At 37.0% G+C, this 117790-nt stretch overlaps 10 protein-coding genes and 2 long non-coding RNA genes across 14 annotated transcripts; 5 read left to right on the top strand and 7 right to left on the bottom strand.

Annotated features, from left to right (window-relative positions):
• The first annotated feature begins 6307 nt into the window (after window positions 1-6307).
• On the top strand, window positions 6308-9914 carry gpr37l1b (G protein-coupled receptor 37 like 1b). Its single transcript, XM_082189069.1, has 2 exons — window positions 6308-7100; window positions 7905-9914. Exons 1-2 carry the CDS (start codon window positions 6483-6485, stop codon window positions 8745-8747), a joined length of 1461 nt encoding a protein of 486 aa, XP_082045195.1. The 5' UTR covers window positions 6308-6482; the 3' UTR covers window positions 8748-9914.
• A 9976-nt stretch (window positions 9915-19890) lies between these two features.
• cry3a (cryptochrome circadian regulator 3a) lies at window positions 19891-39624 on the bottom strand. 2 transcript variants are annotated; one of them, XM_082187613.1, is made up of 15 exons: window positions 39426-39623; window positions 37246-37416; window positions 33794-33902; window positions 33491-33633; window positions 32924-33108; window positions 32553-32641; window positions 27868-28008; window positions 27300-27611; window positions 26251-26402; window positions 24398-24600; window positions 24120-24212; window positions 22280-22402; window positions 22063-22149; window positions 21342-21500; window positions 19891-21238 (listed from the first exon to the last, which is right to left on the bottom strand). In XM_082187613.1, exons 2-15 carry the CDS (start codon window positions 37401-37403, stop codon window positions 21180-21182), a joined length of 2013 nt encoding a protein of 670 aa, XP_082043739.1. In that variant the 5' UTR covers window positions 37404-37416; window positions 39426-39623; the 3' UTR covers window positions 19891-21179. The 2 variants fall into 2 exon arrangements, with proteins under 2 accessions (XP_082043739.1, XP_082043740.1); XM_082187614.1 differs by lacking the exons at window positions 19891-21238; window positions 21342-21500; window positions 22063-22149; window positions 22280-22402 and adding an exon at window positions 22421-23036 and having other exon boundaries at window positions 24084-24212; window positions 39426-39624.
• Window positions 39625-41088: 1464 nt separating this feature from the next.
• On the bottom strand, window positions 41089-63696 carry col2a1a (collagen, type II, alpha 1a). Of its 2 annotated transcripts, none has more exons than XM_082187694.1 (53): window positions 60986-61340; window positions 59590-59606; window positions 59452-59484; window positions 59318-59350; window positions 59044-59097; window positions 58739-58840; window positions 58571-58648; window positions 57728-57772; window positions 57515-57568; window positions 57254-57307; window positions 57103-57156; window positions 56953-57006; window positions 56815-56868; window positions 55566-55610; window positions 55403-55456; window positions 55247-55291; window positions 54858-54911; window positions 54640-54738; window positions 54464-54508; window positions 54202-54300; window positions 53986-54039; window positions 53740-53847; window positions 53599-53652; window positions 53408-53506; window positions 53185-53238; window positions 52460-52558; window positions 52292-52345; window positions 52148-52201; window positions 51972-52025; window positions 51809-51862; window positions 51659-51703; window positions 51438-51536; window positions 50748-50855; window positions 50582-50635; window positions 50435-50488; window positions 50282-50335; window positions 50057-50110; window positions 49340-49447; window positions 49033-49086; window positions 48842-48895; window positions 48551-48712; window positions 48318-48425; window positions 47757-47864; window positions 47555-47608; window positions 47067-47174; window positions 46602-46655; window positions 46159-46266; window positions 46005-46058; window positions 45790-45897; window positions 45418-45706; window positions 44126-44313; window positions 43464-43706; window positions 41089-42836 (listed from the first exon to the last, which is right to left on the bottom strand). In XM_082187694.1, exons 1-53 carry the CDS (start codon window positions 61269-61271, stop codon window positions 42690-42692), a joined length of 4458 nt encoding a protein of 1485 aa, XP_082043820.1. In that variant the 5' UTR covers window positions 61272-61340; the 3' UTR covers window positions 41089-42689. The 2 variants fall into 2 exon arrangements, with proteins under 2 accessions (XP_082043820.1, XP_082043821.1); XM_082187695.1 differs by lacking the exon at window positions 60986-61340 and adding an exon at window positions 63343-63696 and having other exon boundaries at window positions 41092-42836.
• On the top strand, window positions 44151-45570 carry LOC309512220. The gene is made up of 3 exons (XR_014210927.1): window positions 44151-44290; window positions 44699-44781; window positions 45433-45570. It is a non-coding gene; the product is annotated as an uncharacterized lncRNA (long non-coding RNA).
• A 7490-nt stretch (window positions 63697-71186) lies between the features above and the next one.
• gls2a (glutaminase 2a (liver, mitochondrial)) lies at window positions 71187-82924 on the top strand. Its single transcript, XM_082187325.1, has 18 exons — window positions 71187-71554; window positions 71702-71789; window positions 73753-73874; window positions 74393-74522; window positions 74627-74706; window positions 75661-75824; window positions 76249-76307; window positions 78983-79015; window positions 79110-79168; window positions 79290-79356; window positions 79441-79491; window positions 79600-79776; window positions 80020-80151; window positions 80230-80322; window positions 80410-80471; window positions 80556-80632; window positions 81262-81325; window positions 81410-82924. Exons 1-18 carry the CDS (start codon window positions 71361-71363, stop codon window positions 81657-81659), a joined length of 1902 nt encoding a protein of 633 aa, XP_082043451.1. The 5' UTR covers window positions 71187-71360; the 3' UTR covers window positions 81660-82924.
• On the bottom strand, window positions 78212-78974 carry LOC309511948. Its single transcript, XR_014210831.1, has 2 exons — window positions 78663-78974; window positions 78212-78495 (listed from the first exon to the last, which is right to left on the bottom strand). It is a non-coding gene; the product is annotated as an uncharacterized lncRNA (long non-coding RNA).
• spryd4 (SPRY domain containing 4) lies at window positions 82921-84817 on the bottom strand. Its single transcript, XM_082187326.1, has 2 exons — window positions 84642-84817; window positions 82921-83735 (listed from the first exon to the last, which is right to left on the bottom strand). Exons 1-2 carry the CDS (start codon window positions 84769-84771, stop codon window positions 83194-83196), a joined length of 672 nt encoding a protein of 223 aa, XP_082043452.1. The 5' UTR covers window positions 84772-84817; the 3' UTR covers window positions 82921-83193.
• Window positions 84818-85110: 293 nt separating this feature from the next.
• porcn (porcupine O-acyltransferase) lies at window positions 85111-92494 on the bottom strand. Its single transcript, XM_082188953.1, has 15 exons — window positions 92190-92494; window positions 91699-91844; window positions 91059-91251; window positions 89559-89602; window positions 89256-89437; window positions 88978-89108; window positions 88810-88827; window positions 88586-88600; window positions 88365-88490; window positions 87454-87554; window positions 87164-87240; window positions 87002-87065; window positions 86675-86760; window positions 86409-86519; window positions 85111-86316 (listed from the first exon to the last, which is right to left on the bottom strand). Exons 2-15 carry the CDS (start codon window positions 91832-91834, stop codon window positions 86215-86217), a joined length of 1386 nt encoding a protein of 461 aa, XP_082045079.1. The 5' UTR covers window positions 91835-91844; window positions 92190-92494; the 3' UTR covers window positions 85111-86214.
• Window positions 92495-93932: 1438 nt separating this feature from the next.
• Window positions 93933-98506, top strand: cpt2 (carnitine palmitoyltransferase 2). The gene is made up of 5 exons (XM_082189067.1): window positions 93933-94397; window positions 95500-95580; window positions 95689-95795; window positions 95952-97256; window positions 97718-98506. Exons 1-5 carry the CDS (start codon window positions 94210-94212, stop codon window positions 98044-98046), a joined length of 2010 nt encoding a protein of 669 aa, XP_082045193.1. The 5' UTR covers window positions 93933-94209; the 3' UTR covers window positions 98047-98506.
• Window positions 98507-99025: 519 nt separating this feature from the next.
• magoh (mago homolog, exon junction complex subunit) lies at window positions 99026-100545 on the bottom strand. Its single transcript, XM_082189068.1, has 5 exons — window positions 100341-100545; window positions 99923-99981; window positions 99714-99824; window positions 99530-99612; window positions 99026-99258 (listed from the first exon to the last, which is right to left on the bottom strand). The coding sequence occupies exons 1-5, from the start codon at window positions 100429-100431 to the stop codon at window positions 99159-99161; spliced, it is 444 nt and encodes a 147-aa protein (XP_082045194.1). The 5' UTR covers window positions 100432-100545; the 3' UTR covers window positions 99026-99158.
• Window positions 100546-103067: 2522 nt separating this feature from the next.
• uck2a (uridine-cytidine kinase 2a) lies at window positions 103068-113650 on the bottom strand. The gene is made up of 7 exons (XM_082188180.1): window positions 113494-113650; window positions 108979-109138; window positions 108284-108380; window positions 107505-107647; window positions 107269-107366; window positions 106592-106640; window positions 103068-106139 (listed from the first exon to the last, which is right to left on the bottom strand). Exons 1-7 carry the CDS (start codon window positions 113596-113598, stop codon window positions 106003-106005), a joined length of 789 nt encoding a protein of 262 aa, XP_082044306.1. The 5' UTR covers window positions 113599-113650; the 3' UTR covers window positions 103068-106002.
• Window positions 113651-115476: 1826 nt separating this feature from the next.
• tmco1 (transmembrane and coiled-coil domains 1) lies at window positions 115477-117581 on the top strand. Its single transcript, XM_082188992.1, has 7 exons — window positions 115477-115659; window positions 115807-115884; window positions 115968-116027; window positions 116229-116275; window positions 116416-116483; window positions 116614-116758; window positions 116932-117581. The coding sequence occupies exons 1-7, from the start codon at window positions 115590-115592 to the stop codon at window positions 117028-117030; spliced, it is 567 nt and encodes a 188-aa protein (XP_082045118.1). The 5' UTR covers window positions 115477-115589; the 3' UTR covers window positions 117031-117581.
• Window positions 117582-117790: the final 209 nt, after the last annotated feature.

Below are 117790 nucleotides of genomic sequence, written 5' to 3'. Positions count from 1 at the left end.
AGATTTACACAAACTGAGAAAGTCAAAAAGCGTTTCTTTGTGCCCCGCTCTCCCCTATGTCTATGCAAACAGACAGCCACAGAGCGCCAAAAACAATTGGCAAAAGTTTCTATGTCAACACTATCAACGGTAAAATGAATCTGCTGCAGTCAAGTGGTACAAGAGCTCTGTAAGTTGTTTACGTTCATTATTATTGTAATGTTATGTGGTTTGAGATATGAGGTAATTTAACAATGTCTCTCGTGACGCTTTGCAGAATCTGCTGTGTATGTGTCATGTGTTTTGAAGGAGGTGTGGCTTTAGAGAGTGCTCTGAAGGGAGGGCGGGATGCTTTCAAAGCTAACTTGAAACTTGCTAGCCTCTCCACAATTGTCTACCCTACCTTTAAGGTCATTTTTGAACGTGAACACTACAAGTGTGACAATTTTTTTCAGGACCATTTAACCTTTTTGAATCATTTCCACAATTGTTTTATTATTATTATTTTTTATAAATTTTTGCATTCACATTGAAAGTGCCAAAACCTTTACCCAATTTTAAACCATTCTGATGAAGTAAAGAATGTGAACAAACAAAACGTAAATATTTTGTAGTGTGTAACATAGCTCTAAGTGAATGAAAACATCTTACAAAGTTTTAAATCTGAAAGTGCACCGTATATAAAGTTATTGTCTTTCAAAAGTAAGAGTCGACTCTGAGTCAGTGAAATGAATTGTTTTTCAAATGAGTCATAAGTTTCGTTGTGACGTCAAGACGAAACATTAGCATATTGCCCGCCCACTTATTGCATGCGCAGACACCAGGGAAAACTTGAACCTCAAACCGGTAGCTGATTCCTTTGGATACTGGATAGCAAGCATCATGTCGAGAAGACACTGTGCTCTACAATGTGATGGTAAAGACCGTTTTTCCCACTGCCCAAGGACGAGCATGTGAAGAATCAGTGGTTAAAATTAATCTTTACCATGATATAACAGCAGTATGATCTTAAACTTTTGCTCTGTTCCCTTTATTTCACTGACGGCTTCTCAAATCTCGGAGTTCAATGCAGGATTCGCAAACCCCTTGCTCTTGAAAGATGGTGTTCAAAATACTTAGTTTTGAGTTTTATATTTTGTAGGTCTCCTGTTAACTGGCTAACTCACGTTATCACTGTCTTCCTTAAATACTTCTGCTAATCCATTTGTGGGCCACTATTACCTAAAACTGTGTCTATTAATGCAGATTGTCTGTCATTCTCACTACTTTGAGGAAAGATTCATCATGGAGCAAGATTTGTTTTAACAACGTTTATGTTACACCAGTCATTCACGCTAGAGCTCGCTAATGTATTGCATACATGCACTGTTATTGATACAGTTTCCACCTGTTCACCACAATATATTACAAAAATACTCTGTAAATAAATTAGTACAAGTAAAATAATCGGTTTGTTGATGGACATGCACTTGTTAATGCTGATGGTGAGGAATTACAGTTGCAACATCTCATAATGTACCTCAAACTGAGTAGTGTATCACTGAGAAACGTCCTGCTCGAGTTGTCCTTGCGATGGAGGTTCGGGTTGAATAACTAGCCTAGTTCTTCCAGTGTTTCATCATCGGACTCGCGCTCGCATTGATATGGTAAAATCAACGTCATTGTTGGTCACTGTGTTTAGTTTACGGTGTAGGAAGCCTCAGGACAGCTGACGTTGTAATGGCAATGGGCGTTTTTGTTTTCGACTCAGTCACAACAGACTGAGCTGTCTGGCCAATCAGAGCAGAGTAGCTTGCAGGAAGGAGGGATTTAGAGAGATTGATTCATTTGACGAGTCATTTGAGTATCATTGAAAATGTGGTGATGTGCAAATGTATATTATGAGGAAATTAAACTTTTTTTTTTTACCTTTTATCCATTTAAACCTGTTGTAGGAGACTCCAAAACAAAATTAGGAAACTTTAAAATAGCATAATAGGGGCACTTTAAATAAGTCCATACATACCCTCTTCATCTTTGTGCGTGCCGTAACTCTTTCTGACGTACCCACCGCTAGCCTAGCTTAGCACAAGGACTGGAGGTAAACGGCTCCAGCTAGCATACTGCTCCCAATAAGTGACAAAATAACGTAAATGAATACTGTGAACTATATACAGTATACAGTTAGAAGATGGCTGTGTCTCATGTGACCTTGTTATTTGTACACGCTGTGACTATACAAATCACAACATGTAAATAGGAAAATGTTGGTGTTATTTTGTCACTTATTGGGAGCAATATGCTAGCTGGAGCCGTTCACCTCCAGTCTTTGTGCTAAGCTAGGCTAGCGGTGGGTGCGTCAGACAGAGTTACGGCAGGCACAGAGATGAAAAGGGTATGTATGGACTTATCTAACTCTGGGGGATACGGTGAATAAGCTTAAGTCCCAAAAAGTCGGCGTGTTCCTTTAACAGATATTATGTTGATTGAGATTAAACACAAAGTTATATTTATGTGTTATGCATCTAGATAGATAGATAGATAGATAGATAGATAGATAGATAGATAGATAGATAGATAGATAGATAGATAGATAGATAGATAGATAGATAGATAGATAGATAGATAGATAGATATTTGAAAAATTCTGCTAATGTTATGTTATAACAAAGATAACAAATGAGAACTCAATGGAGGCACAGGCCTCTATAAAAACAGACCCACCCAACCTCTCGTTTTAAAAACTAGAACTAAATTTCCTGTTTCAGTTCATAAGACAAAACATGGTATTTAGCTACACAATACAAGGGGCACCTGGTTTAAATATGGATGCACAACCTAATTTTGTTATCATTTTGAAAGGTCAGTTCAACTTCTGCAGTAATTGTTTAGTCATATCAGTTTGATTTCTTTGTGCATAATAACAATAAAAGCTTCATGAATATAATAGTATCAATATTTAATGCTTTTAGCTGTATATTCTTGGACTTAAATGTAGTATTGGCAGTTACTGTATAAACAGGCAACAAGAGAGTTTCACACATTGATGTGTTGTGGTTTATGCTGAGAGGTTTTATAGATTCACAACTGAGAAAGGTGCAATCAATGTTTCCATTCATTTATGCTTGAAAACAAGATCACAGTATGTCAAGTTGGTATATAAAATCATTATTCACTAAATGGAGCTTTGGAAACGCCGGCATCAGTAAGAAAAGGTACACACAAATCTGCATCATGCAAAATCACATCTTTGTACTGCACGTGTACTTGCTCTAAATGTTGAGCTGAGTTTCTACGTATTCAAAATGGATGTCCAGGCAAATTTGTATTCAAATCAAGCTTCAGGAAAGATGGGATGCAATTGTGGCTGGATTTGCATTGCGGTGGCTGGCACTGAAAGTCAATTAGAAGTTTATCATGACTTCCCCACTCTCTCTCTCTCTCTCTCTCTCTCTCTCTCGCTCTCTCTCGCTCTCTCTCTCTCTCTCCTCATCTCTCCTCAACACCATATTTTTGATTAAAATGTGAAAACTCTAGTAACTACTGGCATATTTTGGGAATGTCGGCACACAATGGTTATTACACAAATGAAAAATGTTTCTGGAGCCAAAGAATCCGAGCAGCATCATCTCAAATTAGGATTCATATTTGCAAAGCTTTTAACTTTACAGTTATTTAAAATGCAAAAAGAGTAAACAAACATGAGACTGACTCTTTTCTAATTAGCACTTCAGTCAGTGAATACATCATGTGTTACCGCAACAAATTCTCTTACACCATAGAAGATTTTCTTTTTCTAGCCTTATGGCCTCATTTGGAAATATTCTTATATTCAGCAGGCTCCATTGACTTGTTAAATCTCGCTTTTAGGTCAAATCTCCCTATATGGGCAAGTTCATAGGTCAAATCTCCCTAAATGGGCAAGTTCATAGATTTTGGTTGACAGCATATTAATGACTCTCAACAGACAGTCAGGTGAGTCTGAGGAAACTTGCTCAAGCTGAACTGCATAATTCAAATATTCACCAATAAAAAAAAAATAACAACTGAGAGTAGCAAAGACAAAAAGGTGTGATCACTTAGGAAATGTTTGTGTATTTTAAGCATTATATGCTCACTTTAGGCACATGATCTAAGGATCCTCAAGCTCTAGTTTGTTCCTCATATCCTTATTGACACAGGGAGATGTCTACAACGCCTCAGCCCACTTATCAAACAAGAGGAAAGCTTCGTTACCAAAAAAAAAAAAAAAAAAAGCTCTCTGTCAATTTGTAAACATCAATTTGTTGTTAAGTTCTAAAATGTTGTCAGGTTGTTCATTTCTTATTGGATCAGCATTTCCCCTCCAGATATCAATCACTACACATTTCCTGTAAATGTAGTAGAGTAAAAGGCCAGAATTTTTTTCTAGAACTCCCTCCTCACAGTAACCACTAATGATTCAGACCTCATTAGTGTTATATGACATTTCCTGTTGGTTTCTTAGCACTTAGATTTTATGTTAATGGTTTTGCAGTTTCTACATCAAAACCATATAATGTTTTGTGATGTAATTGCATGTCATTATGCTAATATTATTGTCTAAATAAATAATTATTTTGACAATGTTAATATATGCACCTAAAGCTTTTCTGTAAAGCTCCTATTTAATATATATATTATATATATTATTATTGCTGTGCACACCTAACTCTTTTTGACAGATGTGCAAGCTTGCTAACATTTTGGGAATGTTTTGTTAAAAGTCTTAGATGCTCTTTGCTTTTTTTTATATGCACGTGTATGAGTGTAGAGCTGAGAGATAATATCTTCCATATAGCTAATCTATTCCCCACCCTTACCCACAAAATGAGTAAATGTGCCACTCCTTCCTGTTTCAGTAATATCGCTGCCTATGAAGCATCAAGTTTAGCAGTCATGCTGCGACTCCAATGTGCAAATGAACTGTGTGATGACATATTACATTTACAATTATTTACAGTCACAGTTACATTAGCAGTAGCCTATTCATGTGAACTATTGGCTGAGCAGCCATTGAGAACAAATACCACAGAGAATAATATGAGTAAAATCATTTCTGTTGTAATTGTATATCTAAAGGCTAAATGAGCAAATAATCTTGAGCTGACTAGCTGTTTTTTTGCATGTGAATATCATTGGTAACCTAATGGATTTCGGTATTAGGCATATTTAAAAATTAATGAATGATGTCATGCAAATAAATTATGCACAACCCAAAAGGGAAGAGGTGGAAGAAATTCACACTCAAGTTGTTGGCGTTGCATTATAGCAACATATGCAAACTGTTTTACTCCAACAGAAGGATTTTGAAAATGTGTATATGGAACATTTGGCACACAGTGCATTTGACTGTGTTCATTTAACATGGACAACACATTTTAATGCTTGTGGCCTCACTGGCCTGAGAAGTGTTAGTGCGTAAACTATGGTCATTTTGTAAACTGCGCCCTCCCTAGAACAAAACAGGAACTGCATCACAAAATGCATTTTTCAGCCTAAATGAAACATCCATATGAGACAGAGTTTATATCGCAAAGGGATGGTTCACCCAAAAATGAAAATTCTGTCATTAATTAGGCCTACTCACCCTTAGATTTTCGTTTAACTTCAGAGCTCAAAAGAAAAACTTTTTGATGAAATCTGAGTGCTTTGTGTTCTTCCATTGCCTGACAGCTACACAACTGAGACCTTGACGCTTCAAAAAGTTAATAAAATTCAATATGTTCATCATACAAATCGATCGTGTCTCTCAGAAATTTGGACTAAACCGCTCAATTCATATGAATTAGTTTTACTATCTCTTTATGAACTTTTCTGAGCATCAAAGTGGTAGTTGTGTAGCTGTCTATGGAGGGACCAAAAACTCAGATTTTATCAAAAAGATGAATGAACTAAAGTCTTACGGGTTTGGAACGACATGAGGTTGAGTAATTCATGACAGAATTTTCATTTTTGACTGAACTATCTCTTTAACAGATAACATGTTGATTGAGATTAAACACAAAGTTATATTTATGTTTTATGCATCTATAGATGATAGATAGATAGATAGATAGATAGATAGATAGATAGATAGATAGATAGATAGATAGATAGATAGATAGATAGATAGATAGATAGATAGATAGATTTGTAGTCTCTTGAATTCACCACATGCTTGACCATTGTGCAGTAAATAATAATTATACTGAAATTTTAGTGCTTTAAAATATAATTTTGATGCCAGCAGAGGGCAATCACACCCATCAGTCAGTGAGGGACAACAGCAAAAGGGGGTGTGACTCCATAGACCCCTATTGAGAGGGAGCAGCCATCCATAGCTTTGCTAAGAGAGTTGCTCTGTGCCAACAGGATTGCAGAAAACAGAGCCTTTTGGCACAAGGGATCCCAAACTGCAGCAGTGCCTTCACCAGGGTCTACACTTCTGCCTCTGCAGTCTGTTTTAGGTGCTGATTGTAAAGTAATTTCATCTTATTTGTATATTACTGGACTTTGAATTGAAGATGGGGATGAGAGATTATAAGCTGATTTATTTTATGACTCTGGCTCTGCTTCTGAGTGCTTGGGCTTCAGAAGAAAAAAGAGGAAGGCCAGGGCAGAAAGAGGAAAACAAGACATCTTTAGGAGAGGATAGTTTTGATCAAGATGATTCACAAGAAAGCACGCAACAAGAAGAAGTCTTTACTGTGGAAGATGACGATAAAGGATCCATGGACACACAAACTACAAGTCATTTGCCATTTCCCAATTCTTCACTTGCTGAAATAGGAAACAGCACTGACATGACTGCTGAACATGTCCCTAGTAGCAATCCAACAAAAAGGAGCATCACAAAAATCCACAATCCTTTGTTTCCAGTCACTGACAGCTCTTACAGCGCCTATGGGATTCTCTTTCTGGCTTTTGTGGTGTTTGCCTTCGGCATCGTGGGTAATCTGGCGGTAATGTGCATTGTTTGGCAAAATTACTTCATGAGGAGCGCGTGGAACTACTTTCTTGCAAGTCTGGCTTTTTGGGATTTTCTGGTGTTGTGCTTCTGTTTGCCTGTGGTGGTCTTTAACGAACTCACCAATAAGAGACTGCTGGGGGATTTCTCCTGCAGAGTTGTGCCTTACATAGAGGTGAGGCCCAAGTCTCAAGTTTACTTATAATTGTGATCATTTTCACATGGTCTAATTTACCTGAAGAATTTAAAAGTGTCCAAAGTTTAGCCAGTGCCAGAGACATTATTAGCTCTGGATTACTAACACTACAAACCATGTAACCTAACCCTTTATCTTTAACTTCAATGTTTTCATATAACATGCAGAATGAAGAATTATAAACACCCAAGTAGAAGTATTAATAATCAAAATATATGTACCGCTGTTTGGATTTAAATAGGCAAATGCTTAAGAGTCAATGATTGAATCATTATTGCAGTGATTATTATGTTTGTAGCATGTTATATGTTGGGCCAACAGGTCTTCTAACCCTAATTGATGGAGCGTGTAGCTTTTCATTTCTTAAACCACCATGTAGAAAGATGTATCACGGCCATATTCCTGGATGACAATGTCAAGATTCAGGCTCAAACTGTGTAAGAATGGTTGGGAGGGAGCATGAAGAATAATTTTCACACATTAATTGGCATCTCTGGGATGTGCTGGAGTAGACTTTACAGAGTGCTTGACTCTTGCATTGTCAATACAAGATCTTGACCAAAAATCCATGCAGCTCTTAATGAAAATACCATCACAACATTTATTTGCAACATTAAGTGCATCCGTTTTTGGTCAAGATCCCAAATAATTATCGCCTTATTGGTATTGAAGAAAATGTTTATCTGGGTGCGTCCCTATTCATTTCGAATGTATCTCATGAATAAAATAATGGAAAACACAAACATCTATTATAACAATAATGCTTTTTTGCACACCCTCCAGGTAACATCTCTTGGTGTGACAACCTTCAGTCTGTGTGCTTTGGGCATTGACCGTTTCTACGCTGCCACAAGCTCCCTGCCAAAGGCCCGGCGAGTTGAGCGCTGTCAGAAGGTCCTGGCCAAGCTGGCCGTGGTGTGGATTGGCTCCATGGTGCTTGCAGCTCCTGAGCTGCTCCTGTGGCAGCTGCATCAGGTGACTTCACCTACTCTGGGTGACCAAGTGGACACCTGCATCATGAGTCCATATCCAGATCTCCCTGAATCCATCTATTCTCTCATTATCAACTACCACGACGCACGCATGTGGTGGTACTTTGGCTGTTATTTCTGTCTACCCGTTGTCTTCACCCTGCTCTGTCAACTAGCCACCTGTCACGTGTCCGGCGGGAGCGGAAGTTCTCCCAAGCGGCCAGAGGAGCGATCCCTGTCCAAAAAACAAAAGCTTCATCACGCTCACCAGGTCGAACGGCAGCTCAACTGCACAGTCATGGCGCTAGCGGTGGTCTATGGTGTCTGTACGCTGCCGGAGAACGTTTGCAATCTGACTCTGGCGTACGCTCCCATCCAGGTGTCTGAGGAGGTGTCTTCTCTTCTGGCCCTCATAAACCAGTTTTTCCTGTTCTTTAAGTCGTCCGTGACACCAGTGCTGCTGCTTTGCCTGTGTAAATCTCTGGGACAGGCCTTCATGGACTGTTGCTGCTGCTGCTGTGAAGAATGTCAGCCAAGCAACTCTTCATCCACCCAAAATGTCGCTGAAGGCAAGCTCAAGACCACCAATGATGTCTCCTCCATTTTTTTCGACAAAGCCAAGGACAGTTCAACCATTTTGTCTATTGGAAGTTGAGTAGGGGGATCCTATCCCTAAGTGATGACATCATGGAACCACACTTGCAACCTACCTTCTTCCCATCGTCCACAAGTGGCCATCTTTACATTTGCAGTTCTTACTGTTATCTTGGAGCAAGTTAGCTTTGTTCTGATCTGAGGCCAGTTTGCAATTCTACATGGTTTAGTAACAAACTTAGTGGGTACAACAACATTTTCAGACAACATTTCAGATCTAAGTTCTAAGCTTGGCATCTGAAGACTAATTCATTCTTAATTATGAAAAATCAGATTTTTTCCCCCCATAATATCTCAGGATGGCTCAATGTACCTATAAAGTCTTAAATGGATAATTCACCCAATCATTTACTCACCCTCCAAACCCTCCAAACCGTCTTCTGTAGAACAAAAAATAAGATCTTTTGTAAATGTCAAAAAAAAATTGTCCATACAAAATCATAGTCAGTGGTGTTCAGTGTTGTTTTGGACCCCAATGACTTTCATTGTATGGACAAAAACAGTGAAAAAATGGAAACATACTGTACAGGTTTGGAAAAACAAAATGATGACAGAATGAACTATCCCTTTAATATATCACCAGGGTCTCCACTTAAGTCATTGTCATTTTGACTTCAAATGCCCCACACTCCTACTCCTACTTTTATGTACAGACAAATATCAATTTTACACATAGCTCCAAGTGTATAAATATGTAGCTAAACACTGAGATCAGAAATGCAGTAAATACTACCATATCACAAATAACACATAATCTTGTTCATATGATAGGAACATTTCCGAAACAAAAATGTAAGGAGTTTTTGTCTGTTACTCAGGCAAATGTTATTTATCACTTATTTTAATTAATGCCACTTTTTCATAACCACTGAACCATTCTTCTACATTGTTGATTGTCAACTTCTGTACTGTATATAAGCACTCAGCTGTATTAGAATGTAAATAGATCATTTTTGAAAGCAAAAACCCTGAGCAAATTAGCTTTTCAAGCCCTGTTATGTAGAATGGTAGTACGAAAAGACAGAAATTGAATGGTGAATCTCGTCAAGGGACTATTGAAACTTTTGCACATAGTTGCTTTCATAAGCAAATTCTTTAAAAGTTCATAAACAGTTTATCAAACTCTATTCAATAAATGCCTTTAAATAATTGATGTTGTCTCATTCATCTTTGAAATTGCAAGAAATAGTGTCAAGAGTTGTACTAATCTCTCAAATGTCCATCAAGGCCTGAGGGAGAAGATTTGTCTTCGCAGACTTGGTTTGTTCATTCCCATAAGGTTCCTATTGTTCTGAAAAGGAGATGGAAGCTTCTACTGTGAATATCAATGCCCAGACTACGGCTGAGTTGCCAAGATACCGTCTAAAAAATTCACGTGTTTTTCCAGAATGGCCAAATGTGAACAAAAAACCCACTTGGATTTGTCACCTATTCTTGTGAATGTAGGAATCAAAGAATTTGTCAATAGTACAACGTTTGAATGCTTGTCATGTTCGTCGGTGTGCTGACCAGTGCACGTGGAAGCAAGTATAGACACTCAAAGGAGTCATTTGTCATATAAAAGAAGTGTTTTTGCAGACAGGATCTCGAAAAAGTCATCATCAAACTGATCATCTAACATTGTCGACAGTGAAAGATAAACCGAATCAAAGATACAAATGTCTGGGTTAGACCGACATGTGTGCTCCTGCTGGGGTTGTTGGGCGGGGGGGTTGTGGTTTTGGCTAACACTCAGAGCCTGTCAGAGATTCAGAAGACAAGTGAGAGAGGTAGAGAATGGCCTCATTAGAGAATTGAGCAGGGCTTTAAGAGAGGAGCTCCACTGGCCATAATGACTGAAGGAGAACAGACGAGGCTCTGTTCCCATGAAGTTTGTGCCACAAATCAACAACTCTCCTCACAACACTCCACGCCAACGCGACAGGAAGCATTATACCACAGTAAATCATCGAAATTAAACAAAACACATCCATTAGGAGAGGTAGTTCTGACGTTCATATTTGGATTTGGGAAGTAAAATTGCTATTTACTTAATGTTAATTTGATGGCTATTTACGGTCTGTCAAACAGTCAGTAATATGTCATGAGTTCTTATTGAGGCAACTTCCATGTCAGTTTGGGTTTAACATGTAGAGAATGTAGAAATGACTTTTGATATAATTTCTATTAATATTTATGTATTTTTTAAAGTTTTTTTTTTTTTTTGCTGCTATTTTGAACCAATAATCAGAAACAAAAGGCAGTTGAAGGATAACGTGTATAATTCAAATATTTATCTGACTCCAATATAATTAATCTGACTCCATTAAAGTTGTTGTTATTCTTTAACCTCTTATTCTTTAAAGGTCTTTCTTAGAACTGATAGGAAAACGTAGGATTTAACCTGAATGTTTAGATAACGAAAGTTATAATCACTTTAGCTTTCAACATAATCAGTGATAAAAGGAAAGATTCTCAAAGTCTTTAAAGCAGGCAAAATTATTTATTAAGTTACATGTTTAAATATACAGACAGAAGAATGGAACAATATACTGTATAGAAACTTAGTTGTAAGTGCAGAAGAGGCCGTAAAAGCCTTTCTTGTAGTATGAGGTTACGCACCGGTGCGCGGGAGTGGCGGGGTTAAAGCCTTTCTCCTAGATCAACAGTTACCTTTCCTTCTTATACCTTGCGCAAAGCATTGTTAAGCATGAGTGGAATATCAACACCAAACCCAACCGACAGGAAACCAAAAGATGAGGCAAATGGGTGGAGATCCAGAGGGGGAGAAGAACATTAACATATTCTCCTCAATGTATGTTTAAGCAATAGTGCCTAGATTGTACATTAGGATTCTTTAATATCTCTATTAAGTTCACCACCATTCATTTCTGTTTATAAGCTGTCAGATGAGACCAAACATGGCATAGTTACATATTAGAACACACTAATAAATAAATAGTATGTAGTTGAAAGCATACAGTGGGTACGGAAAGTATTCAGACCCCCTTACATTTTTCACTCTTTATTATATTGCAGCCATTTGCTAAAATCATTTAAGTTCATTTTTTTTCCTCATTATTGTACACACAGCACCCCATATTGACAGAAAAACACAGAATTGTTGACATTTTTGCACATTTATTAAAAAAGAAAAACTGAAATATCACGTCCTAAGTATGAAATATCACGTCCTAAGTATTCAGACCCTTTGCTGTGACACTCATATATTTAACTCAGGTGCTGTCCATTTCTTCTGATCATCCTTGAGATGGTTCTACACCTTCATTTGTGTCCAGCTGTGTTTGATTATACTGATTGGACTTGATTAGGAAAGCCACACACCTGTCTATATAAGACCTTACAGCTCACAGTGCATGTCAGAGCAAATGAGAATCATGAGGTCAAAGGAACTGCCTGAAGAGCTCAGAGACAGAATTGTGGCAGGGCACAGATCTGGCCAAGGTTACAAAAAAATGTCTGCTGCACTTAAGGTTCCTAAGAGCACAGTGGCCTCCATAATCCTTAAATGGAAGACGTTTGGGGCGACCAGAACCCTTCCTAGAGCTGGCCGTCCGGCCAAACTGAGCTATCGGGGAGAAGAGCCTTGGTGAGAGAGGTAAAGAAGAACCCAAAGATCACTGTGGCTGAGCTCCAGAGACGCAGTCGGGAGATGGGAGAAAGTTGTAGTAAGTCAACCATCACTGCAGCCATCCACCAGTCGGGGCTTTATGGCAGAGTGGCCCGACGGAAGCCTCTCCTCAGTGCAAGACACATGAAAGCACACCTGAAGGACTCCAAGTTGGTGATAAATAAGATTCTCTGGTCTGATGAGACCAAAATATAACTTTTTGGCCTTAATTCTAAGTGGTATGTGTGGAGAAAACCAGGCACTGCTCATCACCTGTCCAATACAGTCTCAACAGTGAAGCATGGTGATGGCAGCATCATGCTGTGGGGGTGTTTTTCAGCTGCAGGGACAGGACGACTGGTTGCAATCGAGGGAAAGATGAATGCGGCCAAGTACAGGGATATCCTGGACGAAAACCTTCTCCAGAGTGCTCTGGACCTCAGACTGGGCACCTAAGCACACAGCTAAAATAACAAAGGAGTGGCTTCACAACAACTCCGTGACTGTTCTTGATGGCCCAGCCAGAGCCCTGACTTAAACCCAATTGAGCATCTCTGGAGAGACCTGAAAATGGCTGTCCACCAACGTTTACCATCCAACCTGACAGAACTGGAGAGGATCTGCAAGGAGGAATGGCAGAGGATACCCAAATCCAGGTGTGAAAAACTTGTTGCATCTTTCCCAAAAAGACTCATGGCTGTATTAGATCAAAAGGGTGCTTCTACTAAATACTGAGCAAAGGGTCTGAATACTTAGGACCATGTGATATTTCAGTTTTTCTTTTTTAATAAATGTGCAAAAATGTCAACAATTCTGTGTTTTTCTGTCAATATGGGGTGCTGTGTGTACAATAATGAGGAAAAAAAAAAAGAACTTAAATGATTTTAGCAAATGGCTGCAGTATAACAAAGAGTGAAAAATGTAAGGGGGTCTGAATACTTTCCGTACCCACTGTATGTCCTGTGAAGCAAATAGTACAAACGTGTCATTGAGGTGTAAATAACTCATGTCTCTCCCGACAGAACCATCCTGTGCCTGGAGTGTCCCAACAGTTCTCAATCAGCATATTGATGAAATCCCTGCACTAGATCGGCATTAGCATACTGGGATGATGAAGGCCATTGTGCCATGTTTAATTCACATGTATACCTTTAAAAGGCTTCATGAAGTACTAGGGCAGTAAAGAGTTCTGCCCATATTTGCTCAGCCCTACACCAGTAAAAGAGAAGAGTCTAAAAGGATTAACTTATAGGCATATTGATATACAGTATAATTACCCATAGCCTGCATACTATAACTGAAGATATGTCATAATAGCAACATTGTGAATTCAAATGGTTTTTTACTTAATTAGCCTACAGAATTTAATGAATAGTGAAAATGTCTGATATGCTTTTAAGAAAAGCATAGCCATTAATTAAATGTTTTAAGATGGGATTTTGTGCCATCTATGGTCAAGAGAAAAATTAAGATGGAGGGATTGGGTCATACCCCACTCATCTTTCAGTCGACAAACATATATTTGTTGTCATGCTCCAAAACTCTTTAGAGTGAGAAAATGAAGTTGGCTCAGGATTAGTTGTGGTTTATTGGCCAACACAAAACGACAGAATATTTTTAAACGCCAAACAAAGGGCAACAGAAAACAATTCTAATTCAGAAGATACATTTCCAAATGCAATGCATGGTGTAAAATGTTTTGTCACTGCATAAGTAAATAAAACAAAGAAACCATGGAGTTGTTAAATAGCTACACTGTAAAAAAAAATTACCGCCTGAAATTTACCGTAAAAAAAATATGGTAGCAGCGTTTTAGGTTTAACAGATTACAGATTTAACAGTAAAATACTGTTTCATTAACTGATAATGTTAATTTACCAATTTATTGAAGCAGTAATATCTCTTTTGTACCTTTATAATTACTGACACCACCAAACACAGTGGTGATGAGTCACATGATGAATTAAAACTCATCACTAGTAGCTTTTCCACAAGTTGAGAAGGTCAATACTATTACATAGGTGCACAGTGTCATTCACACAAACACTAAACACCATCATGATAACACACGACATTAAAAAATTTAACAAACATCAATTTACCAACATTAGAAAATCAATATATCTCTATCATAAAATCTAAATACATAACTGATTGGAAAGACTAAGAAGAAACAGTTATTTCAACAAAAATACATCACATGAAGCATCATGCAGGGAATTACGGGAATGTTGTTTTTCACTGTAAATTATACAATGACGTTCTTTTTCACTTTAAAAAAACTGTCAATTTAACAGTATTTTACATTAAAATTACATTACGCTTCGATCTATTACAGTTATTCACCATATAGTACGGAAACTTTCTGTTAACCAATTCACTGTTTATCAATGTAGCACTTTTACAGTCTTTTAGCGTTAAAATCACAATATTTTTTTTACAGTGAATAATAGTAACACCACATAATTTTGCTTCGGTTCTGTTTAAAAGTACATATAATTGAGTTTGTAAGACATTACTTATGTTTTTTTCTATATTTATGTTTTCCAAACATTTCTTTAAATGAATGTACTGTAATATATTCTAAAATAATGTTTATTATTACTTTATGGGTTAGGTTTCTCCCATTCCCAGGGGCAAACACCATACACATTTTCATCAGAAAAGGTACAAATTTATGTTGCAGATCAATGTCAAACCGAACTAATGGTTCTTTCTCTATGGTTTCATGAAGAACCTTCAGCATCCATGGAAACTTTCTATTGCACAAAAGGTTATTTATAGTGAAAAAAGTTTCTTTAGATTATTCAAATATTCTTCACACTAAGAAAAAATATATATTTTAAGAACTGTTCACTGAAAGGTTCAGTTCTGAAAATGGTTCTTCTATGGCATCACTACGAAAACCCTCTATTGGAACCTTCATTTTTAAGAATATGTGCTCCCTTGAGAGTCAGTTCACTTTACATTTTGCACTGAAATGTGCATTAACAGATGAAAGTCTCAGAACTCGAACCCCAGCTACTGACACTTCTTTAGTTCTGAAGGATGCACTCATCAAATATTTGTGTGTCTTTCAGAGCTATTTTGGCATGGCCAAGATGACAGGCTGGTGGGGTGAATCCAGGGCTTCCCGTTTCAAGTCACCCTCAGCAGACGTGAGAAAGTGGTGAGTGTCCTGTGTGCGGGGACTCTCTTATTCTCAGACTAAACTCAATGAGGAAGGACTAATATGACCTGAATGTCCTGCACTTCTGAACAGAACGCTGTCTCTCCGCGCCTTGTTAAGGGACAATGTTTGTTTTGTTTCACAGAGTTCTGAGAGGGGGTGGAAGGGGACGGGGAGTCCGTGAGAGATTCAACACAGTTGCTGTGGCAACTAGTTTTGGCCCCTTGAGTACACTAACATACAAATCAGGGTCTGGACTGAGGTCCTGGACACACAAAAAACAACGCAAACGGAGCCATGGACCACCGCGAATAGAAGACAGGAAATGCTAGTGAGTTTCATTCTGATTCACTAAATCATGATGCCAGTTTAAAGTTTTCCATTGCACTTTCTTGTCATACTTGTGTATTCAATGCACATGGCAATCTAAAAACAAGAGTAGGTACTGCAGTGGCTCCCGGGGAGGCCACATTTCCCTGCTTCTCGAGGGCTCGGGACATCTCAACCCTTTTTTCCCCTTCCTGTTGTGTGCCAAGGTTCCAATAGAGAACAGAATTGCACTGTGTGAATAAACCACACAGTCCGTCCAACAATTACTTTTGGTTGTGAGAAACAGATCACAAAAAAGAAGTAATATTCAGTTCAAAATCATATAATATTCATTGCTCAGTTTTCTTTCAATTTAATCAAGTCTTCTTACTTTTAAGTCAAATGACAAAAGCTTTGCAAACTGCAATATAGTCAGAACAGCAATAGTGACGCAATACAGAGGAAGAAGCAATGAAAACTTTTTTCCTCACTTTGTGTTAGAAAAACTAAACTATCATATTCTCAAAATATGAGGACGTGTCTTAAATATACATACAAGACACGTCCTAATATTGCATATATATATATATATATATATATATATATAGTGCCGTTTGGGATCGGTAAGATTTTTTATGTTTTTTAAAAGAAATCTCTTATGCTCACAAAGTCTGCATTTATTTGATAAAATAATAATAATAATAATAATAATAATATTGTGACATTATTATAATTTAATATATATATTAAATTGTAATAATATGTCACAATATTATTTTATTTTTTTATATGCAATTGGACAGAGGAAACGTCGGTCCTGAAGAGCCACTGTCCTGCAGAGTTTAAATAAGTATCAACAGCGCCCCCCAGTGGTCACAACTGCTCATTGCAAGAGTAGCTCACTTTCTCCGCGAAATGGTACGGAAAAAACAACTATTTATTTGTTTACATCGAGTCACCTTGATTAAAACTTTGTCCCGCACTGTAAACTGGGAAAAGTTATAAAGTTTAGAAATTAGTCATAAGTTCGCAATTTTCGCTGCAGAGTTTTCTTATTACCTCATCATCAACACTTTGTTGAAACCAGCAGGCCAAACCAATAAGCCTCCCTTTTCAGCTTGCTGCATTCCTTGTGTAATGTAACCAGAAATACGCTAGAAAGACGGACATAATACATAGAGGCAAGAATATGTAGGCCCTACTTTAAACCAGCCTTTATTAATTATTATTGCAGAGATGGGGTTTGGGGCTGGGTCCGTGGGACTGTTTCTGGGGATTCACTTTTTATTGTACATAGGCCTACCTTTTGTCTTCTGCATTCTCCTTACCCTTGTCTTCTGTTCTTCCCTCAAACTCATCCCCCAGAAACAGTCCCATGAACCCAGCCCCAAACCCCATCTCTGCAATAATAATGAATAAAGGCTGGTTTACCTGACTGCCTCTATAATGCTCGTGGGTAGCCTAAATGGGTTCCATTCAGAGCTTAACATTAAGTATTTTACTGTTATGTCAACAAGATTCAACAAGACATTTTCACCAATGTTTAGCTCTGTTGTGGTATTTATGCAAATTAGTATACGTAGGCCTAATTAGATTATGCACCGTTTGCCCATGTTAACAAACAATTTAAAAAACTTGTAATGCAGTTTTTGTTTGTCTTGATGTAAGTAATCAACTCAGTAATTTTCATGCTGATATGTAAAGGTTAACATTTTTACCCTATTCACGTAAATAGAATGGGTATGCTATATTTGGGTCTTTTTCTAAACTTTCCCCTGATGGGATTCTTCGGGGCTTTTTTTCCCTTACTCAGGACATATTGAGGATACAAAATCAGTTGAGTTTGCTTCTGTTGCAATTTATCCTAGGTTGACCCCCATTTTGGCTTAAAATGACAGGACTATAAGTTTCATTCACAATACACATTCATTATTAATATTATGCCTACTGAAAACGGCTTCGTAATGTTTCTTGTCCCCAGCTACAACATTAGGCTACACGAATCGCGTAAATGATGGCTAACTCTATAGATTTGAGCTCTTGTTTATGAAAGTTGAGGCTTTTAATCGCATATCTTTGTCTTATGAATGGAATGGAAATTAATAAAATGTAGTCGCCCATTATCAATTCAAAATGGCGAAATTAGACAAAAGTTTGTTGGTTTGCCAGATTATTTTTGAGGGGTCGTTTAATATTTCTATTCTAAAAAAGCTGTCTTTTTTCGACGAGCGGTTAGTTAAAGTGCGTTCGCGTCATTTTCTATTGCAGTCTCGCGCATGACATGGCCTTCTAACGGCGCTCAAATTCTATTGAGCTGTTCTGACTGTGTCGTGGGAAACAACCACGGCAAGGGAAAAGTCAACCACAAATGTATTGACATTACACATGATTTAGAAATGACGTTCCAAGAACACTTATTGAAATGATGGTTGATGTAACTCATGGTACGAAGTGCGGTTACGTACAGGCAGGGACGCCACATGATCGAAGTTTATCTGGTAAAACAAAACAAAAATACACTGGTAAAACAAATGAATAAATCTGATTGAAACTGGATTTGTTTTGCTATTCAAAGACTTGAGGACAAGATTTAGACTTGACGTCACATTTATTTCACAGAAAGAAAAAAAGTCGACTAATTCAAATGAAGAGAAAACAGAAATGATTCACTTTTGCTGTGACAAAAAAACAAACCATAACAACACAGATATTGCAGTCAAATAGGTTTCTACAATTGCCATATCAAAACATTCACAATAGAACGGTCAGCAACAGCAATACATATACAGTATGTTACAGTGTCAAAGCAGATCCAGCTACACAAACAAATTCAGGCCCAACAGCTATTAGTCCAGTTCAGTTAGAGGTTGCCAGATCACCATGATAAACTAAACTCGAGGGCCCATACATGGTCTAGTTATGCACAATAGTTGTCATTAGGACATCTGTTGGTGACACTGTAAACATTGTGGTGGATTTATCACAAGTTGTCTTACCATCCTTAATATTGGGACTAAGATTTGCTAGTACTGAATTATTTTTTTAAGCAAGCAATCTGGTGGAAAAACAACAGCTTAATCTGATAAATTATATTTGGTCTGTAGTGGTCATTTGGTATAAAGCATTTGAGGCCTAATACAGAGGCTTAACATATTCATAATCCCAAATGGTTACCTTCCCAGAAGAAAGGCCAACGTGATTAGATTATAAATCAGATGTTAATTACTCTAATTTTTTAAGTTACAGAAGAGGAGAGCTTTATAAATTATTATATATTTTTTTAAACAGCAACAAAACTAATATCACAATGAAAAACAAAACCAAAAAGTGATTAATAGTCAATGTTTTGCTTATTCTTTGGAATGACAGACAATGTAAAAATGTCATGTTATAATCAATACTGTCAGATGACGCTTCTAAATTGTTTTGCTTTACCTGAATAGGCACAAACAGATACATTTAAAATATTTTGGATTTATAAAATAAAATCATTGCATGTAAAACATACTAAGAGATTTTACAGGTACAGAGTGTCTTCATTTCTTTTTAAATACATGACCTTCCTAAAGATAAATAAATGTTTGCTTCACACAAGCAGTGATCAGTGAACTTGGGATGATTTTCTTTTCCAGAGTCATTTCCTGGCTTTGGCAGAGTTTAAATTGGCTTTTTTGTTTATCAGTGTTTAAGGCCTGACCGTGAAGGTCAGCTGTCTGTGTGTGTCTGCCAAGCATGACAGAAGCACGAAGAAGATACTGCAGCTAATCTAAAGATGCATTTAATGGACAATTGTAGGCTACATTTAAATTCTACATTTAAAAAGCTCATTTAAAAAACATTCAAGAACTGTGGTCCACCAAAGTTTTGTCCCTGATAGAATGTACAAATAGGTTAAAACATGAGGGTTTAAAATCAGCAATTCATGGAGATGGCTTTAAAATCTCGAAATCTTTAAACCCTATATTAAAACATCAGCTCTGCTGGTATTTTTATAATATATATATATTATATATATATATATATATATATATATATATATATATATATATATATATATATATATATATATATATATGGATTTTCTGAGTAAATTGAAACAATAATACATTAAACTGGCAAAGAATGAAACACCAATAAAAAAAATACCAGTATAAATATTTTTGTTTACAAAAGGTGGCACATACACCACTCGATTGAGAATCAGTGAAACTGTACAATGAGAAAATGTCAGAGAAATAGGTACAAAAGTGTTTATTGATGATTGTATATTTTTCTAACCGATGGCTGGTGCTGGAGCCAACCAAACTGCAAAAATTCTTTAAAAATCCTAGTTGCGATGAGTGTACAATGAAGCGGAGATTTATTCTGCTTGATCAAATCTGATACATTTATCCCACTTGGTAAGGTTCACTTGACAGTAAACAAAACCCTTCCCTGTGCAATGATGAAACAAATCACAGAGATGACCAAAAGAGTAAAGGGTTTAGGTATTAGGGAAACAATGGGGGGGGAAAGAAGAAATAAAAATAAATGTCAAATAGCTTTTTCCCAAAGCTTTAGGCCAGTTTCACACCGCACGCGTAAACAGAGCGTAAGCAGTGCATATTTTTTCCGGCGGCCATGTTAAGAGATTAGAGCATTCACATCGCACGCAGAAGCGGCGCGGCAGGACGTCGCAGGAGCAGAAGAGGCAGTGCCGCGATCGTTTCAGCGCCGAGTCTATTTTTCCTGCACCACTCATGCAGAATTAAAGCCAAAGTGCATTGTTCTTGATCAAAATTGACCTGATTAACATGAAAAATAATACATTTTATCATAAAATCATGCAAGTGATGCGTTTTGTGTTTCACAATCACTATATGACATTCAGCGCTGTGAAAAAATAAATAAAATACTCGAAAACACTGCCAGGAGATTTTGCCCAAACTTCAAAGGCCTGTTTAATTGAATAAAACTAGATATCTTAATATTAAAGATGACTTTTATCATGTAAACTACCTATATACAGCATGTTACATGCATATGTGTGTGGGACAGAGGGGAACACGGTCGCATCGCGCAGAGTATGCTGTGCCTATCATAAATCAAAGCACATGGCAGACAAGGGTCGGAGGAAAACACAATTAAAGGTGACAATGGACGATACTCATCTGTATTTGCAGTACACAAGCCGCGGTTCAGCGCGACAAACGCAGCTAGTGTGAAAGCACATCAGGCGCGTGCTGCTCCCGCTCTGCATACGCACAGCTTCTGCGCTGCCTCCGCACTGCTTGCGCGTCCAGTGTGAAACAGGAGATGTTTAAGTGAAAACAGATCTAAACTCAAATGGAGAAAGTCAGTCCCATTCAGACCGCTTTGTTTGAATCTGTTCTGCTCAGTACAATGGTATGTCCATTTAAATCTTCTGGAAAGAGAACAGAAAAATATCTCTCAAATGCATTGTGTGATTTATTTTATCTATATTTATACAGTACATCAAAGATTTAACTGAGTTAATTTTTCCATACTTGACTGGTTCCCGCTGGTGGCATGAACCGAAGTGACTTCTGCAATTTTTCGTTGTAACTTGTGAGAGATGGAGAGGGTGTCATCTTCACCTTCAAGATCTCGTTCCGACTCCCTCTCCCTCTTCCCTGTCACGCTTCCTCCTGTGTGCAGCAGGTGTCCTGCAGAGAGCGCATGTCACACCTCTAAATCAATTTGCACTGCCAACAGTCGCTCGCATTAAATTCAAGGCACTGATGTTTGACCACTGGCTCTGCACCCCTATACCTAACCTCATTACTCTACATGCCCTCCAGAAGCTTGCATTCACAAAATAACTTTCACAGACCATTACCTGGACTGCTGGTGGAACAACCTGCCTAACCCCCCACTTCTAAAGAAGTGTCTTTTTCATCAGCACATGACCCATTAATACTACCATTTACTATTCTATTCTATTCATTAATTCATTCATTTTTATATTTATATGCTATGTGTCTAACTGGAAGTTGTCACAGCACTTGCATATTGTTGCCTTATTGTTGATTTGATTTGCATCTATTGTTCTCATTTACAAGTTGTTTTGGATAAAAGGCAGTTCTGCTAAATGTCCTGCTAAACGCCACACAGAATATTGAAAATGCATAAAGACAAGCATACATTAAAACCTTTCCTTAACAAAGCTTAACTTCCTTAAAAAATTTTTTTTTAACTGTATTTGTTTTTAACATACATGCCCATTACCTGAATATTGGGGGCCTGCCATGTCATGCGAGACATTACATTGGTTAGGTCGACTGTTGTGCCCCGTGTCGGGCATATGGTGGTATCCTTGGAAACAAGCAAGAGAAAAGGACAGCATGAAAAAAATTTATCTTATAATGTTTTGCAGCTAATTTAGCAAATAATCTTTTGCAGCTATAAATCTAGTAGTGTATTATATTAGTGTACAAGGTGGCACCTAATTGCTGCTGTTTTTGTTGCTGAATTCCACTTGATCCCTTGTGTTCTTCACTGTCAAAGTTCAGCAGAATTCTTCCACTCCTGTTACCACTGGCAACAGAACTGCCCGATACAGCTGGTGCTACTGAGATGTCAGAAAATCAATTTACACCACATAAGTATGGAGCTCAGCACATGACATAGAGTAAAAAAACAAAACAAAGATAACGTGGGAACAGATTCTTAATTTATGGCCATGATATATTTTGGTTTTTTTTCTGCATACCATGTGAGGGGAACACGTTTAATTAAATTCCTTCGTTTTAGGTCAATTCGTTAGTACATAAGTATATAATAGTAATTAGTTAAATCGTGGCCACAATTTTAACAAAACTAAAACGAGGGAATAAATTAGTACACCATGGCCAAAAATTAACAAGTTGTGGAAACAAATTAATTTGTGGCCACAGTATCTTGTTTTTTATTCTTTGTGTAATGTGCAGGGCTCCATACATCAGTAGTTTGTTTTCTTCAAATAAATACAATGTAATTTGAATAATATATCATACTATATATATATATATTAAAAAATATATATATTTTATATTATATATTATAATCAATTATTTAAGACAAAAACCTTGGTATAATAAAAAATGCTTTTAAGTTAGCCATAAAGTTATGTTATCCTTTGTTATCTGTGAGTATTTCTCAGATATTTAAGAAAAAATAACTACTCATAGGCTGCAAGAAGTAGAAGTTGTCACTACTTTGTAGGGCTGTAATCTCCTAGTCGATTAGTCGATTAATTGGTCGATACGTTCTGGCTCGACCAAAATTCTGATTGGTCGATTTTTTGCCGCGTTCATTTCATCAGGTGGAAAGCACTAATTGCTAATGGGTGTGTTTTCAGAGCACCCCAATTTCACAGGTAACAGTCTGTCTTCAGAACACCCCCTTGCTTTCACTTCTTTTGGATTAGCCCAACCCACTGGAGAAGAGAGACAGATTGGAGAAAGTAGGCTACTAGAAGGTTTGCTGAATATTATTTATTTAATTGTGAGAGCATTTAATTCATAGTCAGTCCTCTTCTACCATGTCAACAAAGACATCGGCAGTGTGGCAGCATTTTTTTAAATAGAAAACGGGAAAAATTCGAATTCATTTTCGTTTGTAAAGTTTGTATTCGTTTTGAGCCTATGCTTTATTTTTCAGTTATGCACTTTATTTCGTTTCTGCTTTTGATCTGGTTTGTTTAATAAATATTCTTTTTTTATTAAAGTGGACGTGCCTTTTGTGTTTAAGAGTAAAAGCTTTAAGTTAATAGTCTATTCGTGTCTCAGCCGCGAAGCTGAGCTCCTATGTTCATGCGAGCTGCACAGAGCGGCTGAAATGATAGTGTCTGTCAGTTATTAATAATACATATGACAAAAACAATTGTCTAAATTATGTTGTAAATTCCTCAAAAGTTCTTGTGATGATAGTTGACAACAGTAGTATTTTCGGAAATCATATGCTCTGATATTGCGCAGGTGCACGTGATGCAGCGCTGTCAGAGCCGACAGACTCGTGTGACTCATTTAAAAGCAAAATAATTAGGTCAAAAACGATTTAATATGCTGCAAATAGCCTACTTGTTTTTTATGTTTATTTATAATTCATTTAGGCGGACAACAAGGCTATACTGCACACAGTGCGCAGCTAATTCATTTAACGGTTTTTTTTTTCCCTAACGTCATTTTTTTGTCGATTTTTAGTCGAAAATCTCTGGATTTCAGTCGACCAAGATTTTCTTTGGTTGATTACAGCCCTACTACTTTGTAATCTCAAATTAAGTGGGGAAAAACAATGACTTTCACCTGGTGTATTGGTCCCGGACTGCTGTTCCCCTGGGTAGTACGCCATCCCATTCCCATTTCCGTTGTGTGTGGATGGTACGGAGGCCAGAAGTCCTGGAAAAACATATAAAGTAGAATTATCCTCCACTGCTATAATGCATCAATAAATTTGCTACCACTTCTAACACTTTTACTCTATTTCCAGCCATTTCTGAAGTCATAATTGCACGGGGCTTCTTTTCAGGGATAAACGTGATTACATGTAAGCTAGCTATTTGTTACAAGAAAGAAATTCTTGCCAAGTCCTCTGTAGCGTGAAAGTTGTTGGTAGATCTGCTTCATCCTCTCGATGTTGAGGCGGCTCGCTTCAGCATGGTTTACCATTGGTTTGGGGTAGTGGATGCCGATGATGCACTTGGCAGCGGCCTGCACTGAGTCTGGGGCATTCCATGGATCGTAGATATATTTGGCAGGGAAACCTCGGAGAATGGGTAAATATCGTCTGAAAGAACAAAGAGATTAAACCAGTCTCATCATAAACACGAGAAAGGTTACGTGAGATGGTTTCTGGGTTCCCATGTTTGAACAAGTGGAAACAACAAGAACACGGTTTCTCCGATTACGACAAGAGCCAAGAATGCAGCGTGTTAGTGATTAATTTACAAGAATCTCAAAATGGTAAGTCACATTTAACTGAGTATGTGAATTTATGGATATGTGCCAATTCATACTACTAAAGAAACAGTCAACACCATAACAACAATAAAAAGGGAAAAGAACTTAAAAATTCAGTAAGGCTCTACTAAAATCAGGTCTTGCATCACTCCTCCAGGTCCCAGGACAGAAAAGGCCACCTACCTAAGGTGCTCCACCTTACCAGAGCGTGGGGACAGAGGGCTGCAGGAGGCACTGCTTGCAGACAGACGGACGCAGTTTAAACAGGGCAACAGGGTCCCGCCTATTACGGAGATTCCTACTACAACACGCATTAGAAAGAGGCAGTGACCAGACCCTCCCAATACCTCCAGATCCAATGACACAGCACCCTCCCAGAACCCCATCCCACCCGCTTAAAAAAAAAATCGAAACTCAGGGCTGAGTGAGAGGTTCAGGTTCACTCCCTGCCCCTCGCACTGCCACTGATTGTTTTTGAGACGACAGCGATCCCGAGCCAAAGCAGAGAAACCTGCTAGCTGCCAAAGAAGAAACGCAGTATACTGTCCTCTGCCCTTTTGCCAGGAACAGTCACATCCTTGAACTCAAAAAGAGTCTGATAAGGAGGAGTACTCCAGAGCTAGATTGAAGTCGTTTGGTCTGGCTTTGGGCTTCACCTCCCATCATGCTCTCAGGGAAATGCATTGCGGCTCTCTATGCATTGAAAACAGACCAGGCTTTGAATATTTCCCTACAAAGCAGTTAAAATACCTTTTGATGAAACAAGATGCTACCGAGCAAAAGAACAGGCTACTACATTTCCCACTGATAAAGCATCAAGCTTCAACCACATTCACAGCTAACAGGTTTCCAAATGCTTTGGATGAGAATGGCTTTCGTCTTAAAAGCAATCAACCACAATTCACAAAGGGGAAAGGGAAAGCTGAACTTTTCACCCAATCCGCAAAGCGACTAGACACAAGAAACACAAAAACATACAAGCTTTTGGCTAAAATGCATATGAGCTACAGTAAATGTGGTAACAGAAATGTTTACAAGCAAACATCTGTTCCTTGATGTGGCCTATAAAAAGGATAATGTGTTGGGAAAGTCCAAAATCCTGGAATACCAAATTCTGGAACTAGAAGGCCTCAGGTAGAAAAGTTCAAACAAAAAGAGACTACATGGGACAGGCTTGCTTTCCTGACTAATTCATATAGGAAGGTACTTATCCAATTCTAGACCTCAAATGATACTTTTGTGCATCTCAGTCAGATAAACTATAAAGACAAATGCTGCCCTATTAGTACAATAAAAGTTGTATATATGCATATACATTCCTCTAATGGAGTTACTTGAGTTAAATGTTTCCTCAGTTTATTAATCTGTCCTTCCATGTGGTTCATTTTTATGCATTCTAGATTTTAAACAAGGGCCCTTTGGTGAAAGCAGGTAATTCATCCTGGGATTAGTGTACGTGTTTGGGAATGTTACCAACCTAATGAAATCGCCGTTAGGGTCGGTGCGTCTGCCGAAACCCACTGGACAGTAGCAATGAAAGAACTGTTGAAAGAAAGAGCTACAGGAGAGCCACATCCAGCTGCCTGCGTTCACGCTCCAGTCAGCATCCAAAAGAAGCTCCTCAAACACCTGTCAATCATAACTACCATTACTCTGCAACCAATCAGAGATGGTTGATATTGAGCCGTCAGACCCATTAAAATGAGACCTATTACCTTACCGTTAAAAAGTTTGATGTTAGTCAGTAAAAAAAAAAATGTCATGGCTTTTCATTTCAACCTTTCTGACATGACACGTGCCATTTTTAAATTCCCAAATCCCCCTTCAATAATTAGATCTCATCCTGATCAAACATCCTTCTCATGTATTCAAAGTATTGTTCTGAGAACAAAAAAACAGACCATACTGCATCACCGCCATGAGCACAAGCGGGACTGTGTTATTCAACTGACCCACGGAGAGCAACCCACTGAAAGAGCAGAACGGATCAACTTGTATTGAAAAAGGTATGGTTGAAACTAGTCTGTCTCTCACTGCAATAGGTTGCACATGTAAATGGACCTGTTCAGTTAATAAAACATGCAATTTTTTACGTTTCACTGTTTTTAAAAAAAATATATACAGTACTGTGCAAAAGTCTTAGGCATGTTAATACAAGCATCCTGGAGACGTTCCCACAGTTCTTCTGGATTTAGTCTGTCTCAGTTTTTTCTGTTTCTTCATGTAATCACAGACGGACTCGATGATGGTGAGATCAGATCATACCGGCTGTTGTCAGACTCCTTGTGCATACACAAATCTCACTGGATTATTACAATTAATGGCAAAAAGAATGTTTGGAAATGTGAACTGATATTTCCTACTGACACACTACAGCAAAATATATAAATAACTGACTTAAAACCATTTTTAATGGTGGTGGGGGGGGATATATTAACATTCCTAAGACTTTTGTATATATATGTATATATATATATATATATAAAATCTAATAATATTCAAATCTCCCATGTGTAAGAGATGCACCTTCATGCCCTCTTCCCAACTGATCCACAGGTCTCCACGAGTGAGAAAACAAGCCACAGCATGACGAGCCAGGTGGTGGATCCAGCCTTCCTGCCGCAACTGAGTCATGATGGCATCGATCCAGGGAAAACCTGTCTTAGCTTCAGCCCACTTGGCCAAAGCCTCTGGGTTCTTGTCCCAGGGGATACGCACACAGATCGGGTTGCCTTCCATCTTATCAAATCGTGGGTTGGTGGTGGCAGCAGTGTAGAAAAATTCCCTCCACAGCAGCTGACCGTAGAGGGAGAGTGGAGGAGTACTGGTTTTCTTTACCTGAAAGGAGAATTTCACACAGATATTTATCTTCATTTATACTTATGCAAACAGTATATTACCACATGGTTATCTAACATATAAAGCATTTTAAGCTGAATTTTCAGAAAAAAATTAAAACGACATTACTATATAAGATGTATAGCATTACCGCCCACCCCTAATCAATACACCTGTATTAAAAAGTTAAATAATGTGAGCACACTAGGTTTACACAGATACATCACAGATAGTTAGTGTAGAATTGTGTCTGTACCTTCCTGTAGAGGTCTGTGAGTTTAAAATAGAAGAGGCGGCAGGATAGGCAGCCGAAACGGAGGTAGGGACTCAGGCCAGTCGGACTGGCCAACAAAGAGTTGGAATTCATTCTGGGTCTTTCAAAATTTGCAACCCAAGCCTGGAAAAACATGAGTAAGGAGGGAAAATGTAAAGTCTTAGAAAGACATGAGGGTGAGCAAATGACAATATACATTTTTGGGTGAACTATCCTTTTAACGTGGTGCTTCTTTAAATATATCTGAAGTTAAAAGCAAAAAAAAATAAAAATCATAATTCACTTTCAGCATGTTTTCCCATAGTTCTGTTAAAGCTTAACACTGGCCTAATGTATCTGAAAAGGTCCATCAGTAACTGCAAATCCGGGCCTATAAAGTGAAAATTCATTGTTGTAAAACCACTTTCTGTTGTATTTGTTTTAGCTGTTAACGGAACACGCCGACTTTTTGGGACTTAAGCTTATTCACCGTATCCCAAGTTAGATAAGTCCATACATACCTTTTTCATCTCTGTGCGTGCCGTAACTTGGCGTTATTTTGTCACTTATTGGGAGCAGTATGCTAGCTGGAGCCGTTCAACTCCAGTCTTTGTGCTAAGCTAGGCTAGCGGTGGGTGCGTCAGAAAGAGTTACGGCAGGCACAGAGATGAAAAGGGTATGTACAGATGGTGGACAACCAGAATGAGACTTTTACCGCCGCCGTTCCCGCGGCGGCAAAATTGGGATGTGTATTTGCTGCCTTTTACCGCTGAGTGGCGCTGTAATCACAGACTTTGAAAAGTGTCAGTTTATTCTCTTTATGACGTAATCTGCCGCGGCAGTAATCTGAGCTGAGGTCACAGATAAATTCAAGATAAATATTGTGGTTAAACGAATTCAAATTCATTAAATTTAAACAAAGTAGACACACGTTAACATTGTGTGCCCAGTTTTTCTATAATTTAGAAAGGCTATGTCAATAGGTTACTTGTCATTTACTTCGTGTTATTTTAATGTGTTTGTAGATTTATTAACTGAAACATAACAGTGAAATAAATTAAAATAATTTACCGTAAAATTAAAACATTTTCAGGACTTGCAGTTACTAACTGATGTTAGTCGGTTTAAGCATTCTTTGTTATATTCAGAATTAAATAGGCTTACATGTTGTTATGATTATCAATTGAATTCTTTAATAAATAATCAACCACAATGACAATTACTGCCACAGAAAAAATAAACCAGTCGAATTTCAAAGTTGTTCGCGAAATGACTAGGCTATACCGGGTGGCGCAAGTGACAGGGCAAAACAGCAGCAACTGCGGCATTTTAAATTGTAAGTTTCCTATCTGTTTATTTAAATAAAAAATAAATAAAAAAAGATCTCTGCAAGATCTTGTAAAAAAAAAAAAAACTTTTTTCATTATTTGAACAAAAATGAGACTGATTGAATATGTAAAAATATAAACAAACAAAGCAGAGAATAAAACAGACTTTTAGGGAAAAAAATATAGGCCTATTATGCTACAACAGAATTGGTTAACATTAACGAAAGCAAAATATGTAAAAATACATTTCAAACTAAATAAAACAAAACAAATTCGTGGCCGAGTGGTAGGCTATAACTTACGTTTCAATAATTCAGATGACACGCGTTCAAATCCCGAACAAACATGGGCTACTTTTTTATTATTAATGCAGAGAGATTTGATAGTTCTAAAATATTGCTACACCATATTGTTTTTTTCTCCTACAGCCTATATTAAATATTTTATATTTATAAAATAAAATTACCATTCATTTCCATTTTACATTATAGGGACAATTTTTATCCAACAGAATGGCTGAATTTACATCTGCATAATAATAATAATAATAATAATAATAAATAAACACAAAAAACAGCACAAGGTCTTGTAAAAACACTTTTTTTTTTTTTGACACATAATTTCGTTAGCTACAAAAATAGTAGCTACAATATAATTTGTTAATTTTGACACAAGCAAAATGTAAATATGTAAAAAAAAAAAATGTAAACATAAAAAAAAAATTTTTTTTTTTTTTTTTGAATTCTAACTTTAAAATGGAGATGACTACAATATCTAATATTGTAGACGTCGGTGACCAATAGTATTCCTCGGGGAGCGTAGAAATTCGTTCACCCTGTCCTTGATCCGCTTGATGTTAGCTAAAATTATGATAACGTCAACACGAAGAAAACTTTATTACATTATTAGGAATATATTGGTGTAATAAATGCATTCTCTGGAAATTTATATTTCTAGTTGTGACAGCAGAAAAAATGAAATCTAGGCTATATATAATATGATGACCTCCGATGCAAAAGCCTCTAAAAGCCAAAAATGAGATGATAATATTGAGTGAATGCTCTCCGCACAGTCGCCTATACGCTCATCATACTTTCAACTTCAGCACCAGCCCATTCAGAAATGCCAAGCCCAATAAAAATGTTAATATTAAACAAAAAACGTTAGACGGACTCAGAGGCTTTTTGCCTCTGAAGTCGGAGGACGAGGGCGCTTATTTTGCATCTGAATGATATGTGACATTCTAAAACATTTAACGCGTGACGCACACAAACACAACTGAGAAATATTTTTATCTTATCATAAACATTGACTAGTTTATATATATAAACATAAACTAGCCAATGTTTATTATAAGATAAAATGAAAAATGTTTCTCAGCTGTGTTTGTGTGCGTCATTAGTGAAATGTTTTAGAATGTCACACAAGTTACAACATTCAAATGCAAAGTATGCGCCCTCCCCCACTTTAAGCCAACTCAAGCCAGCTCCTGATGAGGCAGGCTAAACAGTATGGGGGGGGGGGGGGGGCTCGTAAGTGTTTTTGCGCAGCGCGTCTGTGTTACACGTCACCACGTAGGCTCACTATTGGCCGACGCTGGTCATGTGTGTGACGCGCAGCGCAAAAACACTACGCGAACCAACTAGTGGCCCAGAGAGAAGGAAATGAATAGTGGAATAAAGTCGTTATTTTTGTTTGTTTTTGCACACAAAAAGTATTCTCGTCGCTTGATATACTTAAGATTGAGCCACTGTAGTCACTTGGACTATATTAACGATCTCTTTAATAACTTTTCTGGGCCAGCAAGTTTGGGCCACCTAGCAGCCTACGGAGAAGTTATCAGCTCTCAGATTTCATAAAAAATATCTTAATTTGTGTTCCGAAGATGAACGAAGGTCTTACGCGGTTGGAACAACATGAGGGTGAGTAATTACTGACATAATTTTCATTTTTGGGTGAACTAACCCTTTAACGAAACTCAGCGTATATGCCTCACACAGACATGATAAATACATCAAATACACAAAGCTTGAAATGTCTTCAAACGAAATAATTCAAAACGAAAAGAAAAAGGCTACTCTCTGATTATGTCTTTATGTGCATTTCTCTCTAGGTGCGTTCACTACAAATATGGCGATCGTCAACTTCATCTTTGCAGTCGACACTGTCAGAAAACACTAGTTTATTGATAAAAATCAATGCACGCATCACCGGATTTACAAATACACATCTTACTTGTTGCACGCACACATATGTCGAAAAAACGAAATATTATGTTAAAATAAACATCTTTTAGAATATTTGATTAAATGCTGCTTGTTGCGCTTGTTCAATTTAATAAAATTAAAACTTTAATTGTGATAATTAAAATAATTGAAAATTAAATATTTAGTGGCCAAGTTTTGCTAATTTATTATATAGGCTATTATATGCCTATTGCCTATATTAAGACAAGGCATATATTAAGTTATTTTAGCTGTTATGAGAAAAATAAATCTAACGAAATCTAAAATCTAAATCTAATAAATCTAAAAAAAAATTCTAACGCCAATTCAACATGCCAGAATAAAACCTTATTTTTGAACAATGCGTAACGCCACTCGGCCTGGTGTGCCAAAACACTACATTTTAAACTTCAATGTTTAATTCAAAACAATCTCAAAACGCGTTGTGACATTTTTTTAAAGCAGTAGCCTAGCCTATATACATTAAGGGCATTGAAACCAGGATCTTAACTAAAACGCGTTCCGCGTAATCTCAAAAATTATGCCACACAACTCCATGTATTTTTTATTTTTTTAAGGACTGCTTTTGAAATCACTATAAATTACTATGCAATTGTATCGCTCACGAGAGCTCTTCATTTATCTAATTCCTCAATAGAATAGTAAAAATATTCAGCGTCATTGCTCCTAATATCGTCTCTATTTTTAACTTTTGATTCTATTTTTTCAGTTCTAAAATTGATTCTATCTTTGGTTCTATTCTGTTGTAGCCTAATAGGCCTATTTATATATATGAAAAAATATGCCTATTAGGCTTAGGGTTTTATATTTAACCCACTTACATGTTAAAATACGGCAATTGCTGCTGTTTTGCACAATGTCCCTTTGCGCCACCTGGCGGTCATTTCGGGAACGACTTTGAAATGCGGCTGGTTTATTTTCGCCGCGGCGGCTGGCGTGGCGGTAATAGGCATTTTGGTTGTCCAACATCTGTATGGACTTATCTAACTCTGGGGGATACGGTGAATAAGCTAAAGTCCCAAAGAGTCGGTAGGTTCCTTTAAACACCACCTGGCATATAGCCCCAGGTAATAAGAGTTTGAGTCCCCTGCTGTACACCTATATGTGATCACACCTTTCGCTCCAGATGTCTTTCAATCCTTGTTAATGCCTCCGTTTCACCTCCTGGCCAAACAGCAGAAGGTAGTCCCTCAATGTCAAATCCTGAATCAAGATAATGTAGGTTAAAGAACCAATACTAATCTTGCATAACCTGATGGGTTCTCGTGTTGCAGTTTATGAAACTCGTGAATATGTGTTAGATCACAGTAAATGGACACAGTGATTGTATCATTTAGGTCAAGTGTATTTCATTTAAAAATTGTTTCTAATATACTGGGAATCTTTATTTTAAAATTCATTTTAATCACCATTCCAAATTGACTTGACTAAACGAAAATTCACCTGAAACCTGACAGATAAAGCTCTTTATATCAATTAGCTCACCTAGTTCTTCCAAGGAGGGCACACCATATTTGTCCCCATGGTCGTCAGAGACAGGTGTGACGCAGCAGCCCATAATGGTGTTGGAGAGGGTTTCCACGGGCATCTCCGGTGGGTCTATTCGGCTGATCAGAGTCTGGAAACGTTTGTACGTGAGGGGAGGCTGACCACCATTTAGTTCAATGATCCTGAAATAATGGAGATGGTAAATTAATAATAAAAAAAAATGAAAAAGAATATAGCAAAACTAATGGTCCAACAGAAGTGATGTTAGATTTTAAATGGGTAAAGATCATTAAAGCTGAAGTGTGTTGTTTCTTTACATTAGCATCAGCAAAAATTTGCTTAGAGAATAAATAAATAAACAAACAAGTAAATATCAAACATGCTTTCTGAACGCCATTTGGTTGAACAAAAGTTACTGTCGGGCTAGTGGGATGCCACAGTGTTTACACTTTTTGGGCAAAATCAACCTATAAATGGCTTACTTATAATTGCACATTAAGCAGGTATAGGAGAAAGTATGTAAATATCAAAAATCATTTCAGATTTAAGGAAAATAACTCTTACTTATCAAGGTTGTAAAGGGTGTGTGAGGTCTTGACAGTGACTTCAACTCCAGCTTCCATCGCAAGCTTTTTAATAGCTGCATCCCTCTCCTTCCCAAATGGCTCGGAGTCATACTCAAAGGTCAACCTGGATATTTTCCATTCCTGCAAAAACAATTACAAACACTGGATAGTTATTCAAAAAAGTCAGGGCAGTGGATTGAACTAAATTGTAATGTGTGGCTTTCATAAAGAAATACTGCAAGTTCTTTTGTGACACTATATTAAAGGACTGACAGCAGTATTTTCAACTGAAGAATTTCACCTTGAAAAGGCGTGGAAAAACATTGGCTGGTTGTCCTCGGATGACAAAAAGGCGGGAATTGAGTTTTCTAAGATTGGAATCAAGATCATCCAGGCACTGCAGGAGAAATCTGTCAGGAAAAATTACAAATGTAACATGGAGTGTTTTAAAATATCATTTTAAACATTAAAATTAAAATTAAACATTACACTATTGCCATCCACAATTTTATTAGACAGTTTTTTTATGCTTTACTAATGTAAATTCCTGTATATGTATTTTTGTATATTCTTTCCACCATAAAAGCAGATCCGCCTCCAATGGAATGATTCTAATACGAGTCAAATATATACCAAAAAGTATATTTTTTATATAATGTATGACACTTTAAGATTGGCTATTTTGACTCAAATTCCAAAATATAGTGAACACTGTAGTGAACAAATGGTACTGACATGTCCTGATTTGCCTTGACCAGGGACTTGGCGTGAAAAGTTTGAGAACTATTGATCTACAGCAAAGCCCTTGGGATTTACCTGTTCTGCAAGCTGTCCCTCAAACATTCAGATACTCTACGTTTCCATTCACAAATCTGTTCATTCATGACCTGTTTAAACCATTAGGAGCTTAACTGCTATTTCCTCTCTACACATCTGCCTACCAGCTAAAGGGACATAAGTACTAGAGTCTTTAAAGAGAGACAATGAATAAATAAGCAAACAGATAACACACTGCGCACTAGGATAAAGAGGTCAGATTTGGTTAACAAAATACATAAAAACTTAATCATTTCAAAAGTATCTCTGTTATTTAGTAGAATTTTTTTTTCCAAATAAAATAAAATAAATAAGATCCTCGTAATTTTTCTATATTTTATTCAGTGAAATTTTTATTTCAACTAAATAATGCACTTGTACTTTTGACATTATATTTTTATTTATTTATTTATTCAAGCCCACAGAACACAAAAACTAATAGCTATTGGGAGTATGAGGATGGAAAACCTATTTTCCAGAACTCTGCCTTGTCATACAACATTACTTATGTAACTGCCCTGGCCTAGATTTGCAGCACGCACGGTCTCCAACACTGGAGGGCATAAAATTAGCCCAGTTTCCTCTTTTCAACCATAACAACTCTCCCAATGCCTAGTCTGAGAAAAGAGCACATCCTTATATTGCCGTTTCCTCAGATCGTAGAAGGTTCTGACAGTAGAAGGTTCTGGCCACGACATCTAATGAAAAACAATCAGTCTATCTTCTAGGAAACCAAGATAAGTTATGGGCTACATTCATATTATCAGTTGTTACACAAGATGGACAGCTAACTGGGTAAACATGCCTCATTCGTTAGGGTAGAGAAAGTGCTATAGTTTAGCAAAAGCAAACATTTTAGGTGTTTCACACATTCTGCAAGAGACTAACATTCTTGTTCCAAGGTTATGGGTTCAATACTAGAGAAAGCATGAACTGATTTAATGTACACTTTGAATGGACCTGAATGTAATGCAAGTTGCTCTGAATTAAGGGAGGGGGGTTGGTAAGATTTTTTTATGGTTTCGAAAGAAGTCTCACACTCAAAGGCTGTATTATTTGATCAAAAATACAGTAAAAACACTAATATTGTTTATACCAATAAATTTAGTTTATCCCGATTATTAATATTGAAAATCCCTAAAAGGACTGTTTATTTCAATTGTCTGTTTGTTCTATTGATGTGGTATTACTATTGTTTCTTATTTTATTACTGACTGTCTTTTGTAATATTTGAGATTTATATTATTATTATTTTATAATTTTTGGAAGGGCATGTCAAAATTAACCACTGGCCCAATCAGGCCAGTAGAAAAAATCCTTAACGTTTAGCCCCAAGGTATCATTAACTCAGTAAAACACATTGACAGATAAAACTGATGTAACTGATTGAGTTACTGCATAACATCAAGCACATTTATGACTTGATGCCCTAACATGAAACAACACGTCCCTCGAGGATGTAATGACTAGTGTACACAATAGCAGTGAAGACAAAGAATCCTAACTGCAAATAACTTACACAACTATTTTTAAAGGCAATTTAGAGCAGACCACACAACGTGACCCGCCATCTCTCCTAGATTAAAGTACCTAAACTTGGAGCTCAACAGGTGATTTAAGTAAGACTGCAGAGGCCATCTGAACACTGCAGAGGACAATGACAAATCCAGTCACAGGTGCTTCATCTTTTAATCTGCTGAATTAGCTCTCATTAACATTCAGTCAGTATCCATTCAGTAGGTGAGCAGAGCTGAATGACAGGGTCTGAGTATGAGGACAGATTGTCTTCTGAGAGCAAAGCATCTGCTGGTTTGCGACTTGGCCTACTTTCTTCGTGAATTACTGTTATAGTACTGGATCGATCTGCATACATGGCCATGTGGTCAGATTACTTCATGTGTGGGTATTTACTGGTTTAAAATAGAAACACATAGGCATATCTGACTGTTCACATCCGACTGCAAACAAAATTCTGAAATCCTTTTCGTGAAAGCAGCAGGTGCCTGACTCAAAAGGAGTGTTTCCTAATTTTAACCAAATGTGTAAATCACTGGTTTTGCTTCAGAACCACAAATTTCCGTTAGACATGAAGTTGTCAAGTGGTACAAACATAAAACAACTGTTCTTAAAATAAATAAAATAAATAAATAAATAAAAACATTACCAAGATGTGGACAGACCCAGCAAAATGCAATATGATGTCTACAACATATATCCAATTTTTGGGTCATCACCCAACAGTTAAAAACATTGAGGAAATCTGAGGTCATAAGAGAATATACAATTTCTATTTCTGTAAGAATCCAGTTGCATCAACTGATATAATGGCTGCACCTTTATGATCACAGCATGTGCCAGTAAAATTATGCAAATTGTAGTGATTTTACAACAAGGAAATAAAATATTTTGTTTAACCTTTTTTTAACATGATGTAACGTTGTGACATTGCCCAGTCGTATTTTACAGTTGGAATAAACAACAAAAGTATACACAATAGACTGCTTATGTGATCATCAAATTGTCTCAACTCATATTTCAGGTTCATGCAACAAAAGGGTTTGTTTTCATTGGAACAGAATGTACAGAAACCTAAAGATTTTTTCAACACCATGACCTCAATATCTGTTTCTGACCCTCATTCAAATGCAAACAACATAAAGTGACATAAGATGAGAGATCATGACAATTATGATATGGTTGTGAATGTATCGGAAGAAAAACCTTTCACTTTAGCAACTAGCTTCCTTGCAGTGGTTATAGTATATGTCAAGGCTACTCTGCTTTTCAATATGTATCAGTTAATTATCAGTAATGATCACTTATCAATAATTTAAGGTACAGATTCTTAGTGTCTTGCACTCTTTTTTGGATACTGATAATTTAGATATTTGCTTGATTATAAGATGAAAAGATGCTTTCTTATAGAAATTCACTAACCTCCACCTGTTGACCCCAAGGTTGGACGACCCAGCGAACCAGGGATCCAGGAAGTAGACACATCGAACAGTGTCTGCCCCACGCACTGCCTCCTGAAGTGCAGGGTTGTCATGGAGACGGAGTCCCTTCCGGAACCAGTGGATGGAATTTGGGGCCATGTTCACTGAGTCGCTGTTCCAAAAAAAGAAGAAGAAAAAAATGAAATCACACCCTCAGTGTGAAAAGTGAAAATACAAGACATTTCTGTCATTTAAACTTATAAAAATAATATAATTAAAACATAAATACTTGAAGAAATTTGGGACACTACAATCCCAATTTTATCCTTTTTCAACATCTTATTGTTGGCGCATCTTACTATTGATATCATAATTAAAAACAGCATTTCCTGAGATCCAGAGACAGGAAAAATGTTGTCAGACTAAAATCTCCAAAACATCACACTGTAACAGAAATGCAATTAAATGATCTACTGATGAAATTGTCTGTAAGACTTTCTTTCTTATTTGAGAGACATTAGGATTATCAAAATAACCTACTCTGATACCGTAAAAATGGATTGACATTTTTTTATTTTGCTCAGAGACCTTTAGGTATAGATTTGAGCCTTTTTTTCCCCTTCTTGTCCTGTTTCCGTTCATGACAGAGGAATCCTCCAAATCTGGACTTAAAATCTGTCCATCTGAGCAGTCATTCTGTGACATTCAATTCTTGGCTTTTCTTCAGTCTGACTCAAGATGCACCAGTCTGCACTGGACTGAATATTAGTCATCTATGTCAATGCCATACTGCCTTTCATTAATGATGTGACATTTATAGAAGCCTGTCATGGACATCTTTGAGCCCTGCTTGAAAACTGTCATACACTATAATAGCTAATACAGGATATGGTTTACATTTGTATAATACAGGACCACTTAATTTCCATGCAATGGAATATTATATATAATATAATATATATATATATATATATATATATATATATATATATATATATATATATATATATTCTCATGTATGTATGTATGTATGTATATATATATATTCTCTTATATGTCAACAAAATACAAGCCTTTGTGTCTGATACCCTGTGTGCTTCTATTCCAGAAAATTCACAAATAGCCTACACACACACACGCAAACTAATACAAACAAGCAATGTAACTATAGTTTTTTGTACTCCAAATCCATACATTTAACATGTTGTGCTCATGATGATTAAAAACACAATTAAAATCTGACTTCATAATTCCTTGTTTTTTTCCTTTATTTTCAATTTTGAACCTGGCTTCAGCCAAAATTCAGATTTCTGTTTTGGATGTGTAGCAAATTAGTGCATATTTAAATGGATAATGCATAATTTACATATTTAAACAAAACTTTTCAGAAAAATTGCAATATAAAACAATTGTCTTTAATGTACTGGAATTAATCAACCGGCTTACTATGGTGATATTTATCTTTCTAATCTCTATTACCCTATTCACCAGTGGTGTCTGTCTTGCCTTAATATCTATTTAAAGACATTTTACCTGGCAGTCTAGTGAAAATATGACCAACCCATTTAAGATTGTCTACCAGTAGTTTAAACTGTCAGTCAGCTTTAAATTTACAACATGAGTAGGACACCTCATTAGGCAAAAGAAAATCTGGATATACTATCAAAAGCACCCACAACCAAACCCCACACCTTAACATTAAACGAATGCTGTGGGAACGAAAGGTAAGTTAGGTCAGATTTTCATAACTTCTCAAATTACCATTGATGAGAAAAAGGTACAAATAGTAGTAAACAAAATAAATATATTAGGGAACAAAAATAGGATAAAGTCATTTTGTTTTTACATAATAAAAAAAACATTTTACAGTGGCACACGACAATGGTCCACGGACATAACTTACTATTCCTGGAGTAGAAATTAGGTCAATTCTAAGTAGGTAAAACTGCGCTGACATTGTAACGTTAGTTAAAAGAGTTAACGTACACATCTCGGGTTCCCCACAATGTTCCCTAAAACTAAAACGAGATATACGGAGAAAATGTAAGAAAAACATTTGGAAAAACTTCAATAGGAAATCAGACATCGGAAATTAGGTCACCAGCCCACGTTATGCAACTCGTTTTTTACAAGGCAATAAGTAAAGCCCAAATAAATAAATACGCGGTTCGAACGCTTTACCTTTGACCGTTATGTCAGTCCCGAAGACAGAGACATCTCTTCTCACGATATAGCGAGAGTCTCACGGCTAAAACAATTATGCTTTTTCACCGATCCAGTCTGGCTCACAGACTGTCAAGCTGCCCTCATAAGACGCTCGTGCACTGCGCCTGCTCCGTTTGGCTCTCTGTTGGTTCTTGCCTGGATCAATGCATGCAACGCTCTCAATGTGGATTTCCTAGTGAGAGCAATGGCGCTTCTGATTGATCAAAACGAAGTCACGGGGTGCGTGGACTCTCACGTTTGGAAAGCATGAGCAACTGGTGGGGACAAATGAACTGTTTACTGAATAGATAGATAAGCAATTTGAAATATCGAAAATAAAAATACGTTAAAAGAAAAGACAAAAATTAGATCTTAAAGACTGCCAGCCGATCTGATAGAAATCCCAAATGTTTGTATATCCTCCTTTCTTGTTTTGTCAGTTTGTTGCCTGGTTTCACCTTTCACAGACAAGGTTTAGTCCTAACGTTAAGCCGAAAATGCATGTTTGAGCGGTTTTAACTAAAAGCAATCTTAAAATATGTCAGTGCCTTTGTTTTGTCTCAAGATGCACACAGAAATGTTTTTATTTTCCAAGGCACTTTTGTAAAAGCTACTTAAATGTCATAATTTAACTATGGCCTACTCCTGGCTTAATCTAAGCCTTGTCTTTGAAAACTGGGCTTGTGTTTCAAAAATTGCAGACCTGGCAACCCTGTGCTACTCAGATTCCCTTGAGTGCACTGAGTTCCAGTAATTTTCACAAAAGGTTAACATTTTAAATGTGCCTATATTACACATCTCATTAAATGCTAAAGCTCTTCAGTTGGGTTGACAATATTTTGGATGGATTGTCCCAACCACCCGCACAAAAAAAACTCCTTGATTCTGCACAAATCACATAGGCTAAACAACATAATTTTGCTTCAGAACAGCAAAATTCATCAAAAGGTGACGGCCTTGGGGCACTATTAATTTTGTACCTAAAAATAATCATCGAACTGAATTATCAAATGCAAAAACATTTTAAAAATATTGTCTTTTGGAAGTTAATCAATCCTGGCTCAAAAACCTGAGGGGGCACGTGTCAAAAAGTTGTGAATTTAACTTATGGCCAAAATTGGAATGTCACACAAAACATGTAAGGGATAATGTAAATCCAGCCAGTTGTTATCTCAGAATAACCACAGACAGGGTGATCAGGACCCCGACGGGAAGCAGAGTTTCTGTGTAACTTTTGCCATATTTTCACACTTAAAATATTGCTTTGGTAATCCTCTTTTACCTTTGTCCTCTTTTGTACAAAGAAATAAGCCTTCTGACATATCTCTCTTACGTGGCTGCCTTGTTGTCAGCAAGTCTGTGAATGATTCAATGGGCTTTTAATTGTCGAGAAATTACTCGTATTTAAATGTTTGTTTCAACATACTCACCTGTTGATCAAAAATTGCCTGACTTGCACCAGAAAAGTTATATTTTCAGGAGGGTGTACTCATTTTTGCAACACAACATTTTATCAATTTGATTAAAAAAATCTTCCTGATTAATATTGACATGCTTCTCTGGTATTTGATCAACCAGACTTGCTAGAACATTATATCTTCAAGGAATGCTAATATGTCTTCTACGTAAAGGTATAGTATTTGCTGAATTTGTGGACTTTTGGACAGGGTGTACTCATTTATGCTGAGTACTTGTACAAGCCTTTGTGTCTGAAACCCTGTGTGCTTCTAATCCAGAAAATTCACAAATATACAGTACACACACACGCAAACTAATACAAACAAGCAATGCAACTATAGTTTTGTACTCCCAATACATCATTTAACATGTTGTGCTCATGATGATTAAAAACACAATTAAAATCTGACTTCATAATTCCTTGTTTTTTCCTTTATTTTCAATTTACATTAATTAAAATCGTAACAAAACCAGAACCAAACAGAGAGAACAAACAAACAAAAAAAGACCAAGATCATAATAATATTAATTATAACAAAAATATACACACCCTCATTCACACACACATCCTGCTCAGTGCTACGGCGATCCTTTGGGAGCAAAATTCCGGCATTGCCAAAAGAGTCCCTCTGTCTTTTGATCATCCCGCGTAGTTCCGCATCCTCTGAGCAGGCTGTGTGTGTTGAATGAGGCCAGTTAGGGAGTGGGATGGTCTGGGAATTCTGGGAAATACTGACTGATAGATCAATACTAATAGCACCTTCTGAAGATGGACTGAGCCGTGCCGGGGTGTCTTCCTGACGTTTCTCGAACCCCATGCTGCTTTCGTTCACATCCAGATTTTAACTTTGTTTTTTCCTGTGTGAGGTAGCTTTTCTTGAAAAAATGAAGATCATGCAAATAAACAAAAAATAGAAATGTTTTCCAATTTTTATTTAGATATTTTTTTCTTTTTTAGCTATTATGTTAAGGGACCAAAACTTCCTTGTTTGGGCGATCATGAGAAAAAAATATTGATTTACAAAAACAAAAACAAAACAAAAAGAAAGAAAGAAATGGAACTGCACTTTCCCCAAAAAATTGTAGTTGTGTATAGGCACATGCTCACACACACAAACACATAATTGTGAAAATATATAGATCTGGCTGCTTCAGTAAAGACTGAATCAAGATTTTTTTTTTTTTGTTATTATACACAGTAAATATAAACTTATTCCCTCCTCAGGTTTAACATATCACAAAATCTTGCATAATGTGATGTTTTCTTCTGAGTCACAGTCAAGAGGCAGAAGGAAGGGTGAAGTGGGACTGGGTATGGCCGTTTTCTTTAGTGGGAGGGACTACTGTGGTATCCAGCCATGACGCTGTACAGCATCACCCACCCACCCACCCACCATCTGCAGGATGTGATGACATCAAGCCATGTTTCTGTCTTTCATTGAATCTCTTATTCTTCTTGTTGCGCTCACTTGTTCTGTCCCCCTCTTGGCTCCCGTCAGGAAGAGGCGCTGCACTGAGGACTTGTGGGAAACATGGCTGGATTTCAGAGGGAGAGACTATTTGGGGCAATCCCATTTAGCGATGGTTTTCCTGCACACTAAACATGGACAGCACGACTTTTTGTGTTTTAGAGAAAAAAAACTTTCGTCAATTTTCAGATTTCTTTTCTTTTCTTCCATATTTCGTTATTTGGAGAGTGTATTGCATCCTCACAGTTATTGCTCGTCATTGATATTTTTCCATGTCTTATCTCAATCCACATATGTTTTTGTTTTGTTTTTTTTACAAGAAGCAGACTGCACCAATGTCCACTCCAAACTCCTGATCTGCTCCTCCGATGTCCATTGGAGCAATGTCCACGATGGGCAGCCTGGATGTCTTCTGAGTTTTGTACTCAATCACAGTCTTGGCCCACTGACCAGTGTGCTTCTGTAAGACAGCAGAAAAGCCATGTAAGTAGTGTAAATATTTTATTATTTTATTTGGGGTCAACACACATTTTTTTATTGTTTTTTAAAGAAGCCTGCTCACAATGCCTGCATTTGTTTGTAAAAAAAAAAGAAGTAATATTGTGAAATATTATTACAATTTAAAATAAGTGTTTTCTATTTTAATATATTTTAAAATGTAATTTATTCCTGTGATGGCAAAGCTGAATATTCAGCATCATTACTCCAGTCTTCAGTGTCACATAATCCTTCAGAAATCACTCTAATATGCTGATTTTGTGCTCAAGTAACATTTATTATTATTATTATAATCAATTTTGAAAGCAGCTGTGCGGCTTAATATATTTGTTGAAACCATGATACGTTTTTTTAGGATTCTTTGATGAATCGAAAATTCAAAAGAACAGCATTTATTTGAAATAATGTTTTCTAACATTATAAATATCTTTACTGTAATTTCTAATCAATCTGGTGCTTCCTTGATGAATAAAAGTATTATTTTATTTAGAAAAAAGATTACTGACCCTAAATCTTTGAACAGTAGTGTGTATAATTTCATTTATTTAATTAAAATGTAATTAAAAGTATATTATATGGAGTGATTCACCTTGCAGCCATCCTCAACCACGCCATATGTAAAGCGGCTGTTGCCCTCTGCTCTGATCTCCACATCATTGGAGCCCTGCAGCAGAACGGCCTTCTTCAGGTTTCCTGTGGCTTGGTCCATGTAAGCCACACTGTTCTTGCAGTGGTAGGTGATGGTCTGAGTGGCCTCAGTAGACAGCAGTCTCAGGAAGTTCAACTGGATGCTGGTAGTACTAGGAGTCTGGCTGCTATCAGCATAGCTGAACTGTTAGAAAAGGGGAAAAAAAAGTATTTTACTTAAAAAACTGGTAATTCATTTCACTGAAATGTTAAATGTAACACTAGAAAAATAGATGGAAAACTGGAAAGGAGGGAGTATTTCAGCATAACTCCTTGTCCCTGCTGATTTATGATTTGCTGATTTTCAGTACCATGGACCAACAGAAATTCAGAACTGTGAACAGCTCCCCAAACCAGCTGTGATCTCAACCACATGATTGGAATTTGCAAGGACTCAGGCTGGCTTTGGAACAACTGTTCATAATCAAATACAAATGTGCCTTTTTGTGGTACTGTAAACCTTTAAACAGACTTTTCATGATTTCTTTTTATGTTTTGTTTTGTTTGTGGTCACATAACTAAAATTTAAAGTGAACATCTCCAAAATTAAAGGATTATACTCACGTGGAATCCACCATTCATGCTCTCTCCAAACCACACGTGTTTCAGTCCCTTGCCCTTACTGCTCCACCAGTTCTTGCGTGGGATTTTGGGAGTGCTGGGCTTCACACAGGTCTCTCCGGTCTCCATATTACAGAAGACTTTGATGGCATCAGCACTGCTACCAAGGTTAGGATCAACCCAGTAGTCACCTGTGGATTGGGACCAAACATTCAAGTCAAGTCACCTGTATTTATATAGTGCTTTATACAATATAAATAGTTTCAAAACATCTTCATAGTAATAAACATACAAACTTCATCAAATATGAAACAAGCAAAAATTCTGCTAAAAAGACAATAGAGTCATTATTCAGTTCATGTCTGTTCAGTGTTGGTTGAGTTCAGTTCAATAACTGTGTAAAGTTCATCAATTATTTGTGAAACAAGTTCAATTCAGCTATAAGCAGTTGTACAGAAGACAATTGTGCCGTTATTCAGCTCATTTCGGTTCAGGTTTTGTTCTCATCCGATAATGTCAATGTAGTCAAATCGATAATATTACTGAATATTAAGTGTCTTTTAAACCCCAACCAAGAGCGACAGTGCCAAGGAACATGAACTCCATCAGGTGACATAAAACCAGGATCAGTCACAGGGCCAGTTCTCAAATGAACGAATGTGAGTAATAGTGAGTATCATTCAATCAAGTGTGTTTGACTGTTTGAGCCAGGGTGTCCAAACTAGGTCCTGGAGGGCCACTGTCCTGCAGAGTTTAGCGCCAACTTGCCTCAACACACCTGCTTGGAAGTTTCTAGTATGCCTTGTAAGACCTTGATTTGCTGGCACAGGTGTGTTTAATTGGAGTTGGAGCTAAACTCAGAAGGAAAGTGGCCCTCCAAGAGCTGGACTGTAGTGATGGGAAGTTCGGATCATTTTACTGACTCAAATAAATATTTGTCCATTTTGATGAGCGAGATCAAACGAGAGAGTCATTTCTTTCATTTAAGTGGCTTTAAATGTTATTCTTTTAACAGCCAAATTCCCTGAACACATCTACGCAATCTTGATCATATTCTGAATTAAGAAATCATTATAATACAGCCAAAGAAAATTTACAGGGAACATAAATATTTACTTTACCTTCTTTCGTTCATTTGTCATGTGACAGACGCAATGAACGGATGGTTCATGAATGACCCATCACTACTGGATTGGACACCCCTGGTTTTGAGCATTTGGAAGCTCTGTCGTGATGCATATGAACATTCTCCTAATGTAAAATTTTCTCTGAATCGTTTCTCCTTCATTTCTTACCGCTCTTCCATTCAGGGTGGCAGAGTTTCAGGTCTCGGCAGGAGCGTGCAGGTTTCTTGCGGGAGCCATCTGGGCTGCGGATGTCCTCGATCTGGCTGTTGATTGACTTCAATGTGGCATCCACCTCCACATCATGTTGTCTAAGGGAGCTGGAGGCCTCGTCGGCACGCATGTAACGCAGAGGATCGGGTCCTTTCTCAGTCTGAGCCAACCCAGCGAAGGCAGACATGTCAATGCCAGGGCCAGGGGGACCAGGAGGACCAGGAGGTCCAGCGTTACCAGGTGGACCCTAAAGAGAGCAGAAAGGAAGAAAAATGTATCAGACATATTCCATTCGATATGAATGTCTGTGAATATTTCATCTGCACTCACAATTGGGCCAGATTCTCCAGAGCGTCCACGAGGTCCAGGTGGTCCAATGGGTCCAGGCTGACCGTTAGAACCGTCCTTACCAGCTGGTCCAACAGGTCCGGAAGGTCCCTATTGCAAATAAGATGGGTTAAAGACACCATTAGTAATCCATCTGAGCATTGAAGTTTCTAATTTGTGGTTTTCAGCAAGTTTAAGACAACAGAACTGACACTCACCTTAGCGCCACTTGGTCCAGAAGGTCCGGCAGCACCCTGGTCTCCAGGAGAACCCTTTTTTGAGGAGACACAACAGAGTTGTTAGCATATCTCATATCACTGCTTTACCATTATAGCCTGTTTGTAAAAACTAAGAATTGTAAATGAGACTCACTGGAGGTCCTGGCAGACCCTGCAGACCGGTGAATCCTCTGTGTCCCTTCTGACCTCTTTCTCCAGCTTCTCCTGCCTCACCCTTATCACCACGAGGTCCTTGGGGTCCCTGATGCAGAGAAATGGAAAAGGTCCAGCAACATGTGAGCAACTACAATGTGATATACAGTAAAGCCACAAAAATGACTTTAAATGTGACTTTAAATTAATAACATGTTTAACTTGAATTAAACCAGTTCATTTAGATGTTACCACATGAAGGAAAAATTTAGCATTTTAACTAAATGGAGTTTAGGAGTAAGAAACTGAACTCTTCTGAACAATTTACTGTATTTTCTTCTTAGCTATACATTGTGAGCATAATATATTTTGAGGATTTAAAAGCTCAAGCTGAGTATTTTTAGCTTTATGTTTTGTTCTACAAGCTTAATAAAAGGTACTTACAACCATGCCTCTAGCTCCAGCCGATCCAGGGGGACCAGCAGGTCCTTGTGGGCCCTTAAGAAAGCAAACAAGATGGTAAATATATAATAAATAAAAATACTTCATGTAATATAAAAGGATGGTCTCTTGCACATCATCCTACAGGTGATTTTTCTTGGGGGAAATTATGTAACACTAATGTGTTTTGATTAACACAATTAGTAGGGTTTTGTTGATTGAAATATGAGACCATAAATTTATCCAAAGATATAATTGTGATATTTTAACAAAGAGTGTCAGAATTGAGGTAATCAGAATGGTCATCATTGGTGATTTGAATAATGGTGGCAATAATTGTCATGCAAGCAGTAAATATATTACTGATTTGTGTTTCTGTCCCCAGATGCAAATGTCATGCATTCTTGTATCCAGAAGATACATTGTTTGTATTATTGAAAATTAGATTTCTTAAGTTTATGTACTCACATTCTCTCCTCTGTCTCCCTGTTTGCCAACTGGACCAACGGAACCAGGAGCACCAGGGGCACCAGGAGCTCCGGGAGCGCCAATCGGGCCAGTGTTACCACGCTCACCCTAGAGAAGAACAAACAAAATACATTACGTGTTTCAGCTGGCTGGAAATCCATCTGTGTATGGACTAGCCACCATTTTTGTCCAAAATCTTAGACAGAGAAATTACTTAAAATGAAAAAGAAATATTTAACATTTTGCCAAATAACCACATTTACTATATATGAAAAGTCATTTTAAAATTCATTTTTCATAGTTTTTTTCCCAGTAATTTAGAAATGAAAAAGAAAATACAAAAAAAGTTAACTTGACCTTTGGACCTCAGTGTATGTGGTAAATAGTAATATATTGTTTACTTGTATGGAATTTTTTAGACTTCTTTGTGATTTACAAAGATCAGAGGCCAATAAATATTTATTATATGTGTTTGTTTGTTTCCTCACCTTCACACCAGTAGCACCATCTCTACCAGGTGGACCATCAGATCCAGGATTACCCTGAAGACAAACAGAACAGATAAGTGAGATCTGGTCTTGATATGGTTGTATTATATTGGAGGAATCTGAACTTCACTTCAGATCTACTTTTGAGTCAGATGAATCCAGTCTAGTTTTGCCTTGTTTTTTTCATGTATGTGTTTTTTACCTCACGTCCAGTCTCGCCAGCAGGTCCAGACAATCCAGGAGGTCCAACAGGGCCAGGAGGTCCACGGTCACCAGAAGAACCAGATGCTCCCTGTTTGCCAGGCTCACCCTGAGGTACAAATCATTAGTGTCAGATTAGGGACATTCCATCAGTATCTAATTATATCACCATCAGTACTTAATAATGATTTTGAAAGATATGTAAGTGGCCCATTAAAAGAGGCATTTTTAATATTAATACTTAATGGCCTGGTTGTGGCTTAGATTTAGCCAGGATTAGTCCTTAGTTCAATTAAGATATTTAAGTAGCTTTTATAAACGTCCCTTAGAAAAAAACATTACTGGTGTGCATCTTGAGACAAAATAATGGCACTGACATATTTTAAGATATGTCAGTGTAAGTTGCTTTCAGTTAAAGCAGCTCAAACATGCATTTTAGTCTGAGACTAGCTTAAGCCTTGTCTGTGAAACCGATAGATAAACACTAAAGTCTATGCTAAAATGTAAAAGAATGAGAGATTTTCAAGTGGAAATTATGTTTCTTGTGGGTTTATCTACTTACAGAGGGTCCTGGGAGTCCTGGGAATCCCCTTTCACCACGCTGACCAGGCAAACCAACAATACCACGCTGACCAGCGAGACCAGCAGGGCCAGAAGGACCATCAAGACCCTACACAGTAAATAGTGAGAGAAGAAAAATTAGGAACACAGTAAGGAAAAAATGGAGCTGTGCTCAATACACCAGACAAATTTGCCTTGGGTGCTAAAATGGGCATGTATGAATCTGAGCCTTACAGGAGGACCATCCACTCCAGCCTCTCCCTTCTCTCCAGGTGAACCAGGAGGTCCACGCAGTCCAGCATCTCCTGCTCTGCCTGGGGGACCAGCATCACCACGAACTCCCTTAGGACCATCCTTACCAGCAGAACCTGCCGGGCCAACAGGACCAGGGTTACCCTGAGAGGAGAGGGAAAAATAAGTGAAAAAATATTTAGATTTTAGATTTGGATAATACAGTCTAGTCTATCAATTTAAACTAATTATGGAGGAACCACAGAGAAATGTCTGTGATTTTGAGGGGCTTACATTGGGGCCAGGTGGTCCAACTCTTCCTGCAGCACCTGGGAAACCAGTGACACCCTATACAATGGAGGAACATATTTTTGTTTAGAAAAATCAATGCAGTCTAATATCTTTACTTTCAAATGAACTAGTAAATATTAAAAAACAAATAAAAAGTTATTTCTCATGACTAGTTTACTTATTTAGTAACTCACAGGGGCTCCTTGGGCTCCACGTGCTCCCTTTGGTCCTGTAACACCAGTTGGGCCCTGAAATTAAGCAGTGAACATTGATGAGCCAAATATTATAATTTCATCCAAGTAAAAACAGCACAAAGTTGATGCACTATGCTAAACTTATTTATGCAGACAATGACAAAGATTTTGAAAATGTCATGTGGCAATAACCAAAACCAAACTGCTTTCTAAAAACAGCCTCTTTCAATTGAGTATCAGTGTAAAACTGATTTACAAAGTGACAATGCCTTAAAGTAGCATTAGATGCTGAGGCGAAGACCCTTACCACTGGGCCGGGTGCTCCGGATGGTCCTTGGGGTCCAGGGGATCCACCATCACCTTTCTGTCCTGACTCACCCTGCTCTCCCTTAATTCCAGGCTGGCCATCAGCACCCTGAGGAGAGACAGAGATTAAAGGTTGTAACCAGTTTTGGCTTTCTCATAACTGAATGCTCTAAATATCAGTTTAAATACTAAATTGACATTCCCTAATTGATTATTTCACATTCCACTGGGCTATTTGAGAAAGCCAAATAAAAAAAGTAAAATGAAAAAGGATATGAATAGTTATTTTTACATTGTAGCAACAGAGAATTGTACATTGTAACTAAAGAGTATTGAGTTTTGTAGCAAATCTGTGGAATGTTCAATAGATGTGAAAATTATGACATTAATTGGCACATTGTTTTGCTCATCATTTTATTTGCCTTTTATGATGCTCTTTAAAATGCCAAGATCTGTCCACCTTTTCATGTCAGAAAATATTTAATTTTGAAAGGAATGCATAAAACAATGTATAATGGTGCTAGTGGGTATATTTGTATTGTATTAGCATTTGTGTCTCACAGAATATCCCTTTATATTCACAATGTTATTAATTGGTTGTTGTTGTTTTTCATTTTTATTTTAATGAATTTATAATGGAAATGATATTTTATGATAAATGACAGTCTATAATATTCCATCACAATTTTGCGCATTTTGTAACAGTGTTTCTACTTACAGGGGGTCCAGCAAAGCCAGCAGGTCCGGGTGCACCAATCTCACCACGATCACCCTAACATGATGACAAAAGAATAATAAACAAGAAGAAAACTGAAGATAACCTTTAGACTACACACTTGCCAAAACCACAAACTCCATTAGAACTTCTTTTTGCTGTCTAGTTGTAATGTTAATGAATTACACTAATCACATTGAATAAAAATGTAACAAATGTTTTGCTTACAGGGGCACCACGAGAACCAGGAGCACCATTTGGGCCAATGGCACCAGTTTCACCCTGTGAGAGAAGAAAAAGAATAGTGAATTAAACAATACCCTCAAATCATTTCAGCATATAATCAATGTTGGAAGACCACAGCAGGGATGAGACATTCACCTTTGCGCCATTGGGACCTGAAGGACCAGGTGGACCAATTGGACCAGTCAAACCCTGACAAAAAAAAATGACAGAAACATCATTACTTATAATGAGTAAGAAAAATGCAAGCAATTTCCTTACATTTGCTGTATATATAGCACTTACTCTTGAACCATCTTTGCCAGGAGCACCTTCAGGTCCTTTCTCCCCGCTGTCACCCTAGTAAATGAGACATTCAATAAGTCATTCAGTAGGCTGTTCATAAGTAATATGACATTAGGTTGATGTAATCACTGAGAGGAGGGGTTGTACCATTTCTGAAGACACTTACTCTGTCACCTTTAGCTCCAGAGATTCCAACAGCTCCTCTCTCACCAGGCATGCCCTGCAGACCGGGAGGGCCCTGAACTCCAGCAGAACCAGCTGGTCCAATTGCACCCTGTTAGAAATCAAGCAGAGACATGAGTAGGAGTTTGAGAGATTGGCTGTGTTGAGGGTGTTGGGGTGGGGTCCAAAAGTTTGAGACCACATTGAAAATTTGTTGTTGTTGTTGTTTTATTTTAACTTGGAAGTAAACAAATATTTATAAAGAATTATTATTTAAAAAAATAAGTTATTGAGTTGAATATAAGTTATTTATAAAACTATAAGTTACAAAAATTGAGCTTTTAAAAATGTTGCTAAACAAATGTAAATGTATTTCATAGTTACTGTAACTCCAGGCAGTTAATGTATATGTATATGTATATGTGTATGTATATATATATATATATATATATATATATAGTTTGTATAAATATAACTGGAGGAATTAAAGTAGAAAATAGAAAATAGTTATTTTAAATTGTAGTTGATTTTCTAAATATTACTGTTTATTGTATTACTATTTGTGATTTAATAAATGCAGCTGTGGTAAGCATAATAGACTATAAATGGTAGTTTATGTATTCATTTGACTGTTTAAGGATTTCAATTTTGAATAGTAGAGCACAATCTCAGTCAGATGTGATTTGGGTCTGACCTTAGGTCCATCAGTTCCGGCAGTTCCTGGAAGTCCCCTTGGTCCCTGGAGACCCTGAGGGCCAGCACCTCCTCTCTCACCAGGGAAACCACGTTCACCCTGAGAGAAGCACAGGCAAGAGTTATTTTTGTGCAAAGTAATGAATAATTAGTCATTAGTACTGATTTGCATAAAGTGCAAATTGGGAATCTTGTTCCCAATACCCAATACTAGGAACTCACTCTTGGTCCAGTGGAACCGGCAGCACCACCCTCTCCAGGAACACCCTATAGAGAGGAAGAAAATCAGCATAGTCAGGATGGTTAAAATCACTAATAACATCACAACAGCACAAATGGAGAATAATAACATATACGTTAAGTGATCCTTACCTGGTCACCAGGTTTACCGGGCTCTCCGGGGGCTCCAGTAGGTCCTGGCAGACCCTGTGCAAAAAATAGAGTAAATATTACAAAACCCTGATAATTACACTTATTCACTCAAAAAGTGCCGTTTTAACCCTCTTTCACAGTTAGTTGTGTTGTGTAATTGTACCTGGAAGCCAGATGGACCAGGCTGACCTTGCTCTCCTCTCTCACCAACAGCACCCTTAAAGCACAATGAAATCACAATTTATTTAACAATCCAAGGAATTATTACAAATGGGATTTTAATATTATTGCTTAATTTCAAAAATTGAGGCATTGTGAGTGATGTGACAAAATACTAACAGCAGGGCCAGGTGGACCAGCAGCTCCAGTCTCTCCATCTTTACCAGGCAAACCCTAATAGAAGAAAAAACAAAGAGAGACAAATCTGAGGATATATGAAAAAAAAAAATATGCATGAAAAAAATCTGTTGTAACATGACTTACTCTAAGACCAGGCCGTCCAAGAAGTCCTTTCTCTCCAGTTTTTCCAGGTTCACCCTGTGTGGGAGAGATACAGTCCTTTCAGTACAACACATACACTTCCCAGCCACTTTTATGGACATGAATATGAACCCTTGTAGTTAATTTGCAGAAATACTCTAATGGTCTTACATTGGCTCCCTTAGGTCCAGGGAATCCCATCACTCCAGGCTGACCACGAGCTCCCAGAGGCCCAGGAGGACCAGGGCGTCCATCTTCACCAGAGGAACCCTACAATGAATAAAACATATTCAGCACTGAAGATTGCCCTGAACTATGTTGATATGCAGTGATTAGTATCTGAATATCGTTTGTACCCAAAAGATATTTAGTCACTTTTAAGGTAAAGCGTACACTAGCGTTCAAATGTTTGGGGTCTGTACGATTGTTTTCTGTTTTTGAAAGAAGTCTCTAATGCTCAACAGGGCTGCATTTATTTGATTAAAACTATTCTATTCTATTTTAATAAGTTTTAAAATTCAATCTATTCCTGTGATGGAAAATCTGATTTTCCATCAGAAATAATTTGTATATGCTGATTTAGTGCGCAAGTAACATTTCTTATTATTATCAATGTTGAAAACAGCTGTGCTCTTAATATTTTTGTGGCAGCTGGGATTTGTTTTTCAGGATTCTGATGTTTTAAATATGGTTAATTCTGAAGCTGTGTGAATGAAAGAGACTACAAATGAAAGAAACTGTGTCCCTCTAGGATAAAAATATTAATTTCTTTCTATGAAAAAAAAAAAATCTAACTGACCACAAACTTTTGAATGGTAGTGTACATCACTTTGCAGTCTGTAACTCTTTACTTTTAAGGTGACAATAAAAGTGCTTTAAATTGTATAGATACTCACAGGTGCTCCAACTTTTCCTTGAGGTCCAGCATCACCAGGGCGTCCAGTGAGACCCTGTTAGATGAAGGAACAGATGAATGGTGAAAAATGCACTGAGCCTTTAAAGCAACAAGCATAAAAGCTTAGATTTTAGATTGATGTCTGTTGAGTAAAGTCATGATTATCTAAATTGATCTAAATATTATGTTTTCAGATAAATCCAAGAAATACCACAATGACTCACTCTGGCTCCAGGAAGACCAGGCTCGCCTGTGCGGCCAGGGTCTCCAGTCCCTCCTTTTGGTCCGGTCAAACCTGGAACACCACGATCACCAGGTGCACCCTATCATAGGACAGAACATTTGAGTACAGAAATCAGGAGGAAATGCATGTGTTGAGTAGTTGAGTAACCAACTATGAGTCTAAATCAACAACCTTTGCTCCAGCTAGACCATCCTGACCAGGGAATCCGCGGTTACCTGGAGCTCCCTAATAAGGAAGAACACATATGGACTTGTTAGTGTGGTTCTTTATCATTCTGTGAATCAGTAAAACTAATTAGGATATGATACATACTCTCTCTCCAGGGGGTCCGAGAGGTCCGGCAGAACCAGGCTCTCCTCTTGGTCCTCTCTTTCCTTCCTCTCCAGATGGCCCAGGGGAACCCTGAGGTCCTACAACACCCTGTGCAATTAGGAGAAAAATATGCCTGATTAGTTTGCTACAATATTTCATATGATTGTTATGGTATACAATTCAAAGCCTTTAAAGTGGATACAATAGAAAGGACAGCTGATGATAAGTATGATGTTGGTTACTTACACGCTCTCCCTTGGGTCCAGCCTCGCCTTTAAATCCTGGGATACCAGGGTCTCCCTGTATAAATACAATAGTGTTTTCAATTAGTACAATGGCAAACCTCAACTGGTAGAATAATCAGTAACCTGTGCTATCCGGATCCTGTATATGAAATAATTAAAAGATGTCTGGGAAACACTGAGAGCTATTTTTAAATTGGTTCAGAATATGATTACTTACAGATTGTCCCTTAGGCCCAAGAGGTCCAGTAGCTCCCTGAGGTCCGGGTGGGCCACGGGGTCCTGGGAAACCAGGGGCACCAGCAATGCCAGAAGCACCCTGCAAAGGGGAAATTAATCAATTATTGTTTACAATAAATTCACTGCAACAGTGTGACCAGAGTGTTAAAGTTGGCATGAAAAATTGTATGCTAAAAAACGTATTTTATTTTATTACAGAGAAATTAGAGAAATACATTTTTTTATTATGTGGATATACTCACAGCAGATCCTTTGGCTCCAGGAATACCATCAGTACCAGGGTTACCCTGCAGAATGTAAACATTTAATATTTAAAAACTCATTTTAACCATTGAAATCCAAAATATTGTATATATTGTATACAATGACAAAGAAAATCAAATATTTTGCTTGTAATATTATCTGTAAGTTTACTCACAGATGCACCAGAAGGTCCAGGTGATCCAGGTGTTCCGGCTTCTCCACGGGGTCCTTGTGCACCCTCAGGTCCACGAGCTCCGGTGGGACCAGCTTCACCCTGCAGGAGTAAAGATCACATCTCATTGTCAAGGCTAATTGTATTTCTTATACTTCAAATGTTTAAATTTGAGAATGGTAAGGAATTCACAGAAGTGCTGTAGATGACGGATATTTTACCTTAGAACCAGGGGATCCAGGGAAACCTGGAGCACCAGCAGGGCCAACAGGACCCTGAGGACAGAAACATCAACAAATGATCAAAGAGGCATGCTTATTTCTTGTGCACCCTACACATCCCTTTAATGTTATTATTTGATTTGTAAGTGGATGATGCACACTTTCAGATTTTTTCAAGTAAAATTGTAAAATAATTTGACTAAATATTGTGTGAAATCATTTGCTATCAAGTTTAATCAATATATTTATATATATCGATATTTGTCCATGTTGATGTCTCTATGTAACCCATATGGGTTTACTATTAGTTAACAATAGCCATAGCATTAATGAAGTAAAACCAAATTATCTGAGAACTTCCACTTGAGAATGTAAGAAAAAGCACTTACAGGAGGACCAGCGGGACCAGGCAGACCATCATTACCACGGGCACCCTATGGACAGACATAAGTAGAATCATTATAGTTTGAAGCCACCATCAGCTACACAAATTTTGATCATATATAGTATTCTTAATTAGGCCAGTTATCTGAGTGTTCACTTACAGCAGCACCAGTTGCACCAGGACGACCTCTCTCACCGGGAAGACCACGTGGACCCTGACAGATAAAAAAAGAAAATAGGATGGAGAGAGTAAGATGCACTATTTCAGTGTCCGAAAACTACATCTATTGACTCATCAGGCCATTTCTGACTTTAGGTACTCACCATTGGTCCAGGAGCACCACTCTCACCATTAGAACCTGCCTCACCCTGGAGGAAAAGAGAAGAGATTGATTAGACCTTTCTGTTGCATAATTTGCTCAGAAATTAGTCAAATGAATTAGCCCATTTAGCATCTGCGCAGGTAACACATGTTCCTCAATGTTTCTTAAAGGTCTGGTGTCTTTAGGAGTATCTAGGAGTCTTCATAGTTTAAAATATCTTTATATATAAAATAAATTGAAATCAATTCAATTATATTAGTTGTCTTTACTATGTACAAATATTTAAATTAATCATTTGATACAATGCACTTATGTTTTTACATTGTACTTCTATTATTATAATTACCTGCATGTAATTACATCTGTAATTATTTTCTGTAATTACAGCTATAATTACACTGTTGACCCTTCCCTTCCCTTTGAACCCAGCCTTAAACCTACACGTACCACCAAACCTTTCCCTAAACTAACCCGTATACCCCACCTCAATAGCAGCAAAAGTGTTTTGCAATACAATGTGAACACAATAAGTACATTGTATTTATATTTGATGTAAGTACATAATAATTAAATACACCTAATATTAAGTGTGACATTATTCAATATATGCATGTATGTTCCTTACAACTACATAAATCTATTATTATTCTGATGCCCTATGAAACCTGTGTGCAGTTTATTCTTGCATGCTGTTTGTCAGAAATGATTATAGACAGTGTGTTATGTGACTTTTACATAATTTATCTTTTTTCTAAGAGTTGGGTATAAATGAGCAGGTAATATTTTATTAGGGGAAATATGTTATTATCTCAGTTTCTCTAAAGGTCCGGTGTCTTTATAGTAGTCTTTATAGTTTAAAATATATTTATCATATAAAATATCTTTAGAAATTAAATTAAATATTACATTAAATAATACATTTAATTGTTTAATAATATATATTGTTCCAAAGCATATTTGCAAACAATATTGCCTTACAACTACATCAATTTAATAAATGTCTGTTCGAATTCTGATGCCCTATAAAACCCATGTGCAGTATATTCTTACAGGCTGTTTGTCAGATATGATTGTAGACCATGTGTTATGTACTGACCACAAACCTTTTAAACTTTTAAACTCACAAACTTGTTTAAGTGCAGTGTCCATCACTTTGCAGTCTGTAACTATAGACAGTGTATGTAACTTTAACAGATTTTATATGTAAGAGTGTTTTGGCTAAAAACTGATTATTTTTTATGTTGCTGTACCTTAGCACCTGCAGCACCGGACTCTCCTTTAGCTCCATCAATACCTGGGTGTCCCTACAAACACATTCAAAGATGTTAGATGCATTCAGAAATAAACAAACAGAGAAACAAATGACTCCAGTCTTCGCTGAAACTCACTCTGTGTCCCTTGATTCCAGGAAGGCCAGGAGTTCCGGGGAATCCACGGGCTCCCTGTCAAACGGAAAAAAACAAACATTCAATGATTATGTTGCATCTTTGTAAAATTTTTATTATATAAGATTGTATGATTGCATGTTGGCTGTTTACCTGAGGCCCTGGGGGTCCACGCTCACCAGGCTTACCATGTTTGCCAGCCTCACCCTGGAAAGAGAATGGGCATAGACATATTAGTTCATATCTGTCAAGTTTCACTATTTGGAATAGGTTGAATATCAAGTCAGTGGCAAAAATTACTCACATCACTTCCGGGTTTTCCAGGGGGCCCCGATGGGCCACGGGGTCCAAGGGCACCCTAAAATAAACCAAAAGTTAATTAAACTTGCATTGTGTCCTAGTAAATATACTTTACCATTGCTGTCTGTAAAGCCATGTCATTGTCAATGAGCATATGAATGTGTCATCTGTGTTAGCCATTATGTATGTGGGTATATAAATGTGTTTATGAATGTGTCATATGTGTAGGCTTGTGCTCTAAACCAGCAAGATTTGGGACACTCACAGCAGGGCCGGGTTCACCAGTCTCTCCAGGGTTGCCTTGGAAACCTTGTGGGCCCTGGAATGGAAATAAATGACAGCATGGGGTTAGGAGTAGCCGTTGGTGGGTGCTAACATTTACTCATATCTGTCTCATCAATGGTAACTTCTGTTATTTATCAATAAATTGGGAATATGAAATGATATTATGAACATGAATGATTGTGCATTTACTTACAGGTGCTCCAGAGGGACCGGGAGGACCACGGGGACCCATTGGACCCTGTAGAAAAAGATAAAGTTAAATGCAGATTGGCCACTTTGACCCAGATAAACATAAAAAGCATGAGAGTGTTGTATTTTCCATTTATTTATAGATAATGTTTCAAAGCTGGTTGAAGTCTAATAAAATTAATTATTTGTTTCATTGTGTGTAATTTTATTTTTAGTAACCACATTTATTGTTGGTATATGTTCATATGTTACAAGCTTTGAATCCATGAATCACTATAAAAATTAAGCCTCCATTTGAAAAGGTTTTTGTCAGCAGGATGCACTAATGATCAAAAAACATGTAACAGATTTGACTCTCATTACATTGTTCAGAATGTTTCAGAGTTGATCATTTATTTCAATAAAAATGTTTGGCAATGGATTAATTTGAAATAACAGAAAAAAGTACAATAACAAAGCAGCACCTTAAATAGAGGCCTATGCTCATCTCAATACTAAATATTGAAATTGCAGGTGTTTTATTCATTTGTGCATGTTTTTGCATTATTTTATTTTATTTTATTTTATTTATTTGTATGTTAAAAATGCAGCTTATGTGTATCCAGACCATTCCACAAGGGGGCAGTTTGTGAATTAAAAACCTATAATAACTATGAATATTTATCTTGTTCTGGCATATTGTTAAAGTTCCATATTAGCCAAGCCAAATTGAGTACTTTAAAGTTTTACTTGATGTGAGATTAATTTCAAATGAGTTTAAAACAGATGTGATGTGCCAAGTCATTTTAATAGGTATTTCATACATATATATATATGTTTTTAGCGTGGGAACACTGTTTTTTCTCACCATTGGTCCCTGCATCACACCCATCTGAGCACCTCCTGCCTTCTCATCAAAACCACCAGCCATCTGAGCAGCAAAGTTCTGCACACACACAGAAAAACACACTTACAGTAACCCAGAAAGAGGCAGACACAAATTTAGCAAGCAGATGAAGGAGAAGGAGAGACGTACTCCTCCAAGTCCATTAGGTCCTGGTGGCCCAGGGGGTCCAGCGGGTCCTGGGTTTCCAGGTGTACCAGGCTCGCCATCTCTCCCTCTTGGGCCGAGATTTCCCTAAGAGGAGGGGGGGAAACGGGGCATATGAGTGGAAAAGAAAAGAGAGTGAACAGATTAACTAAAGCCTTTTCACATGACAGCTTCCTGCAGAGTGTGTCCACTGCCCCCTAAATGTACCCGGATAACTGCTAATAAGGTTTGACATCACTTTACCTAACAAGTCTGAGAAAAAAAAAGTTTGACAAGGAAAAATGTCTTACCTTCTCACCCTTAGGTCCTTTCTCACCACGTGTTCCTTGCTCTCCTGGGGGTCCCTAAAATCACAGAAAGAAAGAAAAAATGTCAAAAAGAAAAGTTGTAGATAATTTATCTACAATAAACAATTTATCTACAATCTCTGAAGTGAACTCAAGAACTCGAAAAAAAGTTGCAACAATAGGCAAATAAACGTGCAGGAGAGCCACCTAGTGGAGAAACGCAACGCAGCATTACAAATTATTCAGAAATCTACTAGCAAAGTGTTTATAATCTCACCATTGGGCCAGCAGGTCCTCTTGGTCCAACTACCTACAGAAACAAATAAATAAATATTATTTAGCATCTCCAGTTTTTACAATTTGGTGAAATCATTCTAAAACACAAAGTTGTTTACTAGTGAAATGACTTACATCTGCAATATCGCCTGGTTCTCCTTTCTGTCCCTGTGGACAGTAAGAAAGAACTTATTTAAGACCTAAACCTTAAGAATATTAGGTATTTCTTAAATAACGACCTTGATAAGTGAATAACTCATGTCAAGACCTCACCTTTGCACCAATTGACTCTGTTGAATCAGGTCACAGGATGAAGGGAAAATAATAAAGATTGACAGTTAGACACAGAAGGAATTCTATGTATACATTCTATCAATCAGCAAGTATTCACAAAATATATATAAGAACCAATGTTGCAGAATAACTGTCTGTCTGGAGTCATAACATCAGCCTAATAATTTAGAACAACACTGCAAGCTCATTATCCAAAAATTAGGGGTCACAAAAGGGTCAGGAAAAAACAACCGTGAATGAAGTATTCAGCTGATTCTGACCCCTAATGAGGACGGTAAACCAGTCAGACAGTCAGTGTTACTGTAAGAACTAATGAACAGCTATTCCCTGCTGAAACTACATAGCTAAAAAATTCCAACTCAACGGCACCCCACTAGGCCGTGTACCAAAACAGCATCATTCTCTTCCCAATCTGCATCGGTTAAACTGTTAAAAGCAGAATATTAAGGTGCAAGCTGAGGATCAGTTTAAAACATGATGTGCATTATAGTTGAATATTAGAAGCATTATTTAGCTATATGCTGCTAAGTAAATTAAAATAAAAACATTTTAATAAATATTTAGAGAAAACTCATTCTGTATCAGTGCCATGATCTGATTACAGTGAGACAGAGTATATTAAAATGTTTAGGAAAAACTTTTTTTGTTTTTGACAACTATGTTCATCTTGTTATTGTGTATATCTGTAGAGCAGCAAAAAACACATTTTGTGAAAATGAACAGAAAGTGCATTAAAAAGTTGAAAGAACACTTCTAAATTTTTCGTTAATTAGGTTGTTTTGAAAGAGGTAGTGCTATTACTTCTCATTCAAAGAATCTTGTTTTTCAGCTTTTCCGAACTAAAACAGTCTATGGCCAAGCTGGGTCCACTAAAAAAAAAAAAAAAATCAATTTCATATAGATCTTTTTGAACTACTTATGCATATAATAAATATAATATAATGCTAGACAAATCATCCTCTGAATGAAGTATCATGAGACTAAAGTATAAATAAATTAGCTCAAAGCTTATTTGTGAGCAGTATAATTAATTGTAAATTTCCTTTTTTGTAGAAGCGACCAAACATCTTATGTAAAAATCATAGATTCCACAGCAAACTGGTGGAAAGATTGCGTTCTTTTCTGTAAAAAAACAACAACCTACTATCAAATTCAAATGTAAAGTGGGCCCATTTTAGCCATAGACAGCAAACGTAAAACTTAAAAGTGTTGCTTTCTTCCCCTTTGAATGTTGCTTTGAGTTCTGAACCAAATCACATGACCAACTTGAATAGGCTGTAGTCTGGTATGTGAGACTGTTGCCATAGTTACAGAACTCAGAGCAGACAGCTAGCGGGACAGGTGTGATGAGCAAAAAGATAAGCAGAGAGCGGACCGATAGGCTCGTCGGTTTCAGCAGGGCAGATGGGACAGCACTCTCCGGGTGGAATGATGGGATTGGCACAGTCTCTCAGGTCCTCACAGATGACCTCGTCACACAGCACTGCCCCAGAGTCGCACACGCAGACACGGCATGGTTCTGGCTTCCATACAGTATGGTCTGCATACTGTTGGCCATCTTGGATGCAGCTGCCGAACTCTTCCTCTGCAGCCACCAGAAGGGGGCGACAGAATGGAGTGCATGGGGGTGAGAGACAGGTGAGCGACACATCTTCAAGCATACTAAAATAATAATAAAAACCTTCCTGAAAAAAGTTGTAAGGGCTTCCTAATATAATTATAATTTTGAAATATTTTAGTATATCTATATATCTATATGTATATATAAAACAAAATAGTATATATAGTATATATATGTTATATATATATATATATATATATATATATATATATATATAATATTTTCTTTTATATATACATATAAAATATGTTCTATTATATATATTCAAATTTGTGTCCCACTTGTGGCTGACATCTGGTTACATTATGATTATACATTCACTGCAACACTAGCTAGCAATATTTGCAGGGTGCATATCTGACACCCTGGTGTAAAATGTGGGCTCCTGTAGTCTGTGGATTTGTAACTGAACCCCAAATCTACAAAACTAGCCATGAATGGGGCTTTCTCAAACACAGACAGGGCTGCATTGACAGCCTGGTGCCTTATGCAAACACATCCATCTCGAAAGCTCCATCTGGATCTAATGGTCTCACTTACCACCAGGGCAAACACACCCTCGTGGGTAGGGAAGGACAGCCCTCACACACACAGAACGCCTTGACATGTTTCGACTTTCATATGAAAGTGTAATTTGACTTGAACTCCCTGCAGCCCCAATGTACATGAATGAGGCAATTATAGCTGTTAAATTCTGTAAATATGGAAAATCCACTTTTCTTGGGTGCAAATATAGGCCAGCCTAAACAAGTGTTCAGTGTAATTAACATTTCCTTGTTCACAGTAAGAGCATAAGGATATCATCATCTGGGGGATTTTTCTTCTATCGCTTCAAAGTTTACCAAATCTCACAGTTCATAATCTTTCTCATTCCAAGATGCTTGTGTCCCTTTGAGGTTGTCAGTGTGATGTTTTGGTCATTCCAACAACATTCCAGAAACCCCCTCCCCTTCCACCCACCAAACCTAGTTCCCCAAATCTCCTTTAATCAACGCCAAATCCCCTGAACTAAACCTGAAATATTTTTTGCTTCTAAACACTTTGCACATGTGCTAATGGTGCACCGTTTGAACCCGTGAAGGAACCTTTGCTCCTAATCTTGAGTGAAACAGCTCTGTCACTAGTGGATATTAATGGCCTATATAGATCAGTCCTAATAATGCTGAAATGGGTACACATAACCCTCTTCTCTACACTGTAATATATATATATTTATATATTACATATATACACTTTAGGCATCATTTAGGGTTCCTCAGATCGAGACACTGGCAGAATTTCCTCTGAGAACAAAGATTGTCAATATTTCTTCCGCACTTTAAACACACATTGAAGATTGGCTAGTATCGAAAGCAAGTTTGCTTTATCATCTAAGAACTTTTTCTAGCATTAGCCTACAACTAAGAAATCATAATTGTTCAGCAACTTTTAAGGAGTTTGCTTTTTTCTGTCAGTAACCTAATTTTGTGGACGCAATCGATGTCACTTGACTATTTTAAAACGTTTTATATTAGACACTTTTTCTGTCATATATGTGGAAATCTATATTAAAGTGATAAGTAATGAGACAAGGATATGTTTATTCACTGTACCATGACACTGATCCTATCCAGCAGAAAGTGCTCGAGCAGCGTATTGTTGCTAGTAACCTCTTGCAAACGTTTGTAAAACGCATACATACGTAAAACCAAAAATGAATACATGCGTACATAATTTAACTGTTTTGTTCTTTAACTTTAAACGTAGAAAACTAATAAAAACAAGCGTTTCAGTGCGTTAACCTGTCGCGCAACGTCAGCATCTGTCATTCAGTCTCCACTGCGCGTGACTGACGCGCGAAAACCAGAAGGCTCTGGTGCGTCTCATCGCATGTTTGCAGTGTAGACTGCGTTCAAACTTTAAATATATGCAGACTTAGACTTAAAATACAAGCATACTGCATGTATTTCAGGTCTTATATTTTACAAAGAGCAAAGGCATCCCACAGTCCAGAGGTGAAACGTGCAAACCAAACTGATCAATTCCAAACTTTCCTCTCAAGTCACCATGGCAACACAGTACAATTTTTTAGCAGAATACTTTTAATTTCAATGTGAAAAACTCCAACTTACGGTCATCTTCTTGTTGACATCTTACAAGGGATAGCAAAACGCATTGCGTTGCTACAAGTAGCAGGAGAGTCCGTGAATCCACTAATCTGAACATGTCTAAAGATTAGACATGCAGGTCCTCAGGGGTGAAAGTCGCCGAAGATCCGGCGGAGCGGCAACTCTGTGCTCGCGGCGAGTGTGGAAGTGGATGTGGATGTGTTTGGGAGGATCCGACGCCAGGCACACACAGACAGAATCCACCGCGTCTGTCAGAGCTCCGCGGTTTTATGTTCACTGGCGCATTTATGAATCTTAGTTTATCCCAAAACGTGAGTCCAACCCCGACCCCCATGAGCGCTGAAATTCGAGCCATATCAGCCCCCCAGCCCACCCCACCCCATTGAGAAAGAAGAGGAAAAAAACTCCGCCACTCCTCTGTCTCAAGAACAATTCCATCCAAACCCATCCACCCCCTCCCCTCGTTGCCCTTTCCTGGCAAGTGGAGGGCTTTCGCCCTGTGCCTTTGTATTAAAGTGCATCAGAATGGCCTTTGCTCAGAAAAGAGACTTGGAGAACCAAAATACATTCATTGTTTCACAGATTTAGACCCACCAGGCTGCACATGACCATTGAAAACCCAAGATAATGTTATGTATTGAAATACTGCGAGTATAAGAACCATGGGGGTTCATACCTGATGCAGCAGATAGGCCTATATAGAGTTTGGATTTTCAATATTACTTCCATATTCTTGCAAGAGGTTATTAAAGGGATAGTTCGCCCAAAAATAACATTTTCAAGTTATTCCAAACCTGTATGAGTTTCTTTCTTCTGTTGAACACAAAATAACCCAGACAGTTGACGGTAGCCATTGACTTCCATAGTAGGAAAAAAAATACTTTGGAAATCAATGGTTACTGTCAACTGTCTGGATACCAACATTATGAACATGCTGATTATGGATTTCCCCAAAAATCACTGCGAATCACAGCTTTGAAACAACAACAAAAAACGTTTTGTTTTAAATTCACAATTCTAACTTAAACTTGTGTCAACTTTATCAACTAATAATCAAGTAACCTTCAAAACTTGGCACAACTTGACTAAATCTAAACTAAGCTTACATTATTTTCTATAACTGAAAGAAAGCTGAAAAAAATATGTAAACTTAAATGAAAATTAGAAATGTTGCCATGGCAAATAAATGAAAATAAATAAGTTTGATAAATAAATAAGAAATAAATATATTGAAATACTAAAATTACAAAAAAATAAAACTTTAAAAAAGAACCAACAAAAATGACAAAAGCACATAAACTAATTAAAATTAAAAGATCATTTAAATAAATAATAAATAAATAATATAATAGTATATGAATGATACTAAAATAACACTTCACATATATAATTTCTCTCTCAAATTCTTCACATCTGTTGAATAAATACTGATCTTTTGAACATATAACTGTAAAGTGGCAAGAATTCTCCATCACAGATGTATTTGTTGTGTCTTCTCCAGTTTAGTTCCTTTGTGTAACTGTTCCTCAATTCAATCACAATAAAACATCTACCATATCATTTATCCCACTGTGGGAACAGAGGAGAAGAGAAAAATTGCAATGCTCGAGGGATTAAAAGATCAAACTGCAAAAAGCGAAGCATGAAAGAGTACAAAATGAAGAAGGATACTGGAATCTCAGCCTCGGTGTGAGACATCCTGTGTATGTAGATGAGTGTGTATACAGTGTGCACATATGAAAATCAGTGTGTGTGTTTGTGGTCGTGTGCGCACATGAATGCGTGTCTATTAGTTTTATGAAGGGATATGTGTATGTGTGTGTACTCATCGGTGCGACTGTGCACACACCCTGTTCGATGTGTGTGAGTCCGAAATGAGCCCTGACTGTGTGCTCTTTAAGACACACACACAATGCGGCTCTGTGTGCAGACCTGAGGAATGTGAGAGAGCACCGGGCAGTGGGGGAGAAGAGAGCCGCGGGTGTGGATGGAGGGAGGGTGCGGAAAGGTAGAGGGATGAGGAGAGGAGAGGAGCGGTGGCAGGAACACGGCGAGGCTCCAGGGGTGTGTAGGGTGGCTGGGTTGCTGTGGATCAGATGATGTGGGGCTTGACCATTGGCAGGAAACCCCGTGTCGGCAGCAAAACACTAACCGTGATTGGCATAAGGCGTCAGAAGGCCGATCCGTGCCCGAAGATTAAGCGCCCGCCAGGCTTTTCTTCCAAATGTGGAGCTTTTTGTCCATTCTTTCAAAGCTAAAAGGGAATAAAGCAGAATTAAGTGAATAAAATCAACTACATGGCATACAAGACCCTGAAACATTCACTTTACAAAATGTTCTGATCCATGTGCCAAGATAAGATGCCCAACGGCCTCACATGAGTGAACATTTGTGTCACTTGAGACTAAACCATAATTAAAATGCCGAACAAAGTATTTGCATGACAGTTAATTAAAATGAAAACATTTTCTGTGATAATTCACCTTTCAAGGCACATTCACACCACGGAAGATGACTATAATGGTAATATCATTTTTAAAATCATTCTAAATTTAAAAGAAGCAGTGTCCAGACAACAATTATAAAGATAAGGGCACAGATATCATTAGAATCACTTTCAAAACCTTTTTTTCCCCAGCTGACAGCCAATCTTGCTATTAAGAGCTCAAGCATTTAAACTAAAGCGACGGATGGACAAACTGCAGCATATGCTTTGAATAAACAAAACATTATCGTGCTTTGGTGTGGATGCTAATATAGTTTTCATATTAGCATTATAGTCATATTAGCATATATAGCATTATAGTTGTTATAGTTATGAACAACAGGTCTTCAGTTTAATCAGCCTGTCACGGCCGTGGGAAACCGAACTGTTCTGTTTGATATTACAGTCCACATATGGGGCCTGAAGTGGGGGAAGGATTCGTTCTGTCTTTGTTTGGTCTAATAAAGCTTTCTATTTATTCTCATAACTTCTGAGATAAGCTATGGCAAACAGAGAGGCTGGTGTCCTGGGATTTTTTGAATGAAGAGTCCCTGTTGATAGAGTGATTTAGGCCACAAATGAGCTTAATTTATCCAGGACACCACTGTCTGGGTTTAACAGCTCCCCTTTTGACTTTATCCAAAACTTAATGTGTTTCGTCTCTGATCCAGCTTTCACTATTTGATTTAATCAAAACTCTTGATCAGGTTTTTTTTTTAAATGGCAGTCCAGGGTCCTCCAGAGGGACGCAAGGGGGAACTACAGGGGGTTCACAGAAAATGTATTTTGATTTGATCATATGGGGATCTTTCGCCTCAAAAAGTTTTAAAATCTTGCACTAAATCATTGAGGCTTTTGTAATATTGCCTCAGGTGTGATTTTATATCATAGAGCTCTGTGCAAAACCAATGCTTCATGTAGTCTACTTTCAGTGGAACCAATAGTGTTTACCAATGCTGGATCTATGAACAAACATACGTGCACACACACACACAATGATTACTTAAACAAAACAAACAGTTCACCACAGGATTCTGCATTCTTAGCAGCTCCCTGGTACAAATTCGAGGGTGAAAGTTAAGTCCTGTGAACTGGCCTGAGAAACTGCCCCTGTTCGTGGACATTGCAGTCCAAAATCCTCATCAAGGTTCTCTAAGAATCCAGGTAGAATGTGGATACCTATTCTTACACAACACCAGCACCATAAAGTGAAGAAGAAGACTGCACAGAATCATCAACAATGAGAGTCATCAAAGCCAGGTCCAATAAAACTTTTTTAAATAAAATAAAATAAACACAAAAGAAGAATCTATATGTGCAAATATAAATCAGTATAATTATATACACAAACACACACACATATATACATTATATATATATGAAGACCTCCAATGCAAAAGCCTCTAAAAGCCACCTCTGTTAAAAATGAGATAATAATATTGAGTGAATGCTCCCCGCACATAGTTTATGTTCATCAAATACTTTAATTTCAAACTCTCTAAATCCCAGCCTCAGCCCATTCAGAAATGCTGGTACTTGGGTAGAAACCTATACATAGGAGCCTGATAAAAATGTTAAAATTAAACAAAAACTTTAGACGGACTTAGAGGCTTTTGCATCTGAAGTCTTCATATATATAAATATATAGCTGTAAATTTAAAAGTAATGTTACTTTGCTAGTTACTTGGGAAAAGTAATCTGATGTAAGCTTGCGTTACTTGTAATGCATTACTGATCACAAGAATAAATTACATGTTAAAATATATTAAAGTTTCTATAAATGGTAATAATGTTTCATCAAGTAAATGTAGACTTGGTGAGCATAAGAGACTTCAAATATATTTAAAAAATCGTACAGACTCCAAACTTTTTAACGGTAGTGTATCTAGACTGTTCATACTGTGTATAATTTTGGTTGAAAAATATGTGTTACAGAATCAACTGATAATCAATAATGAGAGCTTAATGAATAAATAATGGTTGCAGTCCGAATGTGTGCTGGAATTATTGACATCCTATAATTTCTTAATTTTCTTGGAGCAAAATGCATTTTTGAGTTTCACCATTTACACATGGCAGTTATGGCCAGTACAGAGATCAGAGAAAGTTGGGAGAGGCAGAAAGGAGGAAGATGGAGGGGAGAGGGGGGGGGTTTAAGATGGAGCAGGTAGACAAAGCCTGCATTCATGGACACAGTGAAGGAATGAAAAACATTCTCCACCAAGAGACGCATGGTCATCAGCAGGGCATGGGTTAGGGTTGCGTGCATGTGCGTTTGGATGTGTGTGTGCCAACACGAAAGGATATAATACGAGGGGAAGGGGTGTTTGATCTAATGATAAGTGGGTGTAATTTTACTCCAGGCTCTGGTTAAAAGGAGCCCTCGCTTCAAAATCTATCAGCTGCAGTGGAGCTGGTCAGAGGAAAAGAGTGGGGAGAATGTCAAATTGCATGGGTAAAAAGTGTGTGGTTTTTTAGTGTGAGTATGTGTTGGTAAGTGTGTGACCGGTCCCCAAAGACAACAGTACAATGGCCCACACAGCCTCTGTAATGCAATTCTGTCAGTGTAGAACTTAAAAAAAGAACACCCTTCACTTATTTTTATGCTTTTCCACAAACTGAACAAATTGAGAATGTAAATAAACCCCCCAGTGTAACTGAAAGGATAATGTCTGATCTGGCATTCGGCTGTGGGAAGGTGAGGTTAGTCAGTATGTTGAACTCGACTGATTCTCCGTGTCCGTTTATAGAGGTGAGTTGGTGCGGTCTGCCCCCTACAGGCAAAAAGGGATATTAACAGCGCTCCTGGTTGGATAGGGGACGCAAAAGTAGGTACTGCCAGCTGCCACAGAATCCTCGTTTTAGTCTAGTCAGATCATATGGACGTTATGAGCAATTCGACTATATAAATACATTTAAAAGTGCAAATTCACAAATATTATAAACACTGAACTGTTTTATACGGAAAAGATCCACTGGCACCTACATCAGAGCTGGGCTTGAACTGCGTAATTACACCAAAGTCCACCAGGGGGAGCCACAAAAGAGCAAAGCCGATTCAGTTCTCAGATCTGTTGGATACAGAAACTCATCACTTATAGGCTATATGAGCTCATTAAATGGTTGTGAGTAACTGCAAAGGCAAAAATTACGAGAAAAGTTGACTTAACTGAATCCAGTCTGACACCCTGTCCGATCTGACCAGAGCAAAGGGGTCAACTGGATATGGATATATACCTTTGACCCAAATCCAAGGTTGACCATGAGCCATGAGTTCTATTGGATTCCAAGGGTGATTGTGATTGTGGGCCAAAACAAGAAACAGAACCAAGTCTCTGAAATGACAGAAGGTCTAGAATGTCAATAGTATGATCAGGGACTTCATGACATGAAAATAAACAGGAATGCTACTATGAATTTAAGTAAAAGAGTAAGAGTATGATGATCGCAACTTTTTCAACCCAACAAATTTTTACAAGAATTTTACATAAAAAGTCGTTAGTGGTGGAAAATTAGGAATTTCGAATTAAATTAAAACGCATTTTGTGACATTCATTTTATTTTTTCCATCCTAATTGTAAACAGTGAAGCATCAACATTACAAAATTGTGAGGTTACAGGAAAGTAGCATAAAAGTATAAATACTTGACAATACAAACCTTTAAAAAAATCTTTTGCTTTCTGACCAGATTTAGATTTAACATTTAGATTTAACATTTAGATTTAGATTTAACATTTAGATTCAACATTTAGATTTAACATTTTGATTTAGATTTAACATTTAGATTTAACATTTAGATTTAGATTTAGATTTAATATTTAGATTTAGATTTAACATTTAGATTTAGCATTAAGATTTAACATTTAGCATTTAGGTGTAACATTTAATATTTAGATTTAACTATTTAAAATATCTCTATTTTGACAAATATTGATGTAAATGTGCTAAAAAGTGACCGTCAAAAATTCATACCAGTTTTTTAAACATTGTTTGAAGCTAAATGTGACAAAATGTTGCTGTTATTTTCAGCGTGAGCCACTTTACAAACGGCGCCCCATACAATTCTACCCTGTCAGAACTTGATTTCTAAGTTTCTGTATTTTATATGTAACAGGAAGTAGTAGAACCCAAATACAGTTTATTTCCCAAACATGATCGACCATGATTACCACCAGTGGTTATTGACCTGGAACAAGGCAAACATGAGGGCTTAAATACACAAGGACTAATGACAAGACAAGGGACACCTGTGCACAATGAAACAATGAACAAATGACAACATACACTACAACACAGAACACATGGCAGGATCACATGACTAAAACAGGGGATCACATCAAATCAACATATTAGAATGATTTCTATAGGAAACAAGAACATAAAACAAAATCAAAACGTGACAGATGCAAAGCTGAATTTACATCAGCCATTTCTCCAGTCTTCAGTCTCACATGCTCCTTTAGAAATTATTAAAATATGCTGATTTGATATTCAGTTATATCATCAATGTTGGAAACAGTTATGCTTCCTAATATTTTTTGGAACCTGTGATACTTTTTTCAGGATTCATTGATGAATAAAAAGTTAAAAAGAACAGCATTTTAAACTATATTCAAATAGAAAACCATTATTTTAAATTGTAATAATATTTCACAATATTACTGTTTTTTCTGTATTTTTGATCAAAGGCTTGATGAGCATAAGAGACTTCTTTTAAAAATAGCAATGTTTCCAAACTTTTGAACGGTATATGTGTGTGTGTGTGTGTGTGTGTGGTGTGTGTGTGTGTGTGTGTGTGTGTGTGTGTGTGTGTGTGTGTGTGTGTGTGTGTGTGTGTGTGTGTGTGTGTGTGTGTGTGTGTGTGTGTGTGTGTGTGTGTGCGTGTGTGTATGTTTGTGTTTATTGTAAATATCAATGTAATGTCATAATACATTTATTTCTACAATTTTAATAACTGAATGGTAACTGAATGTGAATCAATCAGTTATTAATTCAAAATGTTTTGCCACTGGTCACAAATGTTTACATGTATTGTGATCATGTGATTTATGTGAATAAGACCTATATATATCCTTTATATAGCTTCCTCTTTATAGACCCTTCAAGCTCAAAAGTAAACTTTGGTCACAAATATTATCGGTGGGATTCAATGGGTTAATATTTATTTAAGATTGTGTGCCTTCTGACAAGTGGCAAAATGTCCATGCTCAATAAGTCTGCCCTTTTTTGTACAGTTCTACTATTGAGCCATCTACATGTGTTCTGGCATCCACCAATGATCTATCTCTTTTTTGCCCCACCGCCACAGCCGCCAGGAGGCGTGTCCTCCTCACCTGCGTATGATGATAAGATCCCTCGGTTACCGGCCAATTTTGTCAACAGAAGTCACTACCTTGCCTCGTGGGACGATCAGGCACTTGGAATCCAATAGAAAGCACGCGATACATAAGCATACGAGACACGCGTTGTTTATTCAGACTATTTTACAGCTGTAATAGGTCGTTGGTTTAGAAGTAAAACATTTCTGGATAGATTATGCATGGTGTTAAAACCCTGCTGGCGTCTAGAGCTGGTGTTTTGCTCATAAGGAATGGTGGAAAATGGGAGAGAGTTGCGGGAAGTTTGGAAAGAAGACACTCACCTGCTCGGCTGTTGCACACGAGCGCATCACCGGGTCAGCATCCTCGCCATCAGCACGTGATCGCAGAGACGGACGCCGGCACGTGCAGGTAAATCCTCGGAGAGGCGTTGAGAAAATATAAAGTCCTTTTAAGAATTGATTTCGGAAGGGTGACTATCTTAATGAAATTAATTGTATTATGCATTGTTTTTTGGTAAAACATGTTGTTTTCTAATTTGTCTTGTGTTTTGAGCAGTAAGAAGGTGGTTGCTGGGTTGGAGGACTTGTTGTTCTACACAATCACCCAGGGAAAAGAGAAACTCTCAGTGGCACGTTTCCTGACAGTGAGTTGCTCTAGAGTCACAGTGCTGATGATGACATTATGCGTGTGTGTGACTTAGTCAGCATGAACTGCTGTGGCTATCTGTCAAACCAAATGGAATAAAATGCATGCTATAAACATCATGTACACTCATGCCCTCTATTTTGTTTAGTATGATTAAAATAAGACACTTTTATTCTTACACAGGTTATAATCATAAATCTTTGGTATTACATAATAGTAGACGTCATGTTTGTGCTAGGTGTCTGGGCTACATTAAAGCCCCTAATAAATATATCTATTCCCAGACACATGTGGATCCATATTTGGATGTTTGAGTTTATACTAAAGTAGGAATACATAAAATTATGGACTGTTTTAACCAAGGTAACACATTCAATTTCCAGGCATAGTGCTGCACCTTCTTGTGAGTGTGTTTGTGTGTGTGCTTCAGTGCACATGCCACCCAGAAATAGATAGCTATTAAAGTGTCTGCTATAATTTATATGCATGGGGTTGTTTTGTCTAAATATGATGGTCATCTCCACCAGCTGCAGTCTAACAACTCAGATGCCATATACCAATGATTGAAGATAACATGTTCCTACCAAATGACTGATGGTAAACTCTTTCATTTGACTTGTGTAAACACTGTTGCACAGTACCATAGCACCTTAATATTTTAGTCTTTGATTGAATCTATTTACTGTCTTAATGTATGTTCCTGTGCTTATTGTAAACAATTCATCCATGTTCCAAAAAACTTGCCTTCGTAATTTTTTTAATCAAAATGTAAAATCTTGCTCCGGCTTTGAAAGACTTTCTTTTTCTGACACCTGTCATATAGCCTAGAGACCACTTTTTATGATCCATTAGACTCCTAATGGATCAAATCAAGCCCCACTTTCTTCTCATAATTTCCTGTTTCACTCGCAAATACACTTCCGATCTAAAGTTTAGGCTCAGTAAGAATTTAGGTTGCACTTTATTTTACAGTACGTGCACTATACATGTAGGCTACTTACAGTTTACTTACCTAAGAAAGTACTGGGTAATATAAGGCAACTACATGGGTTTAGGTTAGGTTTAGGCGTAGGTTCAGGCGGGTTAGTGCCTAGTTATTACCCAGTACAAAAAAACTAAAAAAACTATTTCACAGTTTGCGTTCTCGAGCCACCAGGCACTGTTGTTGTGCATGTGAATCGATCAAAACTAACTTTAGCTGGACAATAACTTTATTCTAGAGCTGCTGTAAAGCCAAAACAATCTCTGTTACTTTAATTTCCTATTGTCACTGTGAAGCTGCTTTGAAACTGTCTATATTGTTAAAAGCACTATATAAATGAAGGTGACTTGACTTGACATAGTTATGAACATGGGAAACAGGACTGTAAACTAAATGGCTGCCAGAATTTTTTATGTTTTTGAAAGTAGTCTCTTATGTTATGAAATATTATTACTATATAAAATAACTGTTTTCTGTTTTAATATGCATTAAAATGTAGTTTATTCCTTTGAGGGCGAAGCTGAATTTTCTGCAGCCATTACTCCAGTCTTCATCATTCTAATATGCTGATTTGCTGCTCAAGTTTCTCATTATTATCAGTGTTGAAAAAAGTTGTGCTGTTGTTATAGTTTTTTGGAAACCTGATATATTTTCTTTGATTCTTCGGTGAATGGAACATTTAAAAGAACAGAATTTATTTTAAATAAAATCTTTGTAGCATTATACATGTCTTTTCTGTCACTTTTGATCAGTTTAATTCATACCTGCTAAATAACAGTAGTGTAAATCAACTGGGTTGTGCACGCTGTTTCAAGCTGACATTAAATGTCTCTATATAACTTAATTTATGCTCCTGAACTGGTACTGTAGTTCATCACATATATTTGTGCTAAAATGTTCAAGCTCAAATGTTTTCACTGAACTGTGTTTTGACAATGAATTATCCCAGTATTAAAATACATGTTGTTGTATTTCTTAGGCACTCAAAAGCACAGGCTTGCTGACCTCTGACCCCCGTTTGAGAGACTGCATGCGACAGATCCATCAAGCTGTCCAAGAGTCTGTTGGAATGACAATGATGGACCAGGAACTGTTCAGAAAGTGGGTAGAAAATTGACTCGCAAAGCAAACTCGAAATGCAAAGAGTGAGAGAATATGTGTTTTAAGTGATTTATCTTCATCACTTACAGTTTACCGCCTACAGCTGTTGTGACTCATGCCCCTTACTGGTAAATGATAGCTCAAATTTCTTGGAAGGCTGGAAATATAAGCAGTTGATTCATCATGCCCACATATCTTCACATACAAATGCTTCACCTGACTTTCTGCTCCCCAACAGAGATAAATACAACACTCCACCTGTTGTATTTGTATGTATTGTGTGTATATGCTTCCTGCTGGAGCGTGTGTGGAGCTAAGCTATGTTAAGCAGTGATAATGTGTTTGTTAGTCCTCGGAGGCACAGCTTATGTTTGTTTTGAACCGATTCTGTCAGTGTTAATAAACATGGATCAAATATCATTTTCAGCCATGTACAACTCTCTTAGCACATTACTGATCACAGGTGGCCATTAAGTCACAGTTGTGTCACATTGGCATATGTGTGTTTCTGTTTCTAGATGCGTTGGCAGTAACATAGTCCTCCTGACTCAAGCCTTCCAAAGGAAGTTCATCATTCCAGACTTTGAGGCCTTTACCTCCCTCATAAACCATTTGTATTATAACGTACAGGCTCAGCAAGGAGGGAAAGTAAGACATTGATTTTCCTTATCGCTGTTTTTGAATCACCTTCTCTTTTAAAAACACATTTACTTACTTCTAATCTCTATTTGTCCCTGTGCGTGTTTGCTCAGGTAGCAGACTACATCCCTCAGTTGGCTAAGTTCAGTCCACACCTCTGGGGAGTTTCTCTGTGCACAGTGGATGGTCAGAGGTAAAATATACTATCTTCAAACTTTCTTTATTCACATCTGTGTGATAAAAGTAACTTTTTGCAGCATCTGTAGAACAATTGAAGCATTTGCAAACAATGTACAATTGACCACATTTTCTGACCAGAAATACACTACATTCAAAGTTTGGGGTGCTAAGGGGGTCGGGAGGATAAAAAAAAAATTAAAAAAAAAATAATTCAGCATGAATGCATTATTAAATTGATCAAAAGTGGCTTTTCTTTTGAATTTTCTATTCATCAAAAAGTCCTCAAATAAAATTAATTAAATGAAAACATTGTCAACATTGATAATAAGAAAGTTTTCTTGAGCACCAAATCTGCATATTATAATGATTTCTGAACGACTGGAGTAATGGCTGCTGGAAATTCAGCTGGAATAAATAACATTTTTAAATATATTAAAATAGAGCCGTTATTTTAACTTGTAGTAATATTTAACAATATTACTGTTTTTACTGTATTTTTTTTATATATATTTTTAAATACATGCAGCCTTGGTAAGCAAGAGACTACTTTCAAAAACGTTCTTTCAAAATCAACCATTACCTTTTGAATGGTATTGTATTTCAAAATAAGTGTACAATAATTTTCTTGTAAATATTTCTAAAATAAAATATTGTAAATATTGTCTCAACAACAATATCATTTTTTATATATTTTGTCAACGGTTTTGATCTTTGAATCATTGACATCACTTCTCACTATCAAATTCATCAAATTATCATTCTTACAGTTCAATTGAATGTGTTATGGTGGCGAAGAACTTTATTAATCCATAATAAAGTTATTGGCCACCTGGCAAATCCAAATTTCACTCACATCACATGCTTTCTGGTTAATTCTGGATCTTGAATAATAGCAATTCTGTCTTTTTTTTCTCTTCTTATCCCTCTCTCACTATATCTTTCATTTGATCTCTTCCTCTTTACATAGGCATGCTATAGGGGACACGAATATGCCATTTTGTCTGCAGTCATGTGTGAAGCCTCTGGAGTATGCGCTGGCCGTGCATGAGGCTGGCACTGAACATGTGCACAAATATGTGGGGAAAGAACCTAGTGGCCTCAAGTTCAACAAACTCTTTTTAGATGAAGAGGGTGAGAAACCATCACAATCTATCTTATTTCTCTTTTTGTTGGTGTCACTAAAAGATATGGCCACACAAAGTGGTCTCAAATAGTATGTGGACATTTAAAGTGAAACATTGTCAGTATACTTGTATTTTATTAATCTTTCTTTTTAATTTCCCTGGAAGAAACTCCAGAGGTTCTAAATCACTGGCATTACTCTAAATTAGTGATCTCAAAGGCTCATTGTGTTCTATTGCAACATGAAGTCTGGGAACAAGTGGAAGCTTTAAAACAGTTATCAGACGTCCTTTCAGTATAAACCTTATCAATGGATTTCCTCACCTCTGAGGAACATTGCTTCTGCAATCTTTACTGGAGCTTTACTGAATCCTTGATTCTCCCTTGACATTAAGACTTGATAATTTATAAACTTTTTTGGGGGGTTTCCCAGATAAACCTCATAATCCCATGGTGAATGCAGGAGCCATTGTAATCAGCTCTCTCATCAAGGTAAGATGCTATTTTTGTACATTTTTAGTTCACTGTTGATATACATTCATCATAATAATACCACAAGTACAAACTCAAAATGAAATTCCTACAGCCATAACACATTAATTTGTTCGTTTATTTTATTTTTGTCCCAGCCTTTACAGGGACACCCTTTAACCCTAATCTTGAAGAGTTACTTTAAATTAAGCAGCATTGCTGTGGTGCATGTTATTGATATTAAACAGTAAAATTATTACTGTGACAGGCAAAGTGCTTTTATTGGGACAAAAATATGTTTCTGTCCTTTCTTTTTGACCTGATTTTAAATAGCTGACAAGGTGTGTGTTTGTGTGTATGGTGGTAGTGGGTGGTCCAATGAGGAATCACATAATAAGCGCTGCTAGTGGTCAAGAGGTGTGTCTAAACAGCCAATCAGAAGATGTGCTGAGAAATACGCCTTTCAGTGTGTTTAAAAGGGCTGCTATGAAAGAGTAAAAGGTTTCAGTGGTTTAACTGATTTAAAAAAAAAAAAAAACGAATTGCATGTATAATTAAGGTGCTCCTTACTTGTAGTATAAGTTTCTAGTTTGACCTATGCTCTTAAATATGTTACACAACCTCACGGAACACAGACACACTGGAGTACATTTTAAGATGAAGACATCTAACAGCTGTGATCGCATTACACTGACCTTCTGGACTCCCTCGTGGAACTGGTCATCTTAACGTCACACCTTAGGACATATGAAACCCAATATGTGTACCACTGTACCACATGTTCAGTCACGTTATAGGATGAGACAGTTATGATCTCATATCATACCACATTTTCTTTGCTGCACGTCTGTGCACACTGCCACCAAGTGTCTAAATACAGCACTGTATTACTGTTTGCAGAGGGATCTTTGGATCAATCCCAAAACAAACTGTCACTGGAACCACTGTTAGCTATTTTTTTTTTTGCTGGCAAACAGAAACTAATATTATTTATACAATTGATTTTGAGCCCATTTGACTAAATGTGAAGAATTAGTGGACAGTGTGAATGTTGAATGTGTTGTGTGTTTCACATCTGACTCTTTCCTTTTGGATCTTTCTTACTGTGTTTGTACTTGGATGTTTTGTTGTCTTGAAGATAAGTAGCATTAGCTATGGGTTAGCCCTCAGAAATTTCTAATGGCTTTTTGAAATGTATTTGAGGAAAATAAGCCATTATATATAGACTAAACATATCACAAGGATTTAAGTTTATTGGCTTGATGAATCACAAAACTTGTGTAGTCCTTTAGAAGCAACTTGTTAGCAACTTACATTTTAAAGAACACAATAGTTTAAAAATTCACATTTGAGGTATAACTATGTAATTTATATTGTTGAACATTATTTGAAAGTCCTTTCAAGTAATATTATTCATAAATAAAATTAGTGAATTAGCCTTTTGTGCAAATTAGCCTTACAGGTTAGCCTTGTATTACTGATTTTAGTATCAGTTTTATTGGCTTGACTACACTTGTGAAAAAGAAGTGCGCTTAATTCTATTGAATGTGCACTTGTAGTAAACTTCAAATCTTAAAAGTATACTTTTAAAAAACTGCATTTGCAGATATAACAATATTAAGGAAATAAAAGGCCACTTAAGTATAAGAGTGCACTTTAATGACTGTTTATTAACACATTTAAGGACTCTTTAAATAGTACAATTTATATTATTATGTTTTAATAATATTTTGTCATGCTTTAAAGAAGTACACTTATTTTGATGTGTTGACTATTGTACTAAAGCACATGTAATGTACTTGATTTAAATTTTAACTGTAGTGCTATTTGATATAACATTTAAATGTACTAAATTGCAACTTCAAAAGAAATTTCATTAAAGTATATTTTAGTTTACAGAACTAGTACATTTGACACAACATAATTTCAAGAGTTGGTTCACCAAAAAATTAAAATTCTATCATTAATTACTCACCCTCATGTCGTTCCAAACCCGTAAGACTTTCGTTCATCATCAGAACACAAATGAAGATCTTTTTAATGAAATCTGAGAGATTTCTGTCCCTCCATTGACAGTCTATGCAACTACCACTTTCTACCCGAGAAAGGTAGTAAAGACATCATTAAAGTAATCCATGTGACTCCAGTGGTTTAACCTCAATTTTATGAAGCGACGCGAGTACTTTGCACAAAAAAACATAATTTACCACTTTATGGGGATATTTTGGGGATATTTAATTTTATTTTATCAATCAATAAATTCCTCTTGAAACAAACTTTGTTGTATTATTTTAATTTAATACTGTGAAGCTGCTTTGATACAATCTGTATTGTGAAAAGCGCTATACAAATAAACTTGACTTGACTTGACTTGACTTTATTTACAAATTATTAATCTCCAACACGCATTCACTAGACTAGAGCACTGCGATGCAATTTTGCGTGTTGTGTCGTTGACGCAAGAGCAGTCCTTGTCACGTGAACGTGCATTACAGATTAAAGGGATAGTTCTGTTCACCCCCAAATTTACATTTTGTCATAATTTACTTGCCCTCAAGTTGTTCCAAATCTGTATAAGTTTCTTTCTTCTGTTGAACACAAAACAAAATATTTTTAAGAATGTTGGTAACCAGACAGTTGACAGTAGCCTTTTCTTACTTATTTTCTCACTTTCTCTTTTTTTGTCTCTATTACAGCCTGGTTCCAACAAGGCAGAGAAGTTTGACTTTGTGAGTACACTGCAACATCTCCACCATGTGAAATATCCCAGGTTTTTAATTTTATCTCACTTGTTATAAAAATTGATTTCTGTTTGTCGGTCAGATGATGGATTATCTGAAGAGAATGACTGGCAAAGAATATGTTGGGTTCAGTAATGCCACGTGAGTTTTTAATATAACTCTTTTATTTGTATCAAATCAAACTCTCCTAGAGGTGAACCTAGTTGTTATGTCATTTTTACTGGTTTATTGGTGAATGATAACATTTTCTTGCTTTTTATAGTTTCCAGTCAGAGAAAGAGACCGGTGACAGGAACTATGCAATTGGCTATTATCTCAAAGAAAAAAAAGTGAGTGTTTTTTTTATTTTTTATAAGCCTAATGATGGGATTTGTCAGCCTTTCTCACCTGCTGCTCTGCTCTTTTTCCTGTAGTGTTTTCCCAGTGGAGCTGACATGATGGCAGCCCTTGACTTCTACTTTCAGGTAAATGAACTGTCATTCTGACACATACCAATTGTGTTTAAAAGTAGAACTTGCTATTATTGCTCATACTAAACACAAAATGTGTTTATGTCATTCTTTCATTTCCAGCTGTGCTCTATTGAGGTGACATGTGAGTCCGGCAGCGTCATGGCAGCCACATTAGCTAATGGAGGGATCTGTCCAATCACAGGCGAGCGTGTGCTCAGTGCCGAGGCCGTCCGAAACACTCTCAGTCTCATGCACTCCTGCGGCATGTACGACTTCTCTGGCCAGTTTGCCTTTCACGTGAGTCACACACTCACAGCCAAATGATTGCTTGCAGAATGATAAAGTACACACACACAATGGACTTTACAGCTTGACGAAACTATTCAGTTATTTACTTTAAACCTCAGCTAATTACTCAAATAAAATCAATGTTATTAGATGGGGCCATGCTGCAAAAGACATGAGACGCATGCGCAATGTGTGTTTACATTGAAAAACAGTCAAATGTGTAAACCGGCCCTATGTGTGTCTCTTCCTCAGGTGGGTTTGCCTGCTAAATCTGGGGTGTCTGGTGCCGTGCTGCTGGTAGTTCCTAATATTATGGGAGTGATGTGCTGGTCTCCGCCTCTTGACCGTGTCGGCAATAGCATCCGAGGCATCCACTTCTGCCAGGTACTTTTTCATGATCTCTGCTTTTGTCTCTCTATATCTTTATTTTTCTCTGAGACCATTAACTTGTTTCTCTTTTAGGAGCTAGTCTCGCTGTTTAACTTCCATAATTATGACAATCTGAGACACTTTGCGAAGAAGTTAGACCCTCGCAGACAGACAGGCCACGAGAGGGTGAGACCACAGACCAAATTTGCCATTTCATTCTGTGCTAACAAAGCAAATAGTTAATAAGCACTGATTATATTGAATATATTTCAGAACAAGTCTGTGGTGGATCTGATGTTTGCTGCTTACAGTGGTGATGTTTCAGCTCTCAGGAGGTAAAAATCTCTTTCTTTTAAAAAATATCCCAATATTTTTATGTGAATGGTCATGAGAAACAATGAGCTATTAATTTGTTTCAGAATTGCTCTCTCTGCAGTCAATATGGAATTGACTGACTATGACATCCGTACCGCCCTACATGTGTCCTCATCAGAAGGTAATAAGGCATTTTTTCAGACAGGCTGAAAAATGTGATTTATGTATCTCCACTACCATTAAAAAGTTTAGGGTCAGTAAGAATTTTTGACATTAATACTTTTATTCTGCAAGGATGCATTAAATTGATCACAGGTGAAGTGACTTTAAATAACTGCTGTTCTTATTCATCAATGAATCCTGAAAAATATGTATCACAAAAAATATAAAGCAGCACAACTGTTTTCAACATTGATAATAAGAAATGATTCTTAAGCACCAAGTCAACATATTTGAATGATTTATGAAGAATTATAAATGCAGCCCTAGTTAGTTTTACCATCCCAATCCATATCACATTCATATGTGGTTGATATATAATGAGTGAAATGCATGATCTAAAATACAGTAGTGCCTCAAATGCTTATTTTGTCTCATGTGCCTCATGATTTGATGTCATAATGGAGGTAAAAACAAAAGATTTTCTGTCAGTTGTTGTCTTTTGGCATCGTTCTGATGCTCAATTCATTATTTAATTCATTACTACTATCATCACTAACAGCGTGAACAGTGAGTCCTAAAGTTTGAATTGTGAAATCTGAAAAACGAATTTATGCATTTATTAATAGGTTCCTAAAATTCTGATTTCAGGGCACTTAGATGCGGTCAAGTTTTTAATAGATACCTGCAAAGTCAACCCCAATGCAAAGGACAGGTAAGGCAAAACTCACCTCCCTTTCACTTTTTGTGGTCTATTTTTGTTTCATTGATTTAAAATGCATGCCAATCTGTTCTTCAGATGGGGGAACACACCTCTCGATGATGCTATGCAGTTTGGGCACAACGCAGTGGTCAAGGTACTACAGGAGTACCAGAGCATTTACACACACACACTAATGCCAGAGGAGCTCAGCGCTGACACGTGTCCCGATTCCACCATTGACGCAGAGGAACTGAATGCTCTTGGAGACGCTGAATGGTTTAGTTTGAGTGAGAACTACCACGGGAAATGCCAAACCGCAGCGTCTCGTGACTTCAGGGAAGCATGAGTGTGTGAGATTTATGACAAAGCCTGTGTAAGGACTGAGCAGGTGTGCGCAGGTGTTACAGAGATAGTGCTTCAAACCAAAGCTTTTGCTGTATGTAGACCTCGGCTAGCTTCTACTGATGGTTTAAGATAGTCATTACTGTAGGTTCTCAGACCTTCATTCAGTCTACTGTGGGATTATGAAACTACCAGGTACTTCCCGGTAATTTCTGGTACAGCTCCTCAAAGACAATTTGGTTTATTCTTGGACCAATTTAGAAATGCTTAGGCTTCCTAGTTTATCCTTGCAGAAGAATTTTTATGTAAAAGCCTTAACTCAAAGGAAGCCTTAGGAACCGGGGGCCGGATTCACGAAACATTCTTAGGATTAAAATTCTTTAACTGCTATTTTCTTCCTGGTTTCTGACTTTAAAAATTATGAATATTTTGTATTCCAAAAATACTTGAGAAAAATTTTACGTAAAAAAGAAAATAGCATTCTTAAGACAAAACTTCATATTCTTGAAGTGTTCTTAAAAATACTTATAAATAACTTCGTAAAGTTAGGATAAGCTCTAACTTAAATCCCTGAAGATAAGAGGTTTAATGAATTCGAGTTGTTTCAAATATCTAGCATTTCAACACAACACTCGCTTGAACTTTAGGAACCATCTTTTGAACTTCGAATTTATCTTTACTTATCTTAACTTCTTTCTTAAGAAGATTTTTGTGACTCCAGCTCTGTTACTAAGGACAAGGTTAGTGTAAATTTAGCAGGCTGTCTATCAAAACAAACATGCATGCACATTAAAAAGTAGTTTATTTATAAAATAACCATACTGGAAATGTCATTACGTCCTATTGCCTTGAGTTAATAGGTTAGCCAGCACTTTTCATAATGTGAACTATAGCCATTTTAAGTTATTAATCATTTTTGGCTAAACATTTTGAGCAGGTATTTGTATATTTGTACTATTCTTAAGATGTTGGAATTTTTTATGTTTATTAATAGACATTTTTGTAAGGTATTTAATGTAATTTAATGTTGTTTTAATGTAGGGCACAAAAGCTCTAACTGAACCCTCTGTGGACTTTGCACACAAGAAATGAATGGTATTTAAAACTTGGTACATGGACAAACTTTATTGCTGGATACAAAACTGGATGTTTTGAAAAAAATAAAGTTCAGATAGTTATAGAAGAGCGTTCCGAATGAAAGTGAAAAGTGTGAAATGGACAGATGATGCGACACAAAGTATAGAATAAATAAAGAATAACACTAGTGAAGGGTGTCTTTTTATTGAAAAACCTCTCAACACTGTACTAAAGCACAGACGCAAAATGAGAAATGACTAAGGATATCAAGTATTTATATATGTGCATGTACGGATTCATGAGTTCATCAGCATTATACCAGCTGAACGGACAAATCTTGTTTAATGGCAGTAAAAAAAAACAGCTGTGTTCCAACTGAATGTCTATTCATAAGGCCCCTACTTCCTCTTCTCTATCCACTAAGAGGCATGTAGCATCAATGTGTGAATAATGAACTAGAGTCACTGAAGCCCTGGTGGAATCTCCAGTCCAGAGTGTGAGAGTAACTCCCCATCCCAGAGTGCAAAGGCAGGACAGATGGGCGAGCGGAACTGTGTTCTTATCGTATACACCACTTCAGCTTTCTGGGTGTCCACCAGACTGAACCGTCCCGCCTCGTAGTCTAGCAAGAGGCCGACCCGATCAGGTTTCCCCACCAATGGCACCGGGACCTGCTTACCGGTGGTCATGGCAAACCACTTCCTCTGGACAAACGCGAACACCCAGGAACTAGAATTCGTGCCCACACATTCATCACGTGATGTCGACACCTCTGCCACTCCCACACGGAATTCGTGGGACTTTTTAACCGTGATCTCCCAGTAGTGCCGTCCAGAGTCAATGTGGGTGTCAGCGAGAACCACAGCCCAGTCACGGAACCGGAGAGGGGTATCCTGCACGAGGGAGGGGTCCATGCCTAGCATTCGATAGATCACACCTGTCTCCTTCTTAAAAAGGTCCAGGCTGCTGTGGGCTGTCCGCTCATCAAGCTTAAACTGCAAATCTATAGAGACATAAATAATCTTTAATATATAAAAAAAATACATGTATATAGTGTATTATATAAAATACTTTGGGATTTATTTTTTATTTTTATAAAGCTTTATTGCAGACACAGGTCCATATAACACATCATACAGTACAAAAAGGAGATGCAAAATATATTGCACCAATGTCATCTTAACCTATACACATATATACTGATACCACTGTAATTCCATGGTTTTCCTGGAGTACACTGTAAACTGAGCCTTGTAAATATTGCCATGTTAAATAAATGATAATTATTCAGTATCATGGTAAATAACTGCTAAAATATGTACAACAACAACAACAAAATAATCACTGGTCTCTCAGTGGTCCAATGTCTAATTCAGATGATCAGACTGGGAGAAACTTATCTATGACCAGCAAACCATTTTAGACTGGTGCAAGATGTTTTTGATTTTTGTTCCCAAGATAAAGGATAAAAGAAAAACGATGACTCTTTCGATATGAACATAATGTTCCCGTTGTCAGATTATCGAGATCACGATGATAATGATGATGTGGCCACATCGCACTTAAGAAACGGGAACATAATGTCGGACATTTGCACTGTTATTCACAATGACCCGCGTAAATATCGCATTATTATCACGAACATTTATAATTATCTCGTGCAAATCTACTGGAATCTCCGCTGAGACACGTGACTATTGCCTACGGTCTACCACAGAATCTTTTTTCCCTGTTTTTCTTTTACAGTTAATGCAACAGAACTGATATATATATGTTGTGCAATGCATTCCACTATTGATAATTAATAAAAAGGAAATGTTTCACGTGTAATTATTATAGCCAGAAGTATGACCTCCGGGTTTGACTGGACTTCACACTGAGGTGCGTGGAAATCATTCCATTTACTCACTGTTGCCTGCACTGGCAGTAATATACCATCTCCGAGCTGTGAGGGTTTTCCCACGGCCGTGACCGAGCGCAGTCCCCAAAGATCTGCCTGTCAAACGGCAAAAGAGTACCCTGCCCGAGGACATCGCCATGTTGTCCCATTTGTAGTGCGCTTTACCTCTGTTTCTGTCGCAAGGTTGCACTGTCCAAATGCTTGAGCGCTGCTGCCCCCTACTGTAAAGCGCGCGCGCGCGCACACACACACACACACACACACACACGTTTGTTTAGCTATAGGCTACTTGGAGGACCTCCATAGACGTAATGGTTTTTATACTGTATAAACAGTATATTATATCCCTTTGATTTATAAGTTGTTTTCCTCATGGGGACCAAAAAATGTCCCCATTTTGTTTTATAAACAATAGTGGCCTAGCAGTCAAACATACATGAGACAGTAAAAATCATCCATGTAATTTTAACTCTTTATTTATTATTCATTAATAAAAGTATAAGGATTGATTTACAACAGGGTAATTTAATGGAAAATGTGTTGTGTGATGAATGTCTGAACACAATAAATAAAAGAAAATAAGAACATACCTCAATTATTCAGCTAGTAATTATAATTTTTCTGTTTGGCACTAAAATGATATATATAAAAATCTTATTCAATGTTATGATGGTGTCAATACTCTATTCACTACCAAATAGCAATATTAATAATACACATTAAAATAAATACACAGAAAACAAAAACACACTTTATACTTTTCCTTTTCTCATTTCGTGTTGCCATAAATAATTTACATTTTAAAAAAGGTTAAATATAAGAAACTACCAAACACTACTAATACTGTCTCAGTATTCGAGTGTCTCAAAGGGTTTCAAACTCACCCAGAGACTTACTTACAATTCATACAATAGAAAGGATGTGAACTTTATCATATGTTCATTGAAAGCCCTATGAGGATGAAGTCATTTGGCATGTTTGTTGTACATGAGAACCATAATGGACAATCTGATTGTGAATCGCGGAATATGTGCTTTAGTGGAAAAGCATTAGCATTAGTTGATTTTCCATATGGGAATGGCAAAAAAACAGTCAGGATGAATAGATGCATACAATAGATGCAATACAAAACTTGAGCAGTTTGACATTAGAGCTTCTGAAAAAATCTATGAGAATATTTATGTTCTTTTCACACGTAATTATCAAGTAATTATCCTAAACCATCAAGCAAAACCTACTACAACTATAAGATTTATTAGTCATATCAAAATCTTGATCAATTCATATTCATTAATAATGGCTATGAATAATTCAATATTCACAGTTTGTCTGGATTGCTGTGTTAGCTTAGAAAACTTCAGAACATCCTGGTACTTGTAGAGGTCTTGGTCATGTCAAATCAATATTAACTACAGCAGTTTTTCCTGGATTTGAGGACTCTGGTCTGCAGTCACGTTCATCCAGAGTTCACAGTGATGTCATTAACGGCCACGACTCCTCTAAGGTAAGCTCGTATAAAATATCCAATCACAGTTATTGCTATCCTCTCCCAATCTCTCTTCGTCTATGTAGGTCTAAGCGTTTATAGAATAAGGCGATACAAGACCCAAAGGCCAAAAGTCAACCAGTGGCTTGTCCAGCTGAGCTGCATCCATTTCTGAATGGTGTGGCTGGCCATGCCATCCTGCGGACAAAAGAAAAATATTTTAAACAAATATGAATAATAACCTGCACAGAAAGTAAGGACAATAGGATTTCAGGAGAAGTGGCTTGTACCTCATCAGAATCCATGTCATCTATACTGGAGCCAAAAATAGAGCCCAGGTATGTAAAATGTAGCACTGCTAACATGCTAAATGTCCCATTAATTAAATATACCCACAATTCCTAGAGAAAAAAATAGGAAATATAAAGAAGTTACATTTTTAAAGACTTGAAAAAATGTTAAGTATACTATTTCAAATTATAACTCTTTTTTGTGGCTCTTTAAGTTATCTTTTTTGTATAGATTGCTTAAATAGCCATAATGACATATACAACACCTTTTTATGTCTGTGTTTGCAGTCAGATAGGCATCTCTTGGAGAGGACGCATGCATTTAAAATGATTGACAATCTTTTTCTAAGCACTGAAAACACAGAATGAAGGCACAGTCCGTCAAAAACACAACCAAATAGCAAGATGAAAAACAACCAATAGTGTGAAGAGCACTTAGAACATTAGAACATTTAAAATTAGAACAAATAAAACATTTTATAAACTGATTAAAACATTTTATAATGTTTTTAATTACTGCAATAACTGAAAACAGTGACATGAGCAATAATAAATGTCTATGCTTAAATAACTGTACCTGAACAGATACTCACCGTGTTCAATATATGTTATGAAGCCTAGTGTAAATAATACTGCCACAATGTGGAAACTTAGACCCTGTATGCACAGAAATACAGTATTGCATTTATTGTACTCTTGAGAAAGAATGCAATAAATTCAAATAAAAAATTAAAAAGAGGCCAGAACGCACTCACATGTAGCAGAGCGCTCGCTGTGTATGTCAAGATAATGGCTGTGAAGCTCCCATATCTGAGAGCCTTCTTAAACACATCTAAAAAAGGAGGAGAAATGAGACTTACCCATATACTTGGAGGTATTCGAAATATCAAATATACAAAAGCCTGCTTTAAATAAAAGCTGGTCATTCTGTTCATTCAAGTCTTTTGGGAGCTAAAATATTTAAATTAATTTCAGAGTGCAATAGAACCAATACAAAAATTTTAGAGAAGCCATTAACAAACGGAAAGAAAGAAAAAACACGTACAGGTGTTGAGCCAGCGGGACATGGGCAGGTTCCAGGACGTTACCACTTCAACCATAGACCTGGGAAACTCAACATTAAGTGGCTTTGCTATTGTCATGTCCCTGAAAAGACAGAAATGGAATGACAAAAAGAGAAACTGAGAGAAAGAAAGAAAGGAAGAGCATGAAATATTGATCAATTAAAAGTAAATGGCAATTATAATCTTTAAGTGATATTAATCATTGCAATGTCAGAAATAAACTTTATTATATTTTTATTGAAGCTAAGGTAGGCAATGCTTTTCATAAACACTTTTTTGTTTTACTGGTTATAACTCTCTTCACATCCTGATAGCAATTCAAAATAGAAGTGGTGTAAATATTTGTAAAAATTATATCTTCTGTGGAAGTCTCAGGACCAAAAAATGTTCGGCCAATCATTGCATTCAGTCCAAATGGATAGGATTTATTCATAGGATATATAATAGGATATATTAATATTTATATAGGATATATTAGGATATATTAATTAAAAATATCTTGTCATCATATATTGCTAGGCTCTCTGAAATTGCCTACCCTAGCTTTAATGGAATAATAATTGTATTATTATTATTAGTAGTAGTAGTAGTAGTAGTAGTAATATTTTATTAACAATATTTGCCCTTTGTATATTTTATAAAATATTTTACGTTTTTTTATAAAATAAAACAAAATAATTCCTATTAAATAATCAGACAGTAAGCACAGTTATCTTATGGCCACTGTAATGGCCATCAGTGTCTTGAGAGCCACTGAAACCATACTAAACAAAACATCAAGCCTATTTAGATTAGATTACTGTGCATATGAAAAAGAAGGAATTTCACATTCAGTCCTGTTTTATTTCTGACACTCATTGGTATTATGTGAATCTGTATAATTTATACAAACCACTTTAGATTGTCCTTCTCTTCTGTGAACCCAGCACCTGCCAGTGTGGTTGTCGTCTCACCAAGGTAACTTACAAAGTAATTACTGAAATGGAAGGACAGGCTGTTCTCATAGGCCTGTAGCCACCTGATGAGGAGAATCACAAAGCTGAAGGTTATCACAGTTATCACAGATCAGAGAGTAAACCACAGAGACTGTTGAAGGGCTTGTGGATTTCTTACCTTTTAATAGAGCCTCTGCATTGAAATATAAAATGAAATTCATTATTAAAAACAATCCAAAATGCCTAGTTTATTAATGGACAGAATTCAGAATTCTGAATCATTATTTTAATTCATATTCAAGTAAATTTCGCTGATGTATGCATGTTTTATGCTTATATTAATGTCTTTATTCTCCATGATCAAATTTTATAAATGTATTAATAATATAAGTAGGACAATACCTCATCTTTCGCTTCTTGCTAAGGAAAAATATGAAAACAGATCAGTCAAACATTAAAAACCTTCACTGAGCCACAGATAGCATTAAGATGTTTGATATTAGAAGAATCCATCCATACTTTACACCTTATTGCTCACTGAATAAACTATACACTCAAATTTATACTCACTTGCGGAGCAGCTTGTCTCCAAAGACTGGGATGAAGTACGGAAAGAGATAGGGAGCAATGCAGTTGGAAATGACCAGAGAGATCTGGCTCTTTACACAGCTGAAGATTGACTTCATAAACCAGGAGGCACTCTGTGGAAAATATCAGATAGATGCTCTAAAGTGCTGATGGAAAGCTCTCATACATCTTAAATTTAATTCTAATACATTTAATTTAATTTTAATACATCTTTAATTATAAATTGCATTAGAACGAAAGCTGGCAAATTTGAGACTCACAAGTTTTCGACTCTCTACCGCATCCATGTAGCTGCTGAAACTGATCCAAGGCCCAAAGATGACGGTACCCACAAAGTAAATGTAGCCCATGAACTCCACTGGAGAGGGAACTTTCTCCACTATGCCTTTGTCCAAGTCAAAGGCAAGAGAAACTGCCTTCATGGCCACTACCATCTGGGAACCTGGATGACCACAACAACAATTTCATTTTAAATTTAGTCAAAATTCAGTACAGTAAATATTTACCATCCTGGTCTAATAGTCACTGTAGTCAGATAACAAAACAACAACAAAAATACTGACCTCTCATTTTATGCCAGGTTGTTGTATCCATCATATGCAACTCTCTGAAACAGAAAGAACAGAATCTTACCACTGTATCTCTAACTCTGGGGAATATATGAAGCCTCAGATGCAAAAGCCTCTAAGTGCCATCTGAAATTTTCTTCTACAATGATAATTTTTATCAAGCTTGTATGTTTATGTTCAGTTTTTCACTTTAATGGCAATGAAAATTACCTATTAATTGTCATTAAAGTGAAATTACTGAACCTAAATATATGAGCTTGATAAAAATGCTCATTTTAGAAGAAATTTTCAGATGGCACTTAGAGGCTTTTGCATGTGAAGTCACATATATGTATATATTAGTTTTGGTCAGGATTATTGGCACCCATGGTAAATAAGACAAAAAATGGCTGTAAAAATTAATCTGCATTGTTTATCCTTTTGGTCTTTCATTCAAAAAAAAAAATCACAAAAATCTAACATAATCATTAAAGTAAAAGAATTGAAAGTGGGGGGAAAATCACATTGTGAAATAAATGTTTTTCTCCAAAACACGTTGGCCCCCTATAATTCTTTATGAGTAAAATATCTCTGAAGTATATTTCCATTAATATTAAAATTTTTTAGCACACCAGGGTGACTAGGAACATGAAATTGTCTTGCTATGACTTCTTGTTTCACAGGAGTATAAATATGAGGAAACACAAAAGCCAAATCCCCTTAATCATCCATCACAATGAGTAAAACCAAAGAATATAGTTCTGGTGTGCTGCAAAAGATTGTTGAGCTTCACAAAATAGAAAGTGGCTGTAAGAAAATCCCCTCAAAATAATTGAAAATCCCCATTTCCACCATCAGGTCAATAATTTAGGAGTTCCAATAAACTTAAGATGTCACAAATCATCAAAGAGGACATGGACATGTGTCTATATTGTCTTAATGCATGGCGAGGTGGAAAGTTTGAGAGGCCAAAGACTCTCCAAGGATTACACATGGAGAATTGCAGAGTTTAGGTGGGTCTTGGGGTCAGAAAGCCCCCCAAAAAAATCAAACAACCCCTACATCACCACATGTTGTTTGCAAAGATTTCAAGAAAAATCCTCCTCGCTCATCCAAAAACAAACTCCAGCATATTTAGTTGTCAGACACGACTGGAACTTCAAAAGGGACTGGATTGTACGGTCAGATAAAAAAAAAAAAAAAAGCTTTTTGACAGCAAACCCACCAGATGGGTTTGGTACAAACAGGGATAATAATAAAAAAGTACCCCATGTCCATGGTTAAATGTACTGCTGGATCTTTAATGTTTAAAAAAATGTGTTGGAGGTCCTGGAATTCTTGTTCAGATACATGGTACCATGGATTCTACCATGGATGTTCAAATCCTTCAGCCTAATTATTCATCTCCTCATCTTAACTATTTACACTGTAATCAGATATACAGTACACATTGACTACATTGTAAATACTATGTATAAAAATTAGGAAACAGAAGAGTGTGAGAGGAAGACAAACCCCAGAAGAAGGTAGATGAGGATAGTGATGGACAGGAAGGGTCCGCGGCTGCTTGAATGACGACACAGGAAGAGGATGAGGTAGCAGAGGAGGCTGAGAAGCACCACCCAAACCATGTGCAGCTCGAAGAACAGGAAGAGAGTGTAAAAACCGCCCGCCACCGTACTCAGGTGTTTCAAGAAAGAGGGCAGACCTGAGAGAGAGGAAACAGCTTTAAAAAATCTTTTTTTAACATAACATAATTTAATTACAAGTTTTTAAATATGACAATTCTGTCATTATTTATTTCCTGTCATGTATTTTGAAACATTCTTCTTTCCATGGAACACAAAAGAAGTTATTTATAGTAGAAGTGTTTTATCGCACAATGAAAGTGAATGGGATCACAGCTGTCAAGCAAGATACAAAGCTATTAAATGGCTTCAAAAGACTTGAGATATGGTACATTGTACATTACCTACTTTCATAGTGAATTATAGTATTTTTGTCTTTTTTGGTGCTTAAAAAACATCTGGCCACTATTCTTCTTCCTTAAATATACAAGTGGCAAGGAAGTTATACAGGTACATGTTTGGATTGACATGAGGGACTATTCCTTTAAGATTACAATACATGTTATGTGTTGTATCAACCCTCTTACCCAATCTCCACAGCAGCCTACATACTAGGCAGATGAGTAACAGCTGCCATACTTGTTCTAGACCCTGCTGGACAGTTGGAAGCAAGCAACCGAATCCCAGTTCCTGGAAGAACTCCTGTCTGCTTAGAGCTCCCATTGCTATGACTCTGAGAAAATAATAATAAAATTTGAGTTTGTACCATAAATAATAAGATCAATAATGTCAGGGTATTTGGTATGAGCAATGACAGATGCTTTAAGCTTCAAAGGTAAAGCTAAGATCAAGGCTGAATTGAGGTCAGTGTTTGTAAAATTAATCTCAGGGCTAGGCTAATACTGAATCCAATGCACCTATATGTTATGATTGCAACAGCTTTTAGAAATAGAAATATATTTTTTATAATTCCATTATAGAAATCTATTCTCATCAGGATGGGGAAAACCTTCTTGTTGGTATTCTGAATATATTTGTTATTATAACACCCAAATGTTAAGCCATGCAATAATCTTACCTCTGCAAGATGTTAAATACCCTTACACCGCAGTGCAACCAGACCGGACGTACGAGATGCAAGCTATTTGTAAAATCGACATCAGGTGTTATATCCTTTAAATGCAATAGCTCAAATGCACAATTCGTTACAGAGCGCGAGAACGGAGGAGGACGATGAGCACTTCACCCCCACAATCAACTCAAGACAGCGATGAACCATAGGAATACGTCTGTAGGTCCCTAAAATGTCAAGTTTTGCATGCATTCTCTTATATTACATAGTTACATTTAGAATAAAGATGTATCTTTTTCGCCAGGGTTCTAATCTAAATATTGAGAATTGTGTTGGGCTTCCAGCACAATCGGTCCAGATGATGCTGGAAATGCGCCTGATGTGGTGGCTGATGGCTGATTCCCATTGATGCTGTCCGTCGTTCATGATTACAGCGTCCCAAAGGAGCCCGACGACCAATCATCTTTCTGCGCATCTGTGGCTGAACCAATCAGAACGAAAAGGCGTGGCTTTAATAGCCTGAGTGCGTGTTGAAATCTGGTTGAAATGTATTCAACGTATATGGGGATATAATAAAGAAGCTACTTAGTATTGGTTTTAAATTTGCTATATTAAAATATACATTTAAATGTTATACCGAAATATATCACGTTGTCTGTTGTTTTGTGACATTTCCAATGATAAAAATAGCAATTTAATCATTAAATGCACAACTTATCAGCCTACATATACAGACCCTTTCCAAAAAATTAGGATATCATGGAAAAGTTTATTTATTTCCATAGTTCCATTCAAAACGTTAAACTTCCATAGATTATAGATTCAGGGCCCACAACTTAAACGATTTCAAATATTTAGTTGTTTATTTGTACATAATTTGGGCTTCCAGCTCATAAAACCCACGAAAACAGGATTTCAAAAAATTAGAATATTACATGAAATCACACAGTAATTACACAGTGATACCATGGTCATTGAACCAGGTTTTGGTTATTTTGCCAGTGTGGGCAGGTGCAAATCCTGCTGGAAAATGAAGGATGAAGTGCTCTGAAAATGTCCTGGTAGACGGCTGCGTTGACTCTGGATTTAATAAAGCACAGTGGACCAAAGTCCTCTTTTCTGATGAGAGCAAATTTTGCATCTCATTTGGAAACCAAGGTCCCAGAGTCTGGAGGAAGAATGGAGAGGCACACAATCCAAGATGCTTGAAGTCCAGTGTGAAGTTTCCACAGTCTGTGTTGGTTTGGGGAGCCATGTCATCGGCTGGTGTTGGTCCACTGTGCTGTCCACTCAACGTAGCCGTCTACCTTCAGAGCACTTCATGCTTCCTTCAGCAGACAAGCTTTATGGAGATGCTGACTTCATTTTCCAGCAGAATTTGCACCTGCCCACACTGCCAAAATAACCAATACCTGGTTCAATGACCATGGTATCACTGTGTAATTACTGTGTGATTTCATGAAATATTCTAATTTTTTGAAACCCTGTTTTCGTGGGTTTTATGAGCTGGAAGGCCAAATTATGTACAAATAAACAACTAAATACTTGAAATTGTTTAAGTTGTGGGCCCTGAATCTATAATCTATGGAAGTTTAACGTTTTGAATGGAATTATGGAAATAAATAAACTTTTCCATGATATTCTAATTTTTTGGAAAGTGTCTGTATATTGTTTGTATATAAATGGCCTGTTTATATTGGTACTTTTATTTTGAAAAGGGTGAAGTTAGTGAGGCGGAAGTAATTAATTAAATATTACAACCGGATTTATTTATTTATTGTGAAGCCGTTAGTGAAAATTATCTTAACAAGCCGGGTTTTTTAAGGTTTGTTGAAATATTTTTCTACATAGAAACGTTAAGCGAGAACAGGCAGCTAATTACTGTTGGCCGTTCCGAAAGCGACAGTATCTGTCAGACATCCTGCATTCATTCAGTGGGGTTGCCAGCTTGCAGAAGGTTTGGAATTGAAGTTGAGATTAGTTTAAGATTAGCAAGCAATTCATAATTAATTAAATTACAAGTTGTATGATGGCAGGGCTGCTCTCTACGCAATATAATTCCGCATGGAGTAAATTACACCTGTTAAGAAACAACCCTGCCCTCTCAGTTCTAACGAGCACTCAACGTAAATACAGCAGTAAGGATGGAGCTGGGATTGAGTTTTTACACAAAAGTGTCGTCCCGACCATGCACTACCAGAAGAGTTTACCAAGGTAAGAGAATTACTTAAAATCACAAAAATGCAAAAACCCACGTCAGAGAATTAATTTCTGTGACGCTGTGCTTTATTGTGTCTTTGATTTTGAATCGGATCTTAGTTGGAAATACTATAAGTAAAACATTTGTATACGACAGTTTTAAGTCATATAAGAGAATGTGGGTGAAAGTGCAAAGTCTACGCTTTTAGATTGCAAGGGGATGAGGACACGGTGTTACAAGTAAATACGCCCCCCCTGCCTCAGTTTTTCGTTCCCTCGGCATTGGTCCGTGTTACATTGTAGAGGTAGAATTGCATTTGTTAATAATGAATTCAGTTTAATTGAATGAAATGTCCTTGAAGGGAAATTGTCTTGAGCTTGTGATGCTGTATACACTACCGTTTAAAAGTTTGGGGTCAGTAATTTTTTTTTTTTTTTTTTTTTTTTAAAAGAGTCTCTTATGCTCACCAAGGCTGCATCTATTTGACAATTATTTGTACAATTTAAAATGATTTTTTTTTGTTTTAATTATTATTTTACTATATTAAAAAATGTAAATAAATAATATGATGGAAAAGCTTAATTTACGGTAGCCATTACTTCAGACTTCCAAGTCACAGGATCCTTCAGAAATCATTCGAACATGTTGATTCGGTGCTCAAGAAACATTTCTTATCGTCATTGTTGAAAACAGTTGTGCTGCTTAATATTTTTGTGGAAACGGGATACATGTTTTCAGGATTCTTTTGAAGTTCCTACGGTCAGGATAGAAATCTTTTGTACTGTGTAAAAATTCTTTACTTTGATCAGTTTAATCCAACCACAATGAATAAAAGTAATTTAAAAAAAAAGTCTTACAGACCCCATTCTTTTGAATGGTAGTGTACATCAACAAAACATTGTTAAAATCAGAATTTAAATAAGAGTAGTAAATAATTATACCAAGTAAAAGATCTCACAATAAAATCCATTCAAAATGATCTGAAATACAGTAAAACGATACAAAAGATTTAAGTTGTACATTACAAAATATTATACAATATTGTACAAAACCAACAAATACATAAAACTTTCAATGAATTTGTTTTCCGAAATACATTTTACATGATATTTACAGGTTACCTGTCCCAAAATTGGAGGATACTATACAGAGATATTTGGCAGCTCAAAGGCCCCTGCTGAATGATGAACAGTACAGGTAATAAGCCAAGGGTAGCTATATCAACTCATTCATTTCATATCTGAATTAATTAGAATTTTGATATTGTTGATATTTTGATATTTCTGTTCCCTTGAAATCCAACAGTAATACAGAGAAAGTAGCTCACGATTTCCAGAGCGGTGCAGGCAAGCAGTTGCATGAGGAACTTGTGGCCTTAGACAAGAACAACAAGCACACCAGCTATATATCAGGTGGGATATCTATCTATCTATCTATCTATCTATCTATCTATCTATCTATCTATCTATCTATCTATCTATCTATATATAACATAATAACAATTTAATTTTGTTTTAACTGTAACCTCAATTCAATGGATCAATGAATTTCTCCTTTTTACCTTGCAGCTCCATGGTTTGACATGTACTTGTCTGCTCGGGAGTCTGTTGTGCTCAACTTTAACCCCTTCATGTCCTTTAACCCTGACCCCAAACCCGAGTACAACGACCAGCTTGTGCGGGCCACCAACATGGTGTGCTCAGCCGTCCGGTTCATGAAGACCCTTCGTGCTGGTTTGCTTGAGCCGGAGGTGTTTCACCTTAACCCCGCCAAAAGTGACACAGATAGTTTCAAGAGGCTGATCCGATGGGTTCCCCCCTCCATCTCATGGTTTGGAGCCTACATGGTGAACGCCTATCCTCTGGATATGTCCCAGTACTTCCGCCTCTTCAACTCCACACGTATACCCAAGTACAGGCGCGATGAGCTCCTCACAGACGACAAGGGCCGCCACTTGCTCGTAATAAGACGAGGCAACCTGTATGTGTTTGATGCGCTGGATCGGGACGGCAACCTGATAAAGCCTGCTGAGGTTCATGCTCACCTGAAATACATCTTGACAGACCCCACAGAAGCTCCTTCATTCCCGTTGGGTGTTCTAACCAGTGAGAATAGAGACACCTGGGCAGGCTTAAGACAAAAACTAATGGATGCTGGAAATGGCGAAGCTCTGCAGTTAGTAGACACCGCTTTGTTTTGCCTCTGCCTGGATGAGGAGGTGATGAGAGACCATATTCACATCTCTCACAACATGCTTCATGGAGACGGCTGCAACCGCTGGTATGACAAGTCCTTCAGTATCATTTTGGCTAAGGACGGACAGGCAGCCATCAATTTTGAGCACTCTTGGGGTGATGGCGTGGCCGTTCTCCGCTTCCAGAATGAAGTCTTCAAGGACACCACGGAAAAGCCTCTGGTTGGCCCTGGCTCCCAACCCGCATCCGTGGACTCTGCCTCTGCAGTTCGCAGAATAGGGTTCAAACTTGATGAAGAGTTAAAAGCTGGAATCACAAAAGCCAAAGAGAACTTCCACGCCGCCGTGTCAAAGCTCACCATCGACGCCATGGAGTTCAAGAAAGGTGGAAAGGAGCAACTTAAGAAGAAGAAGCTGAGCCCGGATGCCATCAGCCAGCTTGCTTTCCAGATGGGCTTCCTACGGCAGCATGGCCAGACTGTCGCCACATACGAGTCCTGTAGCACCGCTGCCTTCAAACACGGCCGCACAGAAACCATCCGTCCCGCTAGCATCCACACAAAGCGCTGTGCCAAGGCCTTCGTCCAGCAGCCCGGACAGCACACAGTGGAGCAGTTACAGGGGCTGTTGAGTGAATGCTCCAAATACCACGGGCAACTCACTAGAGAGGCGGCCATGGGTGAGGGCAGCAATTCAACAACCTTTCGGTCATATTCATGTGGTGTCTTGTGATTTTATGAGACAAACTGATTTTTTTGTTAGCAAGACATGTTTATTTTAACCAGTATTGAGCAAGTTAAAGGGATGAAAATGAAATGTTCTGTCATCATTTACTCGCTATCTTGTCATTGCAAACCTGTCTGACTCTTTCGGTCTTCTCTGGAACACAAAAGAAGTTTTTTTTGTCCATATAATGAAAGTTATTGTGATTCAAAACAACATTAGAACCCTTTGACTTCCATTGTATGGGTTTTTATTTTTATTTTATTTTTTGATATCTTCTTTTGTATTCCACAGTCACACAGGTTTGGAACAACATGATGGTGAATAAAAGGGGTGAAGCATCAAAATTAGATCTTTAGTTCACTCTCAGCTTATTTCATCATTGTCATTGTTTCTTCCTTGTGTATTTTCATCTAGGTCAAGGGTTTGATCGCCATCTTTTCGCCATGCGCTACCTGGCTAATTTCAAAGGAATGGCACTGCCTAGTCTGTACCAGGATCCTGCATATGCCGCCATAAACCACAACATCCTGTCCACCAGTACTCTCACCAGCCCAGCGGTCAGTCTGGGCGGGTTTGCTCCTGTGGTGCCTGATGGTTTCGGAGTGGGCTATGGTGTCCATGATGATTGGATCGGATGCAATGTGTCCAGCTACCCTGCCAGAAATGTTCATGAGTTCCTTAAGTGCGTTCACAAGTCCTTGGAAGACATTTTTACAGTCCTTGATGGAAAACCCATTAATTGAAAGTGCACTTAATATTTTGAAGTTTATTAAAGCACTTAGCCTATGGGCTAGTCTGAATGTAGTGCATTTATGTTTTACTTTTATTAGATAAGGTCTCAATGGTTTAAGGTAGAGCTAATAAGCTTTGTGCTGTGTGGATAGACATGGATAGGCTTGGATAGACATGGATAGGCTTGATTTTAAACTCATACTAAAGTGATTGATCCAGAGAACTGATTGGTTGTGGGGTATAGGCAATTCTATCCTAACATTTTTGCAGTGTATTTTCCCCGTTGTTTTTTGGACTGCAATTTTTTATTATTTTTTTTATGCAGAATCACTGTAGCATACAAATAACTAAAAGATGAAAGATGTGCCTTATAAGATGTAAGAACATGGAAAATTATGAATACTGTGATTGTAAATATTGTAATAAAGCTTAACAAAAATAGCATGCAGAATGAAATAATTCTGCCACATATGTATGTTTATGTGCATCACATACATTAACATTCAAAGGTCAGTAAAACGTTTTTGGAAATATTTTTACTCAGGATGCATTAAATTTATCAAAAGTGACAAAGACTTGTACATTGTTACAAAAAAATAAATAAATGCTACTCTTTCGAACTTTCTATACATCAAAGAATTGTGAAAAAGTTTCACTTCCAGAAAAATATAATGCAGCACAACTTCTTTCAACATTAACTTGATCATAAAGTTCATGAGCATCAAATCAGCATATTAGAATGATCTCTGAAGGATCATGTGACACTGAAGACTGGAGTAATGAAAATTCAGATTTGCCATCTTAAATTTTAAAATATATGCAATTATTACCGTTTTTACTGTATTTTTAATCAAATAAATGCAGCCTTGGCCAGCATAAAGGACCAGAAGTGTACATATTTTTTCTTCTATTTTTAAGCTCTTACACTCACATCATACCATTAAGGTGTAGAAAAGATCTTTTGAACGTTTAAGAAATATGAAGCACATCAACAGTTGAACAAGTTTTTATTTAAAAAAAAAAAATACAGCAAAACAAAGCAATATACAAATGTTGAAAATAGCTCAAAGTCAAACAATAAACTAAAACATTACTTTCATCCAGAATAAAAGCAACTATGCAGTTAGATGGGCTTGATTTTGAAGTGGAGGCCGATGAGACTGAATACGAGGCATTTGAGGTCCTGTACCAGGTAGTAGAAGACTCTGAGTCCCTCCGGATCCCTGAAGAGCAAGATTGCAAATGTTACTCTCTTGTAATACACATTACAAACAGTAAAAACAGCAGAGTGGGGCATTGCTTGAGAATATAAAAGGGAAAGCAATAGAATGCATGACAATACTAAATAAATTAAGCAGAATAGATCTACAGTACATTGCAATAAATAATTTGTGTTACTGCAATGCCATGTTTCAAGATTTAAGACAGTAGTGCAGAGGAGATCAAAAGGAGATTGTTTATGAACTAAAGAGTCCATCAATGAAACAGACTTACTTGGACTGGTTGACATCAATTAAAGATCCAATTTTGGAGGTTGTGAACGAAATGTGTTCATCACCGATGACAATCTCCAGTTCCTATGAAGCACAAAGAAGAGCAATTAGGAGGCTGAGTATTACACCTCACATGGTGACCAGAGCAAGAGTAAAGAAATTGCTAAATATATGTTCCTACAAACCTGTCGGCCGACTCTGTCTGGAGGGGGCCACAAGGCATCATCTTCTTTTGTGATCTCACTGTCGTCAATGATTCTCTTCAACTCTTCCATCACACTTTTATGTACATAAGCCTGAAAGAGGGAAAATCTTGTAAGCTACACATTCTACTATTCAAAATGCTGCAAATTACAAAATATTGTATGTTACGTCATCATGCAGCTGACTTTACCTCTTTTCGGATCATTACATCGTTCTTGTAGTTACTGTTGTTTGCATATCTCAGCTTTCCTGAATGAAAACAAAACGATATATTCATATTACAAGAAAGCTACGTATGAGAATATTTAAGTCACTTTGAAATATTCTATCATAAAAACAACAATTACTCACCAGAAACATTTATCAAGTTAAACTAATTAAACTCAATATATCAGACTGGCAGTTAAGCACTTAAAATGTTGTTTAACATGTTAATTCGTTTATCTACAGAAACAAACCCACTAATTTGTCATGACTAAACAAATTAACAAGTAACACAAGTTTAAACAGATGGGGGAAAAAAATGTTCGGCCAGGTATGAAAGCAAGCACAGAATTCAATAGAAAGGCTGTTAGCATTTAGCAAGCTAAAGTTGGCGCCTCGCTTACCGTCCGGTCTGAATTCAAATTCCAGAAATTCGTGGCCGAATTTACCTTTATGGCCCACATAGTACCTCAAATAAAAGTCACTCGTGGACATAACTGCACAGTAAAGATATATATATATATCTAAATTACCGCACGAACACACTTCCTTCAATGAAACGCTTTAGCTTCAACGACCAATAAGAAATCGCATGCGTACTGCAGGTCGCGGTGTGACGTCGCGCACCGGTCGCATATTGATGATGCTGCACCTCGGCTTTTTTTTTTTTTTTGGTAGGGAATGGGCAAGCGGGAAGGAAGTCGACCGGAAGTTGAAGCCGGCCGCGTGCCACCATCTTGTAGCAGAACTTCACCTGCTGTTAGCATCCCATTGACTCCCATTCATTTTGGCATCACTTTGACAGCGAATAACTTTACATCTGAGGCGTTTAAAGACTCCATTTGTCCATTATTTATTTCTAAAGAAACACGACAATGTATAAAATGCTCCATTACCTTGTAGCTTACGTTATGGCCCCGTAAAAACAGTTTTTGTAAAAGTAGGCTAGCGATTGCGTCATAACCACGCGACTCTCTGTCGCACAGTAGAGAGATTACCGTATTGACGGGAGGAGAAGCTCGTGGGCAATCGGGGAGACGTGGAGGCAAAATGACAAAATAATTAATCAGAATACCTAGCAAAAGTTTCTCCTGCTCCAAGCTCATGGACACCTCCTACTCACGATCTCCGTCTCTGCAAGATTCGGAAGGGAATGATTCAGATTTCTCATGCCACAGCCACTAGAAGACAGACGGGTTGCTCACGTCACATCTACGTCGTCAAGCTCAGTTTGAGTCTGCGCGTCAGGAACGGAAGTCCTAAAAAATCGCTGAAAACGGGCTTCACTTGCCTCAATTGAGTTCCAATGAGATGACTCTGTCCATTTCTTATACTGTCTATGGGAATGGGGAGCTAGTTGCTCTGCATTAAAAACAATATGGCATTGATAAGATCTGTGTTTGGATTACGGCAGTAGCTTATGGGTCAGCAGCCAAATCTCTATTAAAGAAACTAGATGTGATTCAGGCACAGGCATTAAGAGTGTGTAGTGGTGCTTTTAAAACTTCACCAGTACCTGCACTACAGGTTGAAATGGGAGAAATGCCGTTAGCATTAAGAAGGAGGCAGTTGATGACAAACTATTGGGCTAATTTGCAGGGACATAATGATTTCCACCCCACATAAGTAGTGTTGCAGGAGACATGGGAGAACGCAAGATATAACGGGAGATCATTTTAGTCGAGTAGGCAATGAGGTAGCAATAGAATTTGGAGTATTTGATATGAAGATTAGCCCTGCAGTTGTATATCCGATGGTGGCTCCATGGGTACCTGTTTGGCCTGATATTGACTGGTATTTGTTAGAGTTCAAAAGGAAAGGAAAAGATCAAATAGATTTGGCAAGTGCATTCAAGTACCACATAAATAAAGATTATAAAGAATTCATACATATATATACAGATGGTTCTAGAAACCTGAGACAGGAGTGACAGGATATGGGGTGGCAATACCTGCGAAAGGAACAGGAATTAATAGAAGAACATCAGATTTTTTAGGAGTACACAGTGGAAAATGGTAGCAGTGTTAGTTGTGTTAAGGTGGGTGAAAAAAAACAAGACAAGAAAAGGTGCTGATATGCTCCGATTCATCCTCAGTCCTTGTGAGTTTAAGGTCTTTTCACTCAAAAAGCCGTCAGGATGTATTATATGAAGTCCTTCAGTCAGTTACAAGGATAGCAAATCAAGGAGGACAGGTACAATTTTATGTGGGTTCCAGCACATGTAGGGGTGAAAGGGAATGAGCAGGTGGATGAATTGGCAAAGAGGGCTTTAAAGAAAGGAAATATACATGCAAATTAAAATAAGTAAAGCAGAGGTCAAAAGTATCATCTGGGGGAAAAACTAACCAAATGTGGCAAGAAAGGTGGGACAGAGAGGCGAAAGGAAGGCATTTATATCAAATTCAAAAGAGTGTAAAAATAACTAGGTTAGATGGTGGGCACAGGAGAGAGGAAGCTAATGGGTTAGGGCTGGGGCACGGTGCTCTAAACAAATCACTGAAAATGATAGGAAAACACGAGACAGGCTTGTGTGGTGTCAAGAAGAGGAGTCAGTGGAGCACATAATTATAAGATGTATGAGGTACAGAGAGTGACAATGAGGAATAGTTTGAGGTAATTAGGGGTGCAGGAATTAACATTAAAAGGATTGTTGACCATAGGTGACAGAGCACAGGTTAGAATATTGTAAACTTTCTTTAGGGAAACTGGTTTGTTTAATAGGTTATGAGGATAAACAGGCATATGGGAAAGTGTGTTGGGAAATGAATGAATGTATGTGTGTGTGTGTGTGTGTTATAAGATTTTTATTTTTTATTTAATTTTTATGTGGAAACTAGATTGTAAGCCTATTGTCTGATTCACACTCCGGAGCAGAAGGTGGCGGTAATTTTATTATTTTTTGCAACTGGGCCTAATGCAGTTGACTAAAAGCACAACATGACCCCCATGAACCTGTTAGTGTTGCTGTATTCTTTCATGTTGTCTTTGTTCTAATCTAGACCATTGTGTACTTCTGTCCAGCTTGCAATAAAGTTCTTAAAAGAGAGGGATTTACAGACTTATTTTCTCTCATGCAAGCAAATGTTACTACAGCACTCAGGTGTCCATGTGTTGAATTGAGGCAATGAACGTGGGTACAAAAACTTTTTTTATTCAGCTTTGCTGTCAATCACTTTGTTATGCATGTTATACATGATGATACAGTTGTCATGGATGTATTAAACCACAGAGACATTAAAAAGAAAAAAAAGCCCATATCCAGCTTCAAGAGTAACATTTTAAGATAAAGTGTTATTAATACTCATTGCAATGTCACAGAAATGCTGTTTTAAAGCCTTGCAACTGTAGTTCTATTTGGTCCAACAACAAAAGCATGCAGTCTTTTCCAGTTTTAGTATGGTTTGGCTTTCTTTGCATTTTGCACCCCTTTTGCAAGCACCAAAACTCAAAGGCATCAATAATGAACATATAGGCTTATGATACATCATGCAGAACACCCCTTTTTTGAAATCCCTTCCAAAACCACTCCTCTTCACAACAAGACAATGTTCCAGACTAGGATTTCTTTCTAATGTCAACATAAATAGGTCACATATTCTGGAAAAGTAGTGTGGGATCCAACTAATTGATTGCACATTAAACAATGACAATATCTTAAATCTTTGGAATCCCACAAATTTCAGTAAAAACAATGTTGTATTTGCATCAATTTCAGTCAAGTAGGATTACACACTGGGTGTGCAAGTTGGTAAGATGACAATGAGATGAAATCATGATTTTATTAAGGGATGAACTGTGTGGTTCATTGAAAATAATTGTTTGTAAGGTGTACTGCATTTTTTAAAGCTGGTGTTTAAATCTGTGCTAATATATCAAAACCCTGACGAGAGGTATTAATATCTCTGTTCAACAGCCTGGATGTTTGAGCAACCAAGTGTTGTCTAGAAAAGTAATATTTACAATATTTAGCCAAAGTAAAAAAAAAAGAAAAAGGAACAGTCTGTAATTTCACACGCAAAAATGCTATGATGGCACAAAATTTGTTGCAGAGCTTTCAAACTGGTTCTTGAGAAGCATCTGGTAAGACATCTCAAATTAATTTAGGACTATGCTGATTGAATCACACATATAATACCAAAACGAGACTAAGGCCCAGATGTCAACAAAAGATTTGTAATAATTTGTGCAATTTTGGCCCAGGGGTGAAAAGGCCTTTGACAACTAAATAAGCATTCAATTTGCAAAATGAGTTTTTTTGCATCTGGCCCAGGTATAAATGATGATTAAATGTAATAACCTGATGTTTAGATGACGTCAAAGAGAATCGATCATATTCAATCAAATAAATATTCACATCATTCAATAATGGATCATTAAGAATTTTCTACATACAATTGTAGATGAGTCACCCTGTATAATAGCAGCAATGTGAAAGAATAAATAAAATATAAAACGCTATTTTGAATAAGAACAGTATGCAGATCAATGATTAACCAATTTTAAGTGAAAGATTTCAAGATCAAAGGGTAGATAAGATTTCAAGATCAAAGGGAAGATATATGGGGTTTAAAGGTTGGATTGTTCAGGTTCACATCTCTGCATGATTGCAGAGTGCCTTGAATTGGCTTTTTTTGTAGCTCGAAAATAAAGAAAACCGAGCTACAAGTGAAAATATGTATTGCGTATAAAAATAAACTGCTTGAATTGTGAACACGTATGCTGAAAAACACAAAGTTAACTCTTTGGTGAGTTGTCAAAGTGGCATCATGGTGTAAATATTATGGGTAGTCTTGGCATCTATGAACTCACAACACAGGTTAAATAATGGTTAGAGTAGTTTAAAAACTGACCAAAAAAAAGAAAAAGAAAAAGAAAGAAAGAATAGAAAACATGGGAAAAAGCATTGCAAAGGATCAAAGAATTCAAGTAAGCATCTTCATTTGTATAAATGCTTCTCACAAGTCTAATTAAAGAGAATCATAAACTGAGTGTCAAATTGCAGTATTAGAGTCAAGGATACAGTGCATAGTATATGAACATAAATCTCTTGACAAATAGATCGCTATTAACGCTAACGCTGCAAAATCCAACCACTGGTTTTTAAGTAGATGACCATTCTGAATGAGGATCAGTTGGCATCTCTGTAAATATTCTAGAGGTGCCAGGAGTCTGGGTGGCCACTGTATGTAACACTCAAAAGTGATTCAATTGCAGTTCAGTGTACAATATATATGGACATAACATAAGCAAATTTAGTCTTGCTTAGTTAGCCTGATTACCGCCCTTTATTTTAGAGTTGTGGCCTCTGATGTTTTCTATATTAAATGTAGAATACAGTTCTTTCTCTTTCCTTTTAGGATAAAACTGAGTTAATGTTTTCATTTGTAATAACTACACCCTGAGAGGCCTGTTGTGACCTAGCAACACTGCCTGAATTGTTCAAGTGAAAAGGAGGAATAAATGTTTATCCTTCAGCAAGAAATACTGATCTTAGGGACATCATATCAATAATGGCAGAATACTAAAAACTTATTCCATTACTGACAACCAAGAAAAAAAAAAGGAATTTTAAAACATTGATTGTTTTTGGCCTCTAAAGGGTTTTCCAGGGATGCAAAAAAACATAAAAGATTATTACAAATGTAGTTCTTTCTGATATAATAAAATAATAATAGTTTTTTGAACATTATGTTCAGTCCTCATTACCATGGAGTCATGAAATATTTAATTATTTGCATCCCCCTTTATTCAACAAACCTACTCTCAAAATAAAATGCTCAAATAAATAGTGAGGAAATATCCATTTTGACCTTTAACAATCACAGAAGTAGAACTCCTAAAACATCAAGTGTAGCCAGTCCAAAAAACAAAACAAAAAAACAAAGGAGGAAGTAGAATGAAATAAAAGGCAGTCTTTGAAATTCTTGAGTTTTTCGTGATTCTTTTTGTCTTATACAATGTTGGCTAATTAAAAAAAATGCACAAGCAATCCTTTTTTTTCTCTTGCATCCATCCTTCAAACATTCATTCTCTACTGCATTCCCTGATGTCCTGGTATAGGGCTGGTCAATGTGGCCTGCTGCTGGACTCCGAGGGTTGCCGTTTACGCGGTGTGTTGTGGCCGTTGAGGTATCCATTTAAGCGTTTGTTCAAGCCACCATTCAGAATATCCTGAATGTGCTGCACTATCAAATTTATGGCAACTAGAGAAAGAGAAAGAGAGAGAGAGAGAGAGAGAGAGAGAGAGAGAGAGAGAGAGAGAGAGAGGGAGAGAGAGAAAGAGAGCGAGAAAGAGAGAGAGAGAGAGAGAAAACAACTTTACATTGTTTACAAGTCACTGTTTATTAAACAACTTTTATGACCAATTTTTATCATAAAAAGTTGTCATATACAGAATGTTGGTGTGTGTAAACATTTTCACTTGTTTCACATGTACTAGAAGTACTTCTACGTCTAGTACATGTGAAACAAGTGATACAATTATTTTGTGTTTTGTAGTGTTGGCCTTGATAGGCACCCTCAAACATTCCTATTTTCAAAACAATATATGTATATGATAAACCGTTCCAAAACATTTCCATTTCCAGGTATTTGTATCTCCTCTATTTCATGGTCAAATCTAATAGCACATTTGGACAAACATTCAAAATCTCACCCAGATTATCAACTCCCCTTGGAATGATCACATCAGCATACTTTTTTGTCTGAGGGAGAAAGAAAAAAAAAATTAAGAAAAACAAAATGAGAAGCCCCGGAATGAAAAATTCAATATGACAATCAACAACAACATTCCACTGGGCAAATATTTCACCACCTGTTTCCTCTTAAAAGAATGTCAGAAATACATTCTCACAGAACCTGAAAGACTTATATTGGATCCGTATATAAAAAAAAAAAAAAAAAAAAAAAAAAAAAATGGAGCTAATAAAGGGTCCTTACATATATTCTATATAAATAAAAATTTATATTTAATTTAAATTTATATAAAAACAAAATAGAAGGACCATTTATAATATATTTGGTATAAAACAAAAAAACATGTGAGGTTGTTTTGCAATTCATTGTATGATATCACAATATTACTGTTTTTCGGGATCCAATTTCTGTATTTCTCAGCCTGAGTGAGCACAAGACTTCTTTCAAAAACATGAAAAATATATGGCAACGGTAATGGTAGCGTGTCTGTCTGTCTGTCTCTCTGTCTGTCTGTAAACTGATAAAGTAAACACCATTAATTAATATATAAAATAAATACATACTTACATAAATACATACATAAAAACTAATTCCAAATAGTAGGTCAGCATACATGGTAGAGAGTGTAAAACTTACTGGCAGACAAAATTCCTCGAAGGCAGGCTTAACAAATGTTATGTATTGGCTTAGCACTTGCTCTAGGTCACGGCCTCTCTCACTGATGTCTCTCAGGACTATGTGCAGAGGGGAATGAGATGAGAGAGCGAGAATTGAAAGATGGGAATCAAATTGCACAGAAACACATAGCCCTATCACTACCACATTATGAATGTTTTTTGAGATCCACTAATCTTGATGAAACCCACACACACCTCTGCGTGACAGGCGTGTGTCTGCATCCGTATCCACAAACAGCTTCATCTGAAACAGATCTCGGATTTCTTGCGAATAAAACATAAGAATGCCTTCAAATAAAACCACGTCTGCTGGATAAACAGCAACCGTCTCTTCTTTCCTGCATATGTGTAAGGAAAACAAGTGTTTCAGGATGCAGGAAATACCTGAACAAACAGATTATGTAACATCAAGATAAGGCCCGTTTCACATTGCACTCAAGTAGTGTAAGACAAGAAACAGCAGTTACAATTAGTATTGAAACTGCTACTTTCCTGGAACCACTCAATATGCGCACCAAAATAAATACATGCTTCTTACACATTGCTTTCATGTGTAGTTCTCACATAAAAACAATACAATACAATGATAATAGGTTAAAGGGTTAGTTCACCCAAAAATGATAATTTACTCACCCTCATATTCCAGACCTGTATGACTTTGGTTAATCTTCAAAATACAAATTGTAATATTTTGAATGAAACCTAGGAGGTTTAACCTAGGAAACTTAGAAGATGCAAAAAGGTCATAAAAGAGTCGCAGAACAAATACAAATCGAACGGTTTAATCCAAGTCTTGTGACGAGATAAAATCGCTTTATAACGATGAACAGATTTAATTTAGGCTTTTTGTGTTTCGAAGATTAACCAAAGGCTTATGGGTTTGTAGTAATGATGAATTTACTTAGAAATATTATTTGTGAATCAACTATCCCTTTAAGCTATCTAAACTGTTCTCAAATGTGGTCTGAACTGACCTTGAATGGGTAACAAAGTCGTAGACTGGAATTTGGACCGTTCTTCCCTCCATGATATCACACAGGGTTTTGACTATCAACTCATTATCAAACGCATCTGTGAGATGGAGTAAAAGAGGGTCAGTGAGACAACACAGAATTTGTTTTAAGGTTTCCTGATCTACAGGACGTGGGAAATCGAGAAAAAGCAAAAAGGTGATAAACCATTTGTGCTGCTGCAGAATCAGTGTGTATGAGGGTGGCTGAGTCAGGCAGACAGTCACACACACACACACACACACACACACACACACACACACACACACACACACACACACACACACACACACACACACACACACACACACACACACACACACACACACACACACACACACACACACACACACACACACACACACACACACACACACACACACACACACACACACACACACACACACACACACACACACACACACACACACACACACACACACACACACACACACACACACACACACACACACACACTCTGGATTAACGGTCATGGTCTGATCTGTATTCTGCTCACAATAACATGCTGCAATACGCATTGTTATTTGGCAATACAAAAAGCACACATGAAGAACCATAAATCAGGTAAAAAAAAAAAAAAGTTAATAATATAAACTAAAATTATATCAATGTAACATGAGCTTTTCAAGGTATTTTACCTGGGTGGTCAAAGTTAAATTGTCCTTTTAGAGCCTTGGCCTTTTGTTCGGGGGTCAGTACCCTGTAGAAACTGTCCTGACTGAGGATGGCCACCTGCCTCTGATGATGGTCGATCTTATTCTGGCCAAGGAGCTCCATAATCTTCCCACAAACTGATGACTAAAAAAAATTAAGAAAGGATTGTAGTTCAGCACATATATGCTTTAACAGCATGTTTCAGTTAGTAATCTTCATTTAAACTGTGAAATTCTGACAAAATGGCCACACAAAAACAAAACAAAAATCAAGGTTAAGTGTGTAATTCCTGTGGGTGGCCACTAAACTTGGTTATGGAACTGATAACAGTTTTGTATTCAGATCTAAATAATAATAATAATATTAATACAAGATATTAATTATTTTCATAGTGTTCAGTTCCATTCAGTTCCATGTTATTTTTAAAAACATGTGCCCAAAATCTTTAATCAAAATAACTTCCCCTCTCCCTTCTATGGTGACGTGTTTACTGGCTCGAGGGCGGCACAACCTGTCACTCACGTGAGATCACAGCAATGACGAACCACAACGATCCAATCAATTTCTGATGGATAAAATTAAGTCCCACCCACTCGGATTTACATAACAATAGGGAAGCAAAGACTATCGCAACTTTTATTTCATGCAACTTTATGGCTAGTTAAACATTCACATTATGACTATTGTTAGTGGCATTTTGACACAAAACAATGACATACATTAAATATAAATATCACTAAAAATCTTTCAGTCATTACTTTCAAAAGCAAGATCACACCACCCACATTCAATGCATAAACACAGGACTGTGTGTATTCAATCCCTAAATGCCTTGCTCTGCTGATATAATAATATACATGCCTATTAAAAAGATAAAAAAAAGCAAGGACTATAACCTACCAACACACACACACAAACAGGTGACACCCCCTGTACAAAAAACCCCACAAACCATGATCAGTTACAGAAACACACAGGTGTTTGTTCATTGTCACTGAGAGATTTCAGCAGCCCACTGCACCTTGAAAAATGTCTAGTTCACTGACTATCTTCATAAAAAATGATCTATATTCCCAAGGCAGTCTACTAATGAACACCATCATTTGATATATCACATGATATGGAGGAAGGAGTCACACCCTGATGAGCCCGGCACAAAAGATAGAGAAATGTACAAGGTCTATGGTGTACCTTTTCAAATTGCTGACTTAATCATGATGAGCAATATTAATACTCTAGCACATCCTTAATTCGGGAAGGGCTCATACACACCCTGCAAAAATGACTAAACTTACAGACAGGAAAAAAACAGTGTTGAAACAGTGTTGTTCAGTTCAGTGCTGTTATAACTGTCAAAAAAAAGAAATAATATGTATCGGTACACACATATTCAGTATTGGTAACAATAAAGAGGCAGGCCGCAGTGCAGGCATCTCCAACTAAATCCTGCGGAGTCTGATGAAACCCTGCTGTATCTAACCTATGAGTATGCGCTAAAATGTCTTGCAAAGCTTTCCCTCACCAGCTGCAATGCTGCCTGCCAGTCCCTCAATCCATTTAAAGCATAATCTACAGTTCAAGCTGTCCCAAGCCCTATATAAGAAGCTACACACATATACACAAAGCAAATGTTAAACAAAAACAGCCATCCTCTGCTTCAAGTCATTCATGTCTTTCAAAACACAATGCATTTCTGACTCAAGAGTTACGGAAAGCACTGACTTTTGTAACTCACACACAAAATAGTCACAGCTCTGCTCAAACACATTCATTGCATTAACTTTGTGTTGCATATAGTTTTGTGAGAATTTTACCTGCCTCACAATAACTTACAATCACCAAGAAAACAACTCTTCTTATATTATTTATAGCAAATTTCAACTTCAATTTGGCATGCTGGGTCCTTAAACCATTTTGACGGTGACTCTCAACCACATTTTTAAATATAGTGGTGCACTCTTATTTACACCCTGTGCAATTCAAATGGACAAGCAGCATGTTGAACAGTGAACAATAAAGCACTAATTTGTATAATTTACTGGTAAGTGGTAACACTTACTGGTAACAAGGTTCCAATTGCTACCATTAGTTTTCCACTGTGTTAAAGTCTTGCAAAAAGAAGGGAAAAAAGAGTTCAAAAACTTCTTTGACATTTGATGGTACAAGATCCATGAACCTCAAGCAAAAGTAGCTTCCAACCCAGTTCACATGCTCAATGGCCTCTTTCAGTGACATCTCTTCTCTGATGGCTTGTTTAACGGTGTGAGGGCAGGATAACCAGTCACTCACATTAGATCATCAGCAATAGCAAACCACAAAAATCCATTGATCCAATCATGATGGTCAAAATTATGTCCCACCCTATGTTGTTTTCTTGTCCGAAAAGCCGTTTCACTTCTACGTCACAACAATAGGAAAGAAAAGAATATCACAACTTCTGTTTCATGCAAACTTTAATTCCCAAGCAATTTTGTGTGCCTAACAAGCTAAGCTGCAGTTTAGAAATGTAATGCGAATGCTACGGAAAGTGCACATATAGTGGGTTGTATGATGTATGCTCTCAATGCAAAGAAATGGCTGCATTAAACGAACTTGCTTCAGTCAACTATCTGATTTCTAGAGCAGTTCCAGGATGTAAACAAACTGGTATCCTTAAACAGCACACTGAGTGGAGAGCATAACATATTAGCACTGGGCAAAACATTGAGTGTCTACATGGCCAAAGGAATGATAACATTCCGCTTGAGGGAGTCTATACAGTCAAAGCATTTTCACTGAGAAAATAGACTACACGTTCTCCAGCAGTGTGGTAGAGAGAAACCTGCACACCTGACAGCTGGGAGATATAGCAGTCACAACATAAGCAAACAAGATAAGCTAACGGAAGAAAGAAACAGACACGTTATGTACAGAGACCATTTAAATTATGACTAAACAGAGTGTTCATTAAATACACTGTAGTAAAAATGGTGACTTGAACTTCATTACCATTGGTCTTTCCAGCAACTATGGCCAATAATAACATAAAAACTGTTACCCACACATTCACAACACAAAATCTTGCACACAAACATAACACTAAAGTCTAGATTATGACATGCTATCAAGTCATAATAAATTGAAATTATGAAATAATAATGAGATAAATCTAAATGATGAAATAAGTCAAAATTGTGACATTAATAAGTAGAATGACACACTAAGTCATATTTATAAAAGAAGTAGAAATCGGCATACTAAGTCATAGTCAACATAATTATGATTTAGTCTACAAAAGCATGTTTTAATCCATAGGCTACATAAAAGAAAAATAACATAAAACGTATATAAATTATGTCATGCAAAACATTTATTACATCAGTTACTTGCATTGGTTTTCTCTCTCTCTTTCTCTCTCTCAAAAAAAAATTTATGGGAAAATATGATCTATAAATATTTTAAATGACAACTTAAAACAAATCGAAAACAAACACTTCTTCATTGGAGCAGCTGTCTTGACGCATCACTGCGTACGCACGCACGCCGCCTTTACGCACGTAAATGAGGTAAGATGTGACACATTCGCTGTGCCGCTGACCCCAATAACGTTAACTAACAAAAGCTCCGCGATTATTCTTCTTTATCGTCCAAATTCAGGAGTTATTTATGTTTAACGCTAATCACACATATATAGAACCTGTTATCTCATTCTCTGACATCACACACACCATTAGCCCATGAAACAAAGACCGTTCTTTGTGCTTGTATAACTGTTATCCTAGCGGATAATGCTTCCTTCGTTCACGTATAATAACTATAACCGCAAAGTTAGACTTTCCTCACACCACATTGTGAAGTAAAACTGAAATTAGGGTGTTCGCCAGCGGATGGGATTTTACAGAATCTGATGGAATGTCAGAGCGATTGTGGTGATTTACCCGGCGCAAGTTTCATGCTGTTCTCTAACAACAAAAGACAGACGTGGTATTTTGCTTCGATACAACAACACCTGATCCATCCTGTTATTTTTCGCAAATGTATTAAACTGGCTCTTGAGCACTTCAAATGAAAATAATAGTAACGATTAAATGCTTATTAATAAGTTGGTACGTCCACCATCGCCGTGGTGTTTGTATGGCGACGGTGTGTGGGAGCTGTCTGGGAAATGACCAACATTTTTGTTTTTAAGGGATATAAACTACTCAATATATTCTTACTGTACGTGTATTTAAGTTTTACAATACTAGGCTACCATACTGTATTAGTTATTACTTTCGTCTAAATGCGTAAACTTGATTTAAAAAAATATAAAAATAAGATCACTCAAATGCTAAAAGTCTACACGCCCGTTTTTGCATTGGACCTGTCTAACCATATCGGGGAATAAAATACATTTTCACACTGATGATTCTGTGACAATGAGCCACGCGGTCAGTGTGCGCTCATCTCATCTCATCTCTGTGACAAACATACAATCAAACGATAACTAATATTCATGTAACGTAAAGCAGAATGCCAACCTTGCCGCTGGCAGTGCCGCCGGCTACCCCGATGAGGAAAGGTTGCCTGACAACATGCTCATTTTCGGCTTGATTGTCCAACTTGCTGTCGCTGTCTCCTGCCATGCTGTCAGTGGGCGCACTGAGACTCTGGGCTGCTTTAACCACGGCAAGCAGCGGCTCCTCCTCCTCCCCCTTCCTTTCAATTGTGTCTATCCTTTTCCTTTGCCCTTTGTGTGTGCAATTACATCTGTTAGTTAGAATTCTTAGATATCCAGATTGTAAGAAAGTATGAAAAGTTTTTAAAAATCAGCATTAAAATTCTAATAGTGTGTGTGTATGTAGGGATGGATGGATGGATGGATGGATGGATGGATAGATAGATAGATAGATAGATAGATAGATAGATAGATAGATAGATAGATAGATAGATAGATAGATAGATAGATAGATAGATAGATAGATAGAAACATTTAAGCAGACAAAAACAAGAATGAAACACAAAACAATTAATGAAAAGTATACAATGTGTAGCCTACTGTATTTGTGGACTATCCACAAATCTGTCATACACAAGGTCTTTCAAATCATCCCTTATCAGTCTCAGTCATGTACTAATCCATTTTCCAATCTACATGTCAGTGATAACATTTGACTGAAACTTTATATAGCCTATATATATATATATATATATATATATATATATATATATATATATATATATATATATATATATATATATATATAGGAAAGCTAAATTAAATCATTTTAGAGGTTTAGAAATATTACGTTTGAAATGTTTTTGTTTTTTAATCAATTCTTTAAACATTTTAACAATTGCAGTGCACTAGAGTCCTGCCGACTTTATATTTCTTATATTTTTGTACTTATATGAGAAAGTGAATTGTTTATAATATAACTCAATGTAACAATGCACATTAGGAAAAATTAGGTAATATGAATAAAGTGTCATCACATTACAAAAACAATTAAACGAGAGCACAGGCATATTTGTTTCAGTGTGGATATATAACCTTGGATATATAATCTTACCATGTTACAGCCTAAATGGTAAAAAAAGAGAAAAAAAAAGAAGAAGAAGAATTACTCAAAGCATCAGAATCAGAAAGAGCTTTATTGCAAAATATGTTTACACACACAAGAAATTTGTTTTGGTGACAGAAGAAGCTTCCAAAAGACAACAAGTACACAGATAGTCAAATAAAAAATAAAGATTTATGTAAATAAGACACATGTATAAATATAATATAATAATAATAATAATATACCAATTTGTATGTACAGTGTGCTATATACAAATAGAATTAGCAGGGAATGGAATAAGAAGAGGTAAGGTATTGCCAAATAAGTGATATTGCACATAATAGCATTGCATTGTGGGGAGAACATTTGACTGTTTATGAGGTAGATTGTCTGAGAGAAGAAACTTTTCTTGTGCCTGGCTGTTCTGGTGCTCGGTGCTCTGTTGCCAGATGATAAAAGTTTAAAGAGAAGGTGGCTTGGATGTGAGGGATCCAGAGTGGATTTTCGGAGCCCCGTTTTCTCACTCTGGATGTATACAGTTCTTGGAGGGTGTGCAGGGGAGCACCAATAATCTGCTCAGCAGTCCGAATCTTCCCAGTCTTCTGATGTCTGATTTTGCAGAGGACAGCTGAGTAGAACTGCATCAGCAGATCCGGTGGCAGGTTAAACTTCCTCAGCTGGCGAAGGAAGTACAGTCTCTGCTGGGCCTTTTTCACCATGGCATGGAGTCAATGTGATTGTCCCACTTCAGGTCCTGAGAGATGGTGAGCCACAAGGCTACAGATAATTAGGGGGTTTCTCCTAAAGCTCACTATCATCATCATCATCATCATCATCATCATCAGAATCGTCATTCTGTCCCGTTCATGCCGACTGATAATGCCGGGTCACTGCCACTAGTAGGAGATGTGGTGTCATGAGTTCATAGCTCAACCACATTCAGCACCCACGAGGAAGCCGGGCGCACAATGATGACATCACCACAGTAATGCTGACGCTGCTACAGTAGAGGTTATCGCCCAACCAAAGTATTAACTAGTATTATTATCAGTTTCCTAATCGTTTTTTCCAAAATGAGCACAATGTTTGCAGATACAATTCTAATCGTGTTCATATCTATTTGCACAGCATTATTAGCGGAAGGTATGTAAATGCTATCTTGAAATTCAGGTTTACATGTCAGAAAACGTATCGAGTGTCTAGGAAAATGTCCTAAGCTCAGCAAATACAGGACAAATGCTTTAGCTCAAATCGTGCTGGATAACCGTTTGTTTTGCTCTGTTTCTACAGGAATAACATGGGTTTTGGTGTACCGCACAGACAAATACAAGAGATTAAAGGCTGAGGTTGAAAAACAAAGTAAAAAACGTAAGTTGTATGAATGAATTATGTGTCTTTTGCATTTATTTAATCCAAGTGACCATTGTTTAAAATTGTGCAACATGTTTTAGTGGAGAAAAAGAAGGAGACAATAACAGAATCAGCTGGGCGTCAACAGAAGAAAAAAATTGGTAAGATAGTTACAATTATTATTACAATTATAAAACGAAATTGTAAAGCTATTATTATTATTATTATAAGTAAAATAGAAAATTATTATTATTATTATTGTTATTAACAATTAGTACAAATTAAATTATTATTATTATGCAACATGGTCATTGGTCCTCAATGAAACATAAATGGAATTACTATAATGTTGTCTTCAACAGAGAGACAAGAGGAGAAACTGAAGAACAATAACAGAGACTTGTCTATGGTATTCTAATATTTTCTATTCCAATCCATATTTCTTATGTTGTGTTTTTTTTAAATTAATTCTCATAGTAAATGTGGTGATCTGTCTAACAAGTTCGTTTTTTTTACAATGGCATTGTATTAAAGATATTTTAATTGCAGGTCCGGATGAAATCGATGTTTGCCATTGGCTTTTGCTTCACTGCTTTGATGGGCATGTTCAATTCCATGTAGGTAGACTCATTCGTTGCATTATCACAGAGGCGCTTTATCAATGTTCAATAATATCTTAGGCTAATAGTGGTTTGATTTGCTAAAGTTACCTTTAAACACATTCTGGCTGCTTTTTTTCCATTCCAGCTTTGATGGTCGTGTTGTGGCCAAACTTCCATTCGTCCCATTGTCGTATATCCAAGGTCTCTCACACCGTAACCTCCTTGGTGAAGATTACACCGACTGTTCCTTCATCTTCCTCTACATCCTGTGCACCATGTCGATTCGACAGGTAATGTTTATTATTTTTTCAGTGTTTCTGTGAGTGAAAGGGGCAAAATCCAAGTTGTAAAAATGTAATAGCAGTTTAGTGGGAAGAGTTTAAACTTTGACACTGTTCAATTCAGTTATTTGTTTTATGTAATGCATGCCTTAACTTTTACCACTGAATACCTTTAATTTCAGAACATCCAGAAGATGTTAGGTCTCGCCCCCTCCCGTGCCGCCACCAAACAGGCTGGAGGGTTTTTAGGACCTCCTCCACAAGCTGCCAAGTTTTCATAAACTTTTGTAGGGAGGTACCTACAAAAAAAAAAGATGAGACACTCAGCTGTACATTGTGTGAGCAACACTCAGTGTGAGAGTATGATAGCCAGGTTGTGCAGCTACCGATACCTGTGATGACCACAGAAGTCATGTACATTTGTGTGTGTTTTTGTTTTGTTTTTTAATCAATTAAATTTATAACTTATATGCAGTCCCAATTCTAACAGAAAATGTTTCTTGAGCAAAGGTAGTTATAATTATAAATTTAGTCTTAAGCATTTCTTTAAACCTTTTTGTTGCTCAGAAGGCTAAAAATATTTTTTTGTTGAAACTTATTATTTTATGATTAATTACAAGCAATATTAATTAATAACATTCATATTGAAAATTTTAGAGAATAGTTTCACCCGTGGATTCTGTTTATCTATTTTTTTTATTGTCTGTTAACGTTTAAGTTAAAGGATTTTTGTGAGTTTAGATCGTGTGCATTTGTTCTTCTGTATTTTGTTTATGTGATTATTTAATGTTCAAATTACATTTGTCCAGAAATAAAATTGACTAAGCAAAGAGTTTAACAGTTTTCCTTTAAAAAAGTATGGAAAATAAGGCATAGGCCCAAGTTGTCGTTTTGCAATTCGGAGTAAAGTTTTCGCCTTCTGTAATTATGCTGCAATTTTCCCCACAGAATACATTTTATTCTACTGTGAGTTACTGTTTCTTTTTATAATGTAGTCACAGATTGTTAATGTAGCTTTAATGATATCTGGATGGTGGATTG

The sequence above is a fragment of the Leuciscus leuciscus genome (assembly GCF_965113295.1).
Source record: "Leuciscus leuciscus genome assembly, chromosome: 13".
Classification (NCBI taxonomy): Eukaryota; Metazoa; Chordata; class Actinopteri; order Cypriniformes; family Leuciscidae; genus Leuciscus; species Leuciscus leuciscus.
This window is presented reverse-complemented; position numbering and strand designations above follow the sequence as displayed.

Coding starts and splice junctions, on each gene's coding strand:
- cpt2 (XM_082189067.1), top strand. CDS start 94,210: ATGATGGCAGGGCTGCTCTCTACGCAATATAATTCCGCATGGAGTAAA. Junction 94,398..95,499: donor TACCAGAAGAGTTTACCAAG/GTAAGAGAATTA, acceptor TGATATTTACAG/GTTACCTGTCCCAAAATTGG. Junction 97,257..97,717: donor CACTAGAGAGGCGGCCATGG/GTGAGGGCAGCA, acceptor ATTTTCATCTAG/GTCAAGGGTTTGATCGCCAT.
- porcn (XM_082188953.1), bottom strand. CDS start 91,834: ATGGGAGCTCTAAGCAGACAGGAGTTCTTCCAGGAACTGGGATTCGGT. Junction 87,555..88,364: donor GAGAAGGACAATCTAAAGTG/GTTTGTATAAAT, acceptor CTGTCTTTTCAG/GGACATGACAATAGCAAAGC. Junction 87,066..87,163: donor CAGCGAGCGCTCTGCTACAT/GTGAGTGCGTTC, acceptor CTGTGCATACAG/GGTCTAAGTTTCCACATTGT.
- tmco1 (XM_082188992.1), top strand. CDS start 115,590: ATGAGCACAATGTTTGCAGATACAATTCTAATCGTGTTCATATCTATT. Junction 116,028..116,228: donor TCAACAGAAGAAAAAAATTG/GTAAGATAGTTA, acceptor TGTCTTCAACAG/AGAGACAAGAGGAGAAACTG. Junction 116,759..116,931: donor GCACCATGTCGATTCGACAG/GTAATGTTTATT, acceptor CTTTAATTTCAG/AACATCCAGAAGATGTTAGG.
- spryd4 (XM_082187326.1), bottom strand. CDS start 84,771: ATGGCGATGTCCTCGGGCAGGGTACTCTTTTGCCGTTTGACAGGCAGA. Junction 83,736..84,641: donor TACTGCCAGTGCAGGCAACA/GTGAGTAAATGG, acceptor ATGTCTCTATAG/ATTTGCAGTTTAAGCTTGAT.
- col2a1a (XM_082187694.1), bottom strand. CDS start 61,271: ATGCTTGAAGATGTGTCGCTCACCTGTCTCTCACCCCCATGCACTCCA. Junction 52,346..52,459: donor CTGGACCTAAGGGAGCCAAT/GTAAGACCATTA, acceptor TCTCCCACACAG/GGTGAACCTGGAAAAACTGG. Junction 46,656..47,066: donor AGGGAGACAGAGGAGAGAAT/GTGAGTACATAA, acceptor TGCTTTCTTAAG/GGCCCACAAGGACCTGCTGG.
- gpr37l1b (XM_082189069.1), top strand. CDS start 6,483: ATGGGGATGAGAGATTATAAGCTGATTTATTTTATGACTCTGGCTCTG. Junction 7,101..7,904: donor GAGTTGTGCCTTACATAGAG/GTGAGGCCCAAG, acceptor CACACCCTCCAG/GTAACATCTCTTGGTGTGAC.
- magoh (XM_082189068.1), bottom strand. CDS start 100,431: ATGTCCACGAGTGACTTTTATTTGAGGTACTATGTGGGCCATAAAGGT. Junction 99,825..99,922: donor ATGTAATGATCCGAAAAGAG/GTAAAGTCAGCT, acceptor TCCCTCTTTCAG/GCTTATGTACATAAAAGTGT. Junction 99,613..99,713: donor CAGACAGAGTCGGCCGACAG/GTTTGTAGGAAC, acceptor TGTGCTTCATAG/GAACTGGAGATTGTCATCGG.
- uck2a (XM_082188180.1), bottom strand. CDS start 113,598: ATGGCAGGAGACAGCGACAGCAAGTTGGACAATCAAGCCGAAAATGAG. Junction 107,367..107,504: donor CACACGCCTGTCACGCAGAG/GTGTGTGTGGGT, acceptor CTCTGCACATAG/TCCTGAGAGACATCAGTGAG. Junction 106,641..107,268: donor TCGAGGAATTTTGTCTGCCA/GTAAGTTTTACA, acceptor TTTCTCCCTCAG/ACAAAAAAGTATGCTGATGT.
- cry3a (XM_082187613.1), bottom strand. CDS start 37,403: ATGGCCCCAAATTCCATCCACTGGTTCCGGAAGGGACTCCGTCTCCAT. Junction 28,009..32,552: donor AAAGACATCTGGAGCGAAAG/GTGTGATCACAT, acceptor ATGTTTTTCCAG/GCTTGGGTTGCAAATTTTGA. Junction 26,403..27,299: donor GTTGGGAAGAGGGCATGAAG/GTGCATCTCTTA, acceptor TATGATTGACAG/GTGTTTGAGGAGCTTCTTTT.
- gls2a (XM_082187325.1), top strand. CDS start 71,361: ATGCATGGTGTTAAAACCCTGCTGGCGTCTAGAGCTGGTGTTTTGCTC. Junction 73,875..74,392: donor GACCAGGAACTGTTCAGAAA/GTGGGTAGAAAA, acceptor TTCTGTTTCTAG/ATGCGTTGGCAGTAACATAG. Junction 79,357..79,440: donor ATTATCTCAAAGAAAAAAAA/GTGAGTGTTTTT, acceptor TTTTTCCTGTAG/TGTTTTCCCAGTGGAGCTGA.